We start from the raw sequence: 143,259 nt of genomic DNA on the forward strand, positions 1-143,259 counted from the left end.
CTAGTGCTGTGATGTCTCCTCCTGCATTCACAAAGAACCACAAGAGTTTTCAGACAGTATCTACAGTATTAGCAAGCTTTGTCTGCTTCCTCTCGGCGTACTGCACTGCTGTGCGTCTGCTGAAACTCCAGTGTGCTGCACACCAACTATCAGATTGGTTGACATGCAAGTCAGGTTTTTGGAAATATTCCTATCCTTAGGGGTGGTACCTGTATTTCTCCTATCAGAGTTAAGGAAAGAAAATGCCTCAGTGATAGCAACTTAGTACAAAACAGGCTTTATCTTCCATGGTCGGGTTTCAGTGTGTGAAGCAGCTCTGCTGACATGTTTTTGCAACAAGCAGTCCTAAAAATACACTTCACCCACAACGACTATAAAAAGAATGGGGAAGTTCTCCATGTATCTGACTCTGCAGCAATCAGCAAAGGAGTCAACCATCTTTAGAGGCCCTGCAACAAAAACAAAGAACATGAAGTGTTCGGGGACGTTTGAAAGCGTTAGTTGATGAACGCTCGCTATCCCTGCATAAATGAACACGTCTGTCCCTCCGCACGGGTGGAATTGAGCTGCAAGGCTAATGTTTTCTGCAGTCATGTACCACTTCACAGAGAGAAAGAGAGAGAGATGCTTATCTGTCTGACGTCACTCTCTCTAATACCAGCGATAAGAAAAGCCACAAGAAAGAGGTTTCAGCCTCATTGCTTCTCTTCCAGGAAAAGCAGCGCTGCCTTCTCCGAAGAGAACACTGCAGCCACCAGGCTCCATTAAACCCGATGTCAGGGGCCGGGCTCGCAGAATCTCACAAGCTGAAAATGAACCTCGAGTCTGATATACAGTGTGAAATCAGGTATATAGGTAATTCTTCACGTGTGTGAGACTGTGAGACGGAGAGAGAGACACACACAGGGTGGAGAATCAATAATAAATTCATGTTGCTTTTTCAATTGCAAGAGATTTTAATATTGGATCAGGAAATCTCATTGCCAATGCAGCCCAACATGATTTCCCACTCAAGCGTATTTCTCTGAAGGTCTCAATATTCACACCTTTCCACGTCCGTTGTCACTTACAGGAATCAGCTCTTCAGCACCAATAGTTTCGTCTCTATTAAGCCTTAATCATTACTAATATGAGTTGAACTATTTACTGTACCCCTGTGTAGGACCCATTTCTCTCTCCTAGTGAGGTGCTATTTATGAAATTATCAATCAGAATTTGGCTATTAAAATGAGAATGATCAGTTAACATTGAAGCTTAAGGTTAGGATTTATTTATCACCAGCGGGCTGCCTTTTACTCACACACTGTAAATCACGATGATCCCACAATAGAACGCTTTCGTATTTCTTCCAGTAAGTCCTCCTCAAATATATTTTTACCGACCACACTGAATAGTTTCCATGACAACGAGAATAGTGGTCATGGTGGAAGGCGGGCATCACTATTAGAACTGTAGTAAAACAGAGAGGGAAGGGGGGGGGGGTGGTTAACACGTGGTCCTGTTTATTTCTGAGAAGAGCTGATTTATTGAGTCACTTCACACACTGCCCACCTGAAGACAGGCTTTACCGAAAGAGCCAGTCTCAGTGACTGACGGCTCTGAGGAGGAAGAGTATCTGTGTGGGGTGCCGACCGCTACAGCTGGGTCCATTTTACAGAGCCAGAGGTACTACACCACAGAGGGTCTGTGTGTCACAAAAAACTCAAAGAGAAGGGGAGCAGGCCACGCAGAGAAACTGCTCAGGTTTCTTGTTCTTTCAGAAAGAGTGTAGTTAAACTTTAACAGCGTCTGAACCGCGCAACTCTGGTCACAGTTTCTGTTACAATGACGAAACCACATAGAGAGAGAGAGAGACAGATCGAGGCAGAGAGAGAGAGAGAGAGACAGATCGAGACAGAGCCACAGAAAGAGACAGAGCGAGACAGACAGAGCCACAGAGAGATAGAGCCACAGAGAGAAACAGAGAGACTCTCCTTGTATGCTGGCTTGCTCTTTAACAATGGATTGGGGGGGGGGGGGGTTGCTGCTTCACAGAAGAAACAAGCCGTTGTTTTTCTCCTAACGAAAGCGAGTGGGCGGCGTGACGCGTGTTTGTTGTTGTCGGGCGCTGCTCAAATATAATAGTTCCTGATTGTTTCACCCCAGGTACTGTTTGCAAAGAAAAGGGTGCCGATTTTCCAGGCATGGCTCTTATAAAAGGAACTTTGTCAATTTAAATCATTGTTTTACTAAAATGATACAGTCTGCATAGTTCAGAGCACTAAAAAATATAATCATCATCATCTTATTGAGAGCAGGAACAGAACGTAATCCTGTCAGACGACCTCAGAACTAAGCTCCAGAACGGGCTCTTAGGATAGTCCTGTACTGGGAATCCCCGAATGGCTCACCTGGGAAAAGCACTGCCTCGAGGCCTGCAGGGCGAGTCATACAACCAGAGATCGCCAGTTCGATTCCTGGTTGTGCGAGGCAGCCGGTTTTCACTGAAGGGCGCTGCGCTGCATTGGCCTTGGTGCTCCCGGGGTTGGGGAGGCGAGATCTGGCTTAGACCGTTTCTCTTCACCGCTCTGCAGCAACCCCTACAGGCCAGGTGCCCAGTGTCTCGGGGATCGCTGCGGTGAAGGAGAAAAACAATAACTGGGCCTTACAAACTGGGAGAAAATCAGGGGTAAAAATAATGAGATTTTAAAAACAAACAAAAAAAGATACACTCAGAATGAGCTTTTAGGATTTAAAAAAAAAAAGTACTTTGATTCATTACCATTAGACTTAACTATTGCTGTTGACACAATTAGAGATAAGTTATCATAACAATATAGTTGAAGAGATAATTTAAATAACAGGCCAGTTAAAAATGCACCAGAAAATTGCAAAGCAGGCAGTCCTCAAATGAGGACAACAGCACTTAATGGGTTAATGTGATGAAACGAACCGCTTGCACATTTTGTGACAATACAGAGTTTCAGCGCTGATGGGCCAATGCCCCTAAAGGGCAAAGATCCATATGCAATACTGTATTATCAGGACTGGATCTCAATAACGTGAACAAAGTTTCATTGGTTCTATCACTCTGCACCACTGAAATCATATATAATGAGTATTCTGCACGCCCATACCAATACCATCTTTTATTGAAATCCTCCACTCCATTGCCAATGCATGTACAGTTACAAACACAAAGTGTGAAAACACATACAGAAAATAAAAAAGACAGAAACAGCACTGACCACAGGAGGTATTATCCTCGCTTTACCCAAAAGCAACTTCAAAACACTGCCGACATCTACAGTACACACAAGAGTGTTCTAAGTATTGCTTTTCATTTTATTTGTACGTTTTCCCCAAACTTCAAGACTGGTGGTTCCTGTGCACTAATATGAGAAGACCTGCTGACAGAGACTGCAGATATGAGTGCAGTACCTGAGCGGCTCAGAGCGAGAGAACTTTCTAACACCTTAACTGAGACAGGCTTGCCCTGTTCCTTTCCAGCTGTGCTTCACCTCTGCACTGACAGGAATCCTTTCCAGCTGTGCTTCACCTCTGCACTGAGACAGGATTCCTTTCCAGCTGTGCTTCACCTCTGCACTGACAGGATTCCTTTCCAGCTGTGCTTCACCTCTGCACTGACAGGATTCCTTTCCAGCTGTGCTTCACCTCTGCACTGAGACAGGATTCCTTTCCAGCTGTGCTTCACCTCTGCACTGAGACAGGATTCCTTTCCAGCTGTGCTTCACCTCTGCACTGAGACAGGATTCCTTTCCAGCTGTGCTTCACCTCTGCACTGAGACAGGATTCCTTTCCAGCTGTGCTTCACCTCTGCACTGAGACAGGATTCCTTTCCAGCTGTGCTTCACCTCTGCACTGAGACAGGATTCCTTTCCAGCTGTGCTTCACCTCTGCACTGACAGGATTCCTTTCCAGCTGTGCTTCACCTCTGCACTGAGACAGGATTCCTTTCCAGCTGTGCTTCACCTCTGCACTGAGACAGGATTCCTTTCCAGCTGTGCTTCACCTCTGCACTGTCTGATCTTAAAGATTGCCCGCAGCAGGCCTGTACTGTCTCTCACAGGGGAACTGTACTGCACACATGTGAACATGGTGGTTTATAAGCAACTGAGAACTAATCACATTGCTTTATGGGTATAGTACATGCACTATACCCACAAAGTGGCCCAGTGCAAGTGTACTGTTGAAAACTCAGGCTGGGAGTTAATCAGGAACAGCTGCAGCCAGGCTGAATCATGCAGCTATTTCTGAACTTCTGAAGCCCTCCCCAAGAAGCCAATTTCTCCTCAGGGGCATTTGCTAATAAAAAATAATCTGTAGATGCAAACCTATAATCTTTTTTTCCCAAAAGCACAGTGCTACCCGTTTCTGGAACCTGCAATAACTGGTGTTTTGTAATCTTAACAGCAGCAATGACAACACAGTTTCAATTAAAAAGCAGGATATATTGAAAAGGAGAGCTCTGTCCAGTTCATGCTTCAGAAATCTGAAACCAGCTGCCACAATAACACTCTAATAAAGACATCCGGTACTCCCCAAACATACCAATGCTGTATCTATAAACGCCTTCAAACACTGCCGAGAAAGGATTCATTGTTATCCAGTCGAATAAAAAACAGTTCCAATGAACTGCATGATTAGGGCCAATTATCTTACAAACATGTAAACAGGACATAACATTTACTAACATTCAAACATATTTATTTATGAATGGGAAAGCCTGAAACATTTATACACAGTGGAAAAAAAACCCAGTAGAAACCCTTTTGAAGTTCTTTCTAACTATTAAACACAGACTCTAACAGAAAATATATTCTAGTTCGGGGGATCACAAACCACACAAGGGCAGTAGATCGTTTCCAGTGCAGTATTATTCTGTATGTTATTCGTTCATTTCCTTTTGAAATATACATTACCACAGCTAGTTTCCAATTAACACAATTCTAACATTATCAAAAGATAATCAAATGCCTTCCACAAAGATCTTTACTAGCCAGTGTAACTCTGGCTGACTTGGGAAGGCTACACTAATTTGCACACAATCAGCAGCTTTGCATTTTTGAGACAGAGCAAAACTCAGACACACGCGTACCCATCCACACTTTCGTACCTCCCTACAAGCGTACCCCGAAGTCAACCGAATTTAAAATTGTGACTGACAAAGAAAAAGAGACTGGATTTTTTGTTGAAGAATTATGACGTCAGGGTTCAGCTCTTAGTCTGAACCTGCTGGACGCACTGATCCTGTTGCTCCTCCAATGCCAGTCGAAGGTTGTTTGCTTCAGCGTTTGTGACTGGCTGTTCTCAGATGCATCTATGTCATGAGTATGTAGTAACTTACCGATGTTGTGAAGGTTTGCAAAGCACAGCCTTTTCTTCTATTCATATGCGCGGTTGCCTGTGCCTTGGCATACAATTCTAAGCAAAGCTACAGAAGTGCCTCGTGTCACCCACAATCAAAGATGACAATGTCCTGGTGACACACGGTGTGCCTGGTACCCGACTGGCTTTTGAATGTAAAGCGCCACATTGCAAACAGCTGACTTACTGTTTGGTAGTCCAGACCTTTCACTGGGTTAACAGGGAAGTGCTAACAAACTTATGAGTTTTGTTTTCCCCTGTAACTGTTTCTATTTTTTTTTTTCATTGCACGACTGAAGTATAACTGACCAATCAGAAGCAAGGTTAATACCCTTGACACACGTCTCAACACACGTTAATCAAGGATGACGAAAAGTTAATTTATGGGGTGCAGTAGTATCCATTATTATAGGATTGCACATTTAACGACTGCAAAGAGACCCAGAAGAGATGCCCGGGTGGCTTGCAGGGGGTGCATTGAGCAGACACAGGAGCACACATGCAGTCTACATAGCCAGCATTTAAATGAAAAAAAAGGTGAACTTTTGCTGACTTTTCAAAACGACACAAAAACAGTCCTGCATTCGCACGTGAACATGTGACCTCATTTGAAGCGCTGGCTTTTTTTGTTTGTTTTTATGATGAATAACGTTTTGTTCACTAAATTATTCCGTGGCACAAATCCGTGACAAGAAGGTGGTCTTTACATACGCATAAAACAACGTTTTGTGGAGAATCACCAAACAAAAATATCAGACATTTCTATACATTGTAAAACGAAGCCAGCAACCCGACCTAGCATTACCAAGCTCATACACAGTTTCGAAGACTATGAGCCATATTTATAAAAGCATTTTCTGTCAAGTTCACCGGACTGTTTTAAAAGGAAAAAACAGACTTTAATATTAATAATAATAATAATAATGTTGCACTTTAAAATACTTAGTTAATAAACAAAAAAGGATGAAAGAAGGAATTTGTAAAGAAACACAACAAAGATTGCAGTAAGTTAAACGTAGAACAACAAAATAACGCTGTTGAAAATATCAGTTCAACTATACTACTACTGACCAGCTGTCTTCTGATAGATGTACCGGGCTTCAAATCAGACTACAACTGTACAATTACTACTACTAATGAGAACTACTGGCTATATAGGCATGTTCAATAACTCTCATCTATAACCTTTATTTTACAACAGTTCCCGGAGGTCAGGGTGGTAACCTTTTATCAAAACATGCCCCGTTTTGTAATGGCATAGCCCATCTCCAGTATGCACGGGTGGGCGCATGCATTTATTTCTTTTGGATCGTTTCCAAGTTGCGTCTGGTGTGGACTGACATTCGGCAACTTCACTCGCTTAAAACCCAACCCAGCCTCAGAGTGTCTGAAGAATTGCACAGTTAGGACTAATCTGTCTAAATGTTTTTCTAATTTACTCATAGACAAAAGTATTTTAGTGAGCTGCAGTTCATCTGCATGCTTTCCAATTTGGAAATGTGTGTGAAAGAAAGGGGGTTATATTAGTAAAAAAAAAAAAAAACATTATGAATAATGCTTTCTAAATTTAAATCCTATGCATTTCAAAACATGACATGTAAAACCAACGAGGCAGCGCTTAGGAAACACCTACCGGTGTTTCATAAAACACATTTTAACAGCATTATTAAAACTACAGAAACAGCAACAATACCATTAGAGATAGAGTTTACAATGACAGTACCTGCTCTGCTTTTGCGTGCCACCAAATCCCTTCACCATGGTGTAAACTACGACTCCCATGATTCCCTGCGCATGACTCAGATTAAGCGTCACACTGAGAGGCAGGGTCACAGATCTGGCCTGCCAGTACATAATCAGAACTGGTCCTACAGATGCCGTTATTGGTTACTTCATTTGTCAGACAGAAAAAAATTGGACTGCGATGGCGGCTATTTTAATTTTTGGCGGTGACTGGCGTCAGAAGGCCGACTGATGACTTTGACTTAATGACGGTGGTTTCGGGGTATAGCTACAAGCAACACACATCCACACAGATCTCCTCACAGCTGAAAATGAACAACTCATTGTGTTTTACCTTCCCACGATGTAGAGCATGCTAGATAAGCTCTGGAGGTCTCTGAAAGCTGTCTCTTGTGTGATAGCAACCAAGAAAACAAAGACAGAAGCAGAAAAGCCACAACACTGACTGACTGTCCCCCCTTCTCCATATTTACACAACGCATAGACCAGGAATGGGACTGTCCCATCGAGCTGCTGCATCACCGAGAGGTAGGTGAGGTCACAGGACAGCTCTGGATGAGGTCATAGGTCGATGCTGGGTGATGTACCAGCTCCACTCTGCCTGCCTCAAGCTCATCAGGATCCTCTGAGCTCCCCTCCTCATGCAGGGGTCCGGCCGGCTCGGAGCCGATGCTGTGGATGTGCTGGGGGTCAGTGGGAGGGAGGAGGGTCAGGGACTCCACACTCAGGGAGTCTGTGTTGTCGGAGAGCAGAGAGATGGTGGGCTGGTGCGCGGGGGTCAGGCTGGGGGCCAGGGTTCGTCCAGGAGCAGGAACCACAGAGCCGGTCTCATCCACATACTGGACTGTGTCGGGGAAGGCAGGCTCATCTGGAGTGGGAGATACAGACTGGCATTGGGATATTGTTCTCGGCAAAACCCTTTGTGTTGTTCTCCATGAACGCTGGAGGCACAGCCACTATGCTGGAGGACAATCATTCCTCCCAAGTGTGCTCAGATCTACGTGCTTTGGGATGGATTCAATAAAAACACAGCTCAGCTGGTATCTCCCTGGTCTGTGAAACTATTCATTAAGGGGGTCACTGCCAATGTCAAGTTGTCATGGTAACACTGAATCAGCCACTGAACAATCACAGCAAAACAGAGTAATACCAGCGAGCTGTTTTTTTTTCTGAAGATTTTTCTGAATTTCTCTAATGGCAACAACAAGAACCCACAGTGCCCCTCTAAAAGGGACACACAGAGAACAGGAAACAGAAACCACATGGCACAGTTCCATTGTTTGCATGGTACACTGAGAACTATAAGAAAGGGTTTGAGGCCAGCATGGTGGCATCGATCAGCTTGGAGCTCCTGTACACAGTAAACATGCTTTAGTCATTCACACAACTTAAACAAGGCAAAAAATTAAAAAAAAGACAAGAAAAGCATGAAAAGAACCAAATAAGGCACGAAATGAGCTGGATCTGCCCCCAGCGCTTGACATCCCAGCACAGCAATGAGGCTACTGGAACACACGAGTGCCTTCAAATAAAACAAAACTGGAACTGAAAACAAAACGCTTAAGCAGTTTATATATTAGGAGGACAACGAGCAAACGAAGAGAGAGAATAGCAGAATGGAAGAACCTGTAAAAAAAAACACACACACACACACATATATATATATAAAAAATGATATATTTAATAATACATAAATAAATAAATAATAGCAATAAGGAAAGTGAGTGTGTAGAATGAGAGGAGGGCACCGAAGACACCAGACTGAATTCCATAGGGGTAACACACAGTGGCTGCTGCACAGAAAAACTGTTTAACACAAAGCAATCAGGCCTCTTTGAACTGTGAAGCTAAGTGGATAACGGTGAAGCATTACATGACAATACAATAACAAAACTATTAATCCACTTCCAAGAACAACTATTACAACACCACCACGCTCCAGGCTGCCACTTTTATACACAGTTTACCTCTAATAACCATAAAAATCCACATACTACCCACTAACACAACCCAGCCTGCTCAGGGACACAAAGACACATTATGTGGAATAAAAAAAATATATACATTGAGGAAAAAAAGAAATGAAAAAAGAAAAAAAAAAGAAGGTATAACAGCATACTATCCCATGTCACTGGAGTTAATCATACCAATTAAAATAAGTATGTGAATAATAATAATAATAATGATCTTATTCATTTTCCTCGTCTCCGGCTCAGTAATACCTATGTGAATGTGACAGAGGGACGTGCCTGGAAGGAATTTGCTTGGAGACCTAAACCCAGTGTCCACCGCGACTCTCAGCATCGGACAGACTAAAGACTCGCTGTCTTCCTTTCCTGCCAGACCTGACTAGAGGAGAACAGAGGGACAGATCACAGGGCAGGCTAGACAATGGAACACAGACAGGGTGGTGGGAAGCAGTGATGAGACCCAGCAAGGAGGTCAGCGCAGGATGCTAACTGCTGGAAGAGATACACTTTTATTTGAAGGTTATCCTTTAGGACAGTCCCATGAGATCCAGTCCACATAAACAACGGACTGGACTCTCACAGACACTTACTCCGAATCACCATCAGAGTTACTTTCATCTGAAAGAAAAAACACATTGCAATTCTAAAAATAACAAGAAACAGCTTAAAAGACTGATAACAAGTTTCTAAGTTAAAAGTCTTGGCTGTTTATATTTGGTTTGGTAAGTTTATTGGGTGTGCTTTTCCTTTGTGAAAAATAAATGTGTCAATGACCCAAAGGACTTAACCAGCAAGGCAGAAGGGACCTTGCTTAAGCTCTTACCAGTGTCACTAGTCGCTAGCAGGAACAACTACTGGCAACTTTTAAGACCTACAAAGCCCTTCCAGTACTAATTGTCAGGCTTCAGAGCACTTGACAACTACTGCAGCTTGATGTTAATGACCGACAGACATATTGCATGGGCAAGGGATGCACGCTCATGAACCTAAAGCAGCTATGAAACATTCAAACACAACAGCATCTTCTTACTCTTAATACAGTCCTAATAATCAAGTGTTAAACTAAGTGATTTGTGCTTACACTAGCTATGTGCTTTTCAAATGAGAACCTCGTGAAATGAAGACGCGTAGCAGCAAGCCTGTATTTTCATGATAAACGACGAGATCGGGTGCTGGGTTGTGTTAAAGAAAGCTCTACGTCTCCATGCCTTACTCCCAGGAAATCTGCTACCTTTGCTCTCCCTGAGGCGTTTTACATCAGCAGCTGGCTGGTTCATGGCAGGATATGAACCACGGAAGGGGTGGATAAAATGACCAAGGAAGAGTAAATACCAGATCTCATGTTTGACAATAGTGCACGTTCAGTAAAAGACTTGAAGAGCCTGGCATTAATGAAGTGCAACCTGCTCTCTCAGCTAGTAGAGTCTGCAGGGGTCTGGCTCCCAGCTGACAACCTGCAGGGTGGTGTTGCACTCTGTGACAGAGCAACAGTGAAATGTCTTGAAACTGTATCTGCACACACAGTGCTAATTCCTGATGCATTCCTGGCATGTGAGCTCAAACTGTACTAAAAAAAAAAAAAACGAAGGTCCTGTTCTGTACTCGAGACTGACAGCCCCCAGCCAGAGGAAACGATGAACAAAAAAAAAAAAGGTTTTGTTATTATGTTTGCAATTCCACGAAAAAGGGGGCTGGTAAAGAAGCAACCAAGAGAACGAAATCTGCAACCACGACTGAACATTCCCGGAAACACTGCCAAAACTGCCATGCTGCCTGCAAGGAGGCAATGCAGGAGCTATGCCTCTGTATCTCTGCACCTTTTCGGGGTGCTCCTGAGTGTTAGCATGGGCCGATTGTCTCACTTTTACTTCCTCGTCATCTGTCTGACACTGACGATTAATTTATAAGAAACAGAACAATCAAAACGGCAAATAACACTTTGGGGGAATTCCATGGTACAGTAATGTACAGTACAGACAAGATACTGCGTAAAAACAGGATTCCATAGTAAAAGGAACCAGTTTATAAACTCATTGCCTTCACCACAGAGTCAGAGGAGCTGGGAAGGAGCTCTCTACCCGCGGGTTCACCACAGAGTCAGAGGAGCTGGGAAGGAGCTCTCTGCCCGCGGGTTCACCACAGAGTCAGAGGAGCTGGGAAGGAGCTCTCTGCCCGCGGGTTCACCACAGAGTCAGTCAGAGGAGCTGGGAAGGAGCTCTCTACCCGCGGGTTCACCACAGAGTCAGAGGAGCTGGGAAGGAGCTCTCTGCCCGCGGGTTCACCAAGGAGTCAGTGGAGCTGGGAAGGAGCTCTCTACCCGCGGGTTCACCACAGAGTCAGAGGAGCTGGGAAGGAGCTCTCTACCCGCGGGTTCACCACAGAGTCAGTGGAGCTGGGAAGGAGCTCTCTGCCCGCGGGTTCACCACAGAGTCAGTGGAGCTGGGAAGGAGCTCTCTGACCGCGGGTTCACCACAGAGTCAGAGGAGCTGGGAAGGAGCTCTCTGCCCGCGGGTTCACCAAGAGCCAGAGGAGCTGGGAAGGAGCTCTCTACCCGCGGGTTCACCACAGAGTCAGAGGAGCTGGGAAGGAGCTCTCTACCCGCGGGCTCACCACAGAGTCAGAGGAGCTGGGAAGGAGCTCTCTACCCGCGGGTTCACCACAGAGTCAGAGGAGCTGGGAAGGAGCTCTCTACCCGCGGGTTCACCACAGAGTCAGAGGAGCTGGGAAGGAGCTCTCTACCCGCGGGTTCACCACAGAGTCAGAGGAGCTGGGAAGGAGCTCTCTGACTGCGGGTTCACCACAGAGTCAGAGGAGCTGGGAAGGAGCTCTCTGCCCGCGGGTTCACCACAGAGTCAGTGGAGCTGGGAAGGAGCTCTCTGACTGCGGGTTCACCACAGAGTCAGAGGAGCTGGGAAGGAGCTCTCTGCCCGCGGGTTCACCAAGGAGTCAGAGGAGCTGGGAAGGAGCTCTCTGCGGGTTCACCGCGGGTTCACCACAGAGTCAGAGGAGCTGGGAAGGAGCTCTCTACCCGCGGGTTCACCACAGAGTCAGAGGAGCTGGGAAGGAGCTCTCTGCCCGCGGGTTCACCACAGAGTCAGAGGAGCTGGGAAGGAGCTCTCTGCCCGCGGGTTCACCACAGAGTCAGAGGAGCTGGGAAGGAGCTCTCTGAGCGGGTTCACCACAGAGTCAGAGGAGCTGGGAAGGAGCTCTCTGACCGCGGGTTCACCACAGAGTCAGAGGAGCTGGGAAGGAGCTCTCTACCCGCGGGTTCACCACAGAGTCAGAGGAGCTGGGAAGGAGCTCTCTGCCCGCGGGTTCAGAGGAGCTGGGAAGGAGCACAGGAGTCAGAGGAGCTGGGAAGGAGCTCTCTGCCCGCGGGTTCACCACAGAGTCAGAGGAGCTGGGAAGGAGCTCTCTGCCCGCGGGTTCACCAAGGAGTCAGAGGAGCTGGGAAGGAGCTCTCTGCCCGCGGGTTCACCAAGGAGTCAGAGGAGCTGGGAAGGAGCTCTCTGCCCGCGGGTTCACCACAGAGTCAGAGGAGCTGGGAAGGAGCTCTCTGACCGGGTTCAACAAGCGGGTTCACCCGCGGGTTCACCACAGAGTCAGAGGAGCTGGGAAGGAGCTCTCTGCCCGCGGGTTCACCACAGAGTCAGAGGAGCTGGGAAGGAGCTCTCTGCCCGCGGGTTCACCACAGAGTCAGAGGAGCTGGGAAGGAGCTCTCTGCCCGCGGGTTCACCACAGAGTCAGAGGAGCTGGGAAGGAGCTCTCTACCCGCGGGTTCACCACAGAGTCAGAGGAGCTGGGAAGGAGCTCTCTACCCGCGGGTTCACCACAGAGTCAGTGGAGCTGGGAAGGAGCTCTCTACCCGCGGGTTCACCACAGAGTCAGAGGAGCTGGGAAGGAGCTCTCTGCCCGCGGGTTCACCAAGGAGTCAGTGGAGCTGGGAAGGAGCTCTCTACCCGCGGGTTCACCACAGAGTCAGAGGAGCTGGGAAGGAGCTCTCTGCCCGCGGGTTCACCAAGGAGTCAGAGGAGCTGGGAAGGAGCTCTCTACCCGCGGGTTCACCACAGAGTCAGAGGAGCTGGGAAGGAGCTCTCTGACTGCGGGTTCAACAAGGAGTCAGAGGAGCTGGGAAGGAGCTCTCTGCCCGCGGGTTCACCACAGAGTCAGAGGAGCTGGGAAGGAGCTCTCTGCCCGCGGGTTCACCACAGAGTCAGAGGAGCTGGGAAGGAGCTCTCTGCCCGCGGGTTCACCACAGAGTCAGAGGAGCTGGGAAGGAGCTTTCTGCCCACGGGTTCACCACAGAGCCAGAGGAACTGGGAAGGAGCTCTCTGACTGCGGGTTCAACAAGGAGTCAGAGGAGCTGGGAAGGAGCTTTCTGCCCACGGGTTCACCACAGAGCCAGAGGAGCTGGGAAGGAGCTCTCTACCCGCGGGTTCACCACAGAGTCAGAGGAGCTGGGAAGGAGCTCTCTGCCCGCGGGTTCACCACAGAGCCAGAGGAGCTGGGAAGGAGCTCTCTGTCTGCGGGTTGGCGAAGTCATTAATTAAATAAAAAATAATAATAATAATAATAATAATAATAATAATAATAATAATAATAATAATAAAAAAAAAACAGATGAAAAGCTGAAAACTTATTTAAATGGCGCAGTTTAAGCTTTAGAATGCTTTGTCACTGATATTCTGGAGAGCGAGATCTATACTCTCGTGTAAAATTCTAAGTGGAGTTGCTGGTCAGATCCTAATGGGGAGGTGACTTGCAATGCAAAAGACCTGGACCCAGATAGTAGAAGCTAATCTGGACCCGAAACAGGCTCCACGCAATCCAGTCACACGCTGTACAGCAGCTCCAGGAAAGAGGAGTCGTATTGAGACACATCTCCAGGAAACCCCACAGCACTGCTGCTTCCTAGAAACACTGTACACAGAAAATCAAGCTGCTCCTGGGTTTCTAAATAGAGTTTGGGTCTTTCCAAAACTACAAATACATTTTCAGGACTTTACAAGTATAGCGTAGGAGTTCGCCTTTGCTAGAACAGTATTAAAAATATATTTAACATACACACCACCCTCCCACACAGAGAGAAAACTGCTGAAACACACCCTGCTGTGCATGCAGCCACGCAGAAAGTGGAAAGGGCACTTTGGGTGAAATTGAGATTCTGATTTTAGATCTGAAATTGTTTCTTGTGATTTGTCATTCATCATCAGAGCTGGTGTGAGAGAGCCTGGTAAAAGCAGGCAGAGATGAAGCCCTGAGGTTAAACTTCTAACATCACTGAAGCAGCAGAGTGCAGCTTCTATCAGTGAGTGCTGGTTTCCACTGATCCAAACAGCAGTGATGAGGAGGAGCTTTCAATGGGTAAATCTCACTTCAAATGAACCCTTTAAAACAGGCTGTGGTTTACAGGACCTTTTTGAATAGGCGGTTGTCTTTTTTTCCCCCAAAAAAACTCAGTAGTTGTACATTTAGAAATGCTAAAAGTAACAATAAATTCAACTAGAAACATTTCTACTGTGTGAAGGCATTGAATCTTTTGTAACTGAATTTATTACATTTCTATCCAGGAGATTAAACTAATATCATTATATCAAATATCCACCATGCCACCATTCAAAAGTGGCACAGCAGAGCAGCACCTACACAATGTCATGCACTCAAACAAAACTCAGTGCAATGGTTATTGCATCTGTCTGTCTACAGGAACTTGAGCGCCTTGAGCGCCTGCTTTTAGCATGTGAAATAAAAGAGCCTGCAGCACATACAACATATAATGGAGAAGTTTGAATTGCGCTGGCTGTGCTGGACCCTGGCTATACTGATTAATCGCAGTAAAACACAGAGCAGGTGTGTGGGTACAAGCAGACAGAAGGCAGTATTAGGTGTTAACAGCGTTACCAGAGGGGCTCTGCATGGCTGAGGGGGTGGAGATGGTGCTGGCTGTGATGGAGTCGCAGCGCCCAGTGCTCCCACTCCCACTCCCACTCCCACTGGCGCTGGACAGGGAGGAGGGTGACGGCATTGGGGAGGGATTGTGATGGTTTACACACTGGGCCACTGCAAAGCCTGAAACAGAGAGTGAAACACACCAGGGGTTAAAACACATGCTATCCATCCCCTCCCAAGAGCTACACATTAAACCCGTTAGTGCTGCACAGTCACATATTCACACCGTGTGTTTCACCATCAAAACAGGAACGCATGCAATTACACGATTTATTGATTAGGAAGGAAGAAAAGGAGTTCAATATTCACGGCACTGCTGCCTTTCACACACGTCTATGTGATATTAACCGCAGGGATGGCAATAAGACCCCCATTGCATAGCAGTTTGATCCATTCCTGATTTTATTATGTGCTTGTTACCTACAGTATATACACTGGGGCTGATCAAGCTTGTATCAAAACCTGGAATGGGTGAAACTGCTGTGAAATAGGAGTCTTATTTCCATCCCTGTTACTTAACATCCCGTTTTTATATCCCAGTTTCCCGATGACCATGTTTTTTTCCCCCCACTATTTCATACCCTGATAAACCCCTGATGCAGCTAACCCACTTGAAACTCCCAGCTGTTTAACACATACAGGACTGTGCAGTGCATTCAGGGCAGGATCTTAAACTAGGGACCGGCTCTGGATCAGGGCTGCCCACCTCGGGACCGTGAGTCACACACTCCACTGAAGCTTGGTGATCATACTGTATGAAGCTGCGTCACAGCCCCGATCCCCACGCCGCTGCTCAGCTTCTGTACGCGGCAGCCGTCCAAGTTCGACTTCTCAGAACTTTGCAAACCCTTACCTGAATTTAATTTCAGAAGGAAATCCCAAAAGACAACCGAGAGAGTTTTTAATGAGTCAGTAAATTCCCCCGTTTAGTGTTTGTAATGAACCCAAGCAATATTCATTTCACAGATCAATGTGAAAGTCGTGGTCAGCGCGGCAAACCCCTCACTTTCACACTCCCTTTTAAACCGGGACGTACCTCAATTTACACAGACCATCTCCTAAGGATGCACTGCCTCTGGCTTCACACAGACCGGCAGGAACTTCTTTATGTCACATGCCATCCAGTGGCTTGCAATAACAAGTGCTTTACTGCAAGCTATACTAATGCAAATGATCACAAGCAATGTTACCACAGCCACACGGCAGTGCCAGACTGCGGTGCAAATAAACCAACATCATCTTGCCCTAAGCAGTCCATGGGAAAAGGAATCGATTCTGTTTCACTGGTTTCTGTGCCTACACACAGAGACCTGGCAGCAACTAGGAACATAAAAAAAATACAAATGAGCTAAAAAATCAAAGGATTTTAAATAATCTATGCTGGCAGGCAGCTCTGCTACAATGTGGCAGTGAATGCATACACTGAACGTATTGAATGTATATAACAATCCGTCTCCGACACGCTTAGTAAAAGGTATGAACTCCTTGACCAGCACTGTCACCAGTGCAAGCCTCTCATCTGCAGGCGATGATATAAATGTGCTCACATAAACAGAGGCTCTGTCAGAGCCAGGAGGGACTGCTGATGTAGCACTGGGAGCAGTTTACCCAGAGCGAATTCCCTGAAAATCAGATCCTTTCAATCCAAGGACCTGTGCTTCGAAAAATGAAGCCAGTAATCCCAGTACTGATGAGGATTTCCCAGGAATCGGGAACCAAGCTGGAACAGCACCACATAGGATTCTGAGAACCAACACTGACAAGCGTGAAGAGGCTTGCTGTGTGTGATGCATGTGAGATCGCTATTAACCGATATGCCCACAGACGTGTAAAAGGATACCTGGAAAGATGCAAAATCATGAAGTTGGGTTCTGACTTTTTTCCAAGAGCTCTTTGACATGACGAAACATGCAGATTGTAGAAAGTTCTGTGTTCGTAAACAAAACAAGCAGCACACTTTACTGTTCTTTGCAACTCCTTTAAAACCCTTCAGGACAGAATCTACATGTCCTGTCCTGTCCTGTCCTGGGTTCTGACTGAAGGTGAAACTAAATATCTTCTGTCGACATGTTCCTAGACAAGCCGCACATCACTGCAATTTTATTTTTCAATTGAGCTTTTAGATGTGGTTCAGATCCCGAGCACCATTGCAGACAGGACGCAAAATATAACAGTAGAGCTCGGAGCAGCATGCTGCCCACAGCTGGACACCCAGCCCTGCTCTTATACAAGATTCCCACAGGAAAAGCACAGCAAAGGGCAATAAAGCACAATGCGATCGTGGCAAAGCACCGTTATAGTGAGGTATAGCATATGAACAACCATGGCAAACCAGGGTACAGTAAATGCATAGTGTGACCATATTATCATCTCACAAGTTAGATGTAGGTCAATTCCCTGGCTGAAGCTATGAGATTACTCACACTGAATGAAAGCAAAAACAGATTCCTGTTTATTGTAAACTCCAGACCCATCAGGAACAACACTCATTTGGACACCAGACTTTTGATTCAACAGATTAGTTTCAGAATGACAGGAAACGGCCCTCAGCAAGGACAGCCTTTCAGTGTGACAGGGTGTCAGCAACTGGACTTGAGTTGACTGCTTTACCCCGAGAAGCTGCCTTGTTGCTTGTATGTGCGTTCTGCGATATTCTAAACACAATGAGCAGTCCTTCCCATTCTGATACTAGCGCAGGGGCTTTTCCCTTAGTTATACTTGTGCACTTTACCACAGATTACCATACCTCTCTGGGTTTCACATCGCTTCCCTTATTCTTTTACTATGGCAAACTTGTATGAGGCTAGGGCTCCTTGTTGAAATCTCGGTTTTAGGCAGGGTAAAATCTACTTTAAAAAGAAACACACTTCAGAAGAAACAAAAGAACTCTGCTAATAAAGTTCCTCATAAAGCAATGCACAGATCTGAGATGCACTTGCATTAAAACAGCTGGTAACATTCAATACCAACCAAAAAAAAAAAAAAAAAAGGAAATAAATTAGCATTTTCTTTGCATGCTGAACCCAGTCATAACAGTCATTTATCTAAATTCAAACCACACTGATAATCACACCTCACTAAGGCCTATAGAAAAGATGACAGAAATGCACCAAACCATGATGTGCGATTCAAACCTAGGGAGGATTTCTCTGGGAAAATAGATGGCATCTTAATCCACTAATTCCATTAAACCTTATTTTTGTTCCCTAATGGAAAGAAATGGCATTAAGTTACCAACTCATGCACCCAGTCCTCATTTCCAGAACTTCATCATTATCTGTGGTATTGACATGCGTCAAAAACACAAATGTGGACAGCTAAAAAACAAGGGAATCTCTCTGAGCTGATGAAGTACTGAATGCCACGCCTCATTTGTCTGTCGAGGGCTTCATTAAAGCTAGTGTGACTGCTGTTCAAACAAGGGGAGGGGCTGCAGACAGAGGGAGGCCGGTGGTTTGACTAAAACTGTTTGATTATATATATATATATATATATATATATATATATGTGTGGGTATGATGTGTATGTACACAATGGGTGTAGCTATACATACCACATATATATTATATAATATATATATATATATATACATGTGATATGTGATTATGTACCATACATATATGTATATATCCCATTATATATATATATATTTTTTTTTATGAGGTAGAGTGGAAATAGTTAAGAAAACCAAAAACCAAAAAAAACACATCAAACCACACTGACATTACACTTACCATGTGACTGTGAACAGAAAAAAAAACACAACACAGTTCCAGGAATGGAAATACGACTTAAACTCCATTCAATAAAGAAAACAAACAGAAGAAACAGAGTCAACGACGGTAAAGCACAGGGCCACAAAACCAAACCATCAAGTGTGCTGTAATCCACGCTGTGTGGGAGGTGTGGAGGAGTTACCTGGGACCTTGTCCACAGAGGTGAAGACAGAGTGCTGCACGGTGGAGTCGCTCAGCCCGCGGCGGGACTGCTCATAGAAACGGAAGGGCAGGTGCTGAGATGAGGCTGTCGAGCTCCGAGAGAAACCCAGGACATCTTCCGAGGGCTGGACAGGGAGGTCCAGCAGCACTGCGGGACACAGAGACACATCTTTAACAAGGCTGGACAGGAGGTCCACAGTCTTTAACTAGCAGGATGTCTAGTTTAGTACAGTACTACGAAATAACACAGTGTAACATAAAACGAAATGCAAATATAAAAATAAATAAAACAAAAAATCATTATAAAAGCAAACATAGAATGACATTTTTAAAGCTCTGACTAGATGTATAATCTGAAGACAGATGTATAGTTTGAAGAGAGTTGGGAATTTGCGATTGTACGAAGAGATGTTTGTTTCTAAAATGCATAAGTTGCACATAACAATTAAACAAAGCTGCCAAGAATCTGAACATGAGGGGATGTATGCAGCTCTTAGTGACAAAATAATGATGTGCAGATTCTGCAACCGTCGACTGGAATGGGAGTCGAAAGATACCGTCTTAAGTATAATTAGCTGTTTGTTCCTTTTGGGCAAAATATGGTTTGTTAACTTGTAGAGATGCGCCCGCTTCATAGCATGGCTGCTGTGCAGGCACAATTCATGATATAAAGCAGACCAGGAGCACATTACCAGTGCGTTCTATACATTTAAACACATGCATAGAGTTTACTACAGGACAAATACGTTTTGCATCATTAACTGGAAAGAAACGGTTTGTGTCATTATTCAAAAAACGGCATGAATTGTCAACTGATTAGAGCTTTCAATACTTGACGTTTCTTGTGTGCGCTTGTATCAGACTGACTGTTGAAATTTGGTGACGTTGGTGTTTTGTAACTGAACTGCCAAGACCACCCACGCAGCATCTGACAGGCTGCACAAAATGTCCGTTTATGAGCCGGGATGATTATTGGTTGTTAGTTGCGCTGGAAATGAATTCTATCCTGTGGTTACTTAATAAAGCCAAAATGTGCCAATAAGTGGGTTTGTGAGATGATATTGAGAGAGGTCATTTCTCAAAGAACCTATGGACCATCAGGGAGAGTGGTTTTTCCAAAATCATGACGACAAACGGGGTATGATATTAAGCGAGGCGATATAAAACCGGCTCATCTGTATTTTGCATTAGTATGTAAATTCTTTGTTTTATTTCAAGTGCTGCAAACTTTGAACTGCAGCAAAAGCTGTTTTGATTCTGAAAGGATCTGAATGAACGGATCTGCTTTGCTGAGTGTTTAAATATGAGAAACTCCTAGCTTGTTGTCTACTGGAGGCCTGCTTCAGTGCAACGGGATTGAAATGCAACTCCTATTGTTATTTTAATGGGGAGATTGCTGTGTGTGCAGTTATTATATAGAAGGGCAGTGTAAAGCTATTTTACCCTAATGTATTTTTATAGAGGGCATGGGCAGTATTTATTGTAACTAGGCAGTTAGTGTGGGCAACTATACGTTACTGCCGCTAATGAGAAGTTATGGTATCTAAATTATTTTTATGTGCGAGGGCTGAACCTACAGTAAATGCCTACTCCACTTTTACTGGGGATGGGCAGAAGTATCAGAGGCTGCGACTTAGCAAACGTAATGCTGCTGAGCCAGGACTGGAGAGACATGCAGGCTCACTCACAGGCAATCCTCTGCATCTTCGTGCGCCGTGCCTGGATGCGCCCCTTGGCCAGCCGCTGCTTGGCTATGATACAGCGAATGTGGTCAGCGAAGATGAAGTTGGCCTGCAGGATGGGGAAGGGCTTGGCGTGCGGGTTCGAGGTGGGCTTGTGGATGATGATGTTCAGGGCCCGGCTGTCGTCCTCCACCCCCGTCACCTGCATGTCCTGGGGGGGAGGGGGAAGACACACACCGGGTCAGGAGGACACACTCCGGGTCAGAAGGACACACAACTCATTCTGTCAAACATCCAATAGGTTCTAGCCAGCTTCGTAAGAGGAATGGAAAGATGACTCCCACTGCATAGCTGTTTGTGAGTTCAATGATACACACCTGGGAGCTTTGTTACCTATACACTGCGGCTAATCAAGCTTGTATTAAACCCTGGAATGGGTGAAACTGCTATGCAATTTGGAGTTTTATTTCCATCACTGATACAGAATGTCCTGCTAGTCTTTCCTGGGCTGTACAACGTCCCAGTTCTGTACTGCAGCTCAGCTTTAGATTGAGGTGCAGTACAGACCCAGATACAAAGCCAGGTGTACCGATGGACCAGTTTGTTCCAGAACTGTGCAGAACATTTTATCACAAGCTTGTTCTCTTTTCTGAAAGCACAACCCCAGCCCTGCAGATGACTCAACTAGCAAATATTTTATATTTTCCACTGTATAAAAACTGCACTGCTTGTTTTATTTCCACGCTGATGGGCTATTTCACATCAACTGAAAGAACAAACCGATTTAGAAGAAACATATCTCTCCGATACAGTCCCCCCACAAGTTAGAGTAACAACGTATAAAAGCATCGGCAAGCCGTTTCTTAAAAACCCATGGAGCGGGGGCTAGTGTTCACATAACATACTTACTGAATCCCAACTCAGCAGAGGACTTTTCATACCACAGTATCTCAAAGCACTTTACATGTTGAATAAAACAACAAATGAAGAATAATAGATACAATACATAAATAAGAGACTACAAATTGTCGGTCTTGTTACCTGCAGCAGGCCGGCAAACTTGACGACCCCCCAGCCCAGGCGCTTGGTCTCGGGCTCCACCAGGCTCATCTGGTACAGGTCCACAGCCAGGAAGCGCTGGGCCTGCCCCCCGTCCTTCCAGACCACCATGCAGGCGATCAGGTCGCTGTTATCTGTAGGGAGCAAGGGAAGGACAGGACGTTCTGCACAATCCCATCCAACACATGAAGAAGACAGCTGCACAGATACCAGCCTGTGCACAGGCGTGCACTTCTTATAGAGCTCTGATCAAATCACCTATTCATGATGGGAATACAACACACAGGGCACTAAAATGCAGAACCGCATTCAAACTGAATGAATACGTCGCCTGCATCGCAAAGACAAACCTTCGCTGTGAATAGAGAACACAATCTCCCGGGCTATTCTCGGACCACAGAGATGACATCGGGAAGCAGTGCTTGGATGAACGAATGGGAGATTAGAGAACAAGAAACCTGCATTCCAGCACAACTTACAGCATTGTGCCAACAGCTGAAAAGCCTATTCATTATGGAACATTGAACCAAACTAGCCAGAGAGGTTTGATCACCCGCAGCTCATAAAGGAAGCTCTCTGGATTCTGCATGTCAAAGAGAGAAGGCTTTCATACTTGGCTTTCATACTCAGGCTTCACAGAGAGTGATTAAAGGAGGGGGGGGGTGCTTGAACCTAATGCAGCAAGTGCAAGTGAGCTTTTGAACTGTCCAAGCGCAAAGACAACAGGAGAGAACTGAGATCAAACAAGCCACCTCGATGAAACGCCTACTGAAAGACACACTTCTAGAGCACAAGCTGCCCACATGTTTGATTAATCAGTAGGTGCTGCTCGATGGCTTTACTGTAAAAGTAATGAGCTGTACTGGTAAAGCACTGCTGAACGGCAGCCTGCTGCTGCAACCCCCTACAACATTATCATTACACGGAACACTTGACTCATTTCTATATATATTATACAGGCTGCTACCTACGGGTAAAACTACTATTTTTGTCCCCATACGACACAATACTTGGAGTTTGCGTTGCATGCCAGTGGCGGATATCACGACAGTGAAATAAAAAAAAAAACATGTTCTCCTCTGTAGAGAATAATCACACCTGGAGTGCTGCAGTGTATTCATCCACTGAACAGCTGGCACAGCAGCTACTGTAAATGCAAACTGAGGAACTGGAATAAAATCAGTGAAACCAGTCTGAACAGATGAACCCTCGTGCTGAACGGCTGCTTCTTCAGTTCATGATGCTGACGCTGCCCAGCGTTCGATTTACACTTGAAGGGATTATGAATGATCACAAGCTCCTCACATGGTCTGAGCTCGCCGCAGTGTGCTGAATATATGGGTGGGATACAGTGGTACAGTAATGAAGACCGCGAAGCTTTCAATAAACCACACTGAGTCAGATTTGTTTCCACTCCTTCATGCAGTGAGCCTGTAAATGGTTCACAGAACATTCTTCTCGGGGCTCTGCAACATGAGGACTCTGTCATGCTGAAACACGCTGAATGCAGGCGGAAGTGTCTCCAATATGAACCAGCTGTATAAACTCATGGATTGGGTACACATGGACATGACACTGTGGTTTCAACCCTGGAGTCCTCATAATTAAATTCTTCAGAAAAAGAAGCTACATTTCTACAAACCCAATTCCTTCAGCATGTTCTTCTTACACGCTCTGATTAAAAATGCTCAGAACACTGGCAATGTGATCTGAACCTAAAACTTTAAATTTAGGGCAAACAGAATTATTTGAATGATATTATAATATATTGTAGCAGAGTTCCACATTGTCATCCCTATACCAATATATATCTTTCATGTTTTAGGCACTCTGTCAACAGTACATTGAAATATTTGCATATGAGCTAAAACAGCAATCAGATATTTAGAGTGGAAAAAATGTTGATAAAATGTTGGGTGAGTGACAGCTTCTCAAGATAGCCAATGAAATTGTGCAGGAATCAGTCAACTGTTCACTCTGTTCCACATCAATCAAGCTCGGGGCGATGGGTTGGTGCCGACACTCAGGGAAATACATCCATTCATTAACGTGCTCCATTTCAAAACAAGAAACGCCAGCTGCATCTGTACTGAAAGAATACACGCATGCAATCCCATGCACTGCCAAAAAACTATCACACACACTCACTGATTTACAGAGGAGTCAAACAGTTTCGTTATTCTGTGGGTGGCAGCACCACCCCTGTGTATTCAAAAAATGGAAAAAAAAGGAGCCGCTACTTTGTAATTTATAGAGCGATTTCAACTGCCGTTATCTGCCTCTTATTTGAACGTTCTCTTTAACCATACTGTATTGTTGTGATAACTTACTCTACATGCAATGTATCAAATTACATAAATACAGCTTCAGGTTTTTTTTAAAAGAACAAATATTTGGTACTTTATGGGTTAATTGATTACTTTTAATAATGGACTAAAAACTGAATCACGGTTACCACAAACCGAGCTGCTATTTAAACTGTAGTTTGTTTTAATGGACCCTGAGGCGTCTGTGCTGAATGGGACTGAAACAGACCACAACAGTTTAGCCAACAGGTAGCATTTGCATCCCCAGCTCTGCCAGACAGCTTTTCAGTGTATTAACATGTGGTTACAGGGTGTGCCTCCTGCACGGCACACATTGGAGAACAGTATATCCTAGGTATTGTAGTCAACTGTACATATTCAATTATAAGAAAAAACAACGGCATCACACCGAGTCCTGGGTGTGGATAAACAGTTTAGATACTCCCTGCATTGCAAGAACTAAATCATTCAAAACTCGGCTCTCTGCACTGTACAGATTTCATTACAGCGCCGCTCCTGCAGTGTCTGATCATCTGAAAAGGCAGGGAGAAGCAGACAATTCAACATGAGACTCCACTGCTGCTAATCAACAGCTAATTCAACTGACATCGCTCTGAAGCCATGACCTTTAAAAACTTAAAAACAGGCCAAAAACCCTTCTGCCAAACCTTGACCTCAATAAAAGTGCGTGCATATTGTTCTATCAGATACCCTTTGAAAGCTTGCACCAATTCACACCCTACCCTCTGGGGCTCGACCAGGATTTCCAGCTCTCCTGGCATAAACACAGCACTCTGTGAAGGGTCTGTCCTCCTCTATGTGCTCACTCAGGGTGTCCCCCTCTAGAGGGCCTGTCCTCCTCTATGTGCTCACTCAGGGTGTCCCCCTCTAGAGGGCCTGTCCTCCTCTATGTGCTCACTCAGGGTGCACCCCTCTAGAGGGCCTGTCCTCCTCTATGTGCTCACTCAGGGTGCACCCCTCTAGAGGGCCTGTCCTCCTCTATGTGCTCACTCAGGGTGCACCCCTCTAGAGGGCCTGTCCTCCTCTATGTGCTCACTCAGGGTGCACCCCTCTAGAGGGCCTGTCCTCCTCTATGTGCTCACTCAGGGTGCACCCCTCTGGAGGGTCTGTCCTCCCTATGTACTCACTCAGGTCCAGCACGTCGTCGGTTTGGATCAGGTCTTCCTCTCTGGTCAGTGGAAGCTGAGTCTCGGGCTCGGACCTCAAATGCAGCGACAGGGAGCGCAGCATGAAGAACACCCGGATCGCCTGGGAGACAGAGAGAAGGAGAGTGAGGCACAGAGCACAGAGGAAGAGAGTGAGACAGTGCACACTGCACAGAGGAACAAAGCAAGACACAGTGCACACTGCACAGAGGAACAGAGACACAGTGCACACTGCACAGAGGAACAGAGACACAGTGCACACTGTACAGAGGAACAGAGACACAGTGCACACTGTACAGAGGAACAGAGACACAGTGCACACTGCACAGAGGAACAAAGACACAGTGCACACTGCACAGAGGAACAGAGACACAGTGCACACTGCACAGAGGAACAGAGACACAGTGCACACTGCACAGAGGAACAAAGACACAGTGCACACTGCACAGAGGAACAGAGACACAGTGCACACTGCACAGAGGAACAGAGACACAGTGCACACTGCACAGAGGAACAGAGACACAGTGCACACTGCACAGAGGAACAGAGACACAGTGCACACTGCACAGAGGAACAAAGACACAGTGCACACTGCACAGAGGGACACAGAGACACAGTGCACACTGCACAGAGGAACAGAGACACAGTGCACACTGCACAGAGGAACAGAGACACAGTGCACACTGCACAGAGGAACAGAGACACAGTGCACACTACACAGAGGAACAGAGACACAGTGCACACTACACAGAGGAACAGAGACACAGTGCACACTATACAGAGGAACAGAGACACAGTGCACACTGCACAGAGGAACAAAGACACAGTGCACACTGTACAGAGGAACAGAGACACAGTGCACACTGTACAGAGGAACAGAGACACAGTGCACACTGTACAGAGGAACAGAGACACAGTGCACACTGTACAGAGGAACAGAGACACAGTGCACACTGTACAGAGACACAGTGCACACTGTACAGAGACACAGTGCACACTGCACAGAGACACAAAGACACACTGCACACTGCACAGAGGAACAAAGACACAGTGCACACTGCACAGAGAAACAGAGAGAGTGCACACTGCACAGAGGAACAAAGACACAGTGCACACTGCACAGAGGAACAGAGACACAGTGCACACTGCACAGAGACACAGTGCACACTGCACAGAGGAACAGAGACACAGTGCACACTGTACAGAGGAACAGAGACACAGTGCACACTGTACAGAGACACAGTGCACACACAGAGACACAGTGCACACTGCACAGAGGAACACACAGTGCACACTGCACAGAGGAACAGAGACACAGTGCACACTGTACAGAGGAACAGAGACACAGTGCACACTGCACAGAGACACAGTGCACACTGTACAGAGACACAGTGCACACTGCACAGAGGAACAAAGCAAGACACAGTGCACACTGCACAGAGGAACAGAGACACAGTGCACACTGCACAGAGGAACAGAGACACAGTGCACACTGTACAGAGGAACAGAGACACAGTGCACACTGCACAGAGACACAGTGCACACTGTACAGAGACACAGTGCACACTGCACAGAGGAACAAAGACACAGTGCACACTGCACAGAGGAACAGAGACACAGTGCACACTGCACAGAGGAACAGAGACACAGTGCACACTATACAGAGGAACAGAGACACAGTGCACACTGCACAGAGACACAGTGCACACTGCACAGAAGAACAAAGACACAGTGCACACTGCACAGAGGAACAAAGACACAGTGCACACTGCACAGAGGAACAAAGACACAGTGCACACTGCACAGAGGAACAAAGACACAGTGCACACTGCATAGAGCAACAGAGACACAGTGCACACTGCACACTGCACAGAGGAACTGCTGCAGCACACCCCTTCCCCAGAGCAGTGTGCAAGGCTGCTTCAGAAATCCTGCACAGCAGCTTGAAGCCTTGGAAAGCGTTGCCATGGTGTATGTGCACACATGCTTATTCCCCATGCTTACACTATGCACTCACTGTGCTTTTCCTCCATGGTTAACAGCGGCTTTTACCAGGATTTGCACCTTTTTATTATTTTTTTTGCACAGCACACACTCAGAAAGTATAAGTCTCCCCAGCTGTCACAGAAAATGGATGTCAAAGCTTTCCATCAGTAGTATGCAGAAGCCGTTCCTAGTAGTTTCTCACAGTGATGGTTTATGGTTGACCGTTTTTATCGCTGTGCATTTCTCCTTACTGTCCAACCACATTTACTAATGCACTGGACACGTTGTTTAAAAGGGTTTGATCTCTCACAGCTTTGCTGGTGAGCGATCGGTGCAGCACAATGAATACGATTCACAGGTTTCAAAACCTGATGTTTTTTCAGACCTGACCGGCTGGTTATTTGGAGAAATGCCATAAACGAAAAGATTTGTTTTTTGTTCTATTCTCAATCAGAAATTGCAAAATAATATCTTGTTTTTTTCTTTTTTTATTTTGTACCATAAAGCATGCCATTTCTAGGAAATATGAGCAGTCTAGACACGAATAAATCTGGAGCCTCGTTACTTTGGCTCAGACTATATTGGGGGGGGGCTGTACAATGTTTGGCAGAGGAGGGTTGTTTCCTAGGAACAATTTTCTAGGAACTGATTAACTGTGAGACATGCTCTGGGAAAAATAAACAATGAAGAATAACTGAATCTCATCCATCTGGTTATTTTACTGATGCACACTCTTTTTCACAGCAAAAAAGCATTTATCAACACTGGAGGAGAGGTGGAGGGCACTGTGTGTGATGCATGGCCCTGTATCTCTTACCCTCCTGGTCCTCTCCACGTCTCCGCAGGGCAGTCTCTTCACAAAGTCAATCCCCGTCAGAGGGGTTCCCGTGGGGGGAAGGAGGATGGAGGCGTCCATCATCAGGTACTCGACATTCAACGGTTTACTCTGAGGAGGAAATAAAACAAACAAAGCAGATTAATACACTTTCAATAACAGCGACCCGGGAAAAATCAGCGGCCAGGGACTCCGAACAAAACCTAAAGGCATGCCGAAAGCTTTCAGGCATTTCAACGACTGTATGGAATATATCGTGAAATTGAGTCACACACCCTGCAGCCTAAACTACTTGATATATTTGATAAACCTGATATGCACATATTTCACAACTCCGATATGTATACATTGCATAACAATTATATCAGCTTTACATAACGCTCTGGTGGACAAATTCACCAGCTGGGAACAACAGCAAGCTTTAAAGTGATAACCAGTAGTCTCTGTAGATGTAGTTCTGTATAACAGAAGACTCATATCCTAACTGCTAGGAACTCAAGGAATGTGTATTGCCAATATAGCCCTGACTTGTATGATCACAGCATCCCTGATGTGAATCACCCCTGCACGAGGCTGACTCTCACTCTATTCTGTGTGATTACAGCATCACCCCTGCACGAGGCTGACTCTCACTCTATTCTGTGTGATTACAGCATCACCCCTGCACGAGGCTGACTCTCACTCTATTCTGTGTGATTACAGCATCACCCCTGCACGAGGCTGACTCTCACTCTATTCTGTGTGATTACAGCATCACCCCTGCACGAGGCTGACTCTCACTCTATTCTGTGTGATTACAGCATCACCCCTGCACGAGGCTGACTCTCACTCTATTCTGTGTGATTACAGCATCACCCCTGCACGAGGCTGACTCTCACTCTATTCTGTGTGATTACAGCATCACCCCTGCACGAGGCTGACTCTCACTCTATTCTGTGTGATTACAGCATCACCCCTGCACGAGGCTGACTCTCACTCTATTCTGTGTGATTACAGCATCACCCCTGCACGAGGCTGACTCTCACTCTATTCTGTGTGATTACAGCATCACCCCTGCACGAGGCTGACTCTCACTCTATTCTGTGTGATTACAGCATCACCCCTGCACGAGGCTGACTCTCACTCTATTCTGTGTGATTACAGCATCACCCCTGCACGAGGCTGACTCTCACTCTATTCTGTGTGATTACAGCATCACCCCTGCACGAGGCTGACTCTCACTCTATTCTGTGTGATTACAGCATCACCCCTGCACGAGGCTGACTCTCACTCTATTCTGTGTGATTACAGCATCACCCCTGCACGAGGCTGACTCTCACTCTATTCTGTGTGATTACAGCATCACCCCTGCACGAGGCTGACTCTCACTCTATTCTGTGTGATTACAGCATCACCCCTGCACTGTGCTGCGGACAGTTTACAGTTTCTATTAACAAAACTAAAACCGCTATCCTAACAACCTAACAATGTTGCAGTTTTCTGTGCGTCTGATCCAACACCAATATACACATTTGGCCAGTGTACTGTAAAGTGTTATGGTAGACTGGGCGTTCGGTCTGCGATTAGGAGGTCAGTGAAAACTTCTACGGGAAGCAATGAATCTTGTGACCTTGTTTTTTTTTTTTTTTTTTTTTTTTTTTTTTTACTAAAATGGCTCAGTCCTTCAGAAATGAGTTTTGGCAAGTCAGAGTTCCGGCATGAAAAAAAAAAGATTAGTATCTATCTTAACTAGTGCTTCATGTGAAATAAATCAGCAACAATAGAAGCGACACTGATGTGCAATACTTGGTTTCTTCACCATTCCTTGGAAAACATTCTTTTAGATTTCTAAAGATCACGATAATAAGTTAAACCCCTCTAGTGCAAAGAGTGGGCGGTTTGTGACCCTGCAGGTCTGCAATGATGTAACCTGCAGGGTCTGTAGCAATCTTCTTTTTAACATCTGCTATGCTGGACATACAGCAACTTTGAATAAAACATGTCATTTCTGAATAATCGCTTATTTAATGTAATGCAGCAGAGTTGGTAGCATTTAACAATGTGCATCGCCATTGTTAATAAGTAGAGTATACTGTACTCTGAACCTTGTAAACAATGCACATGCCAATTAACAAGCAGAGAGTCTAAACGTGGTGAAACAAACAAACAAACAAACAAACAAAATGACTTGAGTTCTGCACACTCACCGTCATACTCCTGTGTTCATCTTCAAACATATCCAGGAAAATTTCTTCTCCCTGGGAAAAAATCCCACACATCAACACTTTGAAGAGCAGAGTTGTTAAACTTTTGATTATAGTTTTAAACTATGACCCAGCAGATGTTTCTTGTAAAGCCTGCTTCCAGTAAGAGCTCAACGCCCTAATCAGAAATGGAAGAGCAGGCCCTGTGCTCTTCAGCCAAACAAAAATGAACACATCCTGTAACCAAGAAATCACCAGCACAGAGGCATCTGACAAAGGAGATACGGGCATGTCAGTAGGATTTAAAACAGAGCAGCTTTATTGTGCATGCGCTGGAGTCTGCAATTCCATCGGCATGGCTTTTAGAGCTAACAGTTACACTAGACTACATCAGACTCCAGCGTCTTTCATGCAGATTACTATTGATCTTAGCCAACTTTAAAACGTCCATTTTGATTCTCGGACACGCTCTTCGGAATCTCATTTCAAACTATAAAGAACTGGCGAGCAGCTGACGGAGAGAACTGTACAATACGGGTTTGATAGCGGAGGGTTGTTCATTCATTAACACTGTTAATGATATCCCTGAGCAGGTATCAGGGTAGCAGTGGCAGTAACGAGGAGATAGATATGCAGAAAACCATAGCGAGATTCTCCTAAAAGCATTATATCAATCCTAGGAATCCGCCCCGTCTTCCTTGTCGCTACAGTGTTTAACGTTACAAACAATCCAAACGCAGAACCGCCCGGGTTCTCTATGTTTTCACTTCCTTGATGTGAGGTCTAACAGCCAGGTCAGGCTCTAGGCAGGGGAGTGGAGGAAGATTCAAATATTATGCTCAAATTTGTGCCAGTCTAATCTGCTGGATAAGTACTTCCTTGTTACAGCACTGCAGAGTTGTGATAATCTAATACGGCTTCTTCAAATATTTAATGCAAGTCTACACCCGCTTGGAACATTTCTACCATCAACCAAATTAACAGAACTTACTGTAAGAGACAAAGAGGGCCGCTCAATAAGCACTCACTTCAAAATGAAGCCCACAACACAGCAGACAGATTACTTGAAGATGAACATTAGATCTGAAACTAACTTGGAGATGTGAAACCAGATAAAAGAAGACTCCCCCACCCTATATTGGCTACAGCCCTTGCATTGTTTTATTCATTGTACACGATCAGTTCCACATGCCTCTGCTCGTCTCCAGGATCAAAACTTCAGAAAACTCTGGAAGCCTGGATAACTCAAACCGAAAGTACAACATGTCAAACGGGCCGCTGCGTATCGCAGTAAATCTGGAATGTCTTGGACATGATCCATCGTGAGTAAATAAACATGCACATCCAGGCGGTGAATGATGAAGCCCTGCTGAGTACACTTTGAGAACGCTAGGGTGAAGTTGAGAGTCAACAAGCTTCACCTCCTAAGTATTGTAACAGGTTTAATCATGCCTTCAGCCCTGATTGAATGATTAATACAGAAGTGAGAGGCCCCTGGGGCTTGACACACTGCTAGTAACCTTCACATGGGGGGGCGCGAGCTCACCAGACTAGAAGCCAAGCAGGCCAACACCCCCGACGTCATCATTGCCGACACTGAACAGCACTGCAACACACAGCGTCACCACGGCTACGCCAACAAAGGCGTTTGTTGGCACCACTTGTCTTCTCTGCTTGGTTTTGTGAGTTTGAATTCAGAGTTTTTGTCAACGTGTTTGAAGTTATGGAAGACCGTCCCACAGTCATGCGTTCGCTGGATTAGGGATCTGCTCTCGTGAGCCATTGCATGACGACTTGACCTATTGAATGACACTCAATACGGTCTGTCTGGCCGTACGGCCATCTGTCGGTCTGTCTGATACTTTCAATAACAGCAACTGGATAAGCGGTTCTCTTAATTCACGACGCACCTCGTGTCTCTGGATAACAAACCCCACGTTCCTGAAGCTCCATTTAGAAACCCCCTATTGGCAAACAAAAAGAATCAGACCTGCTTTCCTGCACTTGAACTTGGATCAGCAGTCATTTGCTGGTCAGTATGCCGAGTCATAAGCAGCCCATTGCTAAGCCACAGGCCATGCCTTGTACACCAGCTGTTTAAACCAAATAATGAAAGTGTGAAATCTCCCAACAGGGCGCAGCAATCCTGAATATAAAAACTCACAGTACTGTGGGAAAAAAAACAAAACAATATTTCTTTAGAACCGCGACTAACAAAACCAGGAATGGCATGAATCTAAACCCAATTAACCCTGACCCGATCAGTCCATGAAGAGGACAGCTGTTGTGAAGGCATGACCTTGTTTGCTGGCCAAGTAAATGTGTTCTGGGAAAAGGTCGCCTCACAGAGGAATTCCTTCGAATCAGGATTTGTTTTTGTTTTTAAAAATTTTTTTTAGGCTTAACTTGTATAAAGAGTCATCGCTTACTGTGAGTAAGTCTTTAAAACTAAGCTGCACATTTGCATTGTGCCATCATGTTCCATGAAGTCAGATGAAACCACAGTGTCTCATCTTAAATAAAACAACTTAATGCGCAAACTATCATTTTATGAATTGGCTTTCAGTTATTTTTCTGCACTTTATTCTTCTGAATTTGTATTAAAGTGTTGAATTGAAATGAAAAAGGTTTGACCAAGACTTGGATTCTGCTGAAGTCGTTTTTCACACACATAAAAAAAGGCTTTTTCAATAGTAATTCTTTCAACACATGCCTTCCCTGTAAACAGGGTCCACTGTTATTTGCTCCAGATGTTAGGAGCCTCAGCAATTTACTCAAAGCCTCCACTAGTGTAGTTCACTATTGTAACAGCTTTGACTGTTACTAATGCAGCTTAGTTTGGGTGAGAAGAAAGCAAGCTTGTCATTTAGCAATCTTTAATTCACATTGATCAGAATCAAAAACTTGTGATCACAACAACCCAAAGTATACTACAGATGAGCAGCTAATATAAAGTGTTGTAGTAGGTAACCGTCTTTTGCAAAGCAGTGTGTGGATAGATAGATAGATAGACAGATAGATAGATAGATAGATAGATAGACAGATAGATAGATATACACACACACACAGTGTATGTACATATTGAAGCGCAGTGGGTTTTTACCTTATAAAAGCGTCGCAGGAGGTGAATACTCTCCTCTTTGGCCCCCTGTGAAAGCAGAGACAAATTTACAATTAGAAGTGGTTATTTTCACTGCAAACTTTCATTTAACCCTCGAGACAGATTCAGAGACGCCAGACAGGACAAATGAGCTGGAGTCAGTGGTTCCATTGTACACTAAACCATGCGGCTGCTGGAAAAACACATCACGGGACCTTTTCCCCAGCTCTCAGCTTCTTGTGAAGAGGGCATGAAAACATACTGCTTTATGAATGCTGTAATAGTGTTTTTCACAAGCTACTGCATAGTCGCTGTTCCACCAGCCAATCATAACCCTAACAGGTCGCACTGACAGTAGTGTGTTCTGGTATATATTTAAATAAAATAATTCACTATTTCATTTTGTTTGGACGTCAGATAGAAGAATAAAGGAGGGAGGGCTGTATATATATGATCTATATATATGATCTATATATGTGATCATATATATAGTACCAGTCAACAGTTTGAGTACACTTGCTGGAAACTAGGTTTTTTTTTTCAGAATTGACAATGCTTTACGTTCTATACGTTTCTGTAAATACTTGAAAATGAACACACATGTTACAATATACAAAACAAAACATAAGGAGTATCAAAGCAATGTTCAAGAAAATTGAAAATTGTCTCTAAATCCTGGATTCCTCAAAATAGCCACCCTTTGCCTTAATAACAACCTCACAAACACAAGGCATTCAGTTAACAAGTTTCAGCAGGAAATCACCCGACATGTCTTCCCAGCTCTTCTGCAGCAATTCCCAGAGATGTAGGGCACTTGTGGGTAGCTTTGCTTTGACTCTTCTGTCCAGTTCGTCCCATACAAGTTCTATGGAATTGAGGTCTGGAGACTGAGCAGGCCAGGTCATTAGATTGAGTTGTCCTTCACTTTCCTTCTTCGCCAGATAGTTCTTGTACAACATTGAGGTGTGTTTCGGGTCATTATCTTGCTGAAGAATGAAGGGCTGCCCAACTAGCTGTAATCCTGATGGAATGGCATGCCTCTGAAGTATGCAATGATAGCCATGTTGGCTGAGCTTGCCATGGACTTGGTAAAGATCACCAACAAAGCAACCCCAGCCCATGACACTGCCTCCTCCATGCTTGACAGTGAGAACCACACATGCAGAACTCATGCTCTCACCCTCTGCGTCTTACAAATACTCGGTGGTTGGACCCAAATATTTCAAGTTTTGACTCATCGGTCCATAAGACCGACTTCCACTCCTAAAACATCCAGTTTTTGTGTTTTTTGGCACAGGCAAGTCTCTTCATCTTATTCTGCACTCTTAACAATGGTTTCTTTCCAGCAATTCTTCCAGTTAGGCCAGCTTCATGCCATCTCCTCTGAACAGTTGATGTTGAAACATCTGTACTTCTAGTAGCATTTAGCTGAGCTTGTATTTCAGGGGCAGTTAATCGCCGGTTTCGCCGACTTGTGACTCGAATGAACTTGTTCTCTGATTCTGAGATCACCCTTGGCCTGCCTGACCTTGTTCGGTCGTCACGAGTGCCAGTTTCTTCAAATCCTTTGATGGTCTTGGCCTCAGCAGTTACAGACACTTGCAAAGTTCTTGTGATTTGTCTAAAGATTGACCTTCATTTCTTAAAGTAATTGCAGTCTTGTTTCTTTGCTTACCTGAGCATATTTTGCCATTTTCTGGTCCCTTACATTCAAGACTGACAAACTTGTGCCTATGCTACCTATATTTATAATCATGGACCCTCACCTGTTAACAGTAATTGGTGACAAAAGGTTAATTAGGTAACATGCTAGTTATCTCAGAGAACATCTAACAAAGACACTTTTATACTTAGGCCAGTGTTCTAACATTGTGTTATACACATTTCAGACTTTTAACTGACTTGGGCTTCAGACTGAAAATCCCTTGCTTTGGGTGACCATTTCTTTGAAATTGACAAGATTTACATTTTCATTTAAAAATGTAATTTTTGAATGCAATTCACAAATCATTATCAGCTTATATAAGTACCCGTAACATATAATGAAATATTAAGTGTTTATAGACAAGTTTATACAGTTAAAAAGATAATCATGAAAAACCTGGTTTCAAGCAGGTGTACTCAAGCTTTTGACTGGTACTGTATGTATGTATGTATGTATACACATATATATATGTATGTATATATATTTATGAGCGTATGAAATTCAGCTATATAACTTTTGAACTACACTGCTCAAAAGCACAGGCATTACCGTCACACAGTAGGAGCTGGTTAAAACATTGCTTGTTTGATTTTGAATCACGTTCACAAAGACTTTATTTATTGAAATGGCCGATGACTCATTCAGGAATTTTACAGCACTCAGTAACGGGAGTAAACATTTACTTGAACAGGGAGTTAATTGTAACTAGGCTCTTGTTTAAGAAAACGAGAAGCCTGCTTTTGGCTCCAAGCCACCCAAGTACAGAGCAACAGTGTGGATCTGACAACTACAATGAATCTACCAGTAAAATACACTGTACACTGTAGGGACTGGGGAAACATGAATTCCAGCCAGCAAGGCAATACCTGCGATATCAGTGAAGGCCAGGGCTAACACTATGACACTACACTACAGGGCTGTCCAACAGATGACACGAAGAGGTGAACTACCCCATTTAAGGACTTTAATGGGTTTGAAAACAGTACAAGGACAGACACATATCTGTTGTCGTTGATCAAAGTAGGTGCAGTCAAAAGACAAACGCAACTAACAAAAGTCAAACACAACTAACACCATCTGTTTAGAAATGCATATAAAAGCAGTAAGATTTGACTCAGGAAGTTTAACTGTGCATGGCATAAAGACTTGGTAGAGTGATATTGCTGTCATGTTATCTTCCCACTTAGTCTGTGTTAAAAAAAACAAACAGTTTTATGTCAAAGGGTGAATCCACTGGGTATGACTCAGTGTATTTACATGTACAATAAACATGAACAACACAGTACGCTGTTCCTACCCGACTCTCCCAGTCATGATCCTGATCCTGTAATACACATTCACGCACACAGCAGGATTAAGAAAAGCAAGCTAGAGTGGCGCCAATGCCATGGTGTCTAACTTTCGTTTCGTCTTTACCTCCAAGCAGGCGAGGTGCACATCTTTAATGATGCAGTCACTGCTGGACTGCACCAGCTGCTTCAGCAAAAGACAGCTCAGCTCCAGGGTCGCCAAGCGAATCTTCCCATCTACAGAAACAATACCAAATACACAATATCACTTAATAAAAACATACACACCTCAAACCAGAAGGTCCTTTATAAAACACAACAGCCCTCACTACTACCTAAAACAATATGGACCATTTTCATTATACACACCTACTCTTCCCATATATCTACAGAGGCTACAGCATGCAAACACGCATTTGCACTCAGCTTACACGTGCATTTATTGATTTAAGGTCATGATCTTAATAATTCAATGCATGGAGAGCACTTGCAGCTAGAACAACAGAAAGGGGTGAAGTGGTGTGTCAACGGCACAGAATTCTCTCTGTGCAGAGAATTTAAAACAGAAAAATATAGTAAGCTCCCTTAGCTGTAATAAGAGACCTTCTTCCTGCTCTGAGAATAAGAATGCTTTACGGCATGCAAGCATGTTGGTATTGGCGAGGATCAGCTGCAATAACACAGGACATCCAGCGGTCAAGCAATAAGGCTCCCTGCTGCCTAGGGCTATTAAAGTAGGGGTGTGCTTCCCTGTCTGCAGCATGGGATCACATTTCTACACTGGAACCGCATCAGAGCCTCAAAAAGAGACAGAAGCTACAATGAAGCTACATGTGTGTACGATCCTGAAACAGACTCCCTCTGCTGCTGCCACGGCTGCCATGCGTGGATGACCGCTTCTGCTACACAGCTGACAAAACCATTGTACAGCTCACTGGAAGAGAGAGATCGCATGGTCTGACGCGAATCCTGATGTGCTTTCCAGCTCCGAGTCTGGAAGGATTTACAGTACCTGGCTGTGCTGCCTGGTTCATGATCCTGATGAGCCGCTCTGCCAGCACGTGGCTGTACGAGCTCCTCTCTGCCTGCTGTGCTGGGAGCTGGATCTTCTCCAGCAGCTGTGAGGAGATACCTGGAGAGATGAAGCAGGGTCAGACAACACCGAGCAAAGGATGAAGTGGATGCAAAAAATGTTTGAAGAACTGGAGAAGGTTTCAACAACCCAAGACTAAAGACATTCAAACTGTTCTGGAACCTTTAAACATGAATGCACAGACACAGTGACAGATCGTACCTTTACTGTGGGACATGGCGTAGAGGAGACAGAGGACAAAGAGGACATAGTAGTCGTCCGTTGAGCAGTCCAGTGCATTATAAACCATATCCAGAAAGGGTCTGGAAATGATATGTAAGCATTAGAAGACGCTCGTACATACATACAGTATTGTAATCTGGTTAAAAGCACTCTTTACAAACTATACATGCAGACTATAGAAAAGTGAATGCACTCTGTGCAAATCTGTAAGCATCTGTTTTGGCTATTGCTACAGAACTACAGAAGCTGCCAAACCTGCTAAACTCAAATGTCATTTTAAAAAGAAAACAGGGAAGATATTAATTTAAAAACAGATTGATAACTTTCAGGCTTTTCAACTGATCACGTCTGCTCCTTCACTGCTCAGTGTTCTCAAGGCCCCATGTACTTCAGGGAGTGGAATTGGGTCAGCTCTAGACTGACCCACCTCAGTACAGTACCTGCTCTTCTGGACCTTGATTCCAGCCGCTGCAGCCGCTGCCGTCTTCTCCTCATCCGTCGTGTTCTGTTCCATCAACCCAGACATCTCGGAAATCTTACACCTCTCCATTATCACCATCTCTATCTCTGCAGGGAAGCACAGGGGTTGAGACAGCCTTCTCCAGTTTCATTCATTTCGATGCAGCACAGTACAGGAGGTCACAGCAGTAGCACGTTTACTTAATTTTGGCAATGTGGAGATGGCAAACGATGTGAAAAGCATCGAGGTTTCTTTCTGTTTTAATGAATATCTGCCTATAAAACACGCTAACAAGAATCGCATGACCAACCTGCGAGCCCTGGAGACTGGGATTCTGTAAGTCCGAGAAAGCCTTTAAGATTTGATTTCGATACAGTACAGTAAGGGAGTACATTCGGAACACTGTTCCTTAGAACATATCAAAGCTTTTCAGCTGAATTGGACTTCAAAAACCTGATAGCGTTTGTATCTGGACCAGTAGTGCAGCAACAGCTTATTTCATGCAAGCTATGAATTAGAAAAAATAACCATTCCTGTGCACCTATAAATAAGCTGCTAGTGCCAGTAGTCTTTTTAAAGTTGCTCTGTGAAGAAGCAGCGTATCGTAAGACAGAACACGTTACCCACTGCTCAATTCAACACACTACAAAAAACAGCTTATTGGCGATACTTTATTATTGAGTTGTTATCGGCTTTCCTAAAACCATTTAGGTCAATTAGGATGGAAAGCAATAGCAAGGACCACAGGCATGATTGTGTTCTCAGAAAGATTAAAGTGAAGAATCTGAATAGAAAGCAAACAGAGTACAAGAATGGAGATGTCTACGGTGCATTACGAAGAAGAGATTTCAATGGACAAAGGAGGTGAATTCACAAAAACTGGTCCAAAGAAACAGAACCGTAATAGCTTTCTGACCATCAGCTCAGGACAATCATATCATTACTCCTAACAGTTTTACCAGCGGTACCAGACAAACACTTCTACTGCAAGTCAGTCTGAGATTTTAAAAAGCAACAGACTTGGAGTGCTGTCGGGACTAAAACCAAATCCACTGCAGCTGTTTAAATGAATTACTCCAAGGCGTGGTCACGTTCATGCATCAGTATTAAGGACCAATCATTGCGAGTGCAGCCCCTGACACACGAATGGCACATCCAGCAGAGAGGGGGTGTCTGGCCTCGCAGTCGGAGCACTCACCTTCGTTGTCCCCACTTGTCTTGTTGCCTTTTGAACTAGCCTCTGTACCTTTAGCCTTGTCTGGGTCTTCCTGGGCCTCCTCTGGCCCTTTCTCCTCTTCCTCATCCTCCCCCACATTCTTGTAGTTCGGTCTTTTCTGCACCTTCTTTCTTCCTCTTTGACGGTTTATTTCCAAGGATCTTTCCAAGCTCTCTGCAGGCTTCGTGAAGCGCCGGACGCTCGCGGTCGCCTGATGAGGAGAAAAAAAAAAGTAGAGAAGAGAAACGTCTTTTTCAAAAAGTGATCCATGCTGTAATACTTAGCAGACAGCATCAAGACAAAATTTTAACAGTTTAACATTTAAAAAACATAAGGGAACACCCCTGGAATATCATCTAGTACTAGAAGTTGGACTGCACTGCACAGGTGCATGCCAGGTGAAGATTTACAGGCGCTTCTAGATTGCTGCTTTGCACCGAGCTTGCTATTGCAGATCCACCACGAAGGCCTGCTATCGACATACTGAAACGGGAGGGCAAACCAGCAGGTGGAAGTTCCGGCTATGCAAGCATTTTGTTTACGCCGTTAGTCAGCAGTTCTGTAACATTGGTTCTGTATCACTGTCTTCATCACCATGACTAAAGATACCCATCTCAGTTCACTGCAAGTGTGAGGCGGTAGTGTTCTGTGTAAACATGCGGTGGTAGGGTTCAAGAAATTCGCGAGAGAGGCTTCATCTGCACCCAACACAAGCCAATACTAAACCACACCTTTCCACCGTCAATTACAGCATGCCAACTCCACATCACAGGCAGCTCTGCCTGTATGAGAGACGCGCTGGCTCTCTATCTTGTTTTTCGGCCGCTCCTGACCCTTCCCTTTACTGTCCAGCTCTCAGTTCTTTTGCATGCTCTCAGTTTCACAGGCCCCGATTAGCACCAAATCTAACCTTGCCTTAGGAATTCCAAAATATGTGCGGATAACAGTCTGAAAATCAGCCTGCAAATCTTTCAGAAAAACATTTCACTGCTATGCTGCAATCACTATGATAGCGGCCGAGCCCTTTACAAGCTACACTGAAATGCACCATCATCATCTCCCCCCCCCCCCCCCCCCCCCCCGATTCCAAAATAACTAGATTCTCTGAATGCACAGCTTCCCGGATACAACAGGAAGTCTGAGGTTATCTTTCTTATTGAAGCATTAGTCTATGGGATATGTAATCACAGTGCAAAGAAAACCTTCCTCTGCCTCTAAGGCAGCTCAGTTCTACAGAAAGAGGAAAGGCACAGCCCAGAAGACTCATTACTACTGGAAAATGTAAGACTGGGGAGTTGAGATGGTCATCTGGAGAAATGAAGGCACTTTGTCTGCTGCTTGTGATCTGCCTTAAATCTGTGGTATTTCCATGAATGGTGTTTGGCACTTAAGGTGTTCAAGCTTAGAAATAAAGGGACTGCCCCCCTTCCCCTGCCCTTGCTATTGGGAAATTCATTTTTTGGAAAGTGGTTTTTTTATCTGGGCTGTTGTATACTGGCCGGTGTGTGTCCATGCTGATTTTGAGAAATCTGAGGACATGTTAAGCATTCGTAACAGAGCGCTGCTCCCATCCCCTACTCCAGCAGGGAAAACTAGAAGAGAAAAGTCAAGAGGACTCAACGCTCACCCAGTGTCTGTCTCTTCTAGCGTTACGTAGAACTCGACTGGCACATATTGGCTTGCAATAAAGTAAGTGCACTGCAGTAGGTAGAGCGATGGAAGAGCGTGTGGTCACAAACGTCAAGCAGGAATGTGCTCAAAGTGAAACACTGAATTAGAGAAGGCATCCTAGAAGGCAATTTTTATGATTCCTTTAAAAGTATCCTTAGGGTTTTACAGTGCCATTCATTCACTTGACTTTTACCCAACGCCAGCGAGAACGAACGGGCAAGTCAACCAGCACCATTCCATTCCATTCCTGAACGGATACTGCAGACTCCAATCTGCTTGATCTACAGCCCCATTCTTTTTTACACATTTAAGATAAAAAAAACTGCATCACCCTGTTCATCAGCATAATGCAGCAGTAAACGAACTGTGAAAAGAATTAGCAGCAAGGTTTACCCACTAGCTCCTTGTCCGTCTCTGTGCTTACCACCATCTAAGACACCACTATGCCGATTCACAGTGACGCAGTACTATTTCTAAATCATACACAAATCCTAAAAAAGATAAAGGCTTTTTATTTTATTTTATTTTTTTAAATGCCTGCCTTCTTAGAAGGCAGAGTTAGTAAATATGTTTTCTGACAATTGGATTAATTCATTCTCAGAATGTAATTTGCAGTTCTATAAGAGGAAGCCTTCCTTGAAACCACTGCCTACTGATAACCACGAGACTCCTCCTGTCTCTTAGTGCTGATCACACATGCGCGCTCCTGCCTGACACACACTGCTCTAGATTCTAGATTAGTGCTGATCACACATGCACGCTCCTCCCTGACAAACTGCTCTATTCTAGATTAGTGCTGATCACACATGCACGTGCCTGCCTGACATTTTTCAGACATTAAAACTGCACCCAAAATAAAATTACCAAACCATAAATAATTCAGATGTTTCATTTTTTTTTTTTTTTTTTAAACTTCGACAAAATAGTAAATAACTTTGATAACCTAGCCTAATTACTTAAAAAAAAAAAAAAAAAAAGTTAATTCTTGAAAAGAGAAAGGCAAAACAAAAGCACGGTCCAATTTAAGGATGAAAAGGTTGTTTTGTACAGTGTTGTTTTTGCTTTTATGTGGAAATGCCTATATTCCAGCTCTACAGCAACATTCAGGGCAGAACCTTCAGTTTTCACAGCTCTGTACACAGCCGGTCACAGTGCTCCCTCGTTCATTTAAAATCTCAATCTTTCACCTGCATGCTTTGGTTTGGATAATGCCGGTATATGTTTTATTGATCTGTTCTTTGACAGCACTGCAGACAATAGTTTTGCTGTGTCTTGACTGAAAAGTGATCATGTAATTAGCAAGGAAGCACTGAACGGGAGAGTGTTGAATGGAGCCAAAACAGGATTTAAAAAAAACAACAAAAAAACCCAACACAAAATCCAATCTAAATCGTGCAACACTTCACAACGCATCCTGCAGCAACGCAGCGTGCTGCTCCTCCTAGGTATGGTTCTGGGTCACTACTAAGAAACCACCAAATGGATGGTAACAATTTAATATACAGGACAGTGTACACAGAGACAGCAAGACAAGCAGATCAGGCTAGCAGAATGATGTCAGACTCGAGTGAACTGTTTTCAATTACATTAAACAGGTCATATAATTTTTCTAACCCAAAAAACAATAGCGTGTGTACACTTTAGTTTATTTAAGGCACTTAATATTTCAAACTTGTTTTGTCTGCAATTAAACAAAGCATCTTTACCGATAAGAGTGAATTACCTTGAAAAGGTAAAATTCACGTGTGGGTGTACTATATCCTGTGTTATACACAGTTGTTGTTGTTGTTGTTTTTTTGGGGTTTTTTTTAGGAGCTCTCACTAGTTTCAGACGTTCGCTGTCGTGCAAACTTGCAGCCGGTGTTGTTGCTGACACACATGCGACTCGAGAGCAATTCGGATCTGATCTCTCTATCAATCAAAACACCTGTGCAGCGGGCCTGAGCAGATTGTGCAAGATAACAACGACAGGCTTGCAGTTTGTTTTTCCTCTCTCTCCAAACAGAAATGCAAAGCCACGCTCAGGCACGGATAACGGTGAGACTCCAGGTTCCCTGTGGACACCGGGTATGGACGGCTGCACTGGGTCACACGCTTCCTCTAGTACTGCATCCTCGCTTCGTGAATACAGACTCCAGGATGTCAATACAATGGGAAAGTGGCATTGTGAGTTTACTAACACACTAAACATCCGGTTGTATTTCCTGCTACCTGTGCCCTGCGTATTTATATTTATAGCTACAGATCCATTCCTCCCTGTGGATCAGGATCCTTTGCATTGATTTAATCCCTGGCCAAGCACATGGCAACAAGGCAGGCCTGGGACTTGTACAGGTTTACAGTCGGCAGCCAGGATTCAGACATTACAATCCAACACAGCTCACAGTCACTGAGATAGGGGTCTAACAGAGCTCGTCAGTCACCGAGATAGGAGACTAACACAGCTCACAGTCACTGAGATAGGAGACTAACACAGCTCACAGTCACTGAGATAGGGGACTAACACAGCTCACAGTCACTGAGATAGGGGACTAACACAGCTCACAGTCACTGAGATAGGGGACTAACACAGCTCAGTCACTGAGATAGGGGACTAACACAGCTCACAGTCACTGAGATAGGGGACTAACACAGCTCACAGTCACTGAGATAGGGGACTAACACAGCTCAGACTGAGATAGGGGACTAACACAGCTCACAGTCACTGAGATAGGGGACTAACACAGCTCACAGTCACTGAGATAGGGGACTAACACAGCTCAGTCACTGAGATAGGGGACTAACACAGCTCACAGTCACTGAGATAGGAGACTAACACAGCTCACAGTCACTGAGATAGGAGACTAACACAGCTCACAGTCACTGAGATAGGAGACTAACACAGCTCACAGTCACTGAGATAGGGGACTAACACAGCTCACAGTCACTGAGATAGGGGACTAACACAGCTCACAGTCACTGAGATAGGGGACTAACACAGCTCAGTCACTGAGATAGGGGACTAACACAGCTCACAGTCACTGAGATAGGGGACTAACACAGCTCAGTCACTGAGATAGGGGACTAACACAGCTCACAGTCACTGAGATAGGAGACTAACACAGCTCACAGTCACTGAGATAGGAGACTAACACAGCTCAGTCACTGAGATAGGGGACTAACACAGCTCACAGTCACTGAGATAGGGGACTAACACAGCTCACAGTCACTGAGATAGGGGACTAACACAGCTCAGTCACTGAGATAGGAGACTAACACAGCTCACAGTCACTGAGATAGGGGACTAACACAGCTCACAGTCACTGAGATAGGAGACTAACACAGCTCACAGTCACTGAGATAGGAGACTAACACAGCTCACAGTCACTGAGATAGGAGACTAACACAGCTCAGTCACTGAGATAGGGGACTAACACAGCTCAGTCACTGAGATAGGGGACTAACACAGCTCACAGTCACTGAGATAGGGGACTAACACAGCTCACAGTCACTGAGATAGGGGACTAACACAGCTCAGAGAGATAGGAGACTAACACAGCTCACAGTCACTGAGATAGGGGACTAACACAGCTCACAGTCACTGAGATAGGGGACTAACACAGCTCACAGTCACTGAGATAGGGGACTAACACAGCTCACAGTCACTGAGATAGGGGACTAACACAGCTCACAGTCACTGAGATAGGAGACTAACACAGCTCACAGTCACTGAGATAGGGGACTAACACAGCTCACAGTCACTGAGATAGGGGACTAACACAGCTCACAGTCACTGAGATAGGAGACTAACACAGCTCACAGTCACTGAGATAGGGGACTAACACAGCTCACAGTCACTGAGATAGGAGACTAACACAGCTCACAGTCACTGAGATAGGAGACTAACACAGCTCACAGTCACTGAGATAGGGGACTAACACAGCTCACAGTCACTGAGATAGGGGACTATTTAGGGTTTGGTCAGAACTGTGTAAGGGAGTATGACAAGAGGTTAATCATTATATTAATTATATTAATATAATTATATTATTATATTATATTAGTTATAATTATTACAGTGCACTTGCCATCTCCAGAATCAATCCAAACCACAATATCCTAATTCTCAAGCAAGCACACCAACCACTGTAGCATTGAATTTAAAACATTTCAAACTTTATCTCACCGTATGACATGGTGTGCTCATTTTCAATGCAGGGGCTCACGAAACAGCAAGCAAACCCATTTGAAGGGTCTATGTGAGGTCACTTTGGTCTCTCTCTCAACTGACCAAAATAAACCTTGTCTAGCACTTGATCTAGATGCATATTTATTTTCTCACGTATCACACACGCTGCATGCTTCTCTATATCTGAACAGCATTTCTGGTGTGATCATGCGAGAGGATTGCTGGTAAGAGCCAGCGGTGCTGGTAAACATCTCATTCATTACGGGAAAGAGAAAATGAGGTTAGAAGGCTGACAACCCCAGCACAGGTATCATCAAACCACATCTGCACTTGACAGGAAGCAACAGCCGACCCTTCACGCCATCCAGGAAGGAAGCTAAAACCGAAGCTCAGCTGGTGTTAAATAAAGCTCCCTGCCAGCACACACCCCTTTCCCAAACACACCAAAACCACCAGAGCGCTACTGTCTCCAGGGATTCAGCGCCCAGCTGCACAGAGCTGCATGCTGTGCTTCATTTCAGAAGGGATGCTTCTGAACTGTCCAGGCCTGCCAATGAGTGCATGTGAAAGACTGAGAAAGGAAGGCTTGTGCTGGCATACCTATATATGGTATAACCCACCAGCACGCCAAAGTGCCAAATAACTCCTTCATCATCCTCACAGAGCGACTCTCAGTGGCTGACAATGCAATGTTTCCTAAATAAAAACTAAAAATGGGTCTGTTTGTTGCACATCTACTGGAGGATTCACCGGAGCCTTGGATGGAGCAGGTCCTGTCTGAAAGGGTGCACACAGATTCACAGCCTGTCTGAAAGGGTGCACACAGATTCACAGCCTGTCTGAAACGGTGCACACTGGGTTGCACAGCCTGTCTGAAAGGGTGCACACTGGGTTGCACAGCCTGTCTGAAAGGGTGCACACAGATTCACAGCCTGTCTGAAAGGGTGTACACTGGGTTCCACAGCCTGTCTGAAAGAGTGCACACTGGGTTGCACAGCCTGTCTGAAAGAGTGCACACTGGGTTGCACAGCCTGTCTGAAAGAGTGCACACAGATTCACAGCCTGCCTGAAAGGGTGCATACAGGGATCCACATCCTGTCTGAAAGGGTGCACACAGATTCACAGCCTGTCTGAAAGGGTGCACACAGATTCACAGCCTGCCTGAAAGAGTGCACACTGGGTTGCACAGCCTGTCTGAAAGGGTGCACACAGATTCACAGCCTGTCTGACAGGGTGCACACTGGGTTGCACAGCCTGTCTGACAGGGTGCACACTGGGTTTCCAAAGCGAGCAAGCCCTTGCTCTGCTGGTTTTCAATCGAGTTATTGGAATTATCAAGAGACCATCAATTGCAGATCTGAAGTTTGTACAGGAAGAATTCCACACAAACCAAACTTCTTCAAAACCCATTTCATTTCCACAGTAACAAAAGCAGAGACTCTTAATACTGCAGAGGCTATTTGAAAAAGCAATTATTATGGAAGTGTGAAGCATCAATGTTGTGCTTAAAAATACTCACACAGCTTTTCTGTACGTCCTGCTCAGCTTGCAGTGAAAACACAGAGAGATCTCCGTTCAAAATAACATCTGCCAAGGAGTTCACCAGCGGAGCATAGTGGATTATAAGAAACACCTGAAAGACACATCGTTTAAAGTCCATTCATTGTACAACAGGGAATCCTCAGAACAAGCGTGCTGCATGTAGACACGCTGGCTAATCTAACATATGCTTGGTCTACAGCTGGCAATTGCAACCGAAAAGCAGCTTCTCAACCCAGGCCAGAAGCACCCTTTAAAAGGGTTTAAAAAGACAAAAAAACCATTTAATTAAATTAGAACCACTGAGACTGATGGAAAACATCATAAAAAGATAACAGAAAAGTACTAAATAAATACATGAATAAATAATAATAATATTCTTAAAATGTAATTTGAAGCCAGACAAAACCAGGCCAACCAAAATGAAACACTAGACACACACACAGAGACACACACACACACACACACAAAGACACAGACACAAACACACACACCCTCTTGTGGTTCTTTAACAAGGTGAACTCAATCTCATTAAAAACTGTTAGTAATATTACTGATACTAGCCATAAGTACTGTGAAGTACTTTTTGATGTGAATGTTTTCCAGTATAGTTCTTTAAGTCAGAAAAGTATTCAGTTTAACATCTTGTGAAACCTGGATGATTTTTTAAAAATGTCAATCCATCTTGAGAGTTTCCCCTCACCTTCCATGAACATGAAGACCACTGATTACCTGCGAGACAGGTAAAGGGCTAGGGTTACCTGTGAGACAGGTAAAGGGCTAGGGTTACCTGTGAGACAGGTAAAGGGCTAGGGTTACCTGTGAGACAGGTAAAGGGCTAGGGTTACCTGCGAGACAGGTAAAGGGCTAGGGTTACCTGCGAGACAGGTAAAGGGCTAGGGTTACCTGCGAGACAGGTAAAGGGCTAGGGTTACCTGCGAGAGGAGATAAAGGGACACCTGAGAGCTGATCCTTGGGCGATCTCCACTCTGGAAAACACAAAAGAAAAAACACAGGGATCAGAACACAAGGAGGTTTACAAAAAAAAAAAAAAAAAAAAAAAAAAAAAAAACGGGGGGGGGGGGGGGGGGGGGGGGGGGTGGGGGGGGGGGGGGTACTGGCACAACAGGAGGCAGCTAATTAGATGACACTTTTGTGGCTGTTTTTACTTCAGCTATTTGACATGCAGTGTCAAAACAGACCCCTCTTCCCACACCATTCCTGCTTTTCAAAAAAACTGCGCCAGTAGCCAGCAATGATTAAAAACAACAGAGACATAACAGACTGTAAGGGCACCCTCAAAATGTAACGAAATCTCACACCGAGTGCACTACCTGCTATCTGAACTGTTAAACAGAACAAAACCACAACTCCTCAGTTACCAGTTGGATGATGTCAAGTTATATACTGTATATATATGTATACTGGGTTCGCCTGGAGCAGCTGTTTTGTTGAAACATGGAGATAAGGGCAGGTACAGTGTCTGGATACCAAAGGAAGAAGCTTGGCCTAGATACCATGAGATGATCACACAACAACCTGTAAATTCCTTGTTATCATAGAAAAATACAAACCTCTTTTTTTGTTTTTTTTCTTCTCGACATTTTCAAAGTTTTATGTGCAATCTGAAAAGTGGGCTGTAGTTTACCTTTTCGATGTTCTGCTCTGCTGTCAAATTTTATACTAGCAGTGCTGTGAATAATGGTGATATTACCACTGCTGTGCACAATACACAACGCTACAAGTGCATAATGGGAGCGCTGAGAGTACTGGGAAAGGGTTAATACTGCCAGCGCTATGAATACGGGAGGGCAGACATGGCACCTATAAAAACGGACTGATTCAACGAGCGACCGGCGTTCTCAGCGTGTCAGGCTGTACGAAGAAGGCCCAGTTTGAGAACACATCGGTGGATTTTACAACTAAACCCACGACTAAATGCTCCCGATTACATGAAGTGATGTGTTGTTTTTGAAAAATTGCAAACAATAAAACTAATTGTAAAAGCATCAAAACTGTTAATGCACACTCCTTGAACATCAGTTCTAGCTCATGCATTGCAAGCAACCACGCACACAAGCACAGAGAAAGCCTGCATCTCGTACCTGCTCGTGGTTCACCAAGGAGTAAACATAAAGGGGCAGAAAGAGCCTGTTGAGCAGGTGGTCTGTCAGCACGTCATTGAGGAATTCACAGTTAATAATCAGGATATCATTGAGATAGTGCAGGTGATCCAGGTGCTCTGCCACCAAGTCACTGAGCTTGCCACGGTTTCTGTGCCTGAAAACACCAACACTTCAGATCAGCTTCATAACAAAACAGCAAGACTTCCACTGTTAAAGATGCAAACAAAGTGACATCACTGTCTACTGGAGACGCAGCATCCCCAGGGATCAATCAACGGTAATTCAAGCAAAGCACAGGAAATGCATGCAATAAAGCTGGAATAACGTTTTAACTTTATAGATGTGGAACATTATATGGAAACTACATGATAAAGTTACACTGGAAACCTACAGAACCCCCCCCCCCCCCCCCCCCCCCCCCCCCCACCCCCCCCCCCCCCCCCCCCCCCCCCCCCCCGCCCCCGCCCCCGCCCCCCGAGGTAAAGGACCTTGATCGGTAGACTCTCGCCCAAATAAAAAGAACCGTTGAATTTCAGTGCAAATGGTACAAAGGCACATGGCTTTAATTCTGTGAAAACACTGGCCTTAATGTTATCAAGCTATCTGATTGTTGGAAAAAAGCTGTACAACATCCAGCCAAACAGATTCAAATATAAAAATATACCCACTTTATAAAGTAATCCTGCTTGCTCCATTGAAAACAAATGTAATGTTACAAACACATGCTGGAAATATCAGCTCTCTGTGGGAGAGTTCTGTTTCTGTAAAGCACGAGGAGTATAACAAAAAAGACAGTCTTAACAGTTTTGCAGTAACCTGCAACTGTCTATATGGATTGACCAGCAATAAGCTTGTGTCCAAACAGCTAACCTTTGGAATTTAAACTAGGAATGCACGCACTGCACTAATACTCAGACGCCCCAAGAGATTTTTCACTGAAGCGTAAAACTGAACAAGATTGTTGGAACAGCTGCAGCTTTAAGAACGGAATGCTGAGTGGTAGCGGCACCACATTGCCATCTACTGGATATGTTAGAATTCAAGCATTTGAAGAGCTGCTTGTAATGTACTGTATATAATTATAGTATAAGATAGATAGATAGATAGATAGACAGACAGATAGACAGATAAGCAAAAGATGTGCGCCCTTACTCTTCATCTGTCTGCACACAGTTATCCAGCTCAATCACATGGCTTCCTATGAACCAGACCAGGTTGGAGAAGTAGGGAACAGCCGTCTTGTCTCTGATATAGTGCAGCATGAGCTGGTTGTCCACTGCAGAGAAGAAAACAGAACAGGGTCATTTGACATTTCTATTGCAGTTTAGCAGATCATAGTTAACAGAAAGAAAAGAACTGATCATTCCGATGTGGAAAGGCTTAAATGAAATACCTTGCACATGTACAGAAAAAAACTGGAAGGCATGCATTACTATGCACTCTGAAGAAATAGGGGTTCAAACAGGAAGGCATGCATTACTATGCACTCTGAAGAGACAGGGGTTCAAACAGGAAGGCATGCATTACTATGCACTCTGAAGAGACAGGGGTTCAAACAGGAAGGCATGCATTACTATGCACTCTGAAGAGACAGGGGTTCAAACAGGAAGGCATGCATTACTATGCACTCTGAAGAGACAGGGGTTCAAACAGGAAGGCATGCATTACTATGCACTCTGAAGAGACAGAGGTTCAAACAGGAAGGCATGCATTACTATGCACTCTGAAGAGACAGGGGTTCAAACAGGAAGGCATGCATTACTATGCACTCTGAAGAGACAGGGGTTCAAACAGGAAGGCATGCATTACTATGCACTCTGAAGAGACAGGGGTTCAAACAGGAAGGCATGTATTACTATGCACTCTGAAGAGACAGAGGTTCAAACAGGAAGGCATGCATTACTATGCACTCTGAAGAGACAGGGGTTCAAACAGGAAGGCATGCATTACTATGCACTCTGAAGAGACAGAGGTTCAAACAGGAAGGCATGCATTACTATGCACTCTGAAGAGACAGGGGTTCAAACAGGAAGGCATGCATTACTATGCACTCTGAAGAGACAGAGGTTCAAACAGGAAGGCATGCATTACTATGCACTCTGAAGAGACAGGGGTTCAAACAGGAAGGCATGCATTGCTATGCACTCTGAAGAGACAGAGGTTTAAAGGTTCAAGTTTACTCCACTTACATGACACTGCATTAAGGCACCAGGGGTCACCATTGAGGAAGGAACAAAAAAAGAGAAACTGTTAACAGGGTCAGGGACTGGCCAGTGAAGCGTCTTCCTAAGGATGGATATCCTTGCTAAAGACACACAAGCTGAAGGAGAGAGAGAGGTGAGAAGCAGCTGCAATGTAACTCATGGGGAAGCACAGAGGCACTTTCAGGGTTTTTAACAACAGCTTCCACACAAACAGCGTGTCTGATTCAACGGTGAACAGCATGGCCAGTAATAGAAACTAATCTTGCATTGCAAAATGTTTACCTCTCCATCACTGAGGAAGCACCTAGGCATGCCCACACACGGGGGGGAGGTGGAATATGACTCCAGTTGCACAGCAGGTTCACCCATTGCAGGCTGTAATCTATGCTTGATTAGCCACAGTGTGTACAGACAACACGTTCAGGTGTGTCTTATTAAACTCATAGAGGAGCATTGTGGAGAGATGTGTGTTCTGCAGTTCTCGACTCACCTTTGTACACGTTAAGGGTGATGGTCCTGACTGCAATCCGGACCATGCTCTCCGAGTGGTTGAAGAACTTAATGGCCTCGGTGTACAGGGCAAAATCATTACTGTGCTGCAGTCGAGAGAGAGAGAGAGAGAGAGAGAGAGAGAGAGAGAGAGCGCAAAGTGAACACAGCCCAGACTGGACATTCAAAGAACATTGCAAAGTTAAAGGAAGGAACACACTGCTCCCCTGAGGTGCCTTCTGAAGGTTTCTTATGGAAAAGAGTGCTACATCAGAGCTGCACCTGCTCTCTCGACACCGTCTTTAATCGATCTCGAGGACTGTGTGCTGTAGCCATGCACTGGCTACAGAGAGCCCATACCTGTCTGTTATACACAGCTTGTATTGTGCAGTGCAATGCAAACAATTTTTACAGTGCAACAGTGTAAATGCAACTGCAACCTCATCTTACAGACCAAATGTGTTTTGTATACACAGCCTAGCACAAATAAAAAACTACAATATCTGCATGGTAACAGTTTGCTAAAACAAACATAATCATCCCATGAGCATCTCAGCCTGCAGCTCAATCCTTTCCTATCGAGCACAGCTATAGAAATGTCTTATTTTACTGATTCCCTTGCAAAATGTTCCAGTTTTCACAGTTATACTATGCATTTAGCAAAGTGGTGTTTTTTCAATATTTTTTACCACACCTCTCTGTGCTTTACAATGCTCGCCATGCTTTCACTATGCTTTGCTGTGCGTTCGCTATGCTTTTACTGTGCTAATCTTTGATCAGGGTAACCCGATTATCTCCTGGAGAGCTAACTGCAGTACCCCCGGGTCTCTTACCTCGTTATAAAAGAAATGCACAGTGTGGTTGTTCATTTTCAGCGACAGTGTCTTCAGGAAGGAGATGTAGTACGCCATGATCTCCTCGTCAGAAAAGTCAAATTTGTGCACGATAATGGAATTGACATGGTTGTTGGACAGCAGATAATCTAGACAAAAAGAAAACAGGTACCATAATCGACAGCAGCATATTTATTAATTAATGCTGATCTATTGAGATGTAGCTGCAGTCTGTCACTGGGAGCCTGTCTGTAAACTTACAGAGAGACGTCTCGTGGCTGATGTTTTCAAACAGGATATTCAGCGTCTGCAGGAGCTGCACACACACATAGCGGCCGGACTTCTGCCGCAGGATGTTCAGAAAGAAAGCGAACATGTTCTTCTCCAAAAAGAAGCTGCGAAACACAAACGGCACGGCGCTCACAAGGTGTCGCTGCACTGAGTTAAACACACTTAAAATGATCAGGAATAACACAAACAACATGCTCTAATTGCACAAAGCGTTTCAAAAAAATAAAATAAGGTACAGATGGTTCAAATCAATCACTAGGTGCTGTTCCTGCTGCCCTGGTTTTATTTACTCAACTTGCATGCTCTTTGAACAGTGTATTTACAGTGCACTGAACTGCATGACAATCAAGATCAAATAAGGTCCAGTGCATGCATAACATGAGCGGTCCTGTTTATGGTGCAATGAGTTGAAAATAAGCTTGAGGTCGGGACAAACACTGGAGCAAGTCCTGCACACACTGCCTCTGGTATCACGAAGGACTCAAACACAGTCAATCAAGGGCAATGCCTACTGATACAGTATATATGGTGCATATATTAATATTGCAAACATGTACAGCAGTATAAATACAATCTTTCTAGAAATGCAGTCAAGTCATTTTAGTTAACGTTTGCCCCTTCCTGTATTGAAGTACCGTGCGGTTAGTTTACCTGTCTTTGAAAGTATATCTACAGCACAGACAGGGTGACTAGAGCAGATAACAGTGCTAGTTTCACTGAGCCTGGATAACGAGTCCTCCTCCCTCCATGCTCCTATCGGCTAGCGTTCCCAACCCACACTCACTCGAACACCGAGCTGTCATTCTGATCGCCCCAGATCAGAATCTCCGTTATGGACCGGATGGTCTCGACCAGGAGGTTCCGGTTATGATCCGTCACTGTGGTATTCTTCGTCAGGACATGGTACATGTATCTAGGTGGGTAAAAAAAAATAAAAAGCCCTTATTACTTACTTACAATAATGACTGGTCGCATTGTTAATTACCAGCATTGTCTTTATTACCGTGTTTACTTAGGTATGCATTTGAGAAGATGAAGTGTTTATTTCATAAATAACGAGATTAAATCCAGAGACGTGCCTGTCAATGGTAAAATGGTAACAAGTGGTGTATGATAGAAATAAAGTAACCGAAATCTCGGGCACTGTGTGCAACGTGCGATTTCTCCTCAACACGCTCCCTCGGCAGCTGCACAAAACACGTTCTTAATATACAAGCAACCACTGCAGTTTCAATAAACTTAAAGCTAATAAAATAGGCGCATTTTCATCAGTCCTGACGAGTCTTTGTGGGGATCGTCTTAAGTTACTGGCAGTCGAATTTGTACAGGTAATAAGAAACCCCAGAAAGACCACTATCACTAGATTTCTACCTGTTCAACCACTCTGTGTTACTAACAGCACAACTCAGGAGATTAATCTGCCTGATGCAGACCTCAATGCTGTTGCACTGCACTGTGCGGTCCGGCTCCAGCGTCAAACTTCCCAAGAGACGCAACACAGCGACCGTCAACTTTCAACTTCAGATTATGCAAAACTGCTGTTGACAAAAAACGATGTACTGCTAATCTGTGTTCATTTATTTATTTATTATTAATGTCCACCCTTAGCGCTGCTTGTCCTAAACACAGTAAAACACAAGCATCAATGCACGCTTACTTCAGGTGGTCCAGAGAATGAATGCTTTTAGACTTCCCTTGCCCGGCTCCGACCCAGCTTCTAGACCGTCCAAACATTGCTGTTAGCGTCGGGGCGTTTATACTTAACATGTGTGTCCGATCAAGTCCATACCGGTAGCTAGCACAATTCACAACAAATGTAACACAAAATAAGACATAAATTAAATGACGTTTGACATTCGGAGAGACCAACCCCAACAAAACCTCTGCTACTAGGAACCGGACGCTGCCACGTCCGGGCGGCCGCCGCTAGGTATAGTCGTAGTTGTAGTTCTTCAGTCTCATTCGCTCCCTCAGCCGCCGCAGCAAAGGGCGCTTCACGAACTGGCTCTCCCGAAGTGCTCTAGGACTCAGTGACGTTATGATTGTACCCCGTCCCCCCTCCTCCCCTCCCCTCCCCTCCCCTCCCCTCCCCCCCTCCCCCCCCTCCCCCCCCTCCCCCCCCCCCCCCTCCCCCCCCCCCCCCCTCCCTCCTCTCCCTCCCCCCCCCTCCCCTCCCCCCCCCCCTCCCCTCCCCTCCCCTCCCCTCCTCTCCCTAGCGTAAAACGCCCACGACACTGACGCTGTGATGAAGAAGCTGGGTGAGGGCACGGAGATCATTCTGCGCAGATTCTGACCAATTTAGCCAATGGGCGCGTTCACGGAGATCATTCTAAGAAGATCATTGGCTAAACTGGTGAGCTTCTGCACAGACTATGCGCAGAAAGATCTCCCTGAACGCATCCGCTGTTATTAAAAATAGAAACGGGGCGGGGCTCCGGGGGAAAGAGGCGGGACCCTGGATTGTGACACGTTAGCTGTCCCATCACGGTACAAGTTCAGGAGCAACCAGCCAATGGCAGCTTATTGCAGTGTTGGGGAAATAGCAGAAGGGGAGACTTGCACCAGATGCAGCATTGATGCAAGCATAACAATAATATTTTTAAAACAGTACGTTAGGGGATGCGACACACAGAGGTCTTGTTCAATGCGTGGCGTGTTTTTGTTTGTAAATACAAAGCAGACAGCGCTATAGCTGGGTGTGTAACACAGTAACATTGCGATATGTTCGTATTGACGCAAGCTGCAGTACTGCTCACAGTTATTCAGCGTTATAACTGAGCCACATCTTCACTCCAGCGAAATTAAATCCGCGCTTTTAGATTGTGTTCGGGGTCAGCGTTGTGTTAATCGGTGTTGTTATTGATCTGTGGAGCTATGTGTCGACTCTTCGATGTTCTGATCTGATGATCATCGTTATGTTGGCAGAGCTGCGTGCTGCTGTACGCACAGTGTATTAGCACTAGGACTGGTGTTGCAGTTCTTTATCTCCTGGTTGGTGCCTGCCTGCCTGCCTGCCTGTCTGTCCGGGCTGCCTTTTCGGATCCTGGCTGCATGACATCCCCAGTCTATGCTAATCTCGATTCGGTGGGGCCTCTATTTAATGACCTGCCCTATATGTTTTATCTCGGTCTGTTTTTCGTGAACGTGCTGATCCTCTACTATGCCTTCCTGATGGAGTACATTGTCCTCAATGTGGGGATAGTCTTTCTGCCAGAAGATATGGACCAGGCGCTGGTTGATCTGGGAGTTCTGTCGGACCCGGGATCGGTTCCGTACGACGCCGATGTAGAACTGGACGTCTTCGAAGGATACTTAGACTGAAAAAAAAAAAAACTACACACAGCTCGAAATGGCTGAAGACAGTAGGTCGATAGTTACCAAATGCCCGTTCTGCCAGTGTCACCAGGGCGATCCAGACAGAAAGCCGGATTCTGACCAGCAGCAGAGCAATCGCGCAGCTCCAGTCTGTAATCACCATTGCTGGGTTACGTGGCTGGCTAACCCGTGTGGACATGGCCCAAACGCATTCACTTCAGACAGTTTTGTGACTTGGCTTGTTACATGCAGAAACAACGCACGTGTTTGCCATGGGGCCGTTACTGGGCGAGAGTAAGTGTTTCATGTGTTGATTGTGGTGCACATGGGGTTTGATTTGGTTTTTCCAGGGATAGGCTTTGTTAAGTAATACTCTGCAGCAGCAGAAGGGCCTTGCAGTGCACTTGTGCATCAGGCTTTTTTTAAAAATGCTGCTAATTAACATTCACCTTATAAATCCTGATATCTTTAGGCAGGGATGGAAATAAGAGCCCTATTGCATAGCAGTTTCACCCTTTCCAGGTTTTACTATAGCTTGAATAGTCTGTGTGTAGGTAACAAGCTCAGGTGTGTCTTATAAAACCAGGAATGGATCACACTGCTATGCAGTGGGAGTCTGATTTCCAGGCCTGCATGCAGAGCTCAGGATTTAAAAGGGGAATGTTAAGTCTCTGTTGTCCGGATAGGGTTTGATTCTCTCCCTCTCTCTGAGTTTCCCTCGCAGGCTTTCCAGACTGTAGGACACTGAGCCCAGGACAGGGGCGCCCCTTGACCCTTGACTTCTGTTGCAGGGAACGCTGCCACAGAGACAAAAACGGATTGAACAGTCTGAGACCCAAAATAAAAGATTTTATAAAAAAAACTCAAACAGCAATGCAAAACGGAGTGACCAACGGCATGAAACTTAAGAGCTTTACTTGTATGAACTGTTGAACTGCTCCCTCTGGACGTTGCAATTTGCGAAGGAGAGCCCTCGCCGCCACACGCTACCCCAGCGTACACGACAACACCAGATGCGCTTCTCAGCCTGAAAACTGACAAAGAGCATTTCTATTGTAGGGTATTTATATTTACAATTATTATTATTATTATTATTAGCTTGTAGAATCTGAGGCATGGTAGATGTGCTGATTATATTTTGCTCTGTGTAAGCGGTCCTTTTGAAGTATTTGTTGTTTGTAATTGTTTTCATTTTGTCAGTGCTGCTGCCGCCTGTGTGGAGATTCTGTTGCAGTTGGCCTGAATCACCCATGAATGGTTTTGTTTTTTTGCAGTAAATTCATCACAGAAGCGCACTGCATGTAACTAGTGTTTTTCAAATACTTCCCAGTTCACAAAACAAACCAAAAATGCACATACACCACAACAGCAATTACCCAGCGCACCCAACTCCTGGAAACGGAGGTGCTGGACTGAGCTGGGCCTGGAATAGAAACCCTTGCTGTAATGAGTTGTGAAGGGCCTCAGCACACGACAACAATGCAGTGGCTGTACTCTTACTCGCAGCCACTAGATACATTAACGTTAAGCACATATTCCTGCTTGATGAACTGCAAGCGCTTCTGCTCAGGCCTCCCTGATAAGCAACTTCACACTATTTACTGTATATAAAGCTCTGCATTTCAGCACACAGTGATGATCTAGAATGAACTCAAGTGGGCTGAGGCACAGAGAGGTTCTCTCAGGGGTTTCAACAGGACATGTGGGCTGAGGCACAGAGAGGTTCTCTCAGGGGTTTCAACAGGACATGTGGGCTGAGGCACAGAGAGGTTCTCTTGGGTTTCAGCAGGACATGTGGGCTGAGGCACAGAGAGGTTCTCTTGGGTTTCAGCAGGACATGTGGGCTGAGGCACAGAGAGGTCCTCTTGGGTTTCAGCAAGATATGTGGGCTGAGGCACAGAGAGGTTCCCTTGGGTTTCAACAGGACATGTGGGCTGAGGCACAGAGAGGTTCTCTTGGGTTTCAACAGGACATGTGGGCTGAGGCACAGAGAGGTTCTCTTGGGTTTCAACAGGACATGTGGGCTGAGGCACAGAGAGGTTCTCTTGGGTTTCAACAGGACATGTGGGCTGAGGCACAGAGAGGTTCTCTCAGGGGTTTCAACAGGGCATGTGGGCTGAGGCACAGAGAGGTTCTGTCAGGGGTTTCAACAGGACATGTGGGCTGAGGCACAGAGAGGTTCTCTTGGGTTTCAACAGGACATGTGGGCTGAGGCACAGAGAGGTTCTCTTGGGTTTCAACAGGACATGTGGGCTGAGGCACAGAGAGGTCCTCTTGGGTTTCAGCAGGACATGTGGGCTGAGGCACAGAGAGGTTCTTTCAGGGGTTTCAACAGGACATGTGGGCTGAAGCACAGAGAGGTTCTCTTGGGTTTCAACAGGACATGTGGGCTGAGGCACAGAGAGGTCCTCTTGGATTTCAGCAGGACATGTGGGCTGAGGCACAGAGAGGTTCTCTTAGGGGTTTCAACAGGACATGTGGGCTGAGGCACAGAGAGGTTCTTTTGGGTTTCAACAGGACATGTGGGCTGAGGCACAGAGAGGTCCTCTTGGGTTTTAGCAGGACATGTGGGCTGAGGCACAGAGAGGTTCTCGCAGGGGTTTCAACAGGACATGTGGGCTGAGGCACAGAGAGGTTCTTTTGGGTTTCAGCAGGACATGTGGGACTGTTTGTGGGGGACTTGTTGAGCTGTGCGTGTGCCTGGGACACTTCGAGCTGTGTGTGTGTGTGTGGGGGGGGGACACTTTGAGCTGTGTGTGTGTGTGTGTGGGACTTCAAGCTGTGTGTGTGTGTGTGTGGGGGGGGGACTCTTCGAGCTGTGTGTATGTGTGTGTGTGTGCGTGGGACACTTCGAGCTGTGTGTGTGAGTGTGGGTATGTGTGTGTGTGGGGGACACTTTCAGCTGTGTGTGTGTGTGTGTGGGGGGGGGCACTTCCAGCTGTGTTTTAGGTCCTCTGAATTTTTATGACACAAGCGAATGAAACGAAAATGGAAAACGATTATTATTTGATAATGTAAATGTATTGCCAGTATCCGAAGAATGCATATATAGTAGTTTTAGATATAACAAATACAATAAAACCACTAAACATTTGGAAACCCTGCCTTCTGTGGTTGTGGTGAATGTGTGGCTGGCCTGGGGCTCCAACAACAAGAAGACGCAACAGTGCAGATGTGACGAGAGGGGTTACCGTAATTCAGTCTGAAACATGTTACTTAAAGATGAACATCCTAGAAACATCTTTTTAATACTGATGAAACTTCCCCATAGTGTAATTTGTAGACAGTATTTAATATTTGAAAAAAATACATACAATAAAAATGTAAGTGCCGACAATCCTTTGAAGCCATTGTGATCCTTTGTGTATCTCTATACACAAGGGATCACAATGGCTTCAAAGGATTTGCTTTGAGTTTCCACTTCCATCCACCAGGTGGCACTGTGCCTCACAGAATAGAATGTCTGGCAGTTGGGCTCCAGTCTTGCTGGAATGAGCACTAGATACACAGTGAGCCAGTTAATACAGTATACAGCACATCTCATTTGATCAGTGAGACTTTTAAAGAACTTATCCTGGGGAATCATACATCATGCAAGGCTGGCCTCCGTCAGTGTGTTTATTTACCAGGCAGTGACAGACTGTCTCTTTGGCTAGCCTTTTCATTCAGTAAAGTACAGTGAATCACTCCAGCAATTACATTACCCTGCTTTACATGTGTGCGGACTGCTCGATTCCTTGAAGCTATCAGTTTGAAGTGTGTGGGTTCACGCACGTTTTCAGACAGACACACATCCCCGCAGGAGAATAAACACTCGCAGATATGTTTTTTTACAATCAGAAAATTCCACATCTGATTTGAACACACGATCTACATACAACACACACACACCCACAGCCTGGCCAATTGAACTGAAACGTATGTCTAAGAACAGTGACCTTCATGCATTTCATTGCAATGACAAAAAACAGCACAGCCAGATTCTTGTTTTTTTTTTTTTAAATGCAGGTTGTATTATAAAAAAATGTCAGAATATACAATATTACAAAATCTATTATTTTATATTACAGTGTTCTAACAAACAGCCCAGTGTATTTCAACACTATCTAGACACACCCTGAAAAGTGTATTAGGCATGTATCTGTACTCAGACCATTCACCATTACAGTATCCAAATCTCTTACTCAAGGTGCTTAAGGACATATTATAAAGCTATTACACACACACAGAGTCAGACTGAATATCCATCTCAAGCTAGCACACACAAACACACACACACACAGTCAGACTGAATATCCATCTCAAGCTAGCACACACACACACACACACACACACAGTCAGACTGAATATCCATCTCAAGCTAACACACACACACACACACACACACACACACACACACACACACACACACACACACACACACACACACACATCCATCTCTAATAAAGCTATTACAGACACACACACACACACACACACACACACACACACACACACACACAGAGTCAGACTGAATATCCATCTCAAGCTAACACACACACACACACACACACACACACACACACACAGACTGAATATCCATCTCTAATAAAGCTATTACACACACACACACACACACACACAACACACACACACACACACACACAGAGTCACACACACACCACACAAGCACACACACACACACACACACAACACACCACACTACACACACACACACACACACACACACACACACAGACACAGACTGAATATCCATCTCAAGCTAACACACACACACACACACACACACACACACACACAGTAGTAAAACACAGCTGGATACAGCATGTGGGTTCCTGGCTCAACCGTTTGGAAGGGAAGACCCCCTGTGTTAACAGTAAACTCTCTGGGGGCGTTTCTGTGAAACCCACTAACGGTCGTGAATCAAGTAACATAGCAACTGTTGCATATGCAGTAGCTGACCTGGTGGAAAAAAAAAAATAATAGGCTCCCCTTGTAAACATGTTCCAAGCAGGCAGCGTTCAGGATATGAACACACGTGAGCCCTGCTAGAGTTTGTAAACATGTAAAGTCACAGCACCCTTTACTTTGTTAGTGTCTCAGCCACAGCTGATAGCACCTCAGTGTACACTCGCACACTCTGAGGGAGACTCTAACAACATTACCCTTATAACACTTTCCCCATGGTAAAAACAGCAAAGTGTAATAAAGCACAGTGAAAGCACTGTAAAGCAAAGGGAGGTGTGGTGAAGCATGCTAATGAACACGGCAAACCAGGGTAAGCTATGGTAAATGCACACTATTACCAGGGGAAAAGCCTGGGGAAACTGACATGCACTGGAAACGCTGTGTGTGTTTCACCAGCAGCACTCCGCCTAATAAATAGAGAACTGAAAACCTGGTACAAGGCGTGATGGCGACAGGAAGGAGGGCCAGACGACTTGTCGGTGTGTTAGCTACTCACTACAGCCAGTGCACTGCGCTCTGCACCAGTGCCTGGCCTGACATTCAGGGCTGATCATCTCTGTACAGCAGCTGCCAGCAGGCTCCCACTGGGACTGCAGAGGTAGTGTTCAGTGATGCTTGCCCAGAGACTGACAGCCCGCCCCCTTCACAAGGGAATGATCCCATTGGCCACGGCAGCTTCTGAAGGATCTAAAGCAGGTTGATTCTAGAATCTTGTTGTTTCAGGTGTTCCAAAACTCCATGTGGGATGGACTGATTCCACATTCTAGAGAAACGAAAAACATGAAAACGATTCACAAAGGTTCCAGGAAAAAAATTCTCGCACAACCCGTTTTTCTGAGCATGAAGAACTGCTAAACCACTGGACTGTGCTGCAGCTCCTCACATCAATGTGAATTAAACACAGCCACTGGACTGTGCTGCAGCCCCTCACATCAATGTGAATTAAACACAGCCACTGGACTGTGCTGCAATCCCTCTCATCAATGTGAATTAAACACAGCCACTGGACTGTGCTGCAATCCCTCTCATCAATGTGAATTAAACACAGCCACTGGACTGTGCTGCAATCCCTCTCATCAATGTGAATTAAACACAGCCACTGGACTGTGCTGCAATCCCTCTCATCAATGTGAATTAAACACAGCCACTGGACTGTGCTGCAATCCCTCTCATCAATGTGAATTAAACACAGCCACTGGACTGTGCTGCAATCCCTCACATCAATGTGAATTAAACACAGCCACTGGACTGTGCTGCAGCCCCTCACATCAATGTGAATTAAACACAGCCACTGGACTGTGCTGCAATCCCTCACATCAATGTGAATTAAACACAGCCACTGGACTGTGCTGCAATCCCTCACATCAATGTGAATTAAACACAGCCACTGGACTGTGCTGCAGCCCCTCACATCAATGTGAATTAAACACAGCCACTGGACTGTGCTGCAGCCCCTCACATCAATGTGAATTAAACACAGCCACTGGACTGTGCTGCACTCACATCAATGTGCTGCAATCCCTCACATCAATGTGAATTAAACACAGCCACTGGACTGTGCTGCAATCCCTCACATCAATGTGAATTAAACACAGCCACTGGACTGTGCTGCAATCCCTCACATCAATGTGAATTAAACACAGCCACTGGACTGTGCTGCAATCCCTCACATCAATGTGAATTAAACACAGCCACTGGACTGTGCTGCAATCCCTCACATCAATGTGAATTAAACACAGCCACTGGACTGTGCTGCAATCCCTCACATCAATGTGAATTAAACACAGCCACTGGACTGTGCTGCAATCCCTCACATCAATGTGAATTAAACACAGCCACTGGACTGTGCTGCAATCCCTCACATCAATGTGAATTAAACACAGCCACTGGACTGTGCTGCAATCCCTCACATCAATGTGAATTAAACACAGCCACTGGACTGTGCTGCAATCCCTCACATCAATGTGAATTAAACACAGCCACTGGACTGTGCTGCAATCCCTCTCATCAATGTGAATTAAACACAGCCACTGGACTGTGCTGCAATCCCTCACATCAATGTGAATTAAACACAGCCACTGGACTGTGCTGCAGCCCCTCACATCAATGTGAATTAAACACAGCCACTGGACTGTGCTGCAATCCCTCACATCAATGTGAATTAAACACAGCCACTGGACTGTGCTGCAGCCCCTCTACTCACGCCAAGCTCTTTATCCACAGACAGCTCTTCAGACTCTCGGTCAGTTTCTGCGCCCCCACGTCCGTGATCTTGTTATATTTCACGCTGCGGAGAAACAAGGCAGAGCGCGTTAGAGAGCTCCAGCCGCCAGTCCTGCCCTCTTCACAGGCTCTGAAGAAGATCCGGAGGGATACTCACTCGAGTTCGGTAAGAGACTTCATTTCTGGGAGTGCCCTGGCCATGTTCTCTGCTCCACGATCCCCAATCAGATTACTGTACAAGCTGCAAGGGAGAGAAAGCGAGTCAGCCAGTCTGCTTGTCCCTGGGAACTCTACTTATTGCACAGGACAGCAAGCTGCGTTTCAATGGTACCTGAGCTGCTTCAGTGACACGAGGGAAGGAAGAGACTGTGCCAGCCTCTCAGCTCCGCGATCTCCAATGTAGTTCTGGGACAGGCTGTGAAAGAAAAAAGAACATAACAAAGGGATACTCAAAAAGAAAAGAATAATATGACAGATGAATAGCTTTTAGTCCTGACACAGTTATTGCTTGCATGTTACACGTTACGTGATAAACCTGATAAATGCCTTGCTGTGTGTTAATCTGTAACACTTACTTGAGCGTCTCCAGCGATGATAAAGCAGGGAACGCCTCCGTCAGCCTCTCCACTCCTGTGTCCCCGATTTTGTTATCGGTCAGAGCTTCAAGGCTGCGGAACAAGAGGGGCGTGGTCAAGGAGTGTACCATTTCAGTTTTCAAGGCTATGCTCACATACACTATGATTAACCCACACATCCATGCTTCACTCCATTCCAAACCAAGGATGCCACTGCCATGCAAGAAAGAACGGTCACTTACTCCAGGTGCTGGAGCCACTGAAATGCAGGAAGGATCTCCACCAGCTTTAAAAACCCCACAGATCCGTAAACAGGACCGAGCCTACGGGACAGAAAAACAAGGGATTTGACACTCAAAAAACACAGCATGCAGTGCGGTCTGTTCTCATGAATACTCAACTTCCTGTTCAACTACCGGAGTTTCTATTCTTCAGCTCCACAAAACTCAAGAGTGAAAACTCTAAAAAGAGGATGCTTCAGAAGAGCCGTGTTGTGAAACTCCATGGGGCAGAGGTGCTAAAGAGCCAAAGTGACGCTTACGCAAATTCTAGCTTCTGGAGTCCCTCGACGGCCGGGATCTCAAAGATCTCATTGCCAGGCCCAGTCTCTGAGTCACTGCAAGAAAGAAAAGACGATGCTTCCTGTATTACAAACCTCATTCCAGCAGCAGCTTGTGACCTATTCCGTTTCAGAGCAAAACCTAGTTTTACTTTCTAGTTGCTGGAACAGCCCGCCTCCTATGCAGTTTAACCAAGCTGTTGTAAGAAATGCAAAACACGTGTGGACTTGTTTATATGGAACCAAGCTACAGACAAGCTTGACTAAAATTATTAATGTGATGCTGGCTCTCAACTGACATTGAATCTAAGTAGCAGTGTCAAAATGCTAAATAAGACAAGGTCTTTGAAGGATTACTTTCCAGACCCTTGTTAAATACAGCAGAAGCCTCTTTGGCACAGTGTGAGACACGTAGCTGTGTCCAGACTTGGCTCTTGAAGTTGAGGTGATGGACAACTCAGTCTGTGAAGTGAAGCTATTTACCATGAAGGCAGCTTTCTCTCCTGGTAGATCTGCACGAGGAGACAGAGGTGCTCAACATCACTGATCCGCGAGGCTTTGAAAGGGTTGATAGTGAACTTGGAGATGGAGTCCTTTAAAAGACCATGCTCCCCAGTCTGGTGCAGGTGCTCCCAAAGGCTTATTGTATCTGATATAGAAGCCCTGTAATATAGTCAAGAAACGAGACAGTGAAGCATCTTTGTTTAATCTGAATTCAGTATAAATGTAATGACACTTGTATTTAAAGACTGTACATTTACATGCATGTTTCCAAACAGTAATATAAAATGAACAATGTCAATGCCGCTCACCTGAATGACGTTACGCTCTTCTGCCCCACCAGTTGTTTGAGTCCACCGAGGTCAATGCCCGTCTCGTGAAGGTCCAGGGCGAAGGCTCTTCTGGTTTTGTTCAGGAGATGCTGCAGTACAAACACGTCGGGCAGGGAGAGAGGTGTGCCCCTGAAGGAGAGCTCTGCCGGGAGCTTGGAGACCATGTGCTTCATGAGGCCCGTGTTGCCCGTCTCGTAGACACAGTGGCACAGCTCAAGCAGCCTGTTAGGGTTCAGATCGCTGGGTTTGATCTTCTTCAGGTATTCAGAAAGAGCGTCTTTCTTGGACACTACAGCCTTGGCAGACAAGCAGTCCAGATAGGAACACTCTGCAGGTTGAAACAGCAGCCCCGCCAGGAACCTGCGCAGCATGTCCAGCCAGTCTTCCTCAGGCTTCTTCTTTTTCTTCTCCAGGAGGACCTGCTTCACCAGGCTTTTGCCATTGATGTTTTTGGCCAAGATCAGGTGCAGAGCCCCCAGGAAATTCTGTGTGATCAAATGAACGAACCCAAGGCTGAAGTCGTCCTCCTCCCCGCATTCGCTCACTGGGTGAGGGCTCAGGATCCCGCTGCTCAGACCGAGTTCCTTCAGCTCCTCGGATGATAGGTCCCTTGGGTTCAGGAGGCACTTGTGCTCCTGAACCCCTTCCCAGGCTAGGACGCCCAGATCAGGGACATTCTGCTTCTGCTTCCTGTTCACAGGACCTGCCGCGTACGCATTCACGTGCATCTTGTGGTAGAACACGTGGCAGTAGAGTCCCGTGAGCGTGGACGGCAAGTCTTTGTTCATGTCATAGTGTTCAAGGAGGAAGCACACTAACCTGCATATCAGCGGGGTAGAGCACAAACTAAAGAGAAACCCGTTGTTCTGGACCTTCTTCCACGCGCCGTCACAATACGAAGTGCCCTTGAAGTATCTGGTCATGTACAGCTCAATGTGTTCAGGGGTGAAGCCGCTGAGCTCAACTATCTTGTCCACCTTGCCCAAGAACTGGTTGAACTTTTCTTTGGGTCTGGCAGTGACCAGTACCGTGCTTCCGATGAGCAGTTTCTTCTGAAAGAGACCCGAAAACAAATCCTTGATGCTGTAGATCTCCTTGGAGGAGCTGGTGGCAGGGGAATGAAGGAGGCCTTCGCAATCCTGGAAGTCGTCGAAGCCATCGAATATGATCAGGACCTTCTCAGGGTTGCGAAGCAGGTATCTGAAGACCTCATTGGCGTTGGCCGGGGGCAGTGCCGCAAAGCAGCTGAAGAGCAGGTTCCTCAACCCGAAGCGCTTCCCGGACAGATTCAGCCTCTTGCACGCGAACCAGAAGACCAACTCAAACTGCTGGAAGTGCCCCCGGGACCAGTCCTGGCAAAGCTTCTGGATGAGTGTACTTTTACCCAGCCCGGCCTTTCCCAGCAAAGCAATCACTCTGGTGTCTTTCGGCCTCTCCCCGTTGGGGTGGAATATCTGGCTCAGGGGGATTTCGGCTCTCCTCCTCTCCGCTACGTCGAAGATGATCAGTTCCTTCTCCAGACACTTGTTGGCGTTCTTCCCCGTTTTTATCTTTATCTGCCTCTGGATCAAGGGCACGTCAATGTGAAGAGACTCCAGAGACACTTGATCCTCCGCACACATGAACTGGCAGGTGTCGAGCAGGTAACTTCTTAGGGACTCTTTAAACTCTTCAACAGACTCTGCAAAGCAGGCGAGAGGCATGCGTTACCATTAGAAAGAGTCCCTTGCATTGCCTCACACAGACGAGAACGCTCTGAAAACCCAAACTTACTGGGTTTCGCAGGAGTCTTCAGGGACCGAAGCGACCCTCTGCAGGGGGACGTTGCTGCATCTGAAACCAGGAGAGACACTTTAGAGTTGCTAAGATTTGTTTAGTGGTGTTTACCATTATGCTGCTCTGTGAGAGCTAGACTTCAACGATTATACATTGTAGGAGATGTAGAGAGGCAGTCTGGCCAGAGGCTGTGATAAACTCAAAAGAACCAGGAGGCTCCAGACCAGAGCTGCTGATTCCTCCAACACCACCGGTGTGTAAGTAGACCACACTCCATCGAGTGCTCATACTGGAATCAATCACAAAATCACAAAATCATAGGAAACCCGTGTCTCTGTACCGGTAGTGGTGGGCTGGGTGCTGGGGAGAGAGTCTGGAGAAGAGGATCTGTTCACAGACACAGCAGAGGGGCTAGCGGGAGAGGAGGGGCTGGCAGGGTGCCTGGCGACAGCAGCATCGACGACAGTACCTGCGACTGGGAATGAGAGCAGATGAAAAAAATGACTTTCAAACCCTTAAACCGGACATGAAACAGTACACCAGTTGAAAGTCTTAAAGATATTCCTTATTGTTTCACGTGGGTGGTCAATTGTCCTGTTGCTAGTGTCTCAGGTGTGACAGCTGGAAATCCTGACGACACGCATGTTACAGGGAACTTGCTTTGCTTTCTTGGCTCTTTCCCATGGCGAATGGCGTTCTTTCATTCTTACCGGGGGAGCTGGGAGTTCCTGCAGCCCTGGGAGAGGATACTGGAGCAGCAGGCACTATAGACACAGCAAGAGAGAGAGAGAGGTGAGGTTCACACTGACCTACTACAGACTGGAAATACGAGAGGACAAGAAAACAAACAAACTGGGGCTGAAACTTCAGAAACAGCAAAAAAAAAAGGGAAGGATACAGTTCTGGAGAAGATAGACTCGCGTTACTAATCCAAAGGTAATCTTCGATCAGGTTTTTCAGGGAACGCATCACTACCACATGCAATACACATACGCTTTAACTGGCATTGTTCAACACTGAATAATCCAAAAACAGCAGGAAGGGTTCCAGTAGGAAAGAATGACATTGCGGAATACTCACCAATCACAAACGTCGGGCCCCCAGGGTGTACAGCGTTGGCGACGGGGATATTGAAGACCTGCTGAGGGGCGGTGAAGTTCTGAATCACCTGGAAGGCTATGGGTGCAGGGGTAGTGGCCAAAGAGCCTCCTGGGACACGCAGAGACAGAGTTAACAAGATACTCTGAGAGTGAAAGAGTCGAGCATACTGTACAGAAAGGACTGTCTTCAAGAACAGGGAGACAGCAGGGTGCCCTTTTTAAAGGGTCATTTACTCTAAACCAGGTACAATTAGCAGAGATCTATATAGGGATGAAGTACAGATGATTCAAACAGAAGAGTCAAACTGTATACCCTACCAGCAGTGAGTGTAGTGTTTCCAGCGGCAGAGAGGCTGGAGATGGGGAGCGTGAAAGTGACAAACCCGTGGACAGGGTGTGCAGGAGAACTCGCTGCAGAGACAAACAACGAAATCTCAAAAACAGATTGCACTGTTTCTATAACTCAGCAATATCCCTGTTGTGTGTGTTAAACAACGGGTTTACTGCAGCGTACAGTCAACGTAAAGAACGATCGCATAAAGGTCTGCTGCCTTCAATACTTTCAATTATATTTGTGCAAAGTATGCAACGATTGGAGAAGTGGACTGTAGTGCTCAAACACGTGGACCCCCACCTACTCCCTTCTCAATGGGAAGGTCAATGTGGACCCCAGGCCTGCTTGCTGGGATACCTCTCTGTGCTTCTCCCTGGTCGTGTCGGCAGCTCTTCCTCCAGCCTCTCTTCTTTTTCTCAAGCGCCCGGTTTGCTCTGGGACCTGCAAGGACAAGACATTTCAAAAATGGAACTATAACTCAATGTCATTGTTAAAGCAATTTGAAAGAGCCCTGCAGGCTAAATGACATTTGCTGCTGAATTGTAAGCCTTGTTGAATTTGGATAAGTGATCATGTCAGTGTCGCTCTGCTTTAGAACACACAGACTCTGGCATTCATCGTTTCTGAGGTTTGCAAAGAGACCTGGCTTAATTCACAGAGCTGTGCTCCAATGCAGCCGTGTCCTGAAGACACAAGCAGTGCAGAAGCTGCTCTTTCTGTAGCGTCTTTAGGACTGAAGGTCTTCGGAAAGCCAGCTGAGGGTTAATCAGAGACAACGAGATGAACTGTTCAGTGGTTTACATTTCCAGGACTGCATCCCACACTGTGAGTCTGAAGCAGACAGGAAGCTGCACTGCAGCCTCTCGGTGTTACAGTGACTGTGTTCCTACAGTGCAACATGCTCAACAATGATGAGGTACCTCTTTTCTGGCGCTTCGGTTTCATCGTATCCGCAGAGTTGGCATCAGCTGGGTTCAGGTCTGTTGAATACACAATGGAAAACATTTCTAATCTACATTAATAATGGAATTATTCAGCAGCAGCACTGTGCAGCCTGGGTACCCTCACTGCAGCACGCACCTCTCTTGTGATATTGGGTGCTTTTCGCGGGGTCCTGGCATGTGTTTTCCGGTTCTGAAAGTGTCATCTCCAATTCTTCCCCTATTAAAATCAAACGAACAAGATAATGGAACAAAAACAAAACTTGAAAACAGCACAGCTGGATTTCTGAGTCCTTTCTCACTGATTGTGCAACACTGGTAGTGCAAACTGAGCAGAGGTGTAAAAAACAAACAACAACAACAAAACAAGTCAATTACACAAAACCGAATTTGGGAATAGCACACACTGGAGGCATCTCAAGTGAGCTGGTCTGGAAAAGGTTGCAATGCCTGTACCTACATCTGTCTGATCTCATTTCCTGTTTTTTTTTTCTGTGTCATGAGAATTATCCCAGTGTTTTTGGTCCTCTGCCCCTACCACTCACAGCAGATTGGACCGCAGGACCAGGAGAGCAAGCAGATTGGCAGGCACAGGTAAGCCCTGCCTCCTGAGCACAAGCCAGCAAGCTAGTCTGATTCTGACCACTCCCCACACACACACACACACACACACACACACAAAACACACACACACACAAAACACACACACACACACACACACACACACACACACACACACACACACACAACACACACACACACACACACACACACACACACACACACACACACACACACACACACACACACACACACACACACACACACACACACACACACACACACACACACACACACACACACACACACACACACAAACACACACACACACACACACACACACACACACACACACACACACACACACACACACACACACACACACACACACACACACACAAACACACTCCCCTCTCTCCTCTGTCAGTTCATAACATTAAAATATAATCACCTTACCCAAATTCTCTTGCTGGTCTTCCTCTAAAAACTTCAATATTTTTTCTGTTAAAAAAATAAAATTAATTACAAATGAATACCTTGTAAATCTCTCCTTGTTAAAATGTTTATTAGAGTTACTGTAAAACTACAAATAATCGCTGGGTCTGCTGGCAGATATTGTAAATAAACACTGGAGGCATTTAATTCAAGTTTCACAGTATATCAATGGGGCTGTTTTACAACGTCACTTGTTCCTTGAGCTCCTTGACAAAGCTATGAAGAACAATCCTGACGTGAAACATGCTTACCAATGTTTTCGTTGTACTCAAAAGGGGTCGGAGAGAGGATTCTGTCGTTGGGCACCATCATGTAGTCGAAAATGTTGGGAGAATCCAGAGAGAGCTGGTTACCATCAGCATCTGAAAGGCAAAGCAGTGCGGAATATCCAGTCATTCTGAGACTAGAACACAGGCTCTGTGTAGCGCAAACACAAACCATGTATATGTGCATGACTAAGCTGCATCAATGTATAACGGGCAATTTGCTTTTCAGTTATAATAATACCGTTAGATTAATGCACAGTCGCAGTCTTTGACTCATGCACGTACACAGCAGTGACTCCTAGTGGTGAACATTCGAATTACATTCTGTAGATCAGGTATGGAAATAAGACTCCTATTGCATAGCAGTTACAAGGACTCCAGCTTTTAACACGACCTTCATTAGCCAGGGTGCACAGGTAACAAAACCAGGTGTGTGTCTTAACTGCTATGCAATGGGAGCAATGGATCAAACTGCTGGGCAATGGGGGTTGTATTCCCATCCCTAACACGATTGATTCGCCCCAATAATAATAATAATAATAATAATAATAATAATAATAAGCACTGACCGCAGGGAAAGGGTCCCTCAGGGAACCCGAGTGAAATGTCCCCCAGCAGTGTGTCGCTGTACAGCAGGCTCAGGAAGCTGTGCTCCCCCAGGACAGAGAGTTCCATGCTTGGATCCTCGGCTGAAACACAGGGGAGGTCCACAGTGGGTTAGAATACAGGACAGCTCTACAGGGGGGCCTGGTGGAGCAGCACATTCTCATTGAGTCACTGTCTAGCCTCTCGCTCCCTCCTGACCAGTCTCTAAACCTCTTCCAACCGTTTGCTTGCTTCATTTCCTCATACTCCGAATGCAGGGAGTTTGTTTTGCTCAGAACCCCAGATAATGCCTCCTGGCACCTATTCAAATAACATAAGAACATAAGAACATAAGAAAGTTTACTAACGAGAAGAAGCCATTCCGCCTATCTTGCTCGTTTGGTTGTTGGTAGCTTATTGATCCCAAAATCTCATCAAGCAGCTTCTTGAAGGCAGTGAGCTAAAGTTTGTCAAGAAGGGGAATACCAGCTCATTGGATTGGTTACAGAATGACTAACAGCCTGGCACCGATTGGCACCAAAGAAAGCTTCAATGTCATTATTAATTGTTCAAACTTTGCACCGGGGACGAAGCTCAGCACACCTTCAAGAATCAGAGTCTGTGCAGCTGAGAAGTGACGAACTGCATTTCAAACAGTTTGCAAACAAACTAATTCAGAACATGAGTGACATGTTGTGAAAGTACAAACGAGGTATTGTTTTAGCAATCAGAAGCAACAGCACCTATCCCCAGAGAGGACTGGCCACACCCTAACTGAAAGCTTGTCTGGGCACACCAGTGTCTATTCAAACTTACACAAACAGAAACAAGTGTCTAGCAACACCACAATCAGACCCTGCCTGTCCTTATTATTCATATCTTCCCAATACATAATCCTTTATGAAACACAGGTTACTATTTATTCAAAGGTTTATAGCAAAATAAATTGCACCATTTTAGTTTAAGGCTATATGTACAGTATAGTGAAAGTGTAGGTTAGGGTTCATTATGTCATCTTCTCAGCCGTGCTTTATTTGCTGTTCCATTATGGAGCAATAACAGAACAGCTGAGCTCTGTAGAAAGCAGTGGGACCACAGTGTCTGGCTCTTGCATAACATGAGGTGCATCCTCTGGCATCATATTTCTGTGGATATTTGGAACACAGCAAGATGAGATTAGGCAGAATGATTTAGATTCATGTCTCTCTCCTTATCTCTTTATATGGCAAACGTCCTCTACAGTTACATCAAATAAAACTAACTTTTAAGGAAACAGATTGCACCATAGATGGGCAGTGCTGGGTTAACTCTACACCCTCAGAATGAGAAATCAATCATTTTTGCAGAGGCTGAAATGCGATGGAATGGAAAATATAAATGAAACACCCTGTATAAATCTAGAGAGAGGAAGTGGGGTGACAACAGCAAAAACACAAAGATCAAAGCGCTATTTATATCAGTTTTTAAGAAGTGATTTTAGCAAACAGCTGAGCTTTATCTCAAGCACAATGCTCACGTCTGTTTGTTTTAATAGTTTTTTTTTATTTAGAAGGAACTCAAACAATTGGCGTGGCAGCTCATTTTTAGTTCTGCTTTTTTTTTTTTGTTTGTTTTGTTGCTACAGCAGCTCTGGAACAAAAATTTGCAAAACAGAAACTCCAAAGAAAGTATAACGTTGATACTGAACCTGGGGGAGTCTGAGTGCTCCAGCTCCGAGCCTGTGCAGTCTCCTCTCCTGAGCCCAGGATGTAAAGACACAGCAAGCATGATCACACTCGCACACGCTGTCTCGCTTTCACTGTTTACAGTGATGAATCAGGAGCCACAAACTGCCAGCAAACACACCTGAAACCTTACCACTGGATAGACTGGATATACCCTAACCCTACCCCTAATCCTGCCCCTACCACTAACCTTACCTCTGGATAGACTGGAATAACCCTACCCCTACCCCTACCCCTAACCTTACCTCTGGATAGACTGGAATAACCCTACCCCTACCCCTACCTCTACCTCTACCCCTAACCCTACCCCTACCCCTACCCCTATCCTTACCTCTGGATAGACTGGAATAACCCTACCCCTACCCCTACCTCTACCTCTACCCCTAACCTTACCTCTGGAGAGACTGGAATAACCCTACCCCTACCCCTACCTCTACCCCTACCCCTACCTTACCTCTGGAGAGACTGGAATAACCCTACCCCTACCCCTACCTCTACCTCTACCCCTAACCTTACCTCTGGAGAGACTGGAATAACCCTACCCCTACCTCTACCTCTACCTCTACCCCTAACCCTACCCCTACCCCTACCCCTATCCTTACCTCTGGATAGACTGGAATAACCCTACCCCTAACCCTAACCCCTACCCCTACCCCTACCCCTACCCCTAACCTAACCTACCTCTGGAGAGACTGGAATAACCCTACCCCTACCCTACCCCTACCCCTACCTCTACCCCTAACCCTAACCCTACCCCTACCCCTAACCCTACCTCTACCCCTAACCCTACCCCTACCCCTACTCCTACCTCTACCCCTAACCCTACCCCTACCAATTTTTATTACAATGCTTAGCCATGCTTGTCAATCATTCACCTTGCTTAGCTGTTCTTTAGCATGACTTCACCGCATTCTCCTTACTGTACTGCACTTTTACCACAGGATACCACTGTAAACATGTATAAGGGGTGAATTGAAAACCTTTTCATGGAGACAGCAGTAAGTGCAGGCAATGCTTGCTTTTGGAGTCTTGCCAATTCCTTTTCTATTGGCTGGACCTCCATGAGAAGTTATGCTGGTCAGTCAAGTACAATCTTTTAGTGCAGTATAATATGCATTGGTATAGAGTACCGTGTCTAATTCCCGTATTGCATTTTCGCATAATGAAAGTGTGGGGTGATTATACTGCTGTAGAGACCCCTGATAAGTACAATTAACAAAGCAAGCAGATGCACAAACTGCTTTTTTGCTTGCATTACCACTGCGCAGCGCAGTTTTAATTGAAAGGGAAAGTGATTATATTAGGTCGGGGTCATTTATAGGGGATTTTAAAATATATTACATCCAAAAACAAAACAAAACAAAACAGCGGCGTCACTATCACCTCCGTTGTTGTCAAGTTGCGTTTTCTGCGTGCTTCTCGTGCTGTGTATATGCTCCCCTCGCAGGTGCAGACTAACGCTGTTTTTATTCTCACCTGGAGATCTGAAAGGTTCGCACAATCAACGTTGCAACATAGGCAAAGATGAGAATACAATGTGTTTACACGCGCTGGAAAAAGTAGAAAACGCACTTCATGAATAGAATAACACTGCGTATCGGCCACCTACCCAATGCCTAAACGCAAGCATGTTCTTAAGCATACTTCAAGATAAAACACAATCTAAAAAAAACAGCATTACTAGATCAAATACGCTATGATAAAGTAAATATCGTACATTAAAAAAAAAAAGTATTCTTAAAATAAAGAAATATAAATGAAATGCTGTACGCATAGAATAACACTGTAAAACGCATGGCTGTATTCTGTTTGCCCTATTTCAGACATTCATAAAACACCGGCCACTTGGAATTCCCCACAAATTCCCCACGACGATACCGAGTGCTCTTACAGCCATGTTTAATAACTGCACCACAAAACATATATCACTGTATATATTATTCATAAAGAACTAATTAAAACGCATTTTCGTTTGATATTACATTATTATATTTAACCCAGCAAGCATACCATCAGCCTCAGATGACAAGGAAAGAAAACAAATCATTTGTGAAGTTAAACTAGAATGCTAAGCTGATGACATTACAACAGTTTGCTCAGCAGCATCACTGAAAGAAAAGAATACTTGGTTACCTCCAATAGCAGCTGCCATTGTGTCACCGTTCAGCCACTCTTAAACCCGCCACAGTGAAGCGCGGTCTGCGGGAACTGTCCAGGCCCGAGTACTGACTGGCTCCCAGACAGGCTGATTGAATTTCTTTACGCACTCCCCCCCCCCCCCCCCCCCCCCCCCCCCCCCCACCCCCCCCCCCCCCCCAGCGGTTCTCAATGAACGATGAAAGATATCGCGTTGCTTGGGTCGTTACACACAAGGCATAAGCAACAACACGAGGCACTGGTAATTAAAAAAAAATACACATGCACTATTAATGCAAGATATTTTTCTTCCTAATTATTTTTTTCTTGTAGTAAAATAATAGTAAAAAAAAGTGGATGGTAGGGCTGAGCGCGTCTCATACAGCTGCATCCTGCAGTAGGTCTGGTTTCAATGCAAAACTGCCTGGTCAAAAGCGATCATGTCGATTCCTACCAAAAGGCGGTACCACCGCTGCGGCGCAATACCAAAGCAAACAGGCAGCCGAGCACTGAACGCCAGGGAAGACAAACAGGAATCAGAAAACCAGAAAAGCTGCAGAAAGTCCCTGTTCATTTCTTTTGTTCAATTGTTGGGTTCATAATTAGCTTCAGTTCGCGCTAATGCGCATTGTCTGTGCAAAACCGACTCATTGTGCAAAAAGGGACATCAGATAAAAGATGCCATGGATATCTAGTTACTGATAACCCTGTGAGCCAGTGCACGCTGAAGCCTACAAGGATGCCAAGAACTAATGCATGTTGCTGCTGTTGCACGCCAAGACAACTTTACAGTCAATACCTTCATCAGGGTCAAACACTCCAGACATCTTCCTAACCCTGCTACTAATACAGAACCTGTTCTATTCCTCTTTTCAATCAGTGTGGATTGTGCAGAGTAGACATATGATTGGATACAAGGAGATCAAAGGGAACAATACTTTATTCAGACTTTACTGTGTGTGTGATGTCTCAACAGAGGGAGGCTGTTGAAGCTGACATGAAGTGCCACTGACATACATGCTGCCAATAGACTCAATTCACTTTAAAACACAAAGATCAATGAGCATCACTCAGTAAAGACTGATTCCACATCACATTTCAGCCAATCAAAGTGGAAGAGCAGCCTACTTTTAACATTACGCTTTTCAGGCTGCAACAGAAAGTTAGACACAATGAATTCTGTACATATTCGAGACAAGTTGAGACGATCTGCTTTCATTTGTATCAATTAAAATAAAGGAATTGTTTTGTTTGTACATTTTCTGCAAAAAATTGAAAATAAACGGAGCGGATTAAGGATTTCGGTTTTGGAAGATCAAAACACACAACACATGCAGGTCTTTCACTTCACCTTTTTGTTGTTATATAAGATACTAAAGAAATTTCTATCTGATATTCTTTTCAATTAATTACACAGAAAAAAGATTCCTCTATTGAAATGTCTTGAAAAATATGAACGATTGTGGTTCTCCTTTATATACCTACCTGCATTAAAACCTCTGGGAGAATTTAAATTTTCTGTCAGTAATCATTGATACTGAAATATCAGGCACTCGTGTGAAAATATTTGGCCGCTTTGTGTTTTAATTAGACATCTTAAACAACTTCTAACAAGTCTCCTGCATTTGACCATGTGCGGCTCTGCGCTGCCTTTCTTTTGCTAATTAAACGAATTGCATGTATGGGCTATTAAATACATCAATTAAATTAATACTAATTATTCTGTGTTGACAATTTTCCAAGATTTACAGTTACATCGTTTGATTTCAAATGCACAACAAATCTCTCTCTCTCTCTCTCTCTCTCTCTCTCTCTCTCTCTCTCTCTCTCTCTCTATATATATATATATATATATATATATATATATATATATATATATGAATTAAATACATGACATGCTTACCTGCAGCTTGATGCACCAACCCTCTTTTGATAATAATAATAATAATAACAACGACAACTAACGAGAACAAATGAGCTGCAGGATTACAAGAAAAAAACAAACTTCTGCTCTGGTAGTTTATGGTTTCACAGCACTCCTCGATTCACTGCAGTCAATGCACCGTGTAATCCAATGTGTTCAGTGCCGAACGCGTCAGCAGGACTCTTTTTTGGTTGTTTTCAAGTCCCTTGCTTTTACCTGGATATACGCACTATTGCCTTTATTCCCATGTTAATAGCAGAACAGACTTTCAGTTCAGCACAGAGCAGTGTTGTTTATTCAGATTCAGGGTTGTTCGTTCAGATTCAGGGTTGTTGATTGCTTGCTCATCGAGCTGTGAATCTCTACTCTTACCTTTGGAAAGTCAATGTAACAAAGATATAAGCAGCCCACTCTGCACCCCCTTGAACCCCCATGCTTCCCACTCTGCACCCCCTTGAACCCCCATACTTCCCACTCTGCACCCCCTTGAACCCCCATGCTTCCTAGTCTGCACCCCCTTGAACCCCCATGCTTCCTAGTCTGCACCCCCTTGAACCCCCATGCTTCCCACTCTGCACCCCCTTGAACCCCCATACTTCCCACTCTGCACCCCCTTGAACCCCCATGCTTTCTTAGCTGGACTTGGAGGGGTCCTTTCCAGTTATAAGCTAGATACAGGCATGTGTTGTTATTCTGCTTCACTGAAGCTCTGGGTAGATGAATGAGTCTGCGAATTCAAAGCAAGTTCACAACGAAACTCTGTTCAGTACAGAGATCCCTAAGGGACTTTTCTAATTGCAAACCTTAAGGCTGAAGTGAGAAGAGACTGCTGTCTGCAGCATGGGCTGCACCTGTCAGAGAGGTTTCACTGTACTGTGGTTGCAGCCACACTGTAGCTAAAGCTGGACTTTTTTTTCCCCTTTAAAAAACGAATTTACTCATTTATTTTACGCACAACGTCACCTCTGAGTTATTAACACTGTTGAAGTATTTGCGTTGCATTTGTGGCTCCTAATACAGCACAGTATTGCTGTTGTGAATAACACCCCGCCCTTAACAGAAACGAAGGTGTATGATTTCTTATTGAGCCTCATGCTGTACAAACCCTGCAGAAGGACATGTGTTACAAGCATCTTGTGGTTAAACCCGCTCCACACACTGTCTCAAGATCTTCCTTTTATTGAATTACAGCTCAGAACACGTGGTGCCCAACTATGCCTCCAGAATTGACAGCAGCACACCCTGAACTTACAGGAGTGCGAATTAAACACATAAATAACAATAATCAAACGGGTATCTTGTGTTTTTTTTTTTTTTTTTTCTAAATACAACTGCTGATGAGCTGGTAGCGACCAGAGGAAGTCAAAAATGTACAGCGATGACACTCCCCATTCTTTCAAACGCATTTAGCATCTTTGAACCCGTTTCGCTGGCACTGCGCAATGACGCGCCTCTGGGTTTCGCGATGACGTCACCTTTGCCTAACAGACGCTCAATGGACCCTGGTTTGGTTGCTTTGGGACACAATTCACTGCAACACAGCTCGGTTTATCATAGCAAATATCATATTACTGGCAGAAAAAATAAATACCAGTGACGAAAAATTACAATACATTATAGCTACTAAAATGAAGCAGGTAAGATTATATCTGTGCACACTTTATTTTCTTTCTTGTTCGGTGTGTTTGGTTGCGATCAGGAAACAGCAGGTGGACCCCACAGTCTTAATATTTCTGGAATTGCTTTTGGTGTTTTTCAGGCGCTAATAGTTGATGACACAGAGGATGTATCTCTCGATTTCGGAGCTGAGGAAGAAGAGCGAGCGTTAAGAAAAACAAACATAAGGCAAATAAATCAACATTTAAAATTGCACCGTTTCGTGATGCCCACGTATCTTTATTTAGAACAAAAAAGTACCCTTTACTGTTCAATGTAAAATTAATAGAATACATCTAACTGACATTTAAACATTTCACCAACTACTAAAGAAAAACAATTCTCTCTTCTGCGTTGGGTTTGCTACCTAGCAGCCGATTTATTCGTTTCATTTAAAAAATAAATCATAACAACGCGAATAAGTATATCTGAATTCATAGATAAAAGCAGTGAACAATCCCAGCATTTAGCTGCTGTGTTTTTAAATAGTTTCAACTTTAAATTTCATCCAGGGGTGTATATATATATATATATATATATATATATATATATATATATATATATATATATATATATATATATATATAACCGTGACACTGCTTTCATAAAGATCTATCAACGAGATTATTTAATTGAAACCCATAGTGACACTTCACAAGCAATACACGAAACCCTACCTGCCTACCCGTCTTGTGATTCTCCAGTATCTGTTGCATGTGAGACCCGTGTCACAGGGATGGCAGTAAGACTCCTACTATGTAGCAGTATCACCCGTTCCAGGTTTTATTACAAGCTCAGGTGTGTCTTATTAAACTCTTAGTAAAACCAAGGATGGATCACCCTGCTCTGCAATGGGTGTCTTATTGCCATCGCTGCTATGCTGCTTGATTTTACAGTGTTTTACTTTTGGTTTTCTAGACACCCCTTGGCTGCCTTTTTCCACCTCTTTTTCCGAATAAGTGCGATTGTCACCTACCTCTTCTGCGACTGGTTCAGCACGAGCTTTGTGGGCTGCTTCGTGACCATCATCGTGCTGCTGTCCTGCGACTTCTGGTCAGTCAAAGTAAGTGATAGGAACCCTGCCCTGCTGTCAGACACCACAAGCACATTGATGCAGTGTACATTTCTGTATATAAATAAATGTGTGAAATGAACTGACATTGTTAAATTTGAGTAGAGGTAATTCAGTGCTTGTCTACCACTCTCTGTGTGAAGAAGAGTTTCCTTCAGCAACATGACTAGGTAACCCATTCCATCCCCTCACCACTCTCTGTGTGAAGAAGAGTCTCCTTCAGCAACATGACTAGGTAACCCTTTCCATCCCCTCACCACTGTCTGTGTGAAGAAGAGTCTCCTTCAGCAACATGACTAGGTAACCCATTCCATCCCCTCACCACTCTGTGTGAAGAAGAGTCTCCTTCAGCAACATGACTAGGTAACCCATTCCATCCCCTCACCACTCTGTGTGAAGAAGTGTCATCCTACCCTCTGGTCCTGGTTTCTGTGCTGCTATTAAAGCACCTGCAGCCCCTTCCCCCTGCAGATGAATCTGGAAGTCTCATAGTTTAGCGTTTGTGTTGGAGTGTGTGACTAAGAGCACGCCAGCACTCAGACAGGGCAGGGCTGAATTTGTTTTATGTTCTGCAGAATGTGACTGGCAGGCTGCTGGTGGGTCTGCGGTGGTTTAATCAGATAGACGAGGATGGAAGAAGCCAATGGGTGTTTGAAGCAAAGAAGGTAGTATAGTTTGCTCCCATATATATATATATATATATATATATATATATATATATATATATATATATATATATATATATATATATATATATTCCTGAATGACATCTATTAGAAATCCTCCCAAAACCAAATTCATATGAAATCTGTGTTGTGTTTGCAAAAATTCAAATTCATATTCAGTCTGTCTTGTGTTTGCAATAATTCAACCTGGGTCTAGATTCCGTTGTTCCAATGTGTTGTTGTAATTTTTCTCTAAATCTGCCTTCATCTATTTTGAGTAATTGGAAGTGCCAGGGCTGAAGAGAGTTCCTCTTTCTGTTGAGTTAGGCAGCAGTCTCGCTCACTGTGCATGTTTAGTGATAAAAGATCAGTGCCTGCTTTCTAATGAGGCCCCTCCCACTGTCTGCATTGCTTTCTGCAGCCTTCCCCTCACAGCAGACTCTCCACAACAGAAGTGGAGGCCCGGATATTCTGGCTGGCGCTCGTTCTCTGCCCTCTCATCTGGACGCTGTTCTTTTTTAACACCCTGTTTTCCCTGAAGCTGAAATGGCTGGTATGTCTGAACCGCTGCTTACCACACGCACATTAAAAACCGGTTTGAAAACACATCTTGCAGTGAAGATAGTAAGTGCAGTGGAAGCCTCCACCACCATACACAGTGTGTGTTGATTGATACAGTGGCGTGTAGCGAGTCTAGCCCACTGCTGAAATCTAGCTTGTTTGTGATTGCAGGCCCTGGTCATCGCTGGAATTATCCTTCAAGCTGCCAACCTCTACGGGTTTGTCCGGTGCAAAGTGGGAGGGCAGCCTGGCATCCCCACGCCAGCTGCTTCTTCTCCTGGGCAGCAGTTTCCACAGAGGGTGGGCTGAGCCTTCATCTCCACGGTCATGCACAGTGTTTCTAAAAACAAGCTGTTGTTTTTTTACAAAGCCTCCCCTCACTTCCACCTTCTGCATTCATTGTGGGTGGAGGTATTCTTTTCATCCCATACGTACATATTTTTGGACTAGGCTGTAGTTTTGCATCTGTATTTATTATTACTTATGTGTGCTATTGAAACAATATTACTGCACACACTATACAGACTCCGTTATTGACAGAACATTTCAATTACTAAGATTTATAGCTGTTGTATATGCAGTCTACAGTTATAGAATTACCAAAAATGAGAAAAGATATACAAATATTCAACTTGATATTAACATGTTATGAATTTTTAGAATGTATTCAGCTGTATGTTTTGCCAGTATAATATTATGTTGTGCTCCTTTCTGTTTGTCACCAAGAGGAATCTGCTAATTATTATTATTTTTTTTCAGTCGGACATTATATTTGGAGAACTATAGATAAAAGGTAACTAAAGAGAAAGTAATTGATAAAGGCAGCTGCATGCGATAAATGATCTTTACAGCAAGTTGGATATACAGTTGAGATCTCTGCAGCGTCTGCAAATTTCTATCATAATATAAGAAAGTTTACAAACGAGAGGAGGCCATTTGGCCCGTCTTGCTCGTTTGGTTGTTAGTAGATTCCAAAATCTCATCAAGCAGCTTCTTGAAGGATCCCAGGGTGTCGACTTCAACAACATTACTGGGGAGTTGATTCCAGACCCTCACGATTCTCTGTGTAAAAAAGTGCCTCCTATTTTCTGTTCTGAATGCCCCTTTATCTAATCTCCATTTGTTTATTTTTTCAGGTTGAAAAAGTCCCTTGGGTTGACATTGTCAGTACCTTTTAGGATTTTGAATGCTTGAATCAGATCGCCGCATAGCCTTCTTTGTTCAAGACTGAATAGATTAAATTATTTTATCCTGTCTGCATATGACATGCCTTTTAAACCAGGAATAATTCTGGTCGCTCTTCTTTGCGCTCTTTCTAGAGCAGCAATATCTTTTTTGTAGCGAGGAGACCAGAACTGAACACAATATTCCAGTTGAGGTCTTACTAATGTATTGTACAGTTTTAACATTGCTTCCCTCGATTTAAATTCAACACTTTTCACTATATATCCAAGCATTTTGTTGACCTTTTTTATAACCACCCCACATTGTCTAGATGAAGACATAAACTCCTAGATATTTTTCATAGATTCCTTCTTCAATTTCAGTATCTCTCATATGATATTTATCATGCACATGTTGTATTGCCTGTGTGCAGTACCTTACACTTTTCTCTATTAAATGTCATTTGCCATGTGTCTGCCCAGTTCTGAATCTTGTCTAGATCATTTCGAATAACCTTTGCTGCTGCAACAGTGTTTGCCACGCGAACTATTTTTGTTTTTATTGCTCTGTTTCCCTGATTACAAGGTAGAAAATTCCACCAGTTTGTTCTGTTGACTCAATGTGCTGTAAAACCAAATAACAACTTCTATCGTATTCCCTGGTTATTGGCTATAAAGACTGAACGAGTTATAGTGTTGAGTTCAGGCGTGGGTGCAAGGGTTTTATTTTGATTTTTTTCTACAGTAACTTTTTGTTATTATTTGTTTATTTAACAGCCTTTATCCAATGGCGACTTAGAGACTAGGGTGTGTGAACTGTGCATCGGCTACAGAGTCACTTACAACAACGTCTCACCTGAAAGACAGAGCACAAGGAGGTTCAGTGACTCGCTCGGGGTCACACAGCGAGTCAGTGAGTGAGCTGGGATTTGAACCACCAGGGTCCTGCTGGTTACAAGCTCTCTTCTTTAATCTCCAGTTAAGAGAATCACACAGCCATGTGATTTCTTGGAAGACGGAGGAGAGGATCGTGTTTGTTGTAAAATCCCACATACTTGTTGCTGGGTGCATTGTGTATACACAGCACTAAACGAAGACACTGGGCCAAGCGGGTGCTGCTGAATATCTCTTTGAAGTGCAACACACACGACATTCTTCCCCAGACCATGTGCTTTAGTTTAATCTGAGCTGCACTACGGCCATAAATACCAGTAATCACAAAAATATCTTTTACCAGTACCACAGGAAGCAGTGCATTTTCAAACTGCCTGTCCTGTCCTTTTATAATTACACTGCACTCCCTCTGCTCAAACCCAAACTGTGTTTCTAGAGCAGAGGAAACACAAAGCCAGCGGCTTGAAACTAGATTGAGGCAGCTTTGCTGTATCAAACCCCTAGTCTCCCCTGGTGTGCCGTGCAGTTTCCTGAAACCAAATTTCATGTGCCATGCAGTGGCTTCGTCTTCCCTCAACTTTACATGTTTTGTTGTTGCACCTTTCAGACTTTGCTGGATACAGTGCCCACAATTCAATGTGTGTAGAGCTTCCTTCTGGAACCATGTGCTTTTGTCCTTTTTGTGGGATATGCCTTAGTTAGGTCTGCCATAGATGAGTTAGAAATCTGAAGGAGTTGAATTTATTTGATTTGTTTGTGTGCTGGGTTTTCCCTAAACCCCTCTATTATTGCATCAAGTTTGCTGTTTGGTGTTGTAAAGCATCATAAAAACAGGTGAGGTACAAGTTTAAAGTCATAAGGAAGTATAATTCTATGTTAATATGCCAAAACAAGATAACCTTGCAGCTTTGATTACTGCTTATTTGTGCCAGTGTAAGACTATACATAGACTGTATTGTACCGGTACCAAGCACAACCCCATTGTAAATGTGCATCTGGGTTACCCATTAAAAAGGCTTTTGTTGCCAATACCAGAACAAAATAAATGTTCTTGGTGCTATTCTGCAAACCAGCACTTGTCTTTTCCATACTTATTACTTTGACACTGCAAACTTAAACCTGATCTTCCTTCTGTCTTACAGAAAATCTGGAAAAAGAACGCAGCTTCCAACACAGAAGCGCATCAGTTTACTAAAAGAGTGCTAAACTTTCTGCCCAGTCTGTTACCTTAACAATACAGCAACAGGAAAGACAGCGAAATAACTATAAGAAAAAAAAAAAAAAGATATTTATGATGTATATTATAATTATTTATTTTTGGTAATGGAACAATTAGTTTTGAATAGTACTGCCTTTGAAACTGCACTGTGTTTAAAATAAGGTTTTTATTTGTCAGTAATAAAATGTTTGTGTTTGTTTGAGTTGTGGCGTTGTCCTCCTCGAGGTCGCAGGGATGTTGTCTGTCGTGATTCTTCACTGCCGGGGAGTATATGCTCTTAATAACGTGGGGTTGGTTTCTCATTCAAATATTTCTGTTTGTAGGTTATGAGATCTGCAGTACTGTTTGATACCTGTTTGAAAAACAAAAAATAATACAAATTTAAAACAAAACAAAAAAAAACTTAAAGTAAAATGTTTGTTTTAGACTCAGTTGTTCTTTTCATCATTGTTTTTCTAATTTTACAAATAAAACCACATTTGCTGTTTTATTGCATTTGGTATCAGATGGTTTTTGATATAATGGTGTAAATGTTATTTGTGTGTGTGTGTGTGGAGCGCTCTGGGATCCTTGTGATGAAAGGCGCTCTAGAAATGTGAATTGTATTGTATTCTAACCTCAGCAGCGGTCCATTGGTTGTTACTTCCTGTCTCATTGAGGCTATTAGACAGCAACTGACCTACAGCACAGGAAGTAATGAGATACCAGGAAGCAACAGCAAGTTCTATGATGTTGTATTTGAATTATCTGCATGTCTTGGTAAAGAACTAAAGAAAACAAACCAAAACATCTTTAGTAAAATAGAACCAGTAACAGTGTTATTTAAACAAAAAAAAAAAAACATTAAATCCTGGTTATCACTCCTTTTAAAATATTGAAATGTTTTTTTTCCCAATTTTTTTACAGTAGTTTACATTTTATTATTTGGGGTTTTGCAGATGTTTCTACAATAACCATTTGAACCGTCTACACTAGATGTTAGTTGAACCATATAGATTGGGGGGGGGGGGGGGGGGGGGGGGGTGGGTGGGGGGGGGGTGGGGGGGGGGGGGGTTGACGACATTTCACTTGAACACACATTTCACATTTCACTAGTCTCGCAAGCAAAAAAAAAAGGTGGTTCAAATCAGCAGCTTCACAGACAGCACACTGGCCAGTGGCTAAACCATACTATACAACCCCAGCCATCTGCTCAAACACGACGGGAAAGTCAGCTTTAATGTGCTTACTTTATTGTTCTGCGAGAACCTTCAGAAGTTCCCTTTTCAAAACTCCACTTCCTCATGGCAAAGAGCCAGTGTTTGTGGGGGTCCTGTTTCTTTGTTTAATTCTTGTTTTGTACAAAGCGTTGCACCTTACAGATTGACAAGAGAACAAAACACACACTACAAACATAATATTCTGGGGTTAGGTTTTTGTTTATTCTTACAGCTCTGGTAGGCAAATGTATTTACATGTTGTCTGGGACCAGTGCTCCTATACTGTATCCTGTTTCATGCCAGCAAAGAAGAGATCCACAACATTCATCCGACTGCTTTTCATTGACGCAAAGCTTCTATTGTGCAGCCAAACTGTGATCTACGAGCATTGGGCTTCTGTGCAGCCAAACTGTGATCTACGAGCATTGGGCTTCTACTGTGCAGCCAAACTGTGTCCTATCAGCATTGGGCTTCTACTGTGCAGCCAAACTGTGTCCTATCAGCATTGGACTTGTGTTGCTCCTTACAGTGGCTCTGAAAGAAAGCCACAAGAAAATTGCTGCTGGAAAGCTTACTTAGAGCAATTCAATATTAAAAGGAGAAGCGTGCTTTAATGTTTCCATGTCTCACTACATGGCGCTGGGCAGGGCAAACCAACCACTGTGCTTCGACTGGGCACTGGCATTTGCTTTTCTTACAGCTCTCTGCAAGTGTATACATTTCCAGCACTTACCGTGAATTATATTCTATAGGCAGCTGTGGCTGCAGAATCTGGCACTTCTGATAAGAAAGACTTCCCTTCATCGCAGCTCTTTCCTTTAAAATCAGAATGGAGAAGTTACTTCACAGGAACTGGAAATGTCTAATTTTGCTGATCCCTTTAATTTATATAGAAATCTACATACCGTACATGTTACATAAACACACTGGGAGAAAGCTACATAGGAGGAAGCAAACTAATTTCTCTCATCCTGGCTTTACGCTGGATGTCAAGCTTCAAACTGTAAAAACAAGAGTTCTGTGTTTTAGTAGAACAGCGATGTACAGCACTGAACTCTCGCTGGGTGAGGTGTTTTTATTTTACTGAAATTGTTTTTTGAGGTTTGACACCTGTCTCAACAAATACTTGCAGTTACTTCCTCCGATCGAGAAACGTTTTTATTTGAACTCATTTACCAGTGAACGCACCACGCTGGGAGTGCAGGACTTCTGCTTAACGTGCAGTTGCAGATTGGCTGGATGTTTACAAAGGAGTGGGCAATTTGCTTGCGGTTTGCCCAAAGGGTAAAATATAGCCCAAGCCGTGCTTTCACAGCCTGGTTTCATGGTGCAGACGGAGGCGTGCCACGCTGGTTCCCTGCACAGTTCCAGCCCCCTTAGTGTTCCTTCACTCCTACCTATCCGAGGGTCCAAAGGCACTTTCCCAAGCAGAGGAATGTTCAGCTCCCTGCACATCTTCTCTGCACCCCCTGTGGTAGGAGGGAAGATCTGAGAATTATTCTGAAAAACAAAACAAACCAAAAGAAATCACATTGCTGCCTTTTTATTAAATTTTTTTAAAGTATTGCACAAGCCTGAAAATGCCTATCTACACGTTTATATCAGATTCTAGCACTAAAAGAGCAGTGTAAATGTTTTTAGTTTCTCGATATTATTTTGTTCAAATCAGGTACACCAAATATAATGATGTTTAATAATACTTTGAAAGGGGGTGGCCAAGCTTGCTGAATGGTTTGAAACATATAGAACTTAATCTGTACGATAGTGCCTCTATTGCTGCTGTATTGCTACTGGAGAGATCTGTCTGCTCCCTCACCTTGCACTTGGGGCACACAAAGCCGCTCATGTTCGCAACCACTCCGATAATCGGCAGATTCACCTTCCGGCAGAAAGCGATCTCTTTCCGGACATCCTGCAGGGAGACCTCCTGGACAAGAAGCAGAGGGTGAGTTCACGAGTGTGGTTCGTTTCTGGAAGCGGATGTGAACGCTCCAAAAAGAACTTGGTCCCTTTCAGAGTTTGTTTTAAATCAAACCGAACTGAGTCCTTCTCAAGAGGTCCGTTTGGAGTCCTTTTGAAGTGAGCCCAGTTCTTTTGCACTGAGGTGCGTACAGTATGTGAACAAACCGGGCTGTTTTCCTCCAGGGTTCATTCCCGGGTGAACTCAGTTCGGTTCATTGAAAAACGAACCCCATGTGAAAAGGCCCATAAAGGAATCTGGTGAAGCAGGTTCCTGCCCAGCTGGACAGGAAGCCTGTCTCTCTTACCTGCGGGGTGGTGATGAGCACAGCCCCGTCGATATGCATCCCGCTCAGGTACTGCACCACAGACAGGTGCTCGTCCGAGGTGCCGGGAGGGGTGTCCACGATCAGATAGTCCACTTCCCCCCAGTCCACGTCTCTCAGGAATTGCTTGATCATGCCTGGCATGGAGAAAAAAAACACAATAGAGAACTGTGCAGGAACACACACCGCTGGTTGAAATTAAATAGAGATTCGATTAGAGAGCTCCCTCGCTATAACGCAGGTCTCGGGGGACAATGTGAGTGTTATAACCGACACACATCTGACTAAAATACAAAATAACACCCTCTCTATAATGCACATATAGTGAAGCAAAAATGGAATTTTCCGTGAATTAACCATGCATAAAGCACCATGTAATCAACGCTATATTTTTTACAAAAAAAAAAAAAAAAAAGGTAACATACCCACTTGTGGATCATTTGAACTAGTAGTTTTTAAACTATAACTAGCCTGGCTAAACAGCGGTCAGGAGTTCAGTTCGAAGCGACAGACAAGCAAACCAAGTGCGAGAAGGACAGCGGGTTGGGAGAGGCGGGTGGGGCTCACCCCAGGTTTGGCTGTCAGGGTGGGGCTGAAGCGAAGCTGAAGTGTCTTGTCTCTAGGAGAAAGCCACAGCTCCTCTCACATCAAAAAAGTAAATACATTAGGAATGATAACCATGTTATAGACTACATATTTATCTAGTTTTAAAACCAATGCTGAATAAGATGTCTGTTTTATAACGTGCCAGGGCAGCTTTTCTTCAGTTCAGATACTGTATCAAAAGGTAGAGACAGAAATGGAAGTTACACTGAGAAGTTCTTTGTAGTTTGAACAACACTGGTACTGTATTTACTGTAGAAATACTGAATGAATCACTAGTAAAGGGAATTGGGGGACATGCTGTAGGAGTGTTATAATTGAGGCGTGTTATAACCGAAAGCCTCATCGCAAGGAAGCACTGTTTAATAAGCCATTAGTTTAAGATCAGGAAGTACTGTACAGTGTTGATAAAAATTAACAAAGTGTGTTTCTACACCTAATCAGCTGACAACGCAAGAAAGGACTGTTTAATAAAAATATTTATAAACTGACCATAGGGCAGTTATTTGGTAAAGCAGGATAAAGGAACTGAAAGTATCGCTAGCACTGTACCGTGGTAGGAGTGCAGGATATGGTTGGATGGTGTTTTTTTTTTTTTTGTTAAAAAAAATAAATAAATAATTTGATTAAGGAACCAAGAACCCCAGGGGTACACTCCACAAGGCTGAAGGGAAAGAAGGGGAAGCGCACCCACACAATGATTCTTACTACAGGGCTCCACAGCTACGAGATTGTGTTTCTTTGTGTTCCACCTTATAACGAGAATGCTCTTAATGTAGCCCCGAGAGACAAGGGCCCTTTATCAATCCAAATATATTACAGCAGCTAACACATGACTTACAAGAACTTCCTCAAACGAACGCTAACCAGCACACACTGAGAGGCTTCAGAGCTCTGGCTTAGAGGGATGTAAGGGGTGAAAGGGTGCCCTCTTCAGTGACTCTAGGGTATTGCACTCACAATGAACGCACCAGGAGCAATCTGTATATTACTGGAAAAAAGACTGACAGTGGGGGACTTAAACACCTTCCGTGAAATACCTATTCTATTGTTAAAGCTGTGCAGCGTGCACTTTGTGTTGAATGGGAGTGCACCACTGCATGCGAGAGAATGCAAGGACGCGGAGCGTCTGAAAGCACCACTGCATGCGAGAGAATGCAAGGACGCGGAGCGTCTGAAAGCACCACTGCATGCGAGAGAATGCAAGGACGCGGAGCGTCTGAAAGCACCACTGCATGCGAGAGAATGCAAGGACGCGGAGCGTCTGAAAGCACCACTGCATGCGAGAGAATGCAAGGACGCGGAGCGTCTGAAAGCACCACTGCATGCGAGAGAATGCAAGGACGCGGAGCGTCTGAAAGCACCACTGCATGCGAGAGAATGCAAGGACGCGGAGTGTCTGAAAGCACCACTGCATGCGAGAGAATGCAAGGACTGCATACGAACCGTTCTTCTTGGGACCCCGCCAGATGTGCGTCATCCGGACTGCTCAGGAGAAAGCCGATGGACATCACTGCCAGATTGTCTTCAACGTACTGCAAAGAGAGAGCAAAGCACTCTGTAGCAGGTCTGGAGGGGGAAGCAGAGATTCACTGTGCAGTGCTGAGCCCTGAAGCTTTCTTTACAGCAGGGGTGTCCAGAGTGGGCCCAGCCACTTCCACTCCAACCTCCTTTAAAAGTGTTTCACTGAACCAATCAAACCTCCAACCAGACCCTGAAGTAGATCACTGTATCATTTGACCTGTTAAAGCTGGAGTGGGGTGGGCGTCCAGGACACAGTGTATCATATCGGAATGGAGCTCTGGATCCTCTGCACTGTGCAATGGAGCTCACCATTGCTACACACGGTGTATCATATCGGAATGGAGCTCTGGATCCTCTGCACTGTGCAATGGAGCTCACCATTGCTACACACGGTGTATCATATCGGAATGGAGCTCTGGATCCTCTGCACTGTGCAATGGAACTCATGGAAGTCATTGGTGACATCAGTGTAGCGTTACACCCCTAGTTCCAGATCTCTGTCTTGAACAATACTCTCTTAGATTAGCTCGTTAGACTCTAGATCATTTTTAGACTGCTTGCTTGTTTAAAACATCATTTCCAGAAAGGATCGGAGCTGTTCCTTCCTGATTAAACAAGCGACAAGCCCAGAAAGCAACATAAACTAAAACACTTCCTTTATTATCATGTCCAATTTTCCAGACTAATTTTTTCCAACCAAGCGCACACAGCCTGCTAACTCTGCAGCTCTGTAACGTTGCCAACGTTGCTCTTGGAAGGAAAGTTAATAGAAAAAGTCCTCCTTGCTTAAACTTCTCTGAGTAAAATAGTAAACTTTCTTCGACTCGTCTTTGCTGCGTTTCCAGAAGGAGCCCCTTGTACAGTCGGTTCAATGCCCCCACATAGTGGTGGTCAGAGGTTATCAAGGTAGGCTGCAGGGGCTGGGGAGGGGTCACTGGGGGTCACTCGTCTTTGCGATGGACTTGAAAAGAAACACCGGACTAACTTTCCAGCTGCTTTGTAACATGTAGCGTTTTATTTATTTTCATTTCTATGTATTCCGGTTGCCCCCCTGAAACAACATCTCCCCACAGCATTCCAAGTGAGTTTGTGCAGCAAATACCCTTCACTGGTCCGGAGGTGTCCCTGACACATTTCTGGCTAAATTCCGACTTGCAAGCTTCCTGGAATAAAGGCGTGGGGCCAGATTCTCAAAGCCGTTCACAGCAAATTATATTTAGAGCAACAAACAAAACTCCCAATTACAAACTGCGTAAGACTGCTTACTGTGCAAGCCCCGAAATGAAAAGGTTTTTTGTCTGGTTTGTTTTTCACTTTTGAGAATGCAGCCCATGCTGTTTTGCTGTATTTTGTGTGGGGTGGGGAAGGCAAGGCGTCCAAAGTATTCTTTTGACCTTCGGATGTTTCCTATTGTGTTGTATCACCAGAAAGACACCAGTTTCCTAACAGAACAGGCAGAATGTCATACAGTGACAGAATGATGTACAGTATAAATATCTTATCTTACCACTGGGGACCATCCAGAGCCACTCTGGTGAACCTGCAAGGTGGACAATAAGCAATGTTACAGGATGAGAAGGAGATGGTTTTTATTTATCAGATTATTGCCACTATTATTATAATTATCATCATCACTATTACTATTTAGTGATGCAATCTCAATACAGCGGGTGCTAGGAAACAGAATGCTCTTCTCCTGCTTTTAGTTTATCTAATGATGTTTTTTGTATTGGATGAGCATCTGAACTGCATGCAAACAACCAGGCAGAGTCAAACAGACAGACAGACAGACAGGCTGGCAGGCAGGCAGGCAGGCAGGCAGAGTCAAACAGACAGACAGACTGACAGGCTGGCAGGCAGGCAGGCAGAGTCAAAACAGACAGACAGACAGACAGGCTGGCAGGCAGGCAGGCAGGCAGAGTCAAACAGACAGACAGACAGACAGGCTGGCAGGCAGGCAGGCAGGCAGAGTCAAACAGACAGACAGACAGACAGGCTGGCAGGCTGGCAGGCAGGCAGGCAGGCAGAGTCAAACTGACAGACAGACAGGCTGGCAGGCAGGCAGGCAGGCAGGCAGGCAGACAGACAGACAGACAGGCAGGCAGGCAGGCAGGCAGACATGAAGGCAGATAGGCAGCTCTCCTGCCCGTATCTGCACTGCCAGCAGTATAAGGGTTTATTTCCTGAGCTGCATGTTACCTGCTCTCCCTCCAGCCCCATGATCCTCGGTATTGAAGGCCTACAGATGTCAACATCAAGCAGAGCAATCTGTTCAGAAAGAGGAATAAAATAATAAAATAAAACATGAATAATATTGTGCAGCGTGACATTCCCAATTCACACGACTCTCTCAATATTGTGCAGCGTGACATTCCCAATTCACACGACTCTCTCAATATTGTGGAGCGTGACATTCCCAATTCACACGACTCTCTCAATATTGTGCAGCGTGACATTCCCAATTCACACGACTCTCTCAATATTGTGCAGCGTGACATTCCCAATTCACACGATTCTCTCAATATTGTGCAGCGTGACATTCCCAATTCACACGACTCTCTCAATATTGTGTAGCGTGACATTCCCAATTCACACGATTCTCTCAATATTGTGTATTCTGTTTTACTTAACATTTTAAGAGATGAGACACTAATATTTATAACGGATGAATTATAGCTGTTTTACTTGACTGTACTTTAAAACTTATTTAAAAAAAAAAATCATACAATATTCTTGCACCTGACGGGAACAAGCTCCTGTTTTCTCTGACTACAGAGTTGAAAAGGAGCTACAGTACTGCCATTAAATCAGCACAGGGCGGCCTTTACCTCAAAACCTTCCCTTGTGTACACACAACTGGCAGAGCTTCGAAAACTCGATCCCATGACACGGGCAAATTCCTGTCATGCACAGCAGAGCACCCACCGCACACCCCTCTACAGCATAGCACCCACCCACCACACAGCACCCACCAACCGCACACCCCTCTACAGCACCTACCCACTGCACAGCACCCACCGCGCACCCCTCTACAGCATAGCACCCACCCACTGTGCACCCCTCCTCTACAGCACCAACCGCACACCCCTCTACAGCACCCACCCACCACGCACCCCTCTACAGCATAGCACCCACCCACCGCACAGCACCCACCCACTGCGCACTCCTCTACAGCACCCACCCACCGCGCACCCCTCCTCTACAGCACAGTACCCACCGCACACCCCTCCTCTACAGCACAGTACCCACCGCACACCCCTCCTCTACAGCACAGTACCCACCGAGCACCCCTCCTCTACAGCACAGTACCCACCGAGCACCCCTCCTCTACAGCACAGTACCCACCGCACACCCCTCCTCTACAGCACCCACCCACCACGCACCCCTCTACAGCACCCACCCACCACGCACCCCTCCTCTACAGCACAGTACCCACCGCACACCCCTCCTCTACAGCACAGTACCCACCGAGCACCCCTCCTCTACAGCACAGTACCCACCGAGCACCCCTCCTCTACAGCACAGTACCCACCGCGCACCCCTCCTCTACAGCACAGTACCCACCGCGCACCCCTCCTCTACAGCACAGTACCCACCGCACACCCCTCCTCTACAGCACAGTACCCACCGAGCACCCCTCCTCTACAGCACAGTACCCACCGAGCACCCCTCCTCTACAGCACAGTACCCACCGCGCACCCCTCCTCTACAGCACCCACCCACCGCGCACCCCTCCTCTACAGCACAGTACCCACCGCACACCCCTCCTCTACAGCACAGTACCCACCGTACCCCCCTCCTCTACAGCACCCACCCACCACGCACCCCTCCTCTACAGCACAGTACCCACCGCACACCCCTCCTTTACAGCACAGTACCCACCGCACACCCCTCCTCTACAGCACAGTACCCACCGAGCACCCCTCCTCTACAGCACAGCCAGCACCCACCCACTGTGTACCCCTCCTCTACAGCACAGCCAGCACCCACCGACTCACCCCTCCTCTACAGCACAGCCAGCACCCACCCACCGTGTACCCCTCCTCTACAGCACAGCCAGCACCCACCGCTCACCCCTCCTCTACAGCACAGCCAGCACCCACCCACCGTGTACCCCTCCTCTACAGCACAGCCAGCACCCACCGCTCACCCCTCCTCTACAGCACAGCCAGCACCCACCCACCATGTACCCCTCCTCTACAGCACAGCCAGCACCCACCGCTCACCCCTCCTCTACAGCACAGCCAGCACCCACCCACCGTGTACCCCTCCTCTACAGCACATCCAGCACCCACCGCTCACCCCTCCTCTACAGCACAGCCAGCACCCACTGCACACATTTTACAAGAAGCTCTTCATGGTTCAGTTTAGGTTTCGAGAACAAAACTAATGACCAAAAAAACACCACCTCAATGCAGACAAACTCACTGCACCGATTAATGCACAACCAGGTTTCTTAACAGTTGACATCCTGGGACAGAAGTCACAAATGAGGTGTTGCTTCTGCATCACTGCATACAGCGCGTCACCCTGCCAACAATCCTTCCTCATACCCCCGTGCATTGAACAGTGCAGGCCCTCCAGTTGCAGCTTCAGGTTTGGAAACTGAGTGTCGTTGTGCAATATCGCAGTGCAATTTCTTTCTCTTGTAAAAAGCTGTGTCTGCTGAACAGGAAGATCGGAGAGAGTTCATCCAAGGGGAATGTCTGGTTGTTTTTGAACTCCAGGGACTGTGGATGACAAAGACAGCTCTGAACACGCCGGGCTGAGGCTCTCTTTGTTTTTTATTGCAGTGGTCACAAAGCCAGCTTATTTGATGTGTGCGCTGTGTACTTTAGTCTGGCCAGTAGAAGAAAGCAGTGGGAGGAATCAGAATGCAAGCCCAGACTGGGAGAGTCTGAAACAGGCTGACATGAAGCTGCAAAGTAGCCCCTGCTACTAGCCCTGCTGAAAGGGGGTTGTGCGCACACAGCAACATTTGCCCTGATCTTAACCTTTTGCATAATTAGTAATGCCTTGCAGAACTGAAGTAAATTCAATAAAAAATCTGCTGATTCGAGTCACAGTAATTCAAACAGAATCTCAAGGTTAGCATATGAGACCAGGCATCTAAACTAATAAAACCCTTGTACAACCACTTCTTACTCAGTTAGAGAATCTGAGAATCAAGTATCTGTAATCAACAACCAACAACCAAAATTATGAAATGACAGCCAAGTGCTTGGAATATCTGGGCAAACCAAATCTTACGTGGATTAATTTAGAAATAGCTAAAGAATGTCATTAATAAGTGTGCTCAACACCATTTAAAACAAATAGTGAATATGGGCTACTTTTGATTTCCAGGATTTCATTCTCACCCTCATTCTGCGGTTTGTATTATTATGTGTTTCTTGGGGATACAAATGACCTGTCTTTGATTGCAGGATGAAAAAATGTATGCGAGAGAAAAGAGGAGAGAGAAAAAAAAGAAAACGTTGTATCTCTAAATATTAATCCTGCGTGAGGCTTCCAGCGCTGTAGAGCCACGGAGTCTGTCAGGGTCAGAGGAATGAAAGTGATCCAAAGATGATGTTTAGACAGAGAGCAGAAACCCCACACTGTGGGAAGGGATAGCTTCACTGAGCGAAGGTGAAGAAGAACAAAGAGCAGCACATCAAAGAACTGCAGAACCAGCCTCGCTGGTGACTCGGCGACAATGAGAACCAGCCTCGCTGGTGACTCGGCGACAATGAGAACCAGCCTCGCTGGTGACTCGGCGACAATGAGAACCAGCCTCGCTGGTGACTCGGCGACAATGAGAACCAGCCTCGCTGGTGACTCGGCGACAATGAGAACCAGCCTCGCTGGTGACTCGGCGACAATGAGAACCAGCCTCGCTGGTGACTCGGCGACAATGAGAACCAGCCTCGCTGGTGACTCGGCGACAATGAGAACCAGCCTCGCTGGTGACTCGGCGACAATGAGAACCTGTCTAGGCTGTCCTTGTCATTGCACCATCCTCAGCAGGAAACAGGATGCTCTCACTCAAGCCCACTTTCCTTTATGTTAATACTTGATTAGAACTTTATCAAATCACTCATTAAGGCTGACGCATTACGAGCTAATCTGCAGCACTTAGGCTCGAGTTAATAATAATAATCATAACAACAATCACAACTGTGTGAATAAGATATGAAAATTCCTTCGTATCAAACCCTGCTGGCGCCGTACATTTCAATATTTCACAGAGTCACTTTAGAAAACGAGACGGGCATCTAAAGACTTCCTGGGCACATGTGATTTCTATTAGTGTGTACTGTGTTTGTAGCGTGGTCTTCAACTCCCCAGGGAAGTGGGCTGTCTGCAACTCGCAGACCGACTTATTCCATTGTTCAAGCCTCCTGAGTCAATGTCATTGGTGGGCACTTTGATAATTAGCAAGCTGTAACAGAGCCAAACAAAACAATAGGATATCACAAAATCAAAAGCAGATAAATCGTTTTCCCAGCACCGGATCCTCCTGTGGGAATGAGAAATCCGCCATCAATCGGAATTCAGAAACCAGACCAAAACCGAGGAAAAGCAGGTTTACTGCAGAAGACCTTCAGGGGGAACCAAGGGCAGTGCCGCCTCTAAAAGCTGGCCCTTTTAAAACAGCAGAAGAATATTTTAAACATCAAATTAGTTAAAGAGCTAAACAGTTTCTGCAAAACGTTTCTACATAAAGTGTTCGCCACACACAGCCTGTGTGTGCTGTGTTCTGTGTAACCAACCAACCAAAAAAACAAAACAACATTTGGGTATGTTTGCAAACGTTTGCCTTGTTCACAAAAGCAAACTCAAGTTTCCAAGAATAAAATATAACAACACTGTGCAGCACTGCCATGCACATTCTGCACACTTTGCTTCAGTTTCAACACTTCAAGTCATAAAAACCACAGTGAGGGTCTCATTCCATTCTCCTGGTAGCGGCACACTGCTCATAATGGACAATGCATGCATGAGATTAATAAACTATTACAAAAATACTAACAATAATAATATAAATGAGGGAGAAAAATGTAGTCCTGTGCTTGTTGTCTATCCAAGTGAATTATTAGATTTAGATGATGAGACTACTTTGTTCATTGCATTATGCAGCATGTATTAAAATTAGGAGGGGGGCAATGTTGAAAAAAAAATAAAACCATGTGGTTTAAAATCTCAGCACTCAAATTTTACATGCTGCCTATCATGTGATTCACTGCGCTTTGATCACAGCTGTAGCCAGCTGATACAAATTACGTTTTGTTTAAATACATTTCTGATTTTGGTATTTGTCTTAAACCACAAAAAATAAAAATGTACAAAACAAGAAGCTAGGACTATCCAAAAGTTTCAAGGACAGATTCCGATTAGCATTAATCTTCAGGACTATCTCATGTTTGAGTTCAAGACCCAGTCCTGCTGCAGGAGCCCAGGCTGCAGTGATGCTTTACCTCTTTAGACTGGTCCCCTGCTAAGCCATGGGCCAGGTGTGCGCTGAAGGTGCTCTTCCCCACTCCCCCTTTCCCAGAGAGAACCAGGACTTTGTGTTTCACAGCAGACATCTTCTGCTTTATCTCCTCTATTGCTACAATCAATAATAAAGAGAGAAGGTACATTGAAAGAGCATCCTTCTTTAGCTGACAGCATGCAAAAACAGAACATTCAGACAGGGGAACTGGGACTATGGGTGTGGCTGCACTCCCTGGCTTTGCACGGCTTCCATCATACACAGGGGTTGCAGTTTGCAATGGCTTTCAGCACCCCCACTTTAAAAATGGTTCCAGTGCCACTGCATTCAGATTCTCTTCCTTTTTCATAACGCGGACACAAAGCAGACACCACCATTGTAGCTCAAAGAACATTACAGCTGAATTACACAGGATTTATGGTAACCCTTATTAACCCTACTATTACTACTACTACTACTACTACTAATAATAATAATAATAATAATAATAATAATAATAATTGTGCAATGCTATTCAAATTTGAAACAGAGACCATTCTTATATAATATGTACGATTCGTATTTATTCATAAGAATAAGCACACACACACACACAACAGGACAGCCTGATCAAATTGGCACAGTCCGCTTTTTTCAATAGGGATGAGATGAAGAAAGGTAAAGGGATACGATACCAGGGTCTGGTGCTCTGGGTGTCCCCGAGGCGCAGGCTGCTTGATTGGGGCACCCCTGACAGGCTGCGCTCTTTCCAGCCTGGGCACTGGCAGTGCCAGGACAGTCTGCACCAGGGAAACAGTTAAGAACGTCACAGTACACCCGTGCCATGCATGTCTATTTAGTGATTTTTAAAATACATGTTTGTATTACATTTTTATATAACATACACACAGCCTTATACTACAGACATATTCCCAAACACACAACTTTACATACAAACCCAGCCACAGCCACAGAAATGAACGCGATAATGAAAAAAATTAAAATAATCATTCAGTAATACTTGGTATACATATTCATTTCAGAGCAGTAATTTATTAACTAAAAATAAAGAAAAGTGAGTATTTGTAGGGTTACTGTACTAAACTGTGGAGCATTATAACACTATGGGGATAACCCTACGTCGTGTGTCAGCCGTCAGTTGCTTCTGTCCAAACACCGTGTACTGACATCAGAACTAGTTTCCAATTACTTGTGTGGTTTGATTTCTTTGTGAAATACAGACAGTGTAACCTGTGACTTCTCAACACACAACACCTCGCCAGCTGCGCTGTCACTGCACGCAGCGTCGACTTTAAACGACTTTATGGAGGGACTAACGTGCCGGACGACGCGTCCTGGTGTAAAACCGCAGTCGGGATGGACTCGATCACACGCTGCGGACTCACCTCCCGCTGCGTCGCTCGGTATTTCCGCCACTGAGAAACTTCACAGCGCTTCCTCCTTGCTGGAGACGGGTGCGCCTGGGAAATGGGTTCGTGTCGACGCTGGAACAATGGTTCCGCTTGTAAAAATGACAGCGGCATATTGTTTCGAGCGACAGTGCTCTTGTTTTGAGCTGGACGGTGACGGAAAACTAAAGCTGGGGCCGGGGAAGCATAGCAGCTTGTGAATAATACTTTTAAAAACGCAGCAAGTGCTTGAAAAAGAACCCAGTTCATATACTTTTTATAAGCTGTTGCCCTTTAGCAAACAGTTAAAATGTGTTGGTAGTTGCAGGGGGATGTATTCTGCAAACTCAAAACTCAAAAGTTTCTGAACACTTCTTAGCAGGTTGGATGTGCACAAGTGCGGTCTGAGCTTGCGTGCAGCCTGTTACTAAGGGGATAGTGCCCGGCGTCCCTAGCAACAGAGCAGCACGCGCGCCTGTCGCTGCAGCCGGATCATGTGCGCATAATGCAGTGGAAACGGAGCTGGAGCGCTGAGCATACAGACAGCAAAGAAAATAAAACGGACCAGGATCAAATCACTGATTACCTTAGCAACTGACAAGGGTTAATTGCACCCGCAAACAATGCACAACACGGACGACCTTCTGTCAGAGACGAACATTCATTTGTATTTCATTTATTTGAGGCTATCAATAATAATAATAATAATAATAATAATAATAATAATAATAATAATGCTGATGATGGTAGCACACTATTCTATATCCAGTCATGCCTGTGTTTTTGCCAGATGTAGTGCCGTGATAGCTAACGCCGGTGACAGGCAGCTTCACTGACGCCTATAGCCCTATGACGACAGAGCGGCGGTCATATAACACCACAGTTTGGGTTTAAAAAAGAAAAGTGTAACAGATCACCGCACAGGAGGTCCTGAGGACCTTCCTGACTGATTGTATTGATGCTATCAGGCGGCACCGAATGAAGGTCCAGTATGGAATACCCGGGTTCAACGAGCTCTGCTGCTTACTTTCACACGGCTCCCACGGTCGCCATTGATCAGGCTCTCTGCATGCCATTTACATTATACAAGCATCCTTATGCACTTGCTTTGCTTTCTATTGTAAAATCAGTTATTGCTGCTTCCCCAGGGCTTTGCAGTTTTGACTAACAATAGCTGTGTTCACACCGATAGCCAGGCCACTTGCACAGCAGATGGCAGTATGCTAATGCTGAATCCACTGCCGCGCCAAACGGGATTCAAATGAAAACAGGAAAGACACGCTGATAAGGGAGGCTTGGCCAGCCCAGTACCTGCTGGTCTGCTCTGCTATTTGCATAGCAATGCAGCTTTGTTAAGAGACTGTTTGTCTGCTGAAGGGATTGCAGCTGCATGGAGGTCTGCGCAGGTAGCTTCAGGGCTCTGCAGATAGTAGTTCATTTAGAAGTGCTGAGTTAGCTGTGAAGGGGTGTGGTCGCTGGAGGGGGCTTGCTGTGGAGGGGTCTGTTGTGCTTCCTCCCCACCCCCTCCGTATGCAGCAAAAGTTCTTTTTAGTTTTCCTCATGCTTTTCTCAAGGTTGTGCTTTACACTGACCTCAGTTTGCCATGTTTTTATTAATATGTTTCACCGTACCTCTCTAGGCTTTACAGTGCTTACCTATGCTTCCCCATGGTTTCACTGTGCTCTATTACACTTTGAATTTGAATATATAGGATTTCACTTTCGAGTTTGCAAACAGAGCTACCTGGAGCCTGCAGTATTTAAATTCCAAAGATGAGAGTTACTAGTTTAGAAAAGTCTGCTTGCCTGTCTGTCTGCCTGCCTGCCTACCTGTCTGTCTGTGTTTGTCTGCCTGCCTGCCTGCCTGCCTTCCTGTCTGCCTGCCTGTCTGTCTGTGTCTGCCTGCCTGCCTGCTGGCTGAGTCAGTGGGTATGCACAATACACAAAGCATGTTTGCTGTCACATAGTGTTGAATCAGGCAGCAGTTTTTCCAGAGCGCTGGTTAGCTGGCATTGTGAAGCTTTGCTGTGCATGACGGTTGCAACGTACATGTAAATTGGTTGGGGAGGGAGGGAGAGATGGGGAGGAGGGGAGGAGGAGAGGAGAAGGGGGAGGGTGAGGTGACTGATATGGGCACAGGTGCTGTATAACCTGTTTGTAAGGATTACTGTTAAGTTGAGTTTGTTAAAGGATAAAGTATACACACATATCATGTTAATGTATTCAATTATATGTAGATCTAAAAAATCAATAAATGCTAAATAAATTTGGGATTAAAATGTAGCTGTCTATCTATCTATCATAGATAGATACTAGATAGATATGCCAGGGGAAGGATATGTTAGCATAAGATGGGAGAGGAAGAGAGAGAGACACACACACAGAGAAAGAGCGAGAAAGAAAGAGAGAAGGAGGGAGAGCTGAGCTATCAGGTGTGGGTTGGAGAAGAAGTGAAGGAGAGAGAAAAAGAGCGAGAGAGAGAGAGGGAGAGTTGAGCTAGCATGTGTGGGTTGGAGAGGAAGAGAGGGAGATAGAGAGAGAAAGAAAGTGAGAAAAAGGGAGGGAGAACAAGCTAGCAGGTGTGGGTTGGAGAGGAAGCGAGGGAGATAGCGAGAGAAAGAGAGAGGGAGGGGGAGCTAGCTAGCAGATGTGGGTTGGAGAGGAAGAGAGGGAGAGAGAAAGAGATAGAGGGAGTGGGAGCTAGCTAGCAGGTGTGTTCGAAGCTGGAAGATAATCCTGCCACCTGTTTTTTTGAGGCAGGGAGACAGTTCCCAGCTGTGAAAACAAACACACACACGCCCACCTGTGAGCACACTGCTGCTACTACTGCAAAGAGAGGCTTGTTCTGATCTCTACAGGTGAAGAAGGGACAATGATTGGAGCAGTTCCGGGTGTAAAGCCCTAGAATTCAGCTGAAGTGGTTTTTATTTCTTTTGGTTCCTGGCTATGTTTCAAGTAGAATAAAAGATCCACATCTGAACAATGCATCTTACTGGAAAATGTACAAGATTGCAGACCTGATTCAAAAACCAGGCTCAAACTTGGATCAGGATGCTGTAAAGTTTTCTAAGCGCCACGTAAACGCTATTATCACACGTGAGAAATCAACAAATTAACACGTTGTGTTGTTTACAGCAATAACAGACTCCCTACACACACTGTATGCACTTATTATCTTTATAGGTGCTGTTGTTGCTGTTCTCAAACCCTCATCTTGCTTCACTCCAGCGTTTCTCTCCCTGTTCGGACAACAACATCCTGCCATCCCAGAACGAGTGCTCTGTTTCACCAACCGCGTCCACGAGGTAGCCAGGGCCAAGAGCAAGCTACAAACCCACTTAGACCAGGTGAGAGAGGCAGTGAGCACAGGGGCACACCAGTGCAGCACAGCCCTTGCTGTGCAGGGACTGGAGGGGCCGTTGCATCTAAAAGGAGATCTGTAGTCACGTGGGGGCAGCCCAGGGGACCAGCAGTGAGTAAATTCACACAACGATAAGTAAGTTCACACAGTCTGGTGTTCTGTATAGGGTAAATGATAAATCAGGCCAGCCTGTGAATGAGGCATGTTAATCCAGAACTGTGAATCACGACTTTTTATTTTATTTGATGGAATGAGTGTGGGTAAGTGAGGCTACCCAAACTGCATAGTGTAATAAAGTGTATCACAGTGCTGGAAACTTTTAATGAGGTGACCACAGTGACTACAAGTCTGCCTCTGCTTTTGAGTTCTCATTGTAAACAGCGGATACAGAAACAGGAGCTTATGACAGACCTCAGGGGTTGATGTGGAGTGCAGATTGATTTGGGCTCCAATGGAAGAGGCCATGCAAGGTCATTAAAGATTTAGATATAGTGGTCATTGGCCCTCAAAGCCAGAGAGTGTGGAATCTTTAGACTCTAGAGGTTCTAAAGCGTAGAATGATGGAACAGTGACCCGCCTCAGAACTTCTAACCTGACTAATAATGACTTTGTTTATTTCAGTAGCATCTCAGCAATCTCAGAAGAAAGAGATTAGCCTGCTACAGGTATAGCTCTGGAAATTCTCTCTGCACATGATCAGAGAACGCCAAGTTAATTATTATTATTCAGTGTGATTGATGTCCGACGCCTATATTTATTACAGTTTGCTATGCTTTTACAATGGTACTGCTGTATCATGGTCTTTCAGATGTGTTTCTTTGTGAAACAGGCTACAGGCTGCTGGGGTGCCCCCCTCCACATATTCCCTCACCTTTCACCCCCCCCCCCCCCCCCCCCCCCCCCCCACACACACACACACACACACACCTTCCCCACCTGTCACAGCACCCCCTTCTCCTCTCACTGTCTCTCTGCACAGAACAGCACCACCTAATAACATGCAACTTTTATAGTTGCACAATAATAAAACTCAGAAAGCTGTTATAGCTCCAGAGTGATTCAGGCTGGTTGAGTCTGGTCTGTTATCGCAGGTCCCGCCCCAGCAAATCAGGAGCTGGTCAAACTGATTTTTAGTCGGAGCAATCAGGAGCTGTGTTTGATAAGGAGCAGCTTGAGGTGCCCGCCCATGACTATATATATATATATATATATATATATATTATATATATTATATATAATATACATAACACACACACACACACACACACACACACACACACTCAGTTTCCTATGCAAACATTAGTCAGTCAGAAAAGCAGGTTACACCCATCATACATTTCTGATCTGGGCAGTTTAAGGTCCTGTACGTTCAGGTCCTGGGTGTAAAGAGGTATTTGGCTCGGTTGTGGGACTGGAGGGTGCCCACTGACCCTTTAGTCCCCCAGAGCAGTGTGGGGAATGGCATCCAGTGAGGCAACATAACTGGACAAATAACTGGGCACATTCTAAAGGAATATAAAAAAGCCCCATTGGTATACCGCAGCACTCTTTTATAAGGGGACTGGGCTCTTTTCCACCTTGACCCCTCTTGTAGAGCAGTGAACACTGAGCTGGACCGTGTTCAATCAAGTAGATGCTCTTTCTTCTTGTTCACTTGGTTGAAAAGAGCTACTCTATTCTTCAGAGAAGCTGCAGATCCATTCTGCTGAGCGTAATTCTAAGCACCTTGTTTCATTTATTTCTAAAATCTTCAAAACAGAAGTTCAGACCATGGTGGCGTTTTTTTCCCCCTCTCGAATTGCATTTGTGTTTCGCTTGTTTGAAGATCACGGGACCCCAGCGCTCACAGCCAGGTCTCTACCATCTCGAATCGCATGATCCTTCAGTATTCTTACTTTGTTACTGTTTTCTGTTCTTTTTGATGCAGTGGAGCAAGTCGTTTTGCCCCCACGAATACAAGACCGCCATGCTGTTTAATAAGAAGCCCACGCAGCACATGACCTTCACTGGCTCTCCTGACCGCTGTCAACTCAGGGCTTTTATCAGTTTGAAATTGAATTCAAAATGCAGATGAAAATCCCCTCTTTGTAATTGAGCTAAGTGTTTTAAAATACAGCCTGGGAAGGAAAGTGTGTGTCAACAAACCGACCAGAAGACAAGCACAGCCTCTCCCCTGATCTGCCCTGACCCACAGCCCTTATAAAACCTTCTTATAGTAAAAACAAAGCAAGGTGTAATCAAGCACAGTGAAGGCATTGTAAAGCAAAGGGAGGCGTTGTTTTGCATTTCACCTCCAGCAAATAATATTCAAATATCTGTTTGAACATTTTCTTTTTTGTTTTGTTATCGTTATTTACTTAAGGAAGCTTTGAAGAACGCTGTTGCTGTGTGTGTGTGTGTGTGTGTGTGTGTGTGTGTGTGTGTGTGTGTGTGTGTGTGTGTGTGTGTGCGTGCGTGCGTGCGTGCGTGTGTGCGTATGTGTGCCTGGGCTCTGTGTATCTCAAGGAATCTTCTGCTTATCACACAAACAGAACCCTCATTGCGTTCCACTCAGTAGCACAGCGATGAGGAGGAGCAGCGAGTTTTGTGGGGTTTTTTTGCAATATGCTACACGAATGCCTGTTTTATTTGTAACCAGCAATTAACATATTTGGCAAGTGTTTCATAATGCAGAGGTGGTGCCAAATGTGTTTCAGTATCTGAAGTTCCCACATGTTCACGTGTTGCTGCTCCTGCTTTGCCAAAGGGAGTTGATTTATGTATTTAGCTTCATGTATAGCTTTAGGTGTTGGATATCTGTATAATGCATATCCTCACTCCCGGTGGCACAGTGTGTTCACAGCCCAGCTTGAAAAGCCAACAATTTGATATGCAGTACGGATCTCTAAATTTGCGTTAGATACCAAGGAACGGGTTCTGGTTGCAGCTGTGGCAGCTTTTCTCCTTGCAAAAGCTTGAGAGTTTAGTGTGCATAACTATTTAATTGAAACTGCATTGAATCTTCAGCTTGGATAGCTTTAAAGTTGGTGTGTGTGTTTTTTGCCTGTTTGAATTGTGCTTTCCTTGTCATCTCCTGCATGAAGCCCTCCTCCTTCACGACTTTTTCTGTCCAGGGAGTGTGTTTTGGAGGCAGCAATACAAATGGGAGCCCCTAGGCATTTTTCCTTTTGTCTATGCAAATCCAGGACACATCTGAGTGCAGACGAGGCTTGCTTCAGTTTGTGCAACAGAGATTTGAGAGACAACCTGGAACTAAAAGACAGTGAGCCCCATTGTGGACACTCCTGCAATGATAAGACGGGACCTTTTTGTCACTGTAACCCCACTGTCTGTAACTGCACCTCCTTCAGAGTTCCTCTTCACTCTTAAATCACCCTGCAAATACTGCACGGCTCTACCACAGAGATATTGAAATTCATTAAAGAGGAACACAACCTAATGAGAGACAGTAAGAGATCCAGGCCAGTGCCGTAAAGACCCTACAGACATCCTAGCCGGGAAAGGGATGACACGGGGTCACTGAACAGCTGTCTCAAAGTGGCCATGCAACTTTCCAGTGCTATGCATTTTACAAGCAGGCCAAATTGAATTTGATTAATCATGATCTGGTTGCTGACTCCCTGAACCTATTATCTGCAGAGTATTTCCAGAATTCATCCCTCAGTAGGAATCTTGAGCAGGAATCGAGACCAGCACCCACGTGAGGGATTAGTGCAGCAGCTTGAGAACTGCACGCTGTTTCCTGTCATGCTCAGAACAGGAGTTCTACTGGCCGTGGCACCTGTCCTGCTTGTGAAACACAGACACAGCAGCGGTTTCCTGACCAACATCTGCTGCAGCGCTACGGGACAGCGGGCGCGAATGAAGCGTGACCCCTGACCTGGGGTCACTCGTTTTAGTCATGTTCTTGTTTCTCATGCTATTTTACTAAGAGGGGTCACACTGGGGCAGGTCTATTCTACAATATCCTATAGTCATAAGTTATGACCCAGGCATGCAGCTAAAGTTTATTTCTGTATAAAATTAAGAAATGCCATCTGCTCCCCCCCCCCCCCCCCCCCTTCCCCTCAAACAAACAAACAAACAAACAAACAAACAGACAGACTGCATCACACAGAGGCTAGGTGAGTTTCATTAAGGCAGATTACCCTCATGTAGTTGTTAAGAATAGAAAGGTGTTCCCATACCTACGGCTGTGTTGCTCTTGTAGATAACCCTAAACCAGCCAGTAGAGCGTGGCTTAGCAAAGCCTCACACGCTGGGTGATAATCTCCAATCGCAAGCTCTGTGCAATAGCCATGCAGTTTCATGACACAGCTGTTCTTCTCTCCACGGGACTGCCCGAGAGAATGTGTCACAGCAGGGCTACAGGAATATTGGGAGTAAGGGCCCTATCATCATCCCTTGGGACTCTCTCTCTGTTCACATACTTCCAAACCAGTGAGGCACAACCCCAGAGACACAGGCGCACCAACGTTATTACCAAGTGACACCAACTTGCGGAGCGGCTTGTCTTTGCTTTTCCAACTTTTAGGAACTCCCGTTTGGATTTGTAAGGGGTAGTGGACAAAACAAATACACATGCAGCCTTTCAAAGCAACACTGCACACAACAAAGAACCCAAAGAGGATGCAATCGCATGCATGGAATCAAAGCCAAACACAGGGATAAGCAAAATGAATGCATAGTATAACCATTGGGAAAGCACGGTTCAATGCAAAACCACTGTCCAAAGTTACCATGGTAAATGCATAGCCGATTTATTTTATTCAGCAGAGAAGAAAGGCTGCTGGTCAAACTGAAGCCAGGAGACTGCACTTCACTCTTTCAGCTGGAAGCAGAAAATAAATTAGCTCCAAAAAACATCTGCCTGTAACTCTGTCAGACTGACATGGGAGGAGAACTCTGGCACGAGACACAGAGAGGCTGCCGAGGACATCAGGCACACGGAGAGGGAGAAGACGAGAATGAAAACAGGCTTTCCAGTGATTCAGACAACAGGATGAGGGTCCCCTGGCACAGAGCTGCGACTGTCTGAGTGGAAACAGAGCGGGAACAGAACGGGGAGCAATTCCGCTGCCTCTGCGGAGTGTGGAAATGCACAGAAACAAAGCAGAGAGACCATGTGAGAGGGGTGACTTCTGGAAGGGATTAGCCCTGCTGAGCGGGGCAGTGTGGCTTGATTAACAGCTTCCTTTCAGAGTAAATCACCAGAGATCCTTTTCCTCTCTCTGTAATGACTGCACCCCAAATCTTACTGGCCCAGCATCATGACATTGCCTGGTATGAGCTGCAAGCCTGTGTGCAGCCCCTGAGTGCAGCCCTGCTGGGTGTGCTAGCCTGTGTGCAGCCCTGCTGGGTGTGCTAGCCTGTGTGCAGCCCCTGAGTGCAGCCCTGCTGGGTGTGCTAGCCTGTGTGCAGCCCTGCTGGGTGTGCTAGTGTGTGCAGCCCCTGAGTGCAGCCCTGCTGGGTGTGCTAGCCTGTGTGCAGCCCTGCTGGGTGTGCTAGCCTGTGTGCAGCCCCTGAGTGCAGCCCTGCTGGGTGTGCTAGCCTGTGTGCAGCCCTGCTGGGTGTGCTAGCCTTGAGAAAACTTTTTAAAATAGAATTTCTTGGACTATTCTGTTTCTCAATTTTTCAATCTTATTTACTACCTTTTAAACAGCCCATAGAGTATTAAGGATAGCTTTTGTTTTTGTCAAGAGTTTATTTTGGCTCTAGCTGTAGAATTGCTCCCTCATTTCTCAACGAAGCCCCCTCCCACTCCCCTCCCCTCTTTGTCCAGCAAAACAACAATCTTAAATTCCACACCACACCCCCCAGTTATATTGTGGCCTCACTCACACAGAAGGGGAGGAGAGAGAGAGAGAGAGAGAGAGAGAGAGAGAGAGAGAGATCAAAACACACACTCTACTAGTACATCGTCAGTCTGCTTGAGTCACGTTTGCCTTTATATCACACGGACTTCGCGACCAGACTCTGCAGTTTAAATCGACCCTTCTGCAAGACTGTATAGCTGCCTATGTGAGTATCCCTTCTTTAAGTAGTTGCTCAGCACACCGTACCGTGTCAGAAGAGTTAGCTGATGTAAAATCGACGTGTTTTGCTGGGAAAAAAAGGGGGAGAATTACTTTTAATTTATTATTTATTTATTTACTTTTTACAAAAGGTACTGGTGTTAATAAAACTAATTATCAGCAAGCATCTCATTTAATATGTGGCAATAGATTTGGTTTTTTGTTGGTTTTTAGCTCAATAAACTTTACTTACAATTTCAATGTAGCAATGTGTCCTTTAACTGAAAGGGGCGTTGCCGTGTCTGTGTGCGTGTGTATCAAAGTGAATTGTTATAACGAATGCAATATAACACAGTGCCTGGCTATTGCAACTCCTAACGTTATTTAAACGCTTTTTTACTGTCCAGAAAGAACTATGGAGATAGAAGATTATATGGGCATTAGCTGTTGCGATCATATGTTATATATAATATATATATATATATATATATATATATATATATATATATATATATATATATATATATATATATTTGGTGCACGATATTTTGTTTAGAGTGTTTTTAGTTTTTAGTTTTTTTTCAAAATGAGAAATTCAAAGTAGTTTGTTTAGCTAAAATAAACGCAGAAGAGAATTACTGCAAGTAGCTGGTCATTTCTAACACCCCGTCTTCCCACCTTCATAGAGGGTAGTATTTATCTTTCTTGGTGTTCGGGCGCCGCCTGGTGGCTAGTGTAGGATTCTGGCGAGATCAGGACTGTGTATTGTTTTTCGTTATTGCGCTTCTCTTTGTTATATTGTTTGTTTAAAGGATTTGACCACGCCTGACATCAAGTCCAATACTACTAGCGAGTTTAGAGAGAGGTGCAGAACAGGCTATTTCATGTCAGACAGTCGATAACTTGTGTAATTGTGTGTTTTTTTATTTGCCAGTGGATTTGCATACAGGGACCCGCTATTAATATGCTGCAACTGATATTAATGGGCTCAGTGTGGATTTTTGATGCCCTTGTGCCCACACGTTTAAAACGTCACTGCCTCTGGATTGTGGAAGTGACACACACCCTGCTGGGATGCTGTTGCTTTTGCAGTTTCATTGTTTGTACTGGAGTGGCTGTCCTGCACGCTGGCCCCTGGAGGCGGGCTAGTAGTGAGTCCCCTTGCTCTCTCTGCAAGCTCTGCGTAGGATTCGTCAGTTTCTGCTGTGCTGCATTCCTGAGCTCTGCAAAGGAAAGAGCGAGGGAGTGGAGATCCCATTGCATGAATCACTCTGAGAAGAGTGGAGATCTCATTGCATGAATCACTCTGAGCAGAGTGGAGATCTCATTGCATGAATCACTCTGAGAAGAGGTAGAGTGGAGATCTCATTGCATGAATCACTCTGAGCAGAGTGGAGATCCCGTTGCATGAATCACTCTGAGCAGAGTGGAGATCTCATTGCATGAATCACTCTGAGAAGAGTGGTGGAGATCCCATTGCATGAATCGCTCTGAGCAGAGTGGAGATCTCATTGCATGAATCACTCTGAGCAGAGTGGAGATCCCGTTGCATGAATCACTCTGAGCAGAGTGGAGATCTCATTGCATGAATCGCTCTGAGCAGAGTGGAGATCCCATTGCATGAATCACTCTGAGAAGAGGTAGAGTGGAGATCCCATTGCATGAATCGCTCTGAGCAGAGTGGAGATCTCATTGCATGAATCGCTCTGAGCAGAGTGGAGATCTCATTGCATGAATCGCTCTGAGCAGAGTGGAGATCTCATTGCATGAATCACTCTGAGAAGAGGTAGAGTGGAGATCCCATTGCATGAATCGCTCTGAGCAGAGTGGAGATCTCATTGCATGAATCGCTCTGAGCAGAGTGGAGATCTCATTGCATGAATCACTCTGAGAAGAGGTAGAGTGGAGATCCCATTGCATGAATCGCTCTGAGCAGAGTGGAGATCTCATTGCATGAATCGCTCTGAGCAGAGTGGAGATCTCATTGCATGAATCACTCTGAGAAGAGGTAGAGTGGAGATCCCATTGCATGAATCGCTCTGAGCAGAGTGGAGATCTCATTGCATGAATTACTCTGAGCAGAGTGGAGATCTCATTGCATGAATCACTCTGAGCAGAGTGGAGATCTCATTGCATGAATCGCTCCGAGAAGAGGTAGAGTGGAGATCCCATTGCATGAATCGCTCTGAGCAGAGTGGAGATCTCATTGCATGAATCACTCTGAGCAGAGTGGAGATCTCATTGCATGAATCGCTCTAAGCAGAGTGGAGATCTCATTGCATGAATCACTCTGAGCAGAGTGGAGATCTCATTGCATGAATCACTCTGAGAAGAGGTAGAGTGGAGATCCCATTGCATGAATCGCTCTGAGCAGAGTGGAGATCTCATTGCATGAATCACTCTGAGAAGAGGTAGAGTGGAGATCCCATTGCATGAATCACTCTGAGAAGAGTGGAGATCTCATTGCATGAATCACTCTGAGCAGAGTGGAGATCTCATTGCATGAATCACTCTGAGAAGAGGTAGAGTGGAGATCCCATTGCATGAATCGCTCTGAGCAGAGTGGAGATCTCAATGCATGAATCACTCTGAGCAGTGTGTTTTTTCTCTGTCAAATGGAATTGCCTTTAAATGTGTGAGATCCCTGTTTTACGCATGCAGCGTACCTGTTACGAGGTCTGTTAGGGTTACAGCATGACACTTAGGCAACAGCAGAGAATTACACGTCTTGACTTCATCTTGCAGATGTGTAAAGTATGATGTAAGTGGAAAATGACATGCTGCTTTCTACAGAGCAGATTGGCTGGTGTTTCTGCATATCTGATATGGCAGTAAACACAGCCATAAATCAGCAGTCTGCCCAGGACTTCCATATGTTCTTGATGATGATGGTTTTACAAGGCAGCTGCATGGGCGTCACTCAGTATTCAAGCATTCCCAGTATAATAAATTCACTGTGGTCCGTGCTTTTCATCTGCATTGCATTGGTTATCCAGGGAGCCAGGTCAGGTGTGGTGACACGTTACAAGGGGCGGGGTTTCAGAATGTCGATGAAGAATCGGAGTGGAATGCAAGCGCAAGAGTGCTGAGCAAACCAAGCAAAACTACATACTGTTGGTTCAGACTGCAGCTACAAACTACAGGCAGAATGTCAAGTCCTACCAGTTGAGGTTAAACCAAGTTGCATTGAAGGGAATTCATGTTTTGAAGATGATTATAATTTTGTAGTAATCTGCTGTATATTCCTGCAAGTAGACCTACAGTGAGTGGATCATGTTTCAATTCACACGACAGCCGTTTCCATTCAGAGCCCTATTAAAACCTTTCCGCACGGCAGAGTGCAGATTTCAATAGAAACAGTCAGGCGCTGAGCCTCTTATCCAGCTCTGTCCTGACAGACCTGTCTGTGTGATTAGAAACGCTGACTCGCTGTCTTCTCATTGGGTTTGTGTGCCCACACTGCTGTGTAAAAGCTCTTGGCTGCACTTTGTTACCTCCAGATGTGGAGCTGTTTGAAAAGGTTGTTGAAAGAAAGGACCAGGCTGTCCGAGGGAGGGTCTTCACAAACTCAGTCCAGGATGTGAACGCCGTGTGCATCAGAGGAAGCAGGAGGTCTTTTAAAACACAGCCAGTTCATGTGTTTATACTGAACACTGACAGAGAGGGGGTTCACAGTCAGAACACAGGAGCTGTCAGAAGCAATAGACCTTTGAAAATGTGATCTAGTGTAGCTGGAGCGGATGCATGCTCATGAATTAGGAGTTGTTTCTGCAGCTGGTCACTGTAGAACTGTACAAAGCCAGGCGTGAATGGTACTCCGTTGGAATTTTAAGTTGAGCGAGATTTTCCTTTTTAGATGGCTGAAGATATCTTTTAATACATTCTTTCGTTTTTATAACTGCGCTGTCAATCCCGGTACAGGGTTCCAAGGTTTTCGTGTTCAGTGTAATGCTGCTTTCATTATAAACCCTTCCTGACCCTCACTTGAAGTGTTAAAGCATGACTGGAACTGAGAACTTCAACTGCTTTCAGCGCTTTATGAGCGATGTCTGGCAGATGAAAGCTGGTGGAAGAACCCAAACAGCTTTCAAAGCACTGTAAACACACCAGGGACTGCTGGGTCTTCACACAAGCAAGGGGAAGCCACTCCCCCACCTCCCCTCACACTCCCCCACTCCCCCACGCACCCACCCTCTTCCCCCTAGCTCCCCCCCTTCCCATCCCGCGGGCGGGAGAGGAGGGGAGAGGGGGAGAAAGATGGAGGAGAGAGGGGAGGAGGATATATTGTCTTTGCTTTGCATAAATACTTTTGAGGTTTACCGGAAACTGTAATTCTCGCATTTCAGAAACAATGGACACTTGCAAGCACACATGCATGCGCATGCACGTACACACACTATGCCATGGGAGCATCGATACAGAATTGCAAAGCCACGGCAGTCCATGATTGGTCACTTGTGGCGGGGTGCTCTGCCCCTATATATATATGTGTATGTTATGTTATTATTATGATTTATTATGTATTATATATGATGGCAAAAAACCTGTATTATTGTTTAAATGTAGGACGGACAGAAATGCCGTCTGCCATTATGTGTTATTGTTTTGTGTGTGTTCAGTGCGTAACTGTAATTATTGAATTATCTGACAGTCACTCAGATTTATTAAACCCGTGCAAATTCTGGCCGAGGGGTTAATAAGATAATTGATAGCTAGTTAATCCCTCGTCTGCCACTATACTCAGCAGAGAGCTGAGAGCATAGAGCTGAGAGCAGAGAGCCGAGAGGAGAGAGCTGAGAGCCGAGAGGAGAGATCTGAGAGCCGAGAGGAGAGAGCTGAGAGCTGAGAGCAGAGAGCTGAGAGCTTGAGAGCCTGAGAGGAACCCAGTTGCTGTCTGTGTTGCTTACCTGTTTTCCCACCATGCCGATGGTGCTTGTATTGTGTTTGTTTGTGTTTGGTTATTTTGGCCACTGTGATGGTTTGTTTTGTTCATTATTTAAAAGTGTTATTATTTAATAAATCTGTTAAGAGTGGCAGGTTGTCAGTTGCCAGTCCGGAGTGTGGAATCAGGAAAAGAAAGCACACTTCACCCCCTCTGATAAAAGGAGACACGAGCGCGGGGATCATAGCTGCCATGTAGCCCTGCAGACTTCGAGCGATTCAGCAGCATGCGGTGTGGACCATGTATGAGGAGACACAGCGCCTGGGGAGCTTTCCAACCAGGCTTTGATTGGACTCTCAGATCGCAGCTACTACAGGAGTCCCAGCTGTGTAGGAGGGAACCTTGTGGATTCCGATCCTTACTTCCTGCTCCTCTATGCTGTTTTTGTTCTGCGGCTCAGTGCTCTGAAGTCATCTGCAGTTTGTTTTCACTCTGAGGTGCTGTTGAGATTTGGTGATTATGGGGTTAACCTGCTTTGGAGAACCAGAGGACCCCCCCCCCCCCCCCCCCCCCCCCCCCCCCAATCACATGGTCTTATTTCGTTTTTGAAAGCTCCGGCTGTTGTAATTCCTTGCAGAACTAAAACCAGACCAAATTCGCTTTGTTCATTGAAGCCACCTGTGATTGGCAATGTGTAATACAATAACAGCAGGTTTATTCCCAGATTTGAATTTTTTGCTTTTACTTTTGCTTGTACAGCACGTAACAGTACTATCCAGTCAAATAGAAGAAAAAAACAATCCTGTTTTTCCCAAATGATTCCCCAATTCCATTTCAGCACATACAGTGAAGGTCAGTCCAGCCGTCCTATAGGAGCCTAGGGGGAGCGCCAGACTCCTTACCCAGACATTCCATTCCAGTGAGAGTCATTATCAGCCACAATGGTCTCATCTTCACTGTTCGTATAATATCGCTCTCACAGTGGAAAGCTGTGTGCTCTGAATACTGTTGGCTGCATGACTTCACATTCTAAGCTTCACAGTCGTGCTGCTTGGCTCAAGCGTGCCTATCAAAGCAGTGTTTGAAGACGTTGTGTCGTTCCCCATGATAAGAGGGGAAAAAGAAAGCTAGCCCTTGCAAAAGTGACAGGGAAACCCGTAAGTATGTATTGTATTGTACTGTAAAGTATAGTAACAGAAAACCAAAAAACTGTATAACGATTACAAAGCATGGCAAATGCATCGTGAAAGACACAGGAAACTACAAACTGACTGTCCAATTCAGTCCAGCATTACAGAATATTGTGATTGCATCAAGAACAAGACAGAATAACAGACAGACAGACAGACAGAAGGACAGAAGGATGGACAGACAGACAGGCAGGCAGAAGGACGGACAGACAGACAGACAGGCAGAAGGACAGACAGACAGGCAGAAGGACAGATAGACAGACAGGCAGAAGGACAGACAGACAGGCAGAAGGACAGATAGACAGACAGGCAGAAGGACAGACAGACAGGCAGGCAGTGACGGGTTTATTGTTGAGTTTGTTGTGAGCTCAGTTCAAAAACTGTGGCAGAAACTTCACAGTCATCTCATAAAGTTTTTTTCCCCCATATTTTAATAATTTGTTCCACAAATAAATATCAGTGTGTTCTGTGCAGCCGGGTTAGGGGTTTGGTGGGAGGTATACTGGAGACTGTGGGTTTGTTTTATGAAAAGTGACATTAAAAAATGTTGCAGTCAGCAGTTTCCACCTTACTGAGGGACTTGGGCACAATCCGAGAGAGAGAGAGAGAGAGAGAGAGAGAGAGAGAGAGAGAGAGAGAGAGAGAGAGAGAGACGGAGAGAGAGAGAGAGAGAGAGAGAGAGAGAGAGAGAGAGAGAGAGAGAGAGAGAGAGAGAGAGAGAGAGAGAGACAGAGAGAGAGAGAGAGAGGAGAGAGAGAGGAGAGGAGAGAGAGAGAGGAGAGAGAGAGAGAGAGAGAGAGAGAGAGACACAGGAGAGAGAGAGAGAGAGAGAGAGGAGAGAGAGAGGGGGAGAGAGAGGAGAGAGAGAGACAGACAGAGAGAGAGACAGACGGAGAGAGAGAGGAGAGAGAGAGAGAGACGGACTCTCTGGCTCTCTCTTCTATCGAGAGAGAGAGAGAGAGAGACAGAGATCGACACTACCTAATCTCTGTCTGAGAGAAAGCGAGACAAGAGAGAGAGAGAGAGAGAGGGAGAGAGAGAGAGAGAGAGAGAGAGAGAGAGAGAGAGAGAGAGAGAGAGAGGATGTTTTAAGCTGGAAACAGCATAGCTGCAGATAGGAGCAGGTCCTGTGTGCTCCTAATGGATCACATTGCTAGTTTTGGCTTCTCAGTACTACCCTGCATCTTTAAAGCAGTGTGTATTCTAATGGGGAGTGCAGGTGGCAGAGCTGGCTATTTTTAGTGCAGCTTCTTCAGGTGAAATGTCGACCCTCTCTCTGCCAGTGGTGTGTTTAGCTCATGTAAACATGCAGAACAGCACAGTTGTAGGATTCTGCAGCCCACTTTGGCAGTGAAACTCACCCAGTTTTAAATGTTTTACTTTTTCATTTGAAAGCAGCACTCTATTGTTCAGTTACTAGGGTTCACTAGAACCTCACCTTCTTTTGTTTGTGGCTGGACTACAAGTTGATGATTTTAATGTGACCAAAAAACAGGACATAAGATGTAGCGGGATCCTTGTAGCGATCTGTAGAGCTGCAGAGACACCTGCATGGGTTCTAGAACCCTAACGCTCTGTACTCTGGACAGAAGGCTTTACCGGCTTCCTTTGAAACGCCTGCTTGCCAGCAATGTCTGGCTCAAGGATCTCTTAGACTCAGGAGAATGTGTTTTCCATTTCCATTGTTTTAATTTGTTCCATATTTCCACGTTTTGTTTCATTAATGTTGAATGTGAATGTGAAAGTGTCCTTTTAGAACTGGACAGTTAGGAAGAAGTGCTGGGTGTTTTCTTTTCATGCTATAGAAGTTCCAGTGCTGAAAAATGGAAAGCTTTTCAGAGGGGAGGGCGTGATTTTACTTTGTTTCACTGTTTTTACAATTTCCTCAGTTCTTGACTGAGTCTGCAATCCTTCCAACCACAAGCATTCCGAACGGGAGGAATAGAAATCCCGGTGGAAATCTGAGGGCTTCTCTGGAAAAGTGATGTGTGTGTGTGTGTGTGTGTGTGTGTGTGTGTGTGTGTGTGTGTGTGTGTGTGTCTGTCTGTCTGTCTGTCTGTCTGTCTGTGTGTCTGTGTGTTTAAATATCGCTGTGTGGGTGTGTCTGTGTGTGTGTGTGTGTTTAAATATCTCTGTGTGGGTGGTCTGTGTGTGTGTGTGTGTGTGTGTGTGTTTAAATATGTGTGTGTGTGTGTGTGTGTGTGTGTGTGTGTGTGTGTGTGTGTGTGTGTGTGTGTGTGTGTGTGTGTGTTTAAATATCTGTGTGTGTGTGTGTGTGTGTGTGTGTGTGTGTGTGTGTGTGTGTGTGTGTGTGTGTGTGTGTGTGTGTGTGTGTGTGTGTGTGTGTGTGTGTGTGTGTGTGTGTGTGTGTGTGTGTGTGTGTGTGTGTGTGTGTGTGTGTTAGACACACACACACAAAACACACCACACCAGACACACACACACAAATTTGTAGCCACAGACACACACCAACAGTGTGTGTGTGTGTGTGTGTGTGTGTGTGTGTGTGTGTGTGTGTATGTGTGTGTGTGTGTGTGTGTGTGTGTGTGTGTGTGTGTGTGTGTAAAAGTATCTGTGTGTGTGTGTGTGTGTGTGTGTGTGTGTGTGTGTGTGTGTGTGTGTGTTTGTGTGTCTGTGTGTGTGTGTGTGTGTGTGTGTGTGTGTGGGTATGTCTGTGTGTTTAAATATCTCTGTGGGTGTGTCTGTGTGTGTGTTTAAATATCTGTGTGTGTGTCTGTGTCTGTGTGTGTGTCTCTGTGTGTGTGTCTGTGTGTGTCTGTACATGTGTCTGGTGGTGTGTGTCACTGTGTGTCACTTTGTGTGTTTGTGTGCGTGCTGGCAGGGTGTAAACCTGTTTTGGTTGCTGGAAGTCTCATAGTTGGCCTTGGCTTTGTTTTTCCTGTGTTGCGCGAGCCAGTTTCTTTGTGCAGATGTGGAGGGAGCTCTCCTGAGTCAGTCAGTATGTTATTGGGAGGAGTTCAGCAGGACTCATTCCTCCCTTTGTATGTAATGTTCAAGGGATGCAGGGTTAGACTCGGGCCACATGTGCTTCTTAAAAACTCTGTGCACCCCTTCCCAGGGCTGGGGTAACCCTGGGGGTGCAGGGCAGGGGAGCCGTGCTGGAATCAGTGTTTCCTGTTTTACTGAACTCACAGCCCTGGGTCCTCACCCTGGCAGCCTGGAAGAGGGAGCGGGGGGTTTAACGGCACATTTCTTGCAGATCCACTGCTTGGGTCTGCAGAATGGGCGTCTCTTTGATGCTGTCTGAAGGGTTGGTGGAGGGGTGCTGAGGTCCTTTGAGTGTGGATGCAGGCTCTTTGATGCTGTCTGCAGGGTTGGTGGGGGGGTGCTGAGGTCCTGTGAGTGTGGATGCAGGCTATTTGATGCTGTCTGCAGGGTTGGTGGAGGGGTGCTGAGGTCCTGTGAGTGTGGATGCAGGCTCTTTGATGCTGTCTGCAGGGTTTGTGGAGGGTGTGCTGAGGTCCTGTGAGTGTGAATGCAGGCTCTTGGCTCCAGTGTTTTCTTAGGGTCCCCTTCCTGCTGGTGATTCATGCTTCTGTTTCTTTGTTTATTTAGCTAGGCAGCCACTCCCAGTGTTAGGAGAGTCGAGCAGGCAGTACAGCAGTGAGGGCCTGCGAATGTGTGCAAGGGGATCCCAGACCACAGCCACTCCCTTCATCCAGCTGTCTAAAAGTGGCTCTAGACCACATCCAGGCACCGGACAGGAGCGCTAAACTTTTATGTGAGGCTAACCGGAACTAATAAGGAGCAGGATATATTTACTTACATCAATTTGAAAAGTTCCACCCCTACAATACATTTTCATATGGCCAGGTGAAAACTGTTTTCTAAAGACAGGTTCTGACGCTGCGGGTTTCAAAAAGCACTTTAGAACGACAATGTTTTTTTTTTTTTTAACCTTTGTTGTCCTTCGGCACCCTCTTGTGTCCTCCACCCCCTGCATGTTCATCAGCTGACCGATGCAAAGGGAGTGGAATTCCTGTCTGAGAGCTCCTGCAGGCAGTAACGTTGACTCTTTGCCTGTATTTCAGCTCCAGGTCTCTCCTCTCCCGGTCAGGATGTTGGTCATTCTTGCCTTGATTATTCTCTTCCACGTGGTCTCAGCTGTCCTGCTTTTCATCTCCACGATAAACAATGTGAGTAAACAAAAAACAAAATAACAACAAAAAAAACTTTCTTCTCATGATTTGCTTCTCCATTTTTTAAATGAAGAGCCGCTATTCACAAAACTGTAAGGAATGTTTTAAGGACTGTTTTTGAAGCCCTTTTTGATGAATCTGGTTTACATTTCACAAAGCTTAAAGCAGAGCTTGAAGATAAGGGGTCCTGTTGTGTTTTGTCTCTTGGTTTAAACAAACTAGACATGCATTCATTGACTCATTTCCATAAAAGCAAATGTGTTCTAGTTTGATTTTGCAGTGACAGACCATGACGGAATGAATGCCACGTTATTCAAAGTGTTAACTTATTATTATTTTTTTGTTGCTTTTATTAAAATCATTGTTTCTCTTTGCTATTCATTTGGTTATTTTGTTCATTCTCCTCTGTTTGTTTTACGAAGCGAGTGTAATTGAGTGTACTCTGTGTAGGCTCTGTACTGATTGAGGAAATCGATTTCAGGCTCATTACATGAACACACGTGAATCTGAAAAGCATGATTCCAATGAGACAGAGGGCTGGCACGACACCCCGTGTTCTGCAGTTCACAGCGTCTGATTTGAAGACGTACACACATGTACGTCTCCTATATAAAGCAGTCTGGCCTGTCCTGTTCCACACACAGGGGCAGCAATCAGTGTGCGTAGGTACAGTGTCCCCCACACACTGAACTGAGCTGCTGCTGTCTCATCTATCAGCCTCTGTCGTTAGGATAGCATTTGAATATGTGTTATGTCTGGAGCCACTGCTTTCCAATCTGAGTTAATGCAAATTCAAGGAGCTGCGTTAGAGCAAAAAGATGAGAATTAATGGACTGGACTGGCATGGAAATGAAAGTTATTACCATAATGTCTTTCTGCACTTTCAATGTGCCTCTGTCATGACACTGTGCTGTGCCCTTCTACAGTGAAGTGAAGTCTCATTATCTGACCCAATTAAAAAATTTGGTTTCTACAGATGATTGCTTTATCACTGTAAAGCTGCAAACAAGTCTCTCTCAAGCAAGAAACCTCCAGAAATAATTAGTCTCTTTACTTGTTGAATACACAAACACAGCAGTGCTGTGCTGACTGCACAGTACAGAGGGTAGGATTGCACAGTTTCTGCACAGCTCTGTAATTATGTATCTTTTTCTATTTGATACAATGTTAAACTTTCTCCACAGGCTTGGTGGACACTGGGTGAGATCTCTGTAGATCTGTGGCAGAGGTGCAATGGGACTGACCCTTGCATAGCAACAGATGCCAAAAACTATGAGGGTAAGTGTCCTGTCTGCTTTACCTTGAATGATATATATGGGAACTTACTAAATAACGTGCATGAACTATAATTATATTATATGATTTGATTTGTATATAATAATAATAAAATAATAATAATAATAATAATGTATAATGCAACAGAAGGTCATAATAATGTATTTTGGGGAGATTTGCGTGCTGGGTTGACAGTAGCTACTAAGACTTCATTTGTGCGCTGCACCCAAGACAGCGTCACACTTTGTCCAACGATGTACAAGGCGTGTCTCCATCCTAGTGTACCCCAGACTGTCCAGGCCTCCATGATTCTGTCCACCATTCTGTGTTGCGTGGGGTTCTTTGTGTTCATCCTGCAGCTCTTCCGTCTGAAGCAGGGGGAGCGATTTGTCTTCACAGCCATCATCCAGCTCCTGTCCAGTGAGTACTTTTTGTTTCCTCTCACGTGAGTTCTCTACAGTTGTCTCTCCATTTTGATGTTTGAAATGTGTATCCATATTCCTGTGTGTTTAGGTCTCTGCGTCATGACCGGAGCTTCAATTTACACGGCTGAGCATTTGAACTTCCACAGTGACTTGAAAGATGGGCAGTATGGATCTTCCTTCATCTTAGCCTGGCTTGCCTTTCCTTTCACCCTGTTCAGCGGGCTGATGTATCTAGTGCTGCGGAAACGCAAATAAACACGCACAGCAGGAACAACCAATCACAGCTAGCAGACGCCAAAGTCAAATAAATACATTTTGTATATCTTTTTTTTTATTATCGTGCATTCATACCAAAAATAAATATTAAGACTGCAAAAAAAAACATGCATATATATTAACAATAGCATACTGGAATTATATATATATATATGTGTGTGTATGTGTGTGTGTGTGTGTGTAGAACCTGTTTGTACTTTTTTTTTTTTATAATTGCATGTGTTATATTCTTGATGGGTTTGCTGATTGATCAGTTACCTTAACTAATCCATCAAGCAGTCTGTGAAATATAGTAAACAGCTGCTCAGTTCGTCTTAACGATGCTCAGTTGAAGTGTTAAGGAGTCACATGCTTCACCCAGCCCATACTTCTATCACTGGACCCGTCATCTCTGCTTTTATTGGAAAGCATTTTGATCTCGATCTGGTCTTCATTATATTGAAAGGCCACAAGCAAAAAGAAAAAAAGACTTACTTGAAAATGTTCTTTGTCAATGCTGTTATTTTTTTTTGTTGCAATGTTAATGTTTAGCTTTACCGAGGTAGGAAACAGCTGGCAGGATTGCCCGTCAGGGTCCATCTCTAGCACTGGCATGTCACACAGCAGGAGGGGTGAGCTGTTTTTTAATTCTACAATGAGATTGCTTTGTTGCGGCTGTATTTGAAAGAGCCCAGTGCTTTGAAAATGAAAACTCATTCAGAAGTCAAGAGCTTCATGTTAAACGAACTGTTAAACGAACACCAATCCACTGCAGTGCTCCCTACAGACTGGCTTGCTTATTAACTAAAAAATATTCTCTGAAACATAGCAATACTTTGCAATCTTTTGTTACAGTGGTTATTGGAGTCCAAATATGGAACAAACTAAATAAAAAAAGAAGTATTTTTAATGTTTTGTATTCATAAATGTAATCAACACACTGGAAACGTCCTTGTTTTTTTAAACATTAAAAAACAATTGTTTTGAAAAGATGGTTGCAGGAAAGAGGCAGATGAAACCATGAGCCTTTGCTCTCTGTTTCAATACTTGTGATTCTGAATTTAAAAGCCATCAATTCATTACTGGGCACACATTACACCAAAATGTCAACTCAAGTTGTATTTATTGTAGTTTTTATACAATTAAACTTTTTGGAACAGTTTTGGTTTTGTGTAGAAAAAAATACTTTTTTTTGCTTACTTTCTTAAAAACCTGAAGTGTTATTATTACCGTTTGATTGAAAATGTACACAGCACATGCTGTACTATTCATGTGCGTTATGTAGCTCTATACCTGTTAATGGGTTTCTTTCTGGTACATGCAGTGAAGGTTCAGCTATATGCTTTGAATCTTAGACTGAAGTTCTGAATTCGTATTGCCAGTGAGCCCATGGTACAAAATCAAGGCAGATCAACAAGACTATAAAAAACATTACAGACCTGAGTTCAAGCGTCTTGATTAGGAACTACAAGGCAAGCTACACCACACTCACCACTGTGCCAGGTCTATTGAAGATTATTCTATGTAGTAGTTTTTTTTCTTCCAATAGGACTGTTTAAAGACAGACTTTTTGTGTAGATGAAGTGTGGCTGGGTGGGTGACTTCATGATGATTGTTATAACCTTGTAATAGAAATTATTTATGCCTAGTCTCCAAAACCCACATCACTAGGAGAGTTATTTTTGTTTGAGGGGGGGGCGTGATAGACAGGACGAGGACAATAACACTGAAAGTAGAGCGTGTGATTCAAATTGAAATAAAAGACATCAAAACAAGAGCGCCCTTTAAACATTTTATTGATTGATGGATTGAACTTTATGGGTGTCAATGTACACTACCAGCTACTTCCATAAACATTTAATCTTAAAGTGCCTCAGAACCTACCCTGTCTAAGTTAGGAGCTGAGTTTGAAGACTCTTGAATATTCAAGGCAGCTTTGAAGGTTTAGACCTTCGTCGGATGAAGTATCGCCTTTAAAAAAATCAGAAAAAAAACTGAAGTTTCCTATGAGGCTTGTACTGTACAGATGCAAGTCATTAAAAAAGGTTTGAAATTAAATCGTGTCAAACATTTTGTAAATCTAAGCAAAAAAAAAAAAAAAAAAAAAAAAAAAAAAAAAAAAAAAAAGCTTATGACAGCATCAAGATGGATGGATGTTTTGGCAGGAACTCAGTAAAGCTATTGGTGCCTTGTGTTGTGGTTTTGTATTGCATCTTTTAAAGTGAATAAATTTCCAGTGAAAAAAAAAGAGACTGGCTTTCATTTTTTTTCCTTTAAAAAAGATCAAATAAAGCTATTTTGTGTACTTAAATTGAGGAACATCACATCAATTGCAAAAATAAACAGACATCTCACTTGGAAACGTTCATTCACAAGGCCACTTAACACTTCGAAGGGTCTGATGGATTATATTTTAAAGGCCAAATTGTCTTCAAAAGGGCATTTGAAAAGTAACTCATATAAGTTTTTGAAGCTCAGCAGTGTGAAACTGCAAGTTCTACCAGACTAGTCGATTTGTCATAATATTGACAACAGGACACAGATAATGGGTGTCAGTGGGAGTTTCCATGTGTGTTCTAAATTTACTGGAGACACCAAGTGGCCCTATACATTCCGGGGTTCTATTGGAAGGGTTTCCGTCTGGTTATTTACACTTGAAGTGGTGATGCACGTGCACGTTTGGGAGAATAGCTTGAGGACTTATAGGGCCAGTTTCCATTTGGCTTGAGCAATGCACAACCAACATGGAAACTCCCCCAGATTTTTCCACAAAAGATGGAGATGACTAGGTTTTGTAAACATTGGTTGTCCGGGAGTCTCTGGAAGCCCTCGGGAAAAGAGGAACTTATAAGTTCTCCCTGCGGGAAAGAGTTCTCAAGTTCAGGAGTAATCCCTAAGACAAATGTGTAGTACTGTGAAGACCATCAACTTACCAAACTTCATTAGTACAATTTTTCCTCGAACCAACGTTTAAGACCGTTAAAAAAACACCATGAAAGTCTGGCTTCCATGATGGTGTAAAAAAACTCACAGTCCGTTCGTGTACAGACCTGGCTAGTGGTTATTGTTAGAGACACACAATTGAGGGTGAAAAATCGATAAGAGATTTTTCTTGTGAAAGCTCCCATCACAAGTGATCAAAAAAAAAGTCCGTCAAAAATACAAAACAGTATTTAAATGAAAGGCCTATGTAATGACCTCTTGTATCACGGGGATTTGGAAATACCAAACAGTAATAAACTGCAAATGGTTGAATATCCCGGTCAGAGGTAAACCGAAACTCGTTCATTGTCTTATTTAGACGTTTTAATGAGTCCGACATAACTAAAATTATTTCCAGTATTGGTTATTTCCAAGTAGTCCCTTACATCCTTATCAGGAAACAAATTTCTATAACTTTGTAGGTAAAGATATGTAAGCTATAGTGTTGCGTGATTCATTGTCAACAGTTTGAAGAACATCTCAGTGTGCTGGAGTATTGGAAGACTGCACAAGTACGAAGAAGAAACTGCGTTTTAGTGCTGTGTAGTCCTGTTAAAAATACTTCTCAAAATGTGTACAGCCTAGCTGTCAAGAATATATATATATAATATATATAGGGGATATAAAGATATATATAAAAATGTTACCTACAATTCTGTAGAGTCTTTTAACAATCCTGTCTGACGTGTCATGCTTTGTCTTTGCACAAGTCTAACGATCACAGTTTTGGGACAATTTTTATATTTTCCATTTTTATTAAAAACAATATAATATAAAAAACATTAACACATATTAATATGGTACACAAATAAACTTTCTTTTATAAAAAACAATAATAAAAAAAACACCTTAACTGCCCAATATTACACAATTTAAACTGTACAAAATGTGTACAACTTTGTTATTGATAAACTTTGCCCCAAACATCTCAGGAGTAATTCACAAAGCTTATCACTTCAAAATGTCATTAGCATTTTGAAGAGTATTAGTTTTAACTGAAAAGGCTCTGCGGATTTCACCGTTTGCCTAAATATATTTAAATAAAATAACAGAAAACAAGTCTGGGAACAAGTTTACTGCACAATCTCTACAGTTCACATTCTTTATATTTAAAAAAATCTGCACCATAAAATACAATAATTTGTGCCAGTGTAATGTTTATTACTTGTTGTAAAACACTGTAAATATTGAATTTATACAAAAGTATGCAACCAATTAAGAGGGTAAAAAAAAACAATTCACTATCCACTCAAATTAGACTGAATGCAGTTTGTGATTCTCCAAATCAGAAGTACTTCAAGACTTGTTAAGAATACAACAGGCAGCCTGAAATCAGCTTCTGCAAGAGGCTACACCATGTTTAACTAACATATGATTACACCAATTTCTTTCCTACCCAACAATAAATAAGCTGTCACTTATCTGTATGCTGAAAGAGATCAAACTTGTTCATTACTGTAGTGTGATCATCATTTACCGGCTCCCACATAGCTCGTGCATGTATTCAAATCCAACCGAAGAATGCCAGTGTGAAATTCACTGGAAATGAAACCTTGTTGCCAATTCAGGTTTCAACACACCTACCTTTCTTACACTGTACTTGTTATATTAAGTTTCATGGAGTGCTGCGTTTATTATTTCACACAGTGACATTACTGGAATAGCCACTCTACTCCATGGATGTTCAGTATCTCCCACGTCAAATAGAAAACATCTAATGAAACGCCCCTAACAGTCAACAGCACTGACTGTGGTAGATTGTATATCACTATAGGGTCCGTACCGTCCGTAAATATCCTTTCCAACAACTGCAAAATGATACCTTCCAGGGTTCAGCTTAGTTAGCCTGCAACACATTGGAAGCTGTATTGCTTTGATGACTCCCATACTCCTCCAGCGCAGCTTTCTAACATTAGCGTTCTCATGAAGAACATATAAACAGTAGCTCTGAATTGAGGCAACACTGGTGTCAACTTGTGACAAATCCCACAGTATGCCCACTGCTTTGGGGTTTTCAATTTTTGCCACTTTCAGCTCAGGTTTCTGAGGCATATTAAAGGAGGCAGCTACAGCAGGCAGATCAAGAGGAACAGCCGTCTCAGGAAGCGGAGGCAAAGTGCGTGAAGGACTAACAGGATCCTGCAGAACGCATTGAAAAACATTAGCAGCACACGGCCACTGCTCAGGAGCAGTTAGAAACAAACCACAAAGCAATTACAGTAAAGCTATTGAACAATGTACATTACCTTAGCTGGTAAACGGAGTGTCAGGTTGACACGTGCAACACTGACACTGCTTTCATTCACTGCTGCTGGCTGCAGACCACCTGTGGATTCATATGCAAAGGAATAAATATAAAAAAGCACTTCATTGCCTGGAAAATTAAAACAAAATGGTTGTCTAATAAAACCTTGTTTTCATGCTAGAGAATTAACTTTATTATCTCCCTTTGACTTCAACCTGAGTTATCTGGCGAACTCGCTAATGGAATTAAAAATAATCCTGTATACTGGAGAAACAACTCTGTTAGCTGTGCTCCAGCATGCATCCCCTCTTGTGAACAGGAGCCAAGACTGATTGCACTTTTTACCAAGTTGGTCGTCATTATCGTCTGTTGTGAGGTCAATCATTTTCTCCACATCACTAACGCAAGCCTAAAATACAAAAAGGGGGTAAACATTGAGCAAATGCATTGCTAGGCTTTCAAGTCCGTTTCAACAAAATGTTTTATACACATTATGTTGGAACATGATACATGGCTAAGCAAAAAGAGCGAGAAAAATACTTTATTAGGAGAGGAAAAAAATACCCATAAACACAAACTGTAATGAATCACTTGAAGGGAAAAAGCACCTGTCTGTTCAGCCCAGCATTCTCTTCAGGCCCATTCCCTGAGCTCTGAGCACACACCACTTCCTTCTCCAGTACTAGAAATTGAATTGAGAGCGCAGTTAGGCAGTAACCAACACAAACTCGCCACCAGCGTTCTCCTGACACCAGGTGGCAGAAGTGTTCCATACTCAACTTGAATTCCATTCCCTACTTGTGCAGATAGTTGGTTATAATAGTTTGAGCTGCGCACCTACAAGGTAGTGGATTTGCGGCGTTGCCGGGGGGGAGTACTATTGGAGTCAAGGGTATCGGGAGAGCGGGGAAGACAAGCGGGTAGAGGAGGGGGGGACTGTAGGGAGTTGAAGTGAGTAACATTGCAAACTCGCAAGCGGGTCGGTACCAAGGGGTGAACAGACGTGGGTTTCAATAGTTAACGATGGCGTTAGGACGATTACGTACGCGAGCGGTCAGGTGAAGTCAGTATATTGGCGGAACGAAACCGTTGTGATCTAAGGGACGGGATCGGCAAAACGACCCACACACGTATTACTAAGCGGGGGGGAGGGAAGGAGGGAAGGGGGGGGAGTTCAGGAAGCCCCCCCACCCCTCAGGAAAGTAGTCATAGGGAAGAAGTAAATTGGGTCAGGGGGGAGTGCGTGTTGGAAAGGGGGGGTGGGGGATGGGAAGTACAGAGTACGTATTCTATAAGTTATAGACAGTTAAACGGAGTGGGGACGGTGGAGTGATGAGTACCAAGGAGTGCAATGTATACTCACGGGGTCGGAGTGAAAGGATTTTGTACTTAAGTCTATAGGAACGAGGCGGGTCATGAAAACGTAGGGTCAAAGCATTTCGAAGTAAGAGTTTCAAGGAGAGTAAGGAGGTTGGAGGGGGGGGCAGGGTTAGGGGGGGGGGGACGTGGGGAATTAGTAGTAATGGCGAGTAGTGGGTGAGAGTATGAGTGGGGGACGTAATTGGGGGAATGGATAGGTCTCGTTGGGGGAGGGGGAGGTGGGAGGTGGAAGGGATTTGAGTATGGGGGATGGCGTGGCGGTTGGAGCGGGTAGTTTAGAGGGGAAGGTGGGTTGGTGGCGAGTGGGAGTATAATGCTTTATTCTCAGGAAATCCTCTGCATCTAACAGACTGTAAAAATCTAAAACCAACAACACTAATTTTGTTTTAAAATGAACTAGATTACCTTCACTGTCTGGAGGGATGTTACCAACTGTCTGTAGATCATGCTAAACATGTTCCTCAAATCCTGAAAGCACACCTTTTCTTAATGTGCCAACCTTCATATAAGCCGCCTTGCTTTGGCAATCAGCGTAGATTCTTGCACTGCCTTTTTGCTGGGGGTGTGTGAAGAATTATATTTTGATAAACCCGATAAGCGATATACCAGATCACTGCTTGAGATTAGTAAATAACATTTAACCAGCAGCACATCACATCTCATGCATAGATATTCAATATCTGCAATTGCCTCAACTGTGCTCATTTACCTGGTTCCTCACTGGTACAGCCAGATAATGTAAAAGGTTCAGAAATCCTTCTCAAAGTACTTTTGCATCCACAGTTTAGAAAGCTTCAAGTTAAGGACCCGTTTTGCTTTGCAGATGAATTAACCATATATGTCTGTAAGCCACTCATTTTAAAAAGATAGATTTGTCATGTCCAGATCTATTTTTCTGATCGTTTGTTGCTGTAAAAGATGTTAATTCAACAAAATAATTCTGGGGCAGTTTATCACTGTGGCTTATTATGTGTTTCAGTACAAGACCTTGCAGAAATCTGCTTCTTGGCAGACCTCAAAATTAGTGGAACTCTACTGGGCATTTTGAAACTTCCTGGATTTTGATCACCTACATTCTCATGGAATATCTGCATATCTATATATATATATATTTCTCTTCAACTCTTGACTAAAATTTGCAGGTCCAGCATTACCTTTGCTGGCAATAGGAAGGGTTTGATTTTTAGTATTAGGATCAGTGTCTGAGGCCACGTTTTGAGATCGGTGTTCTTTTTGCAGACAACGTAGCAGCTTTATTCTGCTTGTACTTAACACCGGATGAAAGGATCTCTCTCTATTTTCAGAAGCAGGTTGCAGGGGATGTGCAACATAAGAAACACCAACATTAGTTAAGCCTTGCAATTGTGGACAAGAAAATGTTATTTTAGATACTGTTTCTGTCATGGCCAGTCTTAAATCTCTTGCAGAAGAACTACTCTTTTGCATATTAGCAAGAAGTGGGTTAACGGACTCCTCATTTGTAGCAGATTTTAAGGAAGCGTCAACCAGCGACAGCTCTTGGACATTGATGCTTTTTGCAGTAGACTGCCAAGTGGAGGCCCTGTCCTTTTCAGTATGGGAACAGTTTCGTACAAGAACTTGCAAAAAAGACTTTGGTAAATGTGTGTTAGGACAGGATATCTCTGAAACATTTGAGTTGAATGATGTAAAACCTGCATCAACCTCCTTAGCTGATGCTGTATTTGATTGCAAAGACTCAACTGCAACTGTGTAATAAAACAAGTATAAAGCTATTAGTGTTCATTTCACAGTATTTTATAAAATGTAGAAAAACAAAGAAAATCAGTTTGTAAGACATAAAACATCCGGAAGATTTTTTACCTGACAATCTTGCACTTGGTATTCCTAGAATACTTGTCTCTTTTCGGCAAGGTGAAGCAACTCTTACAACTTCTGGTACGCTAAGAGAGATTTTATACATCACAAAAAAATCTTATCTTTCCAAGATCATACATTTTAGAAATGGTACACTGCAGAAAGCGAACAACAATACCGTTTTACATACGGTACTTCAAGTTTAACTTGCAAACTATTTGCTTTAAAATTAAGTCTGAAAATTTCTAGTTGTCTCAAGAATTCATATTTACATGATTTAAAAATGGGCCATTTGTATTTAGTCCTCACTAGCCAAAATAATTCCCAAATACATTACATATGTAGTTCCCCAAACTAACAGAGAAGCAATAACATGGCTTCTGTATCCTTGGGGCCCTGAACATCCATGAAGTTAGTTTTCAAAATAGGAATTCCCCCATTAAGTAATTTGACCGTGATTTACATGAATACGCATCCCCAGATGCGATATTAGAGAGCCTTATGATGCACACACTTTTCACTCACAGCCACTCTGTCTACAATTCCAGCATTTAACACAATTACCTAGAAGCTAGAATGCAGTCAGGGCCATCTGTTTTCTGACACAGAGAGACCTGGGCAGATCGCACAGTTGCTGATGAGGGCGAGGATGAGGAACCCAGTGACCGGGCCAGAGTCCCTGCTGTGCTGGACTGCTGAGGTTGTGGCAACGATGGTTGAGAGGTGGAAGCCTCTGGTACATTCTAACAAAATGATTTAACACAAGGTGGGAACAGACAGCAATGACATTTAGTGAATTGTTTATTTTACAATATTCAAAAGGGTCACCACTTCAGAAAAGAATGATCTATTGCCCCAGAAGAACATGACTGATATGAACTTTGACAGGAGCATAGTAAATTTAAATGCTACATAAAATGTTATTTTAGGTTTCATTTTGGCATATTCAAGATTACAAAATACTAACATACTACTTACTACTGTGTGTAGATGAATTCACAAAGAAAATTGAATTTGCAGCTTCAGTCTTTAAACAGAGCTGGTTAAACAGCTCAAATAAATGGGTCTTAATTTAGACCAATTTAATTGTTTAAACAGGGGTTGAACCAAACCCGAATTCAGTACCAAGATAACGGTTTAAGTAAGAGGTACGTGACCCAGCATGCAGACAATGAACAGAAACATTACCAACATATCTGACGCTGCTACATTTAAGGAGAAGCCAAAAATCCATATTTGTTTGTTACCAATATAATTTACAGTGAAATGAATTACATGTACACAGAGTAAATGAGAATGTATTCACTTACTGCCATCAGCCACACCTGGGATGTGGCTGTCAGACAACTGAGTGGAACATTCTGTTTCCTTGACATGGAGGAGTCTAGGGGGAACTTGGAGGGGTTGGATGGCTTATTTTAGTGTAACTGAAAGTTAAGAGTACCAGATTCCCCAGTTATGACAGTCATTTATTTTCTCTTCTGAACAGAGATTCTGAAAGTAAATGGTACAAACCTGTTGGCCGGAGCCTTGACAAGGTAGGTGTTACACATCAATTAATTAGAAACAGATCAAATAAAAACAAAGTACCTCATCTAGCACGATTACCGATGAAATCTTGGGCTTCACGGGTCTCGCCACTTTGTTCACAGAAATCAAAGCCTCTTGCAACCTTCTCTTTATTTTGAAAATGTGTGCCTGTATTAAAAATTATTTACATAAACTATAGCAGTAAACAGTTGACAACATTTGTTTAAAAAACTCTCAAACTCAGTGCTTTTAAGAAACATTACTACAACCCTATAATGCCTGGTAAAAAATAATACCTGCAACTTCGTGACCAGCATTTCATGTTTGGGGCTGCACTCCACTCTCTTAATTCTTTCATTCAGTTCTTCAAACTTGGTATCAAACTGTTTGAACAGAGCAAAAGCTTCCTGCTTAACCATGTCTTGAACCTGCAGAAATACAAACAGATCGTGGTAAGAATATATTGGAGAAAGCCTGGCAACCACAAAGTGACACAAATCTATAGATGCAATCCAATCTACTGCATTAACATGCATTATACACTGTAAAACTACGAGAATATAAACTCGTTTACAGTGCATGCACACAGTGTAAAAATGTAAGTCACATGAAAAACTTATTTAAATAAACAGCAGTTATTAAGCTTGGTTCTCACAATGCCCACAGCAGTTCTCTTGTCCAAGAATCACACACTAAAAACGTACCTCTCCCAAGGACATTTTAATGTTTCCTTCCGATTCCAATCCTGACGTGTCTTTGGCAGAAATCTTCAAACGTTTGCAAGGTGCGCTTTCATAAAGGCTTCTTTTTCGCTTAGCCATAGCTTCTCAAAGGGAATGATATATAGATTAATTTGTAAGGCCAGCTGTATAATCGCTACATTTTAAAGTACTATCATACATGTAACGCTTTATACCGACCGTACAAGCAAATCTGCCTGTTTTACGTTGCTACGTACAATTTAACAAACTGTACAGTAAATTATAAAGAAAACACATCTTGAAAAGGTGACGTTTACGAAACGAATCCAGCAAGCGGAAGTTACCCCAGGGAAACGTCCTCTCTTACCACAAGCTGTCCGAGTCTTAATAAACACGAACAAAATCCAAGTTTACACCAGAGTGCCACAAATCACATCGTCTTTCCTCGGGGCACGTTGTCCTGTAGCTTGCTTGAAGCTCCGTTTATTTTTAATAGCCACACTGAATGCCACATCCGAGGTAAACGGTAGAACCACCGTAGGCCGCGATGTGATTGCACCTTGTTTTTTCGCACAGTTCAAAAGGTTTTTAACAACGCAACCTAAAGCCTTCGTCACCACCCCGACCTTGTTATATAAAACAATACCTACCATTCCCTCTTGAAACAATGTAATGGCAGTTTGTATTTCTCTATTTTAAACAGTACGAGCGTGTCCCTGCATTTCTTGGCTCGACTCTTCCCTCTAGAGATTGTGAAGTTACAACCTCTTGCTTCCCGCCCCTGACAACTAGCCCACCCCGCTTTCAGGCAGTGGGCGTGGATTACACCGTGTAACAAATTTATTTATTTTTTTTGGTTCCTGGGTAGTAAGTGTTATTTCCTAATTGCTTATGCTTCAAAAGTATAGAAAATGGCTATTATTCCCCACAAACTTTGCTTTTGTGACCAGGACAGTGATATTTTGAAATGTACTTATTTTCCAGAACATTCCAGGTAGATTCAGTGCTGAGTAAACTTGGAGTAACTTCTAAAACTTTCTAGAACTTTCCAGTAATATAAATACAGAGGCCTTAAGCCCACCAGTTCAGTTGAGTTGCAGCTGCATAAGTGGATACATATCTGCATTTTTCTGAGATGGCATCAATAGGCTGCAATGGTGGCATTCCTGATGGGTCTCCAAGGCGATTTTACCAAGTTTCCCTGCTATCTTTGCCTTTGGGACAGCAGGGACACCAAGGTGCACTACCACAGGTGGGACTGGCCACAGCGGACCGAGTTCTCTGTGGGGAGGAACAACGTCAAGTGGGAGCCACTGGTGGACCCCCGGAAGGTGCTGATGCCACCACTGCACATTAAATTGGGCCTTATGAAACAATTTGTCAGAGCTCCAGATAAGGAGTCGGCAGCCTTCAAGTACCTTCAAGACTTCTTCCCTAAGCTGTCTGAGGCAAAGGTCAAAGCCGGTGTCTTCGTCGGACCACAGATAAAAAAGATCCTGGAGTGCAGTGAATTCCCCAAGAAGCTCACTAGTAAGGAGAAAGTGGCTTGGAACAGTTTTGTCGCAGTGGTTCGGGGCTTCCTGGGCAATCACAAGGCCGAAAACTATGTGGAGCTGGTTGAGACTCTGGTGAAGAACTACGGCACAGTGGGCTGTAGGATGTCCCTCAAAGTCCATATCCTTGATGCTCATCTTGATACATTCAAGATGAACATGAGCGCGTACTCGGAGGAGCAAGACGAGTGCTTCCACCAGGATATACTGGACTTTGAACGCCGCTACCAAGGACAGTATAACGAGAACATGATAGGAGACTACATTTGGGGGCTGATTTGTGAAAGTGATTTACAGTATAATCTTAAATCTCGAAAAACTACTCACTTCTAAATCTTTTGTAGTCATTTTTAATGATAATTTTGTAGTCAGTATAAATACATGTTAATTTGGATTCATACGTTGTTTTTTTTCTGGCTTAACGAAGACAGTTTTCTCGTTGGAAATAGGTAAATTTCAAAATATCACTGTCCTGGTCACAAATGCAAAGTTTGTGGGGAATAATAGCCATTTTCTATACTTTTGAGGCATAAGCAATTAGGAAATAACACTTACTACCCAGGAACAAAAATTGTGTTACATAGTGTTAAATCCTTGCAGTGGTTTGGGGGCAAAATTGACATTTTATAAAACTAAACTACAACTAACTGTCAGGTACACATCCACACAGTGGCTTACTAAAATTAAAGCAGGAAAATACCTATGTCATGAAGCGTTCTTTTCAGATCTAGTTTATTATTAAAGAAATCCCTTTATTCATATCTCATCTCAGGTGCATGCATTCTCTTTTCAATTTCCTAGGGTTTCAGAAGGCATAACACAAGTTCAAATTGTTGAGGACAATGTAAACACCTACCATCCGAGTTATCTTCCCCCTTATTCCATTTCATGCACTCTGGGCCCACAACATGATAAGATTTATTTGCAGAAACTGCTACTTGTATTGACCCGGGAGTCTGCCTGTTGAACAAGCGATCTGTTTTTAATGCCATTTTTTGTAAGACTGGCACAATATCACCTATTTTTGGTAGATTACCAGGAGTAGCAGAAGCTACATTATTGTTCAGGTCAATTTTGCTGGTGCAACCCTTGTTCTTAGTAGGTTCACACGCATTCTCTTGTTTCAGATACAACTTGCATTGCTGAAATCCATTTGCTGAATACACTTGCAGTTTGGCATCTAAAGTCTTGCCTACTGACCTTTCAGTAGTATCCACAGCAGCGCCAACACTCACATCATGGGCGTTTTCCATTTTATTGGATTTAGACCCCAGTCCCAAATCAACATATGCCTCCCCAAGGTTTTCCAAACCCTGAAATGTTTTGTGACTGGAATGTGAACCTGGCATTGTTGGGGGCTTCTTCAGGTCATTCCCAGGGCTGGGTTTAGCCATGGTGTTTCCATCCTCTGGGTTTTGTAAACCCTTAGATTTACTTTCTTTAATTGTCATCAAAACATGGGCTTGTTTGCGACAACTTAGCGCCATGGTCTTCTTTGCTCTAAAAACCTTCCTTTGGCCATCATGGTAGTTTTCCATCTCTGAAATTAAATGCAATTATTTAGTTCTTATTTTAACCCCCCATTCGTGAAATCTGGTAATTGGGGACAGGGGTCAAATAACTGTCCAGTTTTTTTTTTTTTTTTTTGCTTCAATCAGATCCTACCAAAAAAATAAGGAAAGTAGGTGAACTGTAACGTTCCCCCCCCCCCTGACCAAAGCTGGAGAGGGCTCCACTCATTACCATTTCCTTGTTCAACAAGACAGCATTTTTAAACCCCCCCTCGTAATCCAACAATGAAAAGTAAAAGGTGAAGATATTCTTGGAAAAAAAAAAAATCCCACAGCCAGATGCAATTTACCTACCAGTACAGTTCCCTTTGTTGTGCCTCTAACTGAACACTCAAAACCCGTTACGTGAAGTTTTCAAACCGCATTAATTCCAGCATGCGCCACTAAATCACGACTCAACAAGCCTTCTGTCGGGCTTTATCACGACCGAGTGCCAGTGACGTCATCGAAACGGCGGCACTCTCAACCGCGCTCTGCCAATGATATTTACATCTCAATCAGTTCTGTTCACTTCACGTGCATCGCATTGATAATTTAATCACACAGAAATAGTTAGAGAAACATCTTAATCCGTATTAGCCATTTAACCGTGCAGTCATTAAATTAATTGCTTATACTTGAGCATTGGCATTGTTATGGTGTTTGTTTATTTTTTTAAATATGAATTCCTTCGGTTCACTAATTGTTTTCTTTTTTTTCATTTATTTACTTTTATATAGTAATAATATTAAAAAAAAAAATTGCACAATGAACAATATGTCATATACATTCCATAAACAACGAATTAATAATAATACAAATACAATGAATTAAAAAAGAAAATAATAATAATAATAATAATAATAATAATATAATAATAATAATAATAATAATCTATAAACAGGGCTTTTTTGAGTATCTAAAGGCTATTAAAATTGATAATTCAAAGAAAATAATATGTTCAAAAGTCAGTATCGTTCACTAATTGTAGATATTTGATTCTACTGTGTTGAACATGCGAGGGCGTGGTCTATGTTAATTGTTAATTGAATACATTTGAAGTATTTAAATAGTGTGCGTTGACCATTCCAGCAACAAGTCGTTCTTTTTTTTTTAAATTTAAATCCCGCGGTATTTTGATGGAATTTGTAGCCTGTCAATAATCTAACGCGTAATAAAGCTTTAAGTGCTCGGATTCATCCGCTGTCTTTTAATTATTATTATTTTTTTCTTGTAGGTGCGCGGGGCCGAGTCCAGACTCAAGACTCTACGTTGCATTGGGACAGGGGGGGGCTGCACTAACATAGGTAAAGCCATTCCCCCAGTTATGAGCTGTGGTGGTGATCATATGGGTGGAAGGGATTTGAGTGGCTTAGATGGCAATGTTGGTTCTTGAGACAGTATTATAAACACAACACTTGAGACTCATGAAATGGGTCTTCAGTTTCATGAATATCGAATGTTACCTTACTCATTAAAAACAAAAACCTCACGTGACTTGAAGCTTTGTTAATTAGATCCATGGCTGTTGCATGATCTCTGTATATACAGTCCTTGTATATGTTCTGTTATATGAGAGAATATGGCCTGGCCAGTGTTGCCATGTATTCCAAGCCCTGTTTCTTCAAGTATTTGTGCTCGGAGCTGTGCTGAAACAAGCTAGCAGTAGCATCCAGTCTCCTAACATGCCAGCATTCGGGACGCCAGCCTAATAATCAATACAAGCCACACTGCCATTCCACTGGCCCTCTGAGGTACTGGCCTGGGATGCATCAGACTGTGTCAGTGTTATCTGGGCAGCTGAATTTAAGCCATGACTGTATTATGCATGATGTGATTATATGAAGCTTTGTCATTTCTGCTGTGAGAGATTGCAGTGGCTGTACAGTATCTAACATACCGTTTAAGTGTCATTGAAACTGTTACTGAATGAAAACCAGTGACGGTAGCATCTCATTTATTATTGTTGAATGGTGTATGGGTAAGAGACTTCATGGGTTGATTTTAGTGCTAAAAACTCTTTTCAAAGATGCCTGGTTTCTACGCAGTTCGTGATGTTTAGTTGGAGACACAAGATCCCTCACAAACCACTTGAAAACCTGCCCAGGAGTCTCCAGAACAATTGATGTGATCTGTTCTGTGGTAACTTGGCACAGTTTCCTGCTCTCTGGAGAGACTCTAATGGAATTGTGTAATCAAACTCTCAAACAAGACATTTTTAAATCATAAGCGTTATGGGGAGAGGCATTTCAATCTTCCAGGTTTTTGTGATTTCTGAGGGAATGATCTGTACAGTAATATTAACGTATTTCACTACCATATTCCGAAACATCTCAGTGTCTGTGCTCCCCAGTTGGTGTTTCAAATGGAGGCAGCACACTCTGAGTAGTACAATACCACTGAAGCATTGGCTTAACAAATTCAATAACTTTTTTTTTGAGTTGTGGGTATACCTAATGTTTTGGTTCTGTATCTAAAGCGCTATTATTGCTTGTTGTATATAGGTAGTGAGTTGTGTGTTTTTTTTTTTTTTTTTTTTTTAAGTTACACATCTATGTCCGATAATGCAAACCAATTTGCATGCTTTTTTTTTTTTCTTGCTCTTATGCATGCCGTTTGCCATGACGAAGGGAGAGAAGGAGTTTGCAGTGAGTAAAAACAAGAACTTGCTGGCATGAAAGTGCATTTTTAAAAACTGACTGTCTACATCTCTCTGGAGGCTGCCCATTTGACAGCTTACTGACAAGTTACACATTTTTATTTTCTGCCCTTTTTATTCTTTGAAAGATCTGAGGTTTCTGTGATCTTATCTGTATTGATCTGTGCACTCCTCTTTTGGAATGTATAGTTTAAAGATTCAGTTCACAAAGAGCTCTTTTTAGCTTGCACAGTACTGAATATTCAGGTCCCTATCTCCTGGTCCCAGGTCTGCTTCAGAGACTGCATCTGATCTGTTCTCATGAGCTTCCCTCACTCTCTTCTTGGGGTGCATCCAGCTTTCGGAAGATGAAACAAAATAGTTGCTCAGAGGAACTTTGATGGGACTTGGCATTTTGTCGTACCCCCCCCTTCAAAAGTTGAGCTGATACTAGTCATCAAAAGCGACACACGTACTGCTTTAACTTTATTATTTGTCTATACTAGTGTAGCACCTAGTTATAACCACAAATAAAGTAGTGATCAGTTACCTAATCCTGTGGAAGACGGGATGGGCAGTCGTCAAGAGAGGACTCGGGTCTGCCTCTTGAATGCACCTTCGTCTGCTGCTGCGTTTCTAATTTTTTTTTTTTTTTTTTTTTATGCAGTCTCCACATGGCCTTAGTGTGCAAACCAGCTTAGCTCTGTGTGTTGGCAACATTTTGACCAGACCGATCTTACTTGCACCAGGTCAAGGAGAGGTCAGTTCTGTTGTATTGTATCGCCCCTTTCCAAGGAAATAAAACATTCTTTCACTGATAGCGGCTCACATACTGTAACAGCTGCATCAGTCATATCTTCGTACTTGTATTCTTTTCATTAACCCTTTCCTTACACTTCCATAATCAAGAGCCTATTCACAAAGCTGGGCAATGTACCCAGTTGCTTTTGAAGAAAAGTCTTTCTTTTAGAAATGATAAACTCAATCCCAGGTGTTAAAATTAAGACAGCCACTGAAGCAGGGGAGGTGAACTCACCAGGGCATGTATGTGTTCAAACCATGTCCTCGGTTGTTGAATTGACGCATGTATATAAACTGCAGAACCTAGCCAGAGGAGGGTACAGTTAGCTGTCAAATAGGGCAATGCAGGCATTTTCTCTTGGCAGGACAGTTGGAAAGGTTTTAAAGTTTGTGAGTTGTTTTAGGGATGGTTTAGGGTTAGATTGCTGGCTTGAAGGAGGGAGAGGGGGGGTCCCAAATGTGCTGCCTTGAGCAGTGCACCGCTCTGCTGACTAAGGAGCTCACAGACGGGGTTCCCAAAGATTATAGGTGGAAAGAGCCCGACAGGCTCCCAAGAAGCATGCAAGTGTAAATCAGTGTACTCAACAGCAAAGCCATCAACTGGCTGCTTTCAAAAAGTGCTGTTCATTGGAAGTATATACTGCCAAATATAGTAGCTAGCTAACGCTGCAATAGTAGAGATTTACCCAAACTTGCAATAATAATGCAGCAATGACTTCAAAATCTCAACAATATTTAAAGACCTTATAAAGATTTCTACATGCTAGGAATCCTAATGGTGCCAAATGAATGCAGTGTCAGCTCTTTCAATGAACCTGTGTGCAAAGCACTACAGTATAGACTGAAACGAATTCCTCATCGTTTTGGCATGTGTACTACCTTCTACCACAAGCTGGTAAAATTTTAAACAGACGTGCAACATGTAGGGAATTTTATTATTTATTTTTTTAATTGTGTTCGGTTTATTGATTAACAAATTATTCACAAATAATTCTGATTCCATTACATTCATTGGTTATTCAAGATACAGAAACATCACAATTATTTCAACATGTTTTTCTAGGCAATTAAATGGTAGTCTCCAAGCTTACAGTCAAAATAGTAATTGGCCACATCACCTTCAACTGTTTATGGGGGAGATGTTTACAGTTCATTTCAATAAAGTGCAGTCTCAGTTAATCTTCTAGAGTACACTTCATTTAATTCTGAACAACAGATGCTGTATTTTGAACATCTGTTTTACATTTGTCTCAATTATGCTGAAACAGCACGTTCGCAGAATGGAATTTGACCATAGGCGACCTGCATTTCCTTCTCCATGCAAACCTGTACCCCTGATGCAACTTTACAATAGGAGATGCAATCACCTCCCCCATTCATCAGAGCTCACCTTCCAGACTCATCCTAATACACAGAGACATGCTAATTCTGACCCTTATATAGCAGCTCATTCCCTCTGTTCAATGAGCTTGTACAGTAATTCTAGTCCAGTAATAAACAGCTGTAATAATTTAGCTTTCTCTGAATGTGAGGCAGCTTGCCATTAATAGCTTTCTTATTCCTAGTTAACCTAAACCCAGATTTGCATGCAGAGGCTTTGTCTCTGTTGTTCCACAGTTTTTCTTTAAACATGGCTGGATTTAATTAACTTGAAATGCTCCTGTGTACATAGAGGCAATTGCTATGTTATTAGTACTAGTAAGAGTAGCTTTCTATAGTCTGTTGCCCAGTTGACTACTTGTATACAATTTGACTTGAACCGCGATCTTAATTAGCTGTTTGCTACGTTTATATAGCAATATATGTTTGACGGAATAAAGTCTCTGGTTCTGAGCTGGTTAGGAAATAATACTTCAACCCTGAACCTTCTGGTAAAAGATATACATCTTTCAGGTACCCACAAACGACTGCTTCAATTGACTAATGTCAAAGAATATAAATTAAGTTTAAGTTTGCCAAGACTACTGTGGCCACTAACTGTGTACGAAGTTTCCTTGACAGCAGTTGAAGCTGGAAGCTTTAATCGGTTCATATGTCAGGAAAGGGTTGGGAGTTCCACGCTGCCTCAGCAGAGTGGGACTTTATGGTAAAGGAGTACTGCAGCTACCAATCGCTGCTCTAACCAAGGAGTTTAAGTGGGCCAAAGTCTGACTGGAAATGACGTTAGTAGATTCATGTGACAAATGCATAAGGGAGGCAGCACCTGTGTTGAAAACTGGAAGAAAATGGGTGGCAAAGAAAGCTGTGGAAGATGCTAAGGCTGCCCTTCAAAGCGGAGATATTATGGGGCAAGTTCAACATGGAAAAGGAGGTCTTGTTGTTGAGGATTTGTGGCACACTCTACTACCCGGTCTCTCAGATGTCGGGTTCAGTGGCCAAGAGTTGCGTCGCACAGTGAAGAACTTATGTGAAGCAACAGAAAGGAGCAGCAACTGGCTGTGGTTGAGATGGAAAGATTCTAGATGGGGATCTCAAGCACAATAGAAAGAAAACAACGCTGATGTACAGGTAAGTAAGCTGAGCTGAGTGGGGGATGGAGATGCCAGAATCGCTGTCGAGCCCTCTTGAGGTGTCGAGGGCTAGTTCGCAAAACACTGAGGACGGAAGGTGACTGGAAGACCCCAGAGATATACCCTACTTAGCTCAATCCAGACGGTTGTCATGCTGATGCGCTGGGGCGACCTCTCTGGGTTGATCCTTGGAGCCAGCATCGCAGCCGTTGTTTGTGCTGATGCGCTGGGGAGGCAAAATAAGCTGATCCCTGGAGCCAGCATTACACTTCAGCAATCAAGACCAGAGAGAAGGACATCTACATCATCAGATGGAAAGCAACGCAAATGGATGGAGATGCAGATGGATCACATTAGTTTACTGTAAAGCTACGTCTTAGTTGGTGCTTATCTTGGCGAGAGCAGAGTTCAAATCAGCATAGTCTACTCTCATGTAATGGAAATCATGTTTTAAAAGCACCCATAAAACAATCTTAGAGGAATTCAACCCAAAAGTAATTTAGCCAAAGTTTATTCAGCTCTGGCCTGTGAATTCCAGACCTGCTGCTCCTACAGCCAGCAAGTGATTGACATCTCTGTTTAAACCCACCTGCACAGTCAGATCCCTTCGGACAGATTTGTTCATGCTATGATATATAAAACAAAAAAAACCCAAAACTGTAGCATTCATTTCTCCTCCAGTGTAACTGATGCAGTTAAAGATGGTTTCTGTTAAGTCAGATTGCTAGCGCTGGCAGTGTTCGTTCATTCATTCATTCATTCATTCATTCATTACTCTCCTCTGTGTTTCCATTGTTGGCAGTACCTTTTCAAAACTCCTTCCTGATTTTAAAAGGTATCCTTTCCATTGAGGTTATCCCTATTGTGTAAACTTGGCAACATGTTTTGTCCCACAGACGCTTAGCTGATTTATCATGCAAGCTGTTTTTAAGGAGATCTAGACCCAATTTATTTTTCACAACAGCATGCTAAATCATATTAAAAAGAAATAGCTCTCAATAAACATAACCTTGGCAGTGTGCCCTGCGATGTGAACATATCTCTGATCCTTTATAAAACATATAACATACTTCTCCATTGCAGAAAAGCTTACGCCTTTCTGATCTCCATGGTTAATTTCTATGTTTTTTCTCAGTTTAAATAAAAAGTAAAGCTGGATACCCTGAAGGATGATACAAACAAAAGAAAAATCTGTTTCAAACGACTGTCTACACATTGCACTGAAACGGTTTTCAAATAAAGTGTTAACCCCTTCATGAACAGGCATGCTGTGTAACTGTTTACTGTGCTGTTTATCACTGCGAGATGTTGCAAATGTCAAAAGGTGATCTTGTTTAAAGATGCAAAGTAGAGACAGATTACTTTAAAATGGGGATGCATAGGATCTGAAAGAGTTAAGAATGCGGCGATCATTTCTGCAAATATACCCCCTATTTTAGTTCAGTTAAAGGTGAAAGTTGCATTTTTGTCCATATACTTTTACAGACAACAAACTTATCACACATGGAGACTGAGCAAGGTATTAGCAGTGAAACTCAATTGAACTCGGTCATATTCTCCACATTGTTTGTAATGTGCTTCAGCAGTTAGAGATACAAAAGAAGAAAAGTGACACGGCTCTCTGTGTTAAATTCATGTAACATCCCAGATGGTTCTGTACAATAAATCAAAGCAGAATAATGATTCTGCTGCATGAAGTGTAATGTCATGTTTTATATGTGTATAAACTCTCTCCTGGCAATGCTGAACTGTCTGCACAGGAGATGGAGGTGCATGGGGGTGTTGACTTAGTATTTCAAACTCCAGTGATTGCAGCAGTGAGCCTGCCAAGGTTACTGCCTTGGATGAACAATGGGAAGGTCGACAGCTGCACGTCTGAAATGTATTCTCTGCATACAGTAGTTTAATTAATAAATACAGTAGCTTATGTCTCCTGTTTTAGTTTGCCTCCAGTCCCTACAATAATACTAGCGTGAGAAGCTGTGTCCTTCCAGCAGCTTGGCTCCAGTCCAGTCACCCTGGGGCTCTCTCTTCCCATCTCAATGTGGCACTGAGCCAGCTGGGGCGAAGACACATGCACTAGATCCAGACCTACAGTGAATCGTTTGCAGAGCAGCTGCAAAGCAAGGCTTGGGCAGCAGAAGGAACACAACACTTAACTGCCACCTTGCAAACGAAATAAATAATAATTATTTTAATGTTATACCTGAGAAGTTTTTCTTATTTAAAAGAAGCAAAAAAAAAAAAAAGCAGCAAAATCGATCAGAAAGATTAGAGGGAGATTGCATCTAAGATTGAATCTCTTTAATTGTCTTGACTGAAGAGGTTGTTTAGTAATGACAATGTTTGGATCGTATAGATCTCTGCTTCCACAGTGCTCTGAACAGTCCAGCTGGAGAGCACAGTTTAGTGTGTGCTGCCTGCAGAAAAGGCACCACAGACTGTATACGGTGCTCAGAATAGGGCTGGTCCTCTGTCACTGTCCCTCACAGCTTCGACATGCTTCAGCTTGGAATCACTAAGCCTGGGATGTCTGTGCTCTCCGAACATGTTCTTCAATTCCTATAGCGTGCTCGCTGGCAATTGAGAAGTCTTTGAAGCGGTCGGAAGGGCCTGTCACTCGCTTGAACCCTAACGGTTCTCGGGCAATGAGTTAAGAGTGGGTTGTAGGGCTGCACGATATTTATAAGATGACACTCCATTCGGAACAGATGGCAGGAGGAGTCAAGTCTTTGAATCAAGTAAATAAGCTTTATTAGAATTCACCCATAGAGATTTTTTTTTTTTAAACGCAATTGTAGCAAACAGCATTAATTTAAGCAAAATAACGATCTTCAACAATAGAGTTCATCAAAAGATAAAGAGCTCAACACTTACAGATATCAAGAGGCAAGCATACCTCTTGCAGGTACCCCCTGAATCTGTACCCCTCCTAAATCTGTACCCCCTGAATCTGTACCCCTCCTGAATCTGTACCCTCTCCTTCCTGAAGTGTGAAGCTCTTGCAGTCTGGTTGCATTGCCCGTTTAATCCAACCTTAATATTTCACTTCTTCTTTTTTAGAGGATGTTTGTCTGAGTAACCATCATGTGCCACTTCCTCTCTGAACAGCCCTTTTTGCCATTGTGGTCATGTTTTCTAACAAACCATTACAAATGTTTACTACAGTGAAAGCAAAGTGGAATAAAGCGGCAAAGCTCAGAGAGGTATGGTGCAGCATATAGAAAAATCACTGTGTGACCCCGAGCAAGTCAATGAACCTCCTTTTGCTCCGTCTTTCAGGTTAGACATTGTAAGTGACTCTGCAGCTGATGCATGGTTCACACACCTTAGTCTCTGTAAGTCGCCTAGGATATAGGTG

General features: G+C 44.2%; 7 protein-coding genes and 1 long non-coding RNA gene across 17 annotated transcripts; 3 read left to right on the forward strand and 5 right to left on the reverse strand.

Moving 5' to 3' along the window:
• Positions 1–3,113: 3,113 nt before the first annotated feature.
• On the reverse strand, positions 3,114–6,270 carry LOC121330815. The gene is made up of 2 exons (XR_005951899.1): positions 4,013–6,270; positions 3,114–3,972 (listed from the first exon to the last, which is right to left on the reverse strand). It is a non-coding gene; the product is annotated as an uncharacterized LOC121330815 (long non-coding RNA).
• A 28-nt stretch (positions 6,271–6,298) lies between these two features.
• Positions 6,299–54,540, reverse strand: LOC121330816 (protein CLEC16A-like). 6 transcript variants are annotated; one of them, XR_005951900.1, is made up of 25 exons: positions 54,248–54,540; positions 53,375–53,503; positions 52,561–52,694; positions 52,300–52,448; positions 51,468–51,573; positions 50,963–50,968; positions 49,926–50,049; positions 48,753–48,927; positions 47,583–47,636; positions 46,628–46,741; positions 39,252–39,480; positions 38,034–38,160; positions 37,573–37,673; positions 37,291–37,410; positions 36,406–36,515; positions 33,288–33,332; positions 30,188–30,238; positions 27,984–28,112; positions 25,163–25,283; positions 21,691–21,842; positions 20,656–20,860; positions 18,948–19,115; positions 14,982–15,149; positions 9,333–9,459; positions 7,894–7,978 (listed from the first exon to the last, which is right to left on the reverse strand). XR_005951900.1 is itself a non-coding variant. In XM_041277640.1 (25 exons), exons 1-24 carry the CDS (start codon positions 54,355–54,357, stop codon positions 9,383–9,385), a joined length of 2,904 nt encoding a protein of 967 aa, XP_041133574.1. In that variant the 5' UTR covers positions 54,358–54,540; the 3' UTR covers positions 7,895–7,978; positions 9,360–9,382. The 6 variants fall into 6 exon arrangements, 5 of the variants coding, with proteins under 5 accessions (XP_041133571.1, XP_041133570.1, XP_041133573.1 ...); XM_041277640.1 differs by having other exon boundaries at positions 7,895–7,978; positions 9,360–9,459; XM_041277637.1 differs by lacking the exon at positions 9,333–9,459 and having other exon boundaries at positions 6,299–7,978; positions 39,300–39,480; positions 54,248–54,531.
• Positions 54,541–55,122: 582 nt separating this feature from the next.
• On the forward strand, positions 55,123–56,449 carry dexi (Dexi homolog (mouse)). The gene has a single exon (XM_041278477.1). The coding sequence runs from the start codon at positions 55,642–55,644 to the stop codon at positions 55,909–55,911; it is 270 nt and encodes an 89-aa protein (XP_041134411.1). The 5' UTR covers positions 55,123–55,641; the 3' UTR covers positions 55,912–56,449.
• Positions 56,450–60,659: 4,210 nt separating this feature from the next.
• On the reverse strand, positions 60,660–77,000 carry LOC121331224 (MHC class II transactivator-like). 3 transcript variants are annotated; one of them, XM_041278474.1, is made up of 21 exons: positions 76,885–77,000; positions 71,106–71,225; positions 70,522–70,632; positions 70,232–70,276; positions 69,354–69,434; positions 69,194–69,253; positions 68,574–68,714; positions 68,258–68,350; positions 67,920–68,048; positions 67,550–67,603; positions 67,180–67,314; positions 66,837–66,896; positions 65,043–66,744; positions 64,714–64,893; positions 64,213–64,287; positions 63,914–63,994; positions 63,672–63,764; positions 63,428–63,511; positions 63,254–63,337; positions 63,077–63,160; positions 60,660–61,636 (listed from the first exon to the last, which is right to left on the reverse strand). In XM_041278474.1, exons 2-21 carry the CDS (start codon positions 71,209–71,211, stop codon positions 61,561–61,563), a joined length of 3,474 nt encoding a protein of 1,157 aa, XP_041134408.1. In that variant the 5' UTR covers positions 71,212–71,225; positions 76,885–77,000; the 3' UTR covers positions 60,660–61,560. The 3 variants fall into 3 exon arrangements, with proteins under 3 accessions (XP_041134408.1, XP_041134409.1, XP_041134407.1); XM_041278475.1 differs by lacking the exon at positions 76,885–77,000 and adding an exon at positions 74,979–75,075 and having other exon boundaries at positions 68,631–68,714; XM_041278473.1 differs by lacking the exon at positions 76,885–77,000 and adding an exon at positions 74,979–75,075.
• Positions 77,001–78,372: 1,372 nt separating this feature from the next.
• On the forward strand, positions 78,373–84,141 carry LOC121331222 (Golgi apparatus membrane protein TVP23 homolog A-like). Of its 2 annotated transcripts, none has more exons than XM_041278470.1 (8): positions 78,373–78,542; positions 78,665–78,750; positions 79,480–79,624; positions 80,209–80,298; positions 80,720–80,851; positions 81,031–81,159; positions 81,619–81,652; positions 84,059–84,141. In XM_041278470.1, exons 1-7 carry the CDS (start codon positions 78,534–78,536, stop codon positions 81,643–81,645), a joined length of 618 nt encoding a protein of 205 aa, XP_041134404.1. In that variant the 5' UTR covers positions 78,373–78,533; the 3' UTR covers positions 81,646–81,652; positions 84,059–84,141. The 2 variants fall into 2 exon arrangements, with proteins under 2 accessions (XP_041134404.1, XP_041134405.1); XM_041278471.1 differs by lacking the exon at positions 84,059–84,141 and adding an exon at positions 82,800–82,830.
• A 72-nt stretch (positions 84,142–84,213) lies between these two features.
• On the reverse strand, positions 84,214–98,686 carry LOC121331221 (cytosolic Fe-S cluster assembly factor nubp1-like). The gene is given in 12 exon segments (XM_041278469.1): positions 84,214–84,487; positions 86,068–86,150; positions 86,732–86,834; positions 87,151–87,261; positions 87,602–87,756; positions 89,669–89,694; positions 89,696–89,757; positions 91,254–91,286; positions 91,946–92,014; positions 97,207–97,340; positions 97,898–98,002; positions 98,609–98,686. Coding segments are annotated over 9 exon segments (747 nt in total). The 5' UTR covers positions 97,318–97,340; positions 97,898–98,002; positions 98,609–98,686; the 3' UTR covers positions 84,214–84,487; positions 86,068–86,073.
• Positions 98,687–107,843: 9,157 nt separating this feature from the next.
• On the forward strand, positions 107,844–120,290 carry LOC121330642 (epithelial membrane protein 2-like). The gene is made up of 6 exons (XM_041277297.1): positions 107,844–107,992; positions 118,110–118,214; positions 119,402–119,496; positions 119,735–119,743; positions 119,782–119,912; positions 120,006–120,290. Exons 2-6 carry the CDS (start codon positions 118,137–118,139, stop codon positions 120,170–120,172), a joined length of 480 nt encoding a protein of 159 aa, XP_041133231.1. The 5' UTR covers positions 107,844–107,992; positions 118,110–118,136; the 3' UTR covers positions 120,173–120,290.
• A 4,004-nt stretch (positions 120,291–124,294) lies between these two features.
• On the reverse strand, positions 124,295–131,618 carry LOC121331092 (activating transcription factor 7-interacting protein 2-like). 2 transcript variants are annotated; one of them, XM_041278259.1, is made up of 10 exons: positions 131,497–131,618; positions 130,850–130,968; positions 130,442–130,573; positions 130,206–130,313; positions 129,180–129,358; positions 128,622–128,701; positions 126,008–126,081; positions 125,745–125,808; positions 125,401–125,480; positions 124,295–125,293 (listed from the first exon to the last, which is right to left on the reverse strand). In XM_041278259.1, the coding sequence occupies exons 2-10, from the start codon at positions 130,964–130,966 to the stop codon at positions 124,883–124,885; spliced, it is 1,245 nt and encodes a 414-aa protein (XP_041134193.1). In that variant the 5' UTR covers positions 130,967–130,968; positions 131,497–131,618; the 3' UTR covers positions 124,295–124,882. The 2 variants fall into 2 exon arrangements, with proteins under 2 accessions (XP_041134193.1, XP_041134192.1); XM_041278258.1 differs by having other exon boundaries at positions 130,850–131,618.
• Between the last annotated feature and the right edge of the window lie 11,641 nt (positions 131,619–143,259).

This window comes from Polyodon spathula, chromosome 18 (assembly GCF_017654505.1).
Source record: "Polyodon spathula isolate WHYD16114869_AA chromosome 18, ASM1765450v1, whole genome shotgun sequence".
In the NCBI taxonomy this organism is placed as follows: domain Eukaryota; kingdom Metazoa; phylum Chordata; class Actinopteri; order Acipenseriformes; family Polyodontidae; genus Polyodon; species Polyodon spathula.

Excerpts from the sequence above, each read along its gene's own strand:
- LOC121331092 (XM_041278259.1), bottom strand. The coding sequence starts at position 130,966 with ATGGCTAAGCGAAAAAGAAGCCTTTATGAAAGCGCACCTTGCAAACGT. Across the intron at positions 129,359-130,205 it reads CGGTAATCGTGCTAGATGAG|AATGTACCAGAGGCTTCCAC; the intron begins GTACTTTGTTTT and ends TCATTTTGTTAG. Across the intron at positions 128,702-129,179 it reads GACTGCATTCTAGCTTCTAG|CGTACCAGAAGTTGTAAGAG; the intron begins GTAATTGTGTTA and ends AATCTCTCTTAG.
- dexi (XM_041278477.1), top strand. The coding sequence starts at position 55,642 with ATGACATCCCCAGTCTATGCTAATCTCGATTCGGTGGGGCCTCTATTT.
- LOC121331222 (XM_041278470.1), top strand. Across the intron at positions 79,625-80,208 it reads GCGACTTCTGGTCAGTCAAA|AATGTGACTGGCAGGCTGCT; the intron begins GTAAGTGATAGG and ends TATGTTCTGCAG. Across the intron at positions 80,299-80,719 it reads GGGTGTTTGAAGCAAAGAAG|CCTTCCCCTCACAGCAGACT; the intron begins GTAGTATAGTTT and ends TGCTTTCTGCAG.
- LOC121330642 (XM_041277297.1), top strand. The coding sequence starts at position 118,137 with ATGTTGGTCATTCTTGCCTTGATTATTCTCTTCCACGTGGTCTCAGCT. Across the intron at positions 118,215-119,401 it reads TCATCTCCACGATAAACAAT|GCTTGGTGGACACTGGGTGA; the intron begins GTGAGTAAACAA and ends CTTTCTCCACAG. Across the intron at positions 119,913-120,005 it reads CATCATCCAGCTCCTGTCCA|GTCTCTGCGTCATGACCGGA; the intron begins GTGAGTACTTTT and ends CTGTGTGTTTAG.
- LOC121330816 (XM_041277636.1), bottom strand. The coding sequence starts at position 54,357 with ATGTTAAGTATAAACGCCCCGACGCTAACAGCAATGTTTGGACGGTCT. Across the intron at positions 36,516-37,290 it reads GAACCAGGCAGCACAGCCAG|ATGGGAAGATTCGCTTGGCG; the intron begins GTACTGTAAATC and ends TTGTTTCTGTAG. Across the intron at positions 19,116-20,655 it reads GAAGATGCAGAGGATTGCCT|TGCTGCTGGACCTCCCTGTC; the intron begins GTGAGTGAGCCT and ends TGTGTCCCGCAG.
- LOC121331224 (XM_041278473.1), bottom strand. Across the intron at positions 66,897-67,179 it reads CACCCAGCCCACCACTACCG|ATGCAGCAACGTCCCCCTGC; the intron begins GTACAGAGACAC and ends TCCTGGTTTCAG. Across the intron at positions 61,637-63,076 it reads CTGTGGATAAAGAGCTTGGC|AATGTGGAATCAGTCCATCC; the intron begins GTGAGTAGAGGG and ends TCGTTTCTCTAG.